This window comes from Eucalyptus grandis, chromosome 2 (assembly GCF_016545825.1).
Source record: "Eucalyptus grandis isolate ANBG69807.140 chromosome 2, ASM1654582v1, whole genome shotgun sequence".
Taxonomy (NCBI): Eukaryota; Viridiplantae; Streptophyta; class Magnoliopsida; order Myrtales; family Myrtaceae; genus Eucalyptus; species Eucalyptus grandis.
Genome location: NC_052613.1, coordinates 51,799,213 through 51,922,002, shown reverse-complemented (window position 1 = coordinate 51,922,002; position 122,790 = coordinate 51,799,213). Strand labels below are relative to the sequence as shown.

Genomic DNA, 122,790 nt, shown 5'->3' with positions numbered 1-122,790 from the left:
CGGGACAATGACAGGAACAAAACGATTATCGTGGAGGAAGGCGGCGTCCCCGCTGCTCAAGCTCCTGAAGGGAGACTTCGGCTCCCGATGCTCAAATAGCCGCCGCCACCGCGCTTCAATACTTGGCCAATGATCAAGCGAGGTGCAGGCGATTGTGAACGAACTCGGGGTTCAGACTATTGTGCAAATCCTCGGGGATGCGCCCATGCGCGTGCAGATTCAGTGGCGAGCTTGGTGGTGAGTATGGCGAAACACTGCCCACTTGCTCGGAGGATTTCGCTAGAGAGAATGCTATTCGGCCTCTGGTAACGCTGTTGTCGTTTGATATGTTCGTGGATGATCCTAAAGCTGGAAGCCTATGTAGAAATATTCATTCCATTGTCAGATTAATAAGGAAAAAGGAAAGTAAATCTTTAGGGAAACTGAACAGCCATAACTCATATTCGGATGGTAGTAGGTCGGGAAGTCATAAGAAAGACTGGGAGAATGAGAAGCTCCGAGGTTAAAATGAGGCTGAAGACGGCTGCGCTGAGGCATTGTGGATGCTTGCTAGAGGGAGTTTGTTGAATAGTAAGATTACAGAGACAAAGGGTTGCTTTGTCTGGCTTAAGTTGTTAGACGAGCAAGGTGATTTGCAGCGTAACTGCTTGATGACTATTATGGAGATCACGGCTGCAGCGGAGGCTAATGCCGACTTTAGACGCTTGCGGACTTTAAAAGACCAACTCACCTGCTGCAAAATCGGTTGTGGATCAGCTCTTGAAGGTGATGAAGGAGATAGACTCTCCATCCTTGCGAGTTCCTGCGATTAAATCCATCGGCTCGCTGGCTCGGACATTTCCAGCTAGGGAGACTCGTGTTCTTGTGCCACTAGTAAGTCCAGCAACCTCGCACCAGAAGTAGCAACTGAAGCTGCTGTTTCTCTGGAGAAGTTTGTATGTCCAGATAATTTTCTATGTAAGAGAATGCGAGGGCAATAATCGAGTCTAAAGGTGTTCCACCTGTGATGATACTGCTAAAGGGCAGTGGAAGGATGCAATTGCATGGGTTGTATCTACTCTCTTGCTGCCTTGCAATAAGTTCTGGCAATAGCGAGGGGCCCTGGAACAGGCCAGGGGTGTTGACTGCCCTGGAGGGAGCTGATCGCTCAGTTGCTGCCCAACACCCTGATTTGCGAGAACTGATTAGTGATGCAATTTATCACCTTAAGATGTTCCATGCGGGCGGCCATCCTCAGAAGCCGTCTTACTTGGTTGAAATATAATGAATGAGCCACTGGACCTGGTGATTTCAGGGCTGTTTTATTCGGATCAGCTTCGCTTGTATATGGAGAAAATTCAGGGTATAAAGATAATGTTCATTTTGAACAATGTAATCTGCTGACGGTAGCGATATGTTTGCCAAAATAGAGACCTTAGTTTGTGCAAACATTCTTTAGTGAAGCAGCATAGTCCTGCTGTCCTTGCTCTTTTTTGGTTGCATTCTAAGGATGTTGTCTCTTTTAAAGTGGGTTATGTGGTGATTCAATGTTTATAGTCTAGATCATGAGCTAGTGTAATTTTGGACTAGGGATATGAGTGTTACTTTCTGGTGAAATCTTAGATTTCAGATGGTGTTTAGATGGAAATATGCTACCGTGTGAATACTGTTTACCTGAAGAGTTAGTCTATGTTGAGCAATTACTTTTACTTTGTCTCCAACTGGTTTGAGTTGTCTGCATCAGAGATAAATAATCATCAAGGAAGAATTGCGTTGATTTCTTCTTTAGCATTTGAAGTTGCTTTGGCATTGTGCTTAGAGATGCTGACTCGGTTTTGCTTTTCTTCCTATTTTGCCCTTTCCGTTCTATCTCTTCATTTGGTGAGAATGGAGCCATTTAAGGCGTTCTGTATTTGGGAGGGTTTTCAAAAATGTGTATCACGTATGAATAGTCAGCAGTTTTTTTTGGTTCCAATTAACTCTTGCACCATGGACATCCTGCATCTATCAATCCGTTTTTGTTTGTGGCAAAAGATTGGCTGCATCATGTGCTTCTTTAGAAGTCTTTCAGAAATCACCTGTGCAGGATAATAATCTTTCTTTGGTTGAAATGCAATTTGTTTTTTTTTTTTTTTGGTAAAGGGTTGAAATGCAATTTGTTGCTATTTTGACTGCCCAACAACCATTTTGGTGCTAAGATAAGAAAAGAGTCCTCGGTCATGATGAACTTTTTAAGTTTTTCATCATTGATCTTGCCTTTTCAGATTTGTTAAGCCAGGATACAAGGCTGTCAAAGGAGTTGTGGTGATGGCAGAGCTCAGCAGCATGGCACAAAACCGTGTTCCTGCTTCTCTGAGTTCATCGCAGTTAGAAAATCACTTCTTTCCTCCATTTAGGGGAATTTTCTAATAGTGCAATCTGTGGTTTGAGCAATCTTTGGGAGAAACTTGACTTGCAGCTTGTAATCTGGTGTAATCTGGTGTAATCTGTTGAATCAGCGTTCTTTTGGTTAGAAGTAAACCTTACTAATGCTGCGTTTACATCTATAAGGTGTCACTTGATGCCCTTTGAATTAGATAAAAAATTTCATTATGCTGCAATAACCTGTGTAGCTGGAGAATCTTGAAATATGCAATTGATTTACATGTAACTGCTCTCATTGGCCGTGTGGATTTTCATGCATCTTCTGGGATGTGAAACTTGTGGAAAGGATGCATTTTTTGAGTTTTTCTATTGTACGTTTCAACATTGTGACAGGCCGATCTATGACATGTAGACAAGACACCTTACTTTCCTACTTCTACTTGCATGTAAATGGCAAATACACGTTGTCATCCAGACGGAGAGGTCTGCCCAGTGACCATCCCATAATAAGAGCCTCCTGGGACTAGATATCTTTCTTGAAGGATCTTATTACATGCATTGTTCCTCGCTATGAATTACCTTTCCGCTGCTTAGAGGGATGGTCTTCTGCCTCTGGTTCGTTTCCTAGCATGGTTACATTAGCAAAACCATTAGTTAATTGCTGTTTATTAAAAATGTTAGCTCATTACTTTCTGTTGATTACATTGCAGTCCTGCCTTGTGTAGCTTCGCTCTCTGCTTACCCTAGAACTCTAGATCTGGGTTTTGGGAGAGAGCCCTCAAAGCCAAATGGTCTGAAGGAAAGTCGCTAATGGTATTGTTGCCAATGGGACGGTCTCTATCAGTGTGAAGTTTTGATACAGGAACCCTGTCAGGTTTCTTACCATGTCCGAGATCATCCACATTTGATCCACCACCAGGCGCCATCTTCAGGAGTTTATGAGTGTATATACTCTTGCCACTGCTGTTCATTTAGATTTCTTAATTGAATTAGCCAAAAGATGGGGGAGAAAAAGGGTTTGCTCAAATCCATGCCGTCCAACCAAATTTGGTAGCTGATGGGTGTGACGGAGGACAGGAACGAGAGTGACAAGGACAGGGGAAGACAAGAATATAGATGAAACAAGAAGGATTTTCCTAAAAGACGCCCCTCGCTAATAAAATCAAAATGCCAGATGTAGCGAGTAATCCTCACTGAAACTTTAATAAAACTTCCTTATCAAAAGATTTCTCTTGACGAGTTTCCATCGGCTGGTAGATTAAGCGGGGCCTCTGGGATTTTGCCCCTAAATTCTCACTCCTTCGGACGAGCCCGTCTTGTTTTAGTCAGAAATTGGTCCACCTGAAGAGAGTTGAAAAGAGAAGGCCCAGCTCGGTCAATCCTAAAACATCCAGTTACCCTCGTTTGTCATAGAAGAGGCTGGTCGCTCCAGGTTCAGCCGACGACACAAAGCCCAATCATCTTTCAAGAAGAAGAGACAGCTGCATGCGTACCATACCACTACACCCATACATAAACATCGTCGTCCCTTTTCCAATCATCGATGATCCGCTCAAAATTGGAAAGAACGCACAGGCGAATTCTGGTAGTAGTAGTAGTAGAGTAAAACGTACAAGAGATACAAGATCACTCGTTTAGCATTTAGGATGTCGGCATGATGGCTTTGTGCCTCGGTTTAGTAATGTCCGGTTTTTGCAGTGGACCATATGCATCAGACAGCAATAGGATTCAGGTATGTTCAAACTTATGGAGTCTCTTTCCATCAATACACCAGTACGTTTCTTGCTTAATGGTTTCCAACTCAACCGGTCGAATAAGCTGCAATTTCTCCTGGCATCCTTTCGTCTCTCTCGTTTTCGGCCCCCAAGATAATAAAATTCGTCTCTCTTGTCGTAAGTAACTCTCGTCCTTAAGCAAGCATCAGGAGATCAGAGAATTCTGCTTATAAATTCATCGAGGCAAATCTATGTGTATAAATAGCATGCTGGTTCTTAGAAATTATAGTTATGTGTTTGTGCAGTGGGAGGAAAATCATCTGGTTGTGCATCACTCGCTTACGGAAGTGTCAATTTCTTCGAAATGCTACGAAGAAACCGAAGGCGACCATTCATGTCAAGCACGACCAACAGGATTTATAGTCTAATTGTTTGTTTTGCAATTACACAACTTCGTAGAAGTTTAAAGATCTTAGGTCTTACGAGCCCCGGAGAAAATACAGGGACCAAATAAGAACGCTGTCAAAATTAGTTCAGGGACTTTAATGTATTTGTCTCCAAAATCTTTCATTAAAATCTTGGCAAGTTCATGATGCTTCCCTAAGGGCATAGTGATTTACGGTTTTTATAGTAAACAGTTCATTGAGAGCCGAAGCTACAAACTCTTTGCAACTTATCATGACATGATAATGAAAGTACGAAGAATAGATTATTTTCCTAATACAAAGTCAAATATGAGCACAAAAATACTAAATGATTCCCATCTTATTCATTAGCTCCGAGGGTATTGTAGAGATAAACCTTGTGAATTTTCTCACCAATTGGGTTATCTTACACGGTATACTAAATTACAAGAAGTTGGAACAGATCAGAAGCGTTTGTATATCAGGATTAAGCAAAGCGACGTATAATCGTGAAATACTCCCATAAATTTGTCGAGGCAGGTGGCTTTAGGGCCGGGTTATTACATGAATATTATTGACCTAGCTAAGTTATTAACATTTCTAATGTGACTAAAGGCTCCATTCGTTTTTTCAGAAAATAATTTCTGGGAAAACGTTTTCAGGATTTTCCTATGTTTGTTTCACGGAAAATGAATTCCTTAGGAAAATGTTTTCAAGAAAAGAAAAAGTCTTCTAAATTAGGGGAAAATGTTTTCCACTTTTGAAAAGTGAAAAATATTTTCCTCACTTAATTTCTCTTATCTCACACCTCTACAAATCATCACTTCCTCCTCCCCTTTCTTTTTCTTATTTTCTTTTTTTATTTAAATTATTTTTAATTTCCTTTTCCTCTTCTATTTCATTTTTTTCTTTGTTTCCCATCTTCTTCTTTCTTGGCTAGTCGTCACCATCACCAAGTGAACCTTGAGCTCGCGCTCATCAATCCGGCAAACCTCAAGCTAGACACTCGCGCCGCCAATGCTGGGAGCGGCAAGCCTTGTGCTCATCGGCGAGCTCGCCGATGGCCGACAGGGCCATCGCCATGGCCGGCGACCAGCTAAGAAAAAGGAGATGGAAAACAAAAGAAAAAGAAAAGAAAAAGAAAAAAGAAAAAAATTAATAATAGATTTAAAAATTGAAAATAATTAAAAATCAATTTTTTAAAAAATATGAAAAATCCATTTAAAAAATAAAATAAATGAAAAATATTATATGAAGGAAATTATTTTCCTTATTGAACAGCAAAAAATGTTTCCCACTTCATTTTCAATTTTTATCCGAACATTGGAAAATAATTACATTTTCTACAAAACAAATGGAGCCTAATTAAAACATTTCTACTAAACCATTAACAAGCATGAAGAAGCTAGTGTGACTATGTTCTCTGTATCTCTTGCACGGAAATATACAAGATTATAAGGCTTCGTTTGTTTTGTGGATAACATTTATCGAGTTTCGTTCACTTACGAAAATGAGTACGGATTTCCTAATCAAAGGACAACCTATGCTTGAATCCAACAAAATGATTCCCTCTTTAAAAGATTGCAGATCATTTTATAAAAAATAACTAAGTATTGGTTCTTAAACTTGAAAGTCTACATTTGAGCATGAAAACCCTAGCATTGATTCTTGCGTCCTTGCCGTTTAGGACTAGGTCTCTGATACCTTGCCTGAGTCCCTAAAGCCTATGCTTGGGTCCATCAAGATTGGGACCACATAGCTAGGCCTAGGCCCCCGGCCCCCCTCACCCATTGAGGTTGGGCCCAAAGCCTTGGTGCCTATGCCTGGTGCCTCAACACTTGGGCCCACAAAGGCTAAGCTCGGGATCTTGGTAACCAACTTCGAACCCCAACACCTAGGCTTGGGTCCACAGCGCCAAGCTCGGATCCCAATACCTAGCTCAGATTACCAACATCTAGGCTCGAGTCCTCAATGCCCAAGTTTGGGTCCCTAATGCCCGAGGCAGGATCTATTGAGGCCAAGGGCTAGGGACATTGGTGCCCGTGCCCAAGTCCATCAAGGCCTATTTTCCTAGTGTCCATGCCTGTCCATCAGGTCGAGTCGGGATTTTGGTACCGTGTTCAGTTCCATCAAGGCTAGGCTTGACATCCTAGCATTGACACCCCAGTTCATCAAGGCAAGGCCTAAAACCCAAGTGCCCATGCCCTAATCCCCAGTGTCCGAGTTGGGGTCCATCAAAACCAAACCTAGGACCTGGTGCTCATACTCGATTCCTCGACCATTCATGCTCAAGTTATTAATGCCCAAATAGTGTATGTTTTATTTAGAAAAATAATATTAGATTTTCCATACCAAACAACGAAAATATGTTTTTAGTTCATTTTTATGTTCAATCAAACAACGGAAAGTATTATCATTTTTTTACTAATTGATTTTTGGAAAATGTTTTTCGGAATTATATCTTGTTTCGGAAAATAGATGGAGCAAAAAAGAGAATTAAACCGTATCAAAGGGGTGTCCAAAGTGGCAACATGCGAGGCTCTGGAGAAGAAAAATCAAAATCGAGCTCAATTAGCGTGTTCTTCTATCTCCGACCCCCATCACTATAATAAATAAGTACTATTATTCCTCTTCCTCTTGTCCCCATCAATACGGTCAAAATAGCAATCCTAATCCATCTTCTCTCATGCTAAAGATAAAACAATTCACCAGGGGAACCACCGAATAAGGGTGGAGATCCCTCCCCCCTTGTGCATGTGGTCTCCAATAATGCCCACAAAAAAAAAAAGAAAAGGGATCACGAAAGCAAGATCTTTTTAGTTAATGAAATAATCAAAATCCGAAGCGCATCAATACCGGCACAGATTACAGCTACCCGCCAAGCTCAAGGTTCAGAAGCTCGTACTCTACGTGTTACGATGCCATTGACTCAATGCCGTCTCCGATCCCAAGAAGGGTTTTTTAAGGTGGGGAGTTTGCTCAATACAAACTGGAAGAGATAAGGTGGAACATCTCCCCTTTTTCTTTCATGGCCACCGCACATTCTCGCCCCCATAAAAAGTTAAAGACTCCTCTACTTTTTTAGTGTTAAACATTCTAGTTTATTCGGACATGTATGAGAGGAGGCGAGTCAATTATTGGTGAGAAGCACTTGACAATGAAAAGGGGTTATAATAATGGTGGCATGAAAGTGAGTAAAAATGCATATCTTAGCTGGTCCATTCAGCAAGAGCATAGGATTCTAATCTCTCAAAAGGGCCACAACCCCCAAAAAAAAAAAGAAAAAAAAAAAAGGGCCTCTTTCCACATGGGTGCCGTACTTTTTTTTTTGTCTAAATCAAACCCATCACCCAGAACCTTTCCCCACTAGCCATCCATTTGAGCACCAAGGAGTCCTAGGTGGGTTAGGCAAGTATGTATACATGCATGCATACATGCATGTGGGACATGACTCATGAAAGAGAGAGAGAGAGAGAGAGGGGCCAGAGAAGTAATGTAAAGAAAAGGGTTTTGATGATTATGATGGTTAAGAGAGAATAAAAGGTGTGGTAGGAGGGTTTGGTGGGGTTCCATGGGTGCGACTGAGGGTCATGTGGGGCTTCGTCCCAATCAACATCAGTGACGAACCCAGCATCGATCTCTCTTCATCATCCAATCCCACATAGACGACCCTTGAAAAGGATCTGCCTTTACCTCTCTCCTTTCGAAAAGGCTTTCGGGCCACATTCACACTCGCAGTCCTCTATTTGAAGCTCAACTTTGACTTGTGGCTTGAACGGAAGGGAAAGACAACTCTCTCACGCATCATCATCCCACTGAGGGATGAGAGAGAGAGAGAACATCTGCTGCACAAACACTTCAGCGGGCGAAAAGAGATGAGAGGTCTATGAGTTGAAAATGTGGATTTGACCCAACATATGTTTGAGCTCTCTAGGAATTGAAAGCTTTGCCTTTTGACTGTTAAGGCATCGAAAGCGAAAAAGATCTATCTGTTTTCCCTCTCTTTTGAAGCCATTAACAAAAGCTTTGGTTCTCCTTTTTATCCCTTTTTCTTGTTTCCTCCTTTGTTTTTGCCAGTTCTTCTTTGGTGAATGACCCATATTTTTTAGTTGCTTCTAGAAATCCCACTTGCTGTCAGAGTGGGCGTTTCATGTCGACTTGAACAAAGATAAAGATGATAGGTTACAGTCGTGCATAATGTAAAAAAGCGATAGTTTACGTAATTCTTCAGCTCGGAGCGGGCAATATGGAAGCAGATCGAGAACTCTTGAGAATGCGCTATGTACAGAAGATCCAGAATTTCTTGGCCGTATCAACTCACCAAACTTGAGAGAAGCCTGAAAAAGATGAGAGAGAGAGAGAGAGAGAGAGAGGGACCAAAGGCAAATTTCGCTATGGAAACTCGATGCCTCCTCCTATTTCACCAAGTAAAGCCAAGACTGCTGCTACTTCGCGGGGGAGACGGCATTATATGAATCTGTTCGAATTTAACAAGCCAAAGATTCAAACACCGCCTGGTTTTCTTGGAAAGAGAAAGAAGGAAACTTTGCCTAATCGCGGATTTTATTGAATGAAAAATGTTATGTACACATCACTAGCCTCCACTAGCTACTAACCAGACAATAGCATACAAGGACAAAAAAGAAAAAAAGAAAGAAAATGAAGAGAGGGAGAAAAGAGAAATGATAGTTACGGGAAAAGGTAAAGAAAATGAGCAGAAACTGGAGTCCATAATACAACCTTTTTAACAACTACACAAATCTCTCCCATAATCAGTTAGCCCTTTCGGCTTTGCGCATGAACACGCTCTCCAAATCCGGAGGGTTAAAGAACTCCTAACTCCGTCGTAGCGGTACTTCAAGGCCGGCTTCCGCTTCCTCGGGGCCGGCGGCGGGCACGTGAACTTAACCGGGATCCTCGCCTCTTCCCCCGTCGGGGTCGTGGAGAGTTCCTCCTCCTCGCCGCCGCAGCCGCCGTCGTCGTCCCACTCGCCGCGGCTCCGCGGGGAGCCGGTGTATATCGGCTTCAACGGGGAGCGCAGCGAGATCCCGGCGATGACCCACGTCGGCTTGCCCTCCATGTCGAGCCCTTTATCCACCTGGTGGCGCTTCTCTTGGAACCCCATGATCATAAATACGCGCGCCCCGCCCGCCCGCCTGCGCGTCGCGACCCAAGGGAAAAACGGTGGTGTGGCAAAGAGGAAAGACTTTGAGGAGAGAATAAAACGAAGGAGGAGGAGGAGGAGGAGAATAAAGGTGGTCGGTCTTTTTCTTTGTGGGTGATGATGATAGGAGAATCGAAGAGAAGGAAAAGAGATGGAAAGTCCGCGCAAAGAGCGAGAGGCGAAGGAAGGAAAGGAAGGAGATGGAAAAGGGTGTCTGGTCGTTCGGGTGAAAGGAAAGGGAGCTTATAAAAGATGGGAATTTTTGAAAGATCAGGCGCTAGAGAGAGAGAGAGAGAGAGAGAGAGAGAGCTAGCTTTAAATGAGGAAGAGCATATGTTCAATGTCTCTCTGTATATACCAGAGAGATCAGAGAGAGAGAGAGAGAGGGGAGGGAGATGGAGAGAACCCGAGGAAACTCGTGACATAAGCAGGGGAGAAAAATAAAGAAGACTTTTTTTTTATTAATGTGATGTGTGAAAGAGGAGCGAGGGAGGGACGGGGGGTTGCCCGTGAATGTGGCTGACCGGGCGGGCAGCAGCAGCAGCAGCAAGAGATTGACTCGGATTTTGGCGCCAAATCTTTTGGGGGAGAGAGTGGTGGGAATATGGGGATCACCAACAGTCCCCCTCCCAAACAAAAAATAATATTCCTTTCCCTTTTCCACCATCATTATCCCCTTAATTTAATCCCTATATTTTTCTTTAGTCTCTCTTTCCCTCCCCAGCCCAGAAATTTTGGGGCTCATCATTGTCCTTTGCTCTTATTAAAAGGCTTTTCGGTAATTAGGTTATTTATCATTTCGATTTCATTCTTTGATGAGCAGGAGAATCGGAAAATATTGGAATCAAATCATTTAAGGAGAATCATTTCGATATCAGTTTCAAGAATGGCTGATTGAGCTGAAGAATCTTTGGTCGGAGTGATTTCTGACATGATTCATGAATCGGTCCCGTTTAGAAATTGGCTGAATGACTGGTAGTTGCCGCTGACAAATGCTCAGTACTAAAACATTATCATGGTAGAGTTATAGGCACCTCAAATTTCAAAAGAACAAAGCTAACATCTATGTCAAGACACTGCAGATCTTGACATTCCTAAGATTTGTTATCATTCAACAAGTTGAAAACATTTTCTATCGAACGGTTTCTCTCGAGCTCATCGAGCAACGACGGTAAATCATTTACCGCCCAACTATTTTCTTTTCCTCGCTTAGTAGACATGAATGATCGTCATTTTCTTTCACTGGAGAAAGATGCCGACCTTACCAACTGGACACGACGTGTTCAATTTCTAGAGGGCCGGTAACTCTAGGACAACAACTATATAATGCGCATTAGCTAATCTTTTGTCTGAACATTACTCTGCCTTTTTCCTATTAGTGAACTATCTACTCTTTAATTTTTCACTCATCATTCCTCACCTAAGTGAAACCTGTACCTTCAAATCACTCCTGAACCCGGTGGATCAAAACCTTGTCATAGGTGCTGGACCCAAACAGCATAAGCATCCAAGTTGCAGTCCGGTCGGTTACGTCCTCATGAGTCCTGATGCTTCTGATAAACGTGCTAAAGTTAAAAACGGGGTAAAATGTCAGGTTGTACTAGCCTTACAGCGCCCTTTGCTATTGGCCACTGCGCTAAAACCTAATCATCGTTACTGTGTCCAGCACCACCGACCAATTATATTCTACTAATGTGGTGGGGCACTATGACAGAAAAACAATCCCTTCGATCTGACACTAATCTACTTCCGGCAACTGGCTGCATTTGCATCTTTGCCGAGCTTAGCTGGTGCTCACGATCGAACCCTCCCTTTTTCGTTGTCCCTGAGTCAGTCCGAGATCTTCTCCTCCTTCGCTTCAAAACCTTGTAATCGAGAAACCCTTTATTGCGCTTTGAAGGGTACTTTTGATTTTCAAGAAAAGCGCTTTCTCCACGTGAAAGAAAGCCAATGGCAAAGAGAGACGTGAAAGGGAAGGTAAGAAAGGCGGAAAATAATGCCACATTCGATGCCATGAAAGAGATAATAAAGGAGGGTTTTAGCGAGGCTTTGCTTTGAGTTTACGCTCTTTAACCGTTCCTGAAAGTCTCCTTCGGAACAGGGTTAAAGTTCTCTTATCCCGTAAAAGTCAAAGCATCCAAATCCGCAGGATGGATCTCATTGGCTAGAAAAGCCAGATTTTATTCGCGCTTTTGAATGCTAAGTTACGTAGCTAGCTGACCCCGCCTCCGCTCCCTCTCATATTCCGTTCTTTTTAATATCTTTTCCCAAGGTAACATTGACTTCACCATTACTGTTAATAACACATCTCATTCGACTTGATTTAATATGGCGGTTCCTTTCTTATGTTAGGTGATGGAAACTTTACTTTTTACGCCCCACTTTTTCACCAGAAACTCGAAACAAACCTGGAAACGTTTCGTGCCGATATCAACTGAAGTTCATCAGTACTTGTTTGTCTTTATTTTTTTTATTCAGGAAAGTGAAGATCGTGAAGTGTTCATAGCATCAGCCAATAATTAATTGTCTCGAGTTGTTTTTAAGGTGGAGATATCAATTTAGGGGCTCGTTAGTAGTTAGTATGGTAAGGAAAGTCGAAACTGAAAGCTGACATTTTGGGCATAAACATTCCTTCTGGATTGAAATAGGCCCTGCGCCGACATACATTTTAGAGCTCTCTAAAGCCCTCGTAAGCGACTCCTACACCCACAATAATCAAGAAACTCATGATTCGTCATGTTCACGCAAAACGCAGGACAAAGCTCAGCAGCAACTTAGCACGTGAAAGCCATCTACATGGCATCACAGTAGGCCCGTGAAGGCCTGTCACTCCCAGTCGTAGAAGTTGGGGGATGTATACAAGAAAAGATGGCCTTAAAATACGGCCTACTTCACTCGATGATCTTGGTCCAGACCTGAAGGATCCCTAGGAATCGACCCGACGAGACAGTCAGGGACCAATCTTTTATATCACGTGGATATTGGTTGTTTCTTCAATGGCAAACCAGCAGTGCGCCGTTCAATGCCCTCATCACCGCCATCATGTTTATAAGCTCTTCATTATGAGCATCTTTAATTTAGCTCATCATGCCTCTTCGTACAATTGACATAACAAAGAAGTCATGATGTCTAAGATTGACTTTCGCACTAACTAGAAATCAGACTTTGCTATCATCCGGCAATTAAATGTTCACAACGTGATGTGATGCTGCTTTGCTTTTTCCCGTACGGATAAAGGCTAACGTTTATCGTCAAGCAAGTAGGCGCGTAATTGATGCATGGACGATGAGCAAATGCTAATTCAAAAGCCACAGCCTAGCGAACAAAACTAAAAGAAGTAAAAGCGAAAAAGGCTAATCCGGCGAACCCAGTGGAAACCCAAGCCTAAGCTCATCACCGCATTGGAAATGAATCAAAACCCACAAGACTTGTGTCTACAATGACCGGGGGGAGTAGGAATCCTAAAAACACGAATTGAATTTACTTTCACGGTTGTGTCGTGTTGTTATTGGCAATGGTTAAAGAGTTATGCAACAAGGTCCACGAAATGACAAAGGTCGGTGTGTGTAGCTGTTAAGGACAAAGTAGCTGCAATGATTCATGGGGAGGAGGAAAACCAAGAACCTCTTCTATGAAGAGGTTGTTGGCCGTCGAAAACTGCATCGCAACCTAATTTGGATTCCATCATTCTTACCGCGAAACAACGACGATCCAAAATTCGAGATCCATGAAATAACAAAGGTCCATAAATTTGCTTTTACATTTGTGTTGCCTTGTTATTGGCTATGGTTAGAGAGTTTTGCAACAGGTCCATGAAATGACAGAGGTCAGTGCATATAACTATTAGGGACAAAGTAGCTGCAATAATTCATGGGGATGAGGAAAATCAAGAGCTTTGACAAAAGAGGTTGTTGGCTGTCGAAAATAGCATCCTAACTTGATTTGGAATCCAGCATTCTTGATGCAAAACTACAACAATCCAACCCTTAAGTGCTTCTCCTTTATTACTCTCAAAATTACTAACTCAATGCGATTGCTCTTCACTACACAATTTTTTAAGATACTTCAACTATGTCCTCTCATTATGAGCCGAGTTCAATTTAGCCCACATAAGCCAATTTCATATTAAACTAATTAAGAATCTTTATATTTTATCTTATTAGACCAATCCCGTATAACTATAAATTACAATATTAATTAATGTAGCCAGAACTTTAAAATTCTCCTACTTGAATTATATTAATTGAAATTGTACTGTACAAGCATATATTTATATTGGTCCAGATATTATTCTTGATAGTCAATTTGATTCCATAAAATCTCAAACACCAATCATGGCGGTAACTGTACATATATACACGTAACCTTTCATGGTTACGAGCGCTTTTAACTCTATTAATGTGTATTCAATATAGTAGTGTGGCAAATATATAACACTTTATAGAAAGCACTACCTATATATCATTCATTTTGTCAATCAACATATTCTCTCCTTAAGTATCATAAAACTTAATGTATCACTAGAGAATATGATTATGGTTGCAATGAACCTACATATTTCATATCTTTATGGTTAATATATATTTGTGTGTAACAAGACATGTCCTTAAGGCTAATAACTAAATGACCCCTAGTTTTTATTTGAGATTTATAAAATACCTTGAGATTTTCATTAGATATATGCATTCAAAATTATAACAATGCATTTGTAAACATTTCATTGAATATAAAGGAGTTCCTACATAACAAAATGTTACTAAATACAGAGATAGGCTTCATTAGAGTAAAAAAAGAAAAACAACTACCACTAAACAATAATATCTAATGATACTCCTAAGCATATGCTTATGACATATCATTCAAATACACAATGGCAAAGGCCTTTAATTAGTGATCCGCAACCATATTATCTATGAAAATGTGCTCTATTGCAATGTCGCAATTTTAGATTGTTTCTTTTATGGTAAAAAACTTTACATCCATATGCTTATACTTTTTGAGACCTTTGTTGTTGTTGTAATACTATAGAGTTATTGTCACAATACAACTGTATGAGTTATCCACAAAATCAAATACAGTTAACTCTCTAATGAAATTTCAGAGCTAAATAGCTTGAATAACAGCTAAAAAATATGCTACTATGCTTGCATGGTGGAGGATGGCATTGATTTATATTTCTCACTTTTCCATGATATTGCACCTCCTACTAAGATTAAGATGCATATTATTGTCGACTTCATGTCATCTTAATAGCCACTGAAGTCTATATCCAAATACCCTACTAGTCGTAGGTTCTAAACATGTCGCTAAATTAGCATATAGTCTCTTATTCTTTTTAAGTACCTCAAAAACTTCTCGGCAGCAACTTAGTGATTATGTCTTGGTTTTGACTAATATTTGTCTGGAAGTCCTATCACAACAATGATGTTCGATCTAGTGCACACTTGAGCATACATAATACTTTCAAGTGCACTAACATAAGGTATATCATTCATTTGAGCTTTCTTGACAAATTTAATTTATTAGTCTTGATAGTAGGAGCAAATTCTAGCTTGTAATGATGCATATAGAATCTTTCTAGAATACAATCAATAAATGCTCTTTGACATAAACTCAATATACGACAAGAACAATCCATATGGATCTCAACAACAGGGACAAAAGGCGTCTCACTAAAGTATTTCATGTCAAAATTCTCCGACAACATCTGCTTTGTTTCATGCAATAATCTAAAATCACTGCTAAAAAGTGAGACATTTTCCACATAGGGTACGAGAAAAATAAATTTCTCCTACTAACCTTGTAGTAAATACATTGATCAAAGAATTTGTGTACTTGATTTAGAATCCATTGTTTTTGACACGACATAGCGATGATTCAAAGTACTCCTCTATTGCCCTCTAAATCACCAGTTTAATGAGACTGCCCCTACTATGCAATTCTATAACCGCTCCTTTTGTAAGGTTGTATTTGTGCATTAAGGCTAGTGGAGATACTTTAATTATATTTATAAAATTTTCAGCCATGCCCTCTCATCATGGGCTTAGCTCAACTCAGCCCACACAAACCAGGCCCATGTTAGACTAATTAAGAATCTTTATATTTTACTTTATTAGATTAATTTTGAAAAGCGGTAAATTACAATATTAATTAATAAAATTCTTACAAAGGTAACCAAGCAAGTGGCGGAGATGGTGTGCATGGCTTATATGGTAGAGAAAAGGTAGCACAAGTCTTGATATATAGTAGTAAGAGACTTGTGGTATGTAGCTGATGCAAGATTCTAGATGAATTAGCTAGCTCAAAAAAGTTATCAACTCTTGGCATGGAGGAGCGCGGTAAGAGATTTCATTGCAAGAATTTTCATATAATATATAAGACAGATTGTGGAAAATGCACTAAACGCTAGGGCGTGACAAGAGAATATCATTCTGGTTAAGGCGACAGACCGTAGCAATGGTGGGGCAAGAGAACATTTCAGCGACAAGTAGGAGGAGCATGATGGTGACTGATGAAGAGAGAAGCATGAGGGAAAAGGGAGAGGAGCCTGTGGTGGCTGGCTGGTACTTTATTTCTAGAGTTGGAGAGAGATCCAGATATTGGTCTGTATAATATTTTGTTTCTTGTAGGTATATAGAAAGTCATTTTTACTTTGTCCTCCAGAATTGTGAGAACAAACTACTATTTGAAGTTTGAGAAAGTGTGAATGAGCTGTGAATGAATCTACATTGCGTACATTTTTAACAATCTATTGTCATCGACATGAAGCAAAGGTGAAATTTCAACAATTATAAAAGAACCAAAGGAAAGTAAAAACAAGCCATACAAAGAGTCATGGAAAGTAATTCTTTCAAGAAAAGTCATTCTTTAAAAGTTCTATATTATGACGAGAAAAAAAAGTCCTATATAATGCTTTATGGGCCTCTGGCTAGTCAGATTTCTGCATTCCATATCCCTTGATTATAAAAGAAGAGTGACTTGGTTTGGATCTTCGAGCCTCGACGCAAATGAGATTAGCCTATGATCTCCTGAGACAAGATTGATCTGAGTTATCGCCTGTTGCAACCCTTAAAGATTGCTCAAGTATATTGGCAATGTGATTTAAAGGATGATAGCTTGTGGTGCATTACTCTGTGCTCTTGTAGTTAATTCTGATAATCAACTCCAACACACTCAAACTCCCATCTTTTTAAGGTATTGTGGTCAAACGGGCACGCACAAGAGCTCATTAGACATCACCACACATTACTAGTACCCAGATAAGTGTGTGAGAGGACAACCTCAGTTTCATCCTCATTTAACTCAATTTTTACGAGCCGGCCACTAACATTGTCACCGGACTCGAAGTCTCCGCTCTCCTTATCATCAGAGTCACAACCAACATCATCAGCAATAACAATGTTCTTACCTTTACGAGAAACTGGTTTAGGCTTGCCGTCATAAATCACAGTAACCTCATAGAGGTCATCACCGGCCACTTCTGGTTCTTGATGCTACTGGAAAGGGAGAAAAGTCATGAGGAGCCATAAGACAAATAGAGAAGCTACGAGATGCGATCACCATTTTTTTTTCCTGGGAATGTAGACGACCCTTAGTCAAATCAGTATGCAGATCTTTGGGCCAAGAGGGGAAGAAGAGAAAGACGTTAAGAGTAACCTACTCATCTAGGCTTCCTTTTCTTCTCGGCATGAAGAAAAGAGAGAGAAAAGGGCTGCTCAGAGAGGCGAGGAGTGTATAGAGATGAATAACTTCTTTTTATCTTCTTTTCCTTCTTATTTAACCCAAGAAAAGATAGAGAATAAGGGAAAATGATTGATATTCGCATGGGGGAAAGAGTTTGGAAGCCCAGAATCTTTCCATTTTGGGCTACAAAATATTCTGAGGCATTAATAATCTCCTCTGGCCACAGGCCTTCTTGTACAAAATGGCTGCAAAGAATTGATCACCTAGACGATGCAGCTGAGAAGGCAGATAAATCCGCAGCTAGTTGAGAAATTTCATTGTTTTTCTTGACAATTTTTTTTACAGTTAAATCCACCATTCTCTGGTTTATCCTCTTGGCGTAGACAGGGTGCTGTCAACGCCTTTACGATAGAGTCCCGCTAAGTTATGAAGCCATTAGTTTGAGGGAAAGATTGAGGATTTTCCACCGCTTGTTTCGTTGCGTTGCAACAGGCAACTGAAACTAAGGATGGATTGTCACTATGTCTGTCCAAAATAAAATCCATCGAATGTCCTTCTAATTTCCTCGATGAGCAAACTTAAAGAGTAAAGCAATTTTGTCTGGAGCTTTCACTTCTCTTTTGGTAGAGTCAAGCGCTAAGTGCAAAGATCCCTTTCATTTGAGAGCGATGACGCCAAATCCGCAATCAAAAGACATTGACTGGTTGGGAGAGTACGGTTCTTTGAGTCTTATACCTGGAGAGACAAAGCCTTCCGACAATCAGTTGATGAACAACATGTAAAACAGAAAATGAAGTTTCTGAAGACAGAACAAGCTGGTCCAACAAAAAAAAATGGTAGTCATTGCACCACTTTATATCCCCTCGCAAGCTGAGATCGAGAAAATCAAAAAGGAAAACAAAGCTAGTAAGAAAGGAAATCATCTGTCTGGGCCAAACTTGATCAAATATACAAAGAAAGCAAGAAAGGAAGAAGGAAAATCATCAGTCTAGGTCAAACTCGATCAAATTATACTGGCCTTTTGCAAACTTAGCCATCCAGCCATAGCAAAAAATAAATGAAAAAAGAAAACAAAAACAAGTAGATATGTGTGTATATTTCAGCAAGTTCAGCAGTAATCGACAACGCAAAGGCAAGATTTCAATAATCATAAAAAAGAAAGAAAAAAGAAAACAAAAACAAGTCACCCAAAGAGTCATGAAAAAATGATTTTTTCAAGTCTTGTGTAGTGTTTTATGGGCCTCCGGCTACCCAAACCTCTGCATTTAGTGTCCCTCGATTATAAAAAAAAGAGTGACTTTGTTTGGATCTCTGTGCCCCAAGGCGAACGACATTAGCCTTTGATCTTCGAAGACACGAGTTGATTCGAGTCATTGCCTACCGCTATCCTTAAAAGATTGCTCAAGTACATTAGTAGCGTGGTTTGAAGGATGATAGCTTGTGCCGCATCACCCTGTGGTCGTGTCGTTACTTCTGATAAGCAACTCCAACATGCTCAAATCCCATTTTTTTTCAAGGCATTGGAGTCAACCGGACACGCACAGCAGCTCATCAGACGTCACCCCATATTAATAAGACAGCCTCGGCTTCATCCTCGTTCCAGCTCAGTTTCTTTATTTAGTGCAATCTCGAGGACAATGAAAGTCAAAGTCAACCCCCTTCACCTTCTCTTTCTCTGCGTCCCTACGCGGCGTTGCTTCCATCTTTTTTAGAGCTAGCTTAGCTTCATCTCTCATCTGCAAGAGCTCCAGATTTCAAGATATCAGCCTCATCAATCTCTTAGTAATTCAGACATGGCGCTCTCGGAAAGAAATTTCAGAATCAAGCTGACTGCGATTGTCCTGGCCATTTTCTTATCTCTTTCCATCTTCGCATCCTCATCGTCTAGCCATGCCTCTCCAGTTCTTTAAGTTCTTTAAGGTATGTGATGGGAATATCGGATTCCCAAAAACCGAATTCGATACTAAATCGAACCCCTAAAACAAGTGCAAAAGACGAGCCCGAGAAAATCACATGTATCACCGATCCTAAGGCACATCATAAAATCAAACATATCTTGTTAGCCACAGATTAAACACCGACGCCGATATAAAGAAGAGAAACTGATCCCGTTCGATCCGATGACATGAATTTGCCTTGAAGGGAAAAGAGTGTCGCATCCTTTTTCTTACTGTTCTTTTAGAGTGTTTCAAGGGAGAGAGGGAGGAGGAACGTACGTAAATCCAAAAGGTGGGTTCCTCCTCTCTTTTCCCCTTAAATACGTCATCTCCAAAGGACGTGTTCCTTCGGCAAAAGACGTCCCCCAAAAGTTACAACTCTTCAACGTATCCCTCCATTCATAGGTCCTAATCTTATGGGCCCGACTTTTAGGCCCAACATGGGCAGATGGGCCAACTTAGGCCCATCACAATAATAAATAAAACCATAAGTATGAAACTACTTTCGTCATAAAATCTAAACATTATTTGGCCTTTGACTTTCCTCATTATCAAGTAACTGGCAGGCCGGAGAGGCTTGACGTTGCGGCTGCTCAGCGGGTGCCAAAAGAGATCTCAAAAGATGGTTCCTGGATGCGAATTCCAAGTGTGGATGCAGAGTTTTCAGATGCCGGCAAAAAGGAGGCACCTAGCGCCTCCATCACCACCGGTCCGGGATTAGGCCGGACACTACTTCATCCGTGCCTCGCCGCCACCAAACTCGCCTCCCCCACCCTGAGCGATGACATGGAAAGATCCGAGAACCGAATTGTCCAAATATGCACCTTCTCCTCCGCCACAATGTACAAGTAGAGGAGCCGCCGCTTCTAGACATGTGAGAACATGCACTCGGGGCTTCAAGGAGCACCTCTGGCAAATAACAGTGTTATGACTAGCTTTTCGCACGATTTGAAGCCTCTGTCTCATTGATTTCCATGTGTTCTATTTTTAACTTGATACATCTATGGAAAGTGCAGTCAAAAGTTCCATTTCAATTTACTGGAAGTGCAAACTAGCACTCGTATGTACTCTTTCATATGACACTACAGAATAATCAGCATACTAAACCCAGCCTATAAAAAATCTCTAGCCGACAAAACCCGATCGACAAGGACTTGGGATGCAGTGCAGAAGTTCTAAAACCTCGACAGAAAGAAAATGGCTTGAGAATTCGACACGAGACGACATATCGCCCCGTTTCATCGAGAAGACAACTTACAATCATGCTGCAAATTACGTTAATAACCAACACGAATTCCTAACCATATGATGCAACTTAAATGAAGTGCAAATATATATATTCTTATAAAACCAAACATCATAGAGAAAATAGCTTCCCTACAAAAACACATAGAAAAAACTATATGTTCTACTCTACCCAATGCCTTTTGGGAAAGAAAAAAGCATATCGTTGATTTACCTTATGAACATGGACAGAGATTAAACTCAAGACATCGCATGCCAACACTATTACGAGCGGCGCAAAGGCTATACACCGTACCGTAATAGACATACACTGTTCATACACCTGTTCACTATTCACTTTACACCGTTCACTCGCATCTTGTTCACTTTACACTATTCAGCACTGTAGCAATTTCACTGTAGCACCCACTATAAATACACCCTCTCAACATAGAAGAAGGGGCTCGAAATTTCTCATCCCAGTATGTATATGAGGAGGAGTATGGTAGGCTTTGGGTAAGTCTGGTTTGGAATTTTCTGGGTGTATGGGGTGAGGCTCCCCAGTGTGAGGGGTGTATGACTTTACTGATGGATATAGTGGAATAAATGATATTTTCTGTATTGTTTTTATAAGCAAAGTGAGTGAACCTTGCCGATTCTGTTTCCACTAAAATTTGCTCATAATAAGCAAGGGTTTTGTTTGTATTGTGGGGTTTGAAAAGCCAATTTTTGAAAATATGTTTTTGCAAATTTTATTGGATCTTCATCGAAGAATCCGTCTTCCACATCAATATTTTTGAAAAGATATTTTGGGGAAAAATTTTGATCTTTGAGAAGGAGGGGTTGTCTGAGGCCTAATAACCACCTCACTCGAAATTCTTTTGTATTCCACTTGTTTGTTTTTGTGTAGCAAGCGGGGAAGGATTGTTACTTACCTCTATGGCACTGGATGGCTCTTTCTTTACGTTTTGTAAAGACTGGGCAAGTAGTAATATTGTTTCTTTTGGTAGTATGTTGGCTAACTGATTAAAGGCTAGCATGGGTTCAGAATGACTGGGTTCTGTTGTCAAAGGTGTTTGTTGTAAGAATATATGGTTGTTTTCTGCCATTTGGAGCCATGTCTTGACGGATGTTAAGCCTTTTGGTTTTGGTGGTGTATTGGAGGGTTCGGTAGTGGCTTTGCCTTTGCCTTTGTCTTTTTTGGGTCTTGGCATGATTGTATCCCCTGTAAAAATTCTCTTGTGAGAAAATCGGTAATGAATTTGAATATATATATATATATATATATATAGAGCAAAGTCCAGCCCGGGGCCCAGTCCCAGCCCAGTTGCAGTTGCTATAGCAAAGAAGATTGGACTCGGCCCGAATTATTTGGGCCCGTGCAGGCACGTCCAGTGGGCCACGCTCTTATGAGAATTGTCGCGATACGGCGTCGTGGCATGTGGAAATCCCCATCCCCGTTCCACCAAGCTTACCCAGGAGGAGCAAAACGAGAGGGAGGAAAAGCCGCTTCAGCTCGGATCCCCGAAGCTTTTCCCCTGCGAATCAAGGCTCGAAGGCTCGAAGGCTCGAATAGCTCTCTCTTTCTCTGTTTCTCACTCCGCCATTACCACGCCAATTCCCGGGGACGAGAAGAGGACGACGAAGCTCCTCTCAGCGCGCTCGTTCTCCTCGGCCGCGTGTCGAGCTCTAAGCGATCGGAGCAGCCGACGGCGGATCGGGACCTCTGAGGCCGGGGAGCTGGATGGGTAGGTCCCGCGGCTGACCGGACGCTCGGATCTCTGCGATTCCGACCCGATCCGATCCCGATCCGATCGAGGCCTCCAATTCGATCGCGAACCGAGCGAGCGAGCGAGCGAGGGAGGGGGATGGCCGGAGCGGTGTCGGCGCTGTTCCTCCTGGACATCAAGGGGCGCGTCCTCGTGTGGCGCGACTACCGCGGCGACGTCTCCGCCGTCCAGGCCGAGCGCTTCTTCACCAAGCTCATCGAGAAGGAGGTCCGTTTCCTTTCGATTCGTGTGTTTTTTTTTTTTTTTGGTGGTGGACTCGCGAGTTTAGGAGAGGAGGAATTTTTGCTTCTCGGCTGAAGGCTTTAATCGGGGAGGTTTCTGGAATCGCATGCGATTTGAATGCGTTGTGGTTGTGTGAGATGGAGACTGATGCTCGTGAATTGGGTGGAATCTGTTCTTAGTTTGCTTGATTTTGACCTATATGAATTCCATTGCGACCTCGATTACGTTGCTTTCGCGTCCACGCCGTGGGAATTTGGCTGACTTTTGTGTAATTCTGGTATCTGGATTGCCATTTCAGGGTGATCCACAGTCTCAGGATCCGGTCGTGTATGACAATGGCGTCACCTATATGTTTATACAGCATAGCAATGTTTACTTGATGGTAGCGGCACGGCAGAACTGCAATGCTGCCAGCCTTCTTTTTTCCTACACCGAGTTGTTGATGTAAGAGCTATTGGTAAATTTTATGTTCACACTTTAAACTTCGATAGCCTACACACTTTCTAGCCCAGTGTTGCGGAAAAGAAAAATGTAAATTGCTCGCGGGTAATGGGAATTGTGCATGTGTTGTGGCAGGTATTCAAGCATTATTTCGAGGAACTAGAGGAGGAATCGCTTAGAGATAACTTTGTAGTTGTGGTAAGATGCTTTGCACGTTGTTTCTATTGTTTCCCATTCTGTCTCTGGTCCGCTGGATCATTTAGGGCTCAATAATCATTTTTCTCTTTTTTATGGATGAATATTTGGGTATTGATGAATAATTTGTTGAATCCTCTGCTCACTTTGTTTCTTTGGCAGTATGAATTACTCGATGAAATGATGGACTTCGGTTACCCTCAGTATACTGAAGCAAAAATTTTAAGTGAGTTCATCAAGACCGATGCTTATAGGATGGAAGTATCTCAAAGGCCGCCAATGGCTGTAACAAATGCAGTTTCTTGGCGTAGTGAAGGGATACGTTATAAGAAGAATGAAGTAAGTCTATTTTAATTTTCCACCCAAGATCTTTCCTCTCTTCCAGTGTCATCTTTTTCCAGTAATTGGAATGTAATAAGCGTGTCTGATCTTGTAGGTATTCTTGGATGTTGTGGAGAGTGTCAATATACTTGTCAATAGCAACGGGCAAATTATCAGATCAGATGTGGTTGGAGCTTTGAAAATGAGAACGTATCTGAGGTTTGTTATTCACCAATTCTCAACTATCTACACAAAAATTTAAAAAAAAGAAGACGGAGGTTGCACCACTTTAATATTTTTTCTTAGGTTTAGAAATAGTAAACATAATTTTTTCTGAGTTATTGTACTTTGATCCGTCAAAGAACAGCAGTTGGTCTCCCATCCTAAATCTACTAAAGATTGATAGTGTTCCTGTGCTGTGCAGTCTGTAAGCTGTAGAATGCTATTGTCTTCCCCCCCTATTAGCAGTAATCTTAAAACTCACATTTATTCACCACGCCTGTTCTGCTGATGCTTGAAATGTCTGAGGGTAGGTTCTGTGTATTTAAGTATTTTAGCTCTTCTCACCGTATGAAGTTGCTCATTGTTACCATAACTATGCAAGATTTATGCTACCAGAAGTCTTTCTAATTTTGGACTTAAAAGTAAGATCATGTAGTTTGGTAATGGAAGAAGTTAAACTTGTCATATCAACATGAATGTGAATTAGTATGTCTTGTGTCCTTTCAGTTTGCTTTTCATCTGATCATGATCTCTGGCATGTCTAAGATTAATGTAAGGACCTGGTTGAATGAATTTTGCCAACCAGACTGAATTTGGCCTCTGTATTCTGGAACCAACACAACAAACTCTAACTGATAACTCTCCGTAACAGCTTGTTGGATTGGTGAAACACTCTACTTTTGCTTGAAAAATAGTTTAATAATCTGGCTTCATCATTCAGAAGTAGAATGGAAAGCCAAAGGATTTCTGGACAGTAACTTGACAAATTTATCGCAACCCATAGTGTAATTAGAGGATGACAGTGGGCACAAGTGAACATAGGAACCTCTAAGTTGTTGCAAGGGTATTGCATTAAGATTCTCGGAAACTAGTCATTACAAATTTGAGAGCTCTGATTTTGGAGAGCCTGGACATTCATGTCAAGCATTCTAAGGGTGCATTTGGTAACATTTCTGTTTCCTAAAATAATTTTTGTTCAGAAATAGTTTTATTCCATGGACAAGTTCCTAGGAAGAAGGCATTTGGTAAGTGCACCAAATTTCTCTTCCCAGAATGGAAAAAGAATGGGAATACATTTAGTACTACCCTCAAACTTTTTTTGATGTATAATTTTTTTTTTTAATATTTTTCTAAAATTTTTCTAATTTTTTTGAATTTTTTCTTTCTTTTTTTCTCTCCCTTCGCCCTCTTCCTCTAACCAATACCAATCTCGTTGATGGCCAACAAACGGCCAAAGACGAGAGCCGACAAGGCTCGACCTTGCCAGGGCACTGTGCCACGGCTAGGCAAGGCTGACCTCATAGTGGCTAGGCGAGGTAGCCTTGCTCAGATCTAGCAAGGCAGAGCGTCACTCAGCCACTGCGAGTTCGACTTCACCGGGCCATGGTGAGGCCAACATCGCCCAACCACGGCGAGATCACCTCATCAGTTGTTGAGGCACGGTGACCGACTAAAGGGGGAAGAAGAATGGAAAATGTAGAAAATGACATTGTTTAAAAATTATTCCTAGGAACAAAGAAGTAGATTTTTTCAACTTCTTTTTGTTGTTCCAAATCTATTTCCTGGCCAATGATTTGTTTCGTAAAATAGAAAAATTAGTTGACATTACTAAATGAATTTATATTCTTTTTCTAGTTATTTTTGTTCCGGAAACAAAAAAAAATAAAAAAATAGAGAGATAGAATGATTACCAAACAGGACCTAATAGGCAAACTAGAGAGAGCGTGGAAAGAGGATGATGACAGCTGGGTAGAATATTGCATCCTCTTTGACATAGGGGATCTTGAAAATTCTTGACTTCCTATTGCTCTTTTGGGATGTAGAATTGTGACCTATGAGAGAAGGAGATGAGCTATAAAAACTCTTTTAGCTCTACAAAGACAGGAGCAGGAATGGGAATCTGTTGTTCTGCTCTATTTGGTCATTCTTTTTGTTTCTGACATTTTTCAGCATGATCTAGATTTTTAACTGATTATTTTTTTTTTTTTTTTTTTTTATAGTGGCATGCCGGAGTGCAAGCTTGGCCTAAATGATAGAGTATTATTGGAGGCCCAAGGTCGAACAACAAAGGGAAAGGCAATTGATTTGGATGACATAAAGTTCCATCAGTGAGTTGTCTAACTCCATGAGCTCCTATGTTGCCTGAACTGTTTGTTAAGATGATTATCCTTTCCTTTTTGGTTGTCCATCTCAGTATGATCTGATTTTGAATAACTCTGTGTTAAATTAGGTGTGTACGCTTGGCCCGCTTCGAAAATGATAGGACAATCTCCTTTATACCTCCTGATGGATCTTTTGACCTTATGACATACAGACTCAGTACTCAGGTTTGCTTCAAACTATGATTTTAGTTATTTCTTATCATTGCATCTGTAGTCTTCTGAAAGATGCATTTATATTTTCTACTTCAGGTAAAGCCACTTATCTGGGTGGAAGCCCAAGTAGAAAGGCATTCAAGAAGTCGTATTGAGATCATGGTAAAAGCAAGGAGCCAGTTCAAGGAGCGCAGGTGATTGTTCTTTAAATGATTATATAATTGCTTTTCTTGTTAGTGATTTATCAGCATTCTAAGTTTGATTTTAAAAAACAGTACTGCTACAAATGTTGAAATTGAGTTGCCAGTTCCTGCTGATTCTACGAATCCAAATGTTCGAACTTCAATGGGTTCTGCGGCGTATGCGCCAGAAAATGATGCGCTTGTCTGGAAAATAAAATCCTTTCCTGGTGGCAAGGTATGGCTGTGTATCTTCTCACTTGTGAGGGTTGGCTGTCTATATCATTGCATTTTAAAAGCATTTTGTTAAGCATACATAGCTAGCCATTCCATTCTCATTTGATTCTCCTTTGCAAAACTGAATTTGCAGGAGTATATGTTGAGGGCTGAATTCAGTCTACCCAGTATAACAGCTGAAGAAGCCACTCCTGAGAGAAAGGCCCCCATACGCGTGAAGTTTGAGATACCATATTTCACTGTCTCTGGCATACAGGTGCCTCTCTAAGTCACTTTGCTCAAATCTCTCCACTGCTATTTTAGTAAGAAGGGGAAGCTTTGCCATGAGAAGACGGACAGATTTTTTAATGCCAAGAGATCCAAGCATTACATTGTCCAAAATTAGCTTGTAAATTCTCAGTTTCTTAGATTGCCGGACGTATTCTGCGGTGAAAGCCTTTATCTCAACAAGCAAAGCAGAATATTCATTTCCTTTTTATGTTTGCTCCTTGACGTTGTTTTAGGTGCGGTACCTGAAGATTATTGAAAAGAGCGGCTACCAGGCTCTTCCCTGGGTGAGATACATCACTATGGCAGGCGAGTATGAACTGAGGCTTATCTGAGGTAGATTTACCAGACATGCCAAGACTGATGGACGATGACAGAAGCTTTAGAAAATGTGAGCTTTTTGAAGAGTGGTTTGATGCGGATAATATCGGTTGTCTTGTTTTCAACGCTTTATAATTATTCTTTTTGTTGGGGCTTAATTGTTGTTGGTTCCCCAAATGTAGTACTCACATACTTTTGATAGAATTACCATTTTGATAATGTGAATGAATGTGCTGTTGAGATCTTCAATTCAGCTTATATGTGCAGTAGGTCTTTTAAAAACACTTTGATCTTTGTCTCGAGTATAATAGCACATTCTGGTTCTTCAGTTTCTTATTGTGGATCCGTTCAGTATTCAGACTTGGTGACTTTGGATGAAGCCGGTGTTACGAGTGCTGTGATTAAAATAGGGTTGGAAAGATTTTAGCCACCGGATTGTTCTGGAAGAATCCAGCATGGTATTACCGATTTTCATATTCATAGTATGTGGACTACTGCTGGAATTTGTTTCTATTTTGGTTGAGCATTTGCCTTTGGTGATGCTGTGTTCAATTTAGAGGAAGATGATGGATAAGTTCGGTATCTAGCGGCCACCCTTGTAATCAAGATGTCTTGAGTTTGTCTTATACCACGGATGATACGGTCATCAGTAACGTTAGTTTCTTCTAGTTTCCCATGAAAGCAACGTGATGCTGTGTTCAATTTAGAAGAAGATGATGGATAAGTTCGGTATCTAGTGGCCACCCTTGTAATCAAGATGTCTTGAGTTTGTCTTATACCACGGATGATACGGTAATCAGTAACGTTAGTTCCTTTCTAGTTTCCCATGAAAGCAACGATTAAAACATGTTCAAAAACACGTTATGTTTCTGAAACAAACCATGTAGCTCTTGGATGAGTTGAAATATTGTGAAGATCAGAGAGAGAGCACAGCAAATGTCCGTAAGATGCAGAGAGAATTTCTGTATGCTCATGCCAGAAAATCTGCTTGCTTCAACTAATTTCACAAACTTAATTCCGAGCCTGCCTATAGCTTTCCTAACACTGCTAATATCAAAATGAGGGGCCAAAATCGGCATCAACTCAACAGAATGACATGGAGTTGGAGAAATGCTATAAGCTTCTTTCCAGTTTCCTCATCTACTCATCATCAGCAACTATGTTATTCGGCAATGTTGGCAGAGATTTTCTAAAAACATGCTTTCGGCATCGTTGGAAGATGCTATCATATATGAGATCGAACTGAACTCCGGCTCTCTCACGGTTCACAATGAACAGCATGTGATCAGCTTCCACCATCTTGTAGTACCTGCATTCCACCAATTCGCAACCGTGTAAGGCTAACCATCTCATTTTCTGTAAGTCAAGTCTTTGCTAGGACAACGACTAGCAGGAGAAAAACAATTCGGTGGTTTCCATCAAGAGAAAGTGGGTAACTGAAAAACGTCCTTTTTCGCCGGGGCTTTCAAACTTCCCATTTTCAAAAGCAAGATTTGATCCCACCACCAATTAAGTTGACGGGCACCTTACGTTTCAAAATGTTGAAACAGTTCGTGTGAAAGAGACGCAATGTACATAAAAATACTCCAAAGGATGCTGTTTGGATTGAATCGTCGGCCTCGAGGAAGGACAGAATAGATCATGATGCTTTATCGTAGCCCATCCGGATCACCTTAAGTGATTGTCGTTTATGCCATCTAATGATGCTGTTCCTTCATGGGGCGTATCATGGTGAAATATATCAAGTGTTGACCTCAAATCTTTGGATGAATGGATAAACTTCGCACAGAGATCTACTATAGCATAACACTGCTTCAAGGAATATTATGTGGAAGATAAGATAAGCCATTTAAGTTTTCTGGCTGAGGAATACTTGATTATTCTAGCCCGTCCTTTTCAATTGAGGGTGGAAACGGATGGGTAATAAGTCGGAACGACAAGATCACACGGTGATTTAACATTGACCATGTTGGTAGGGAAAGCTGTTAGCTACAGGTCGCAGAGAAATTTCATAGCTACTGCTTCCATTACGTTCATTCTTTGCTCGATACAGAATGATTTTTGTACTTCAAATTTAGTTGAATGAATCCCAAGTAATCCCATGCAAATGGCATAAATTAACATCATGCTGTTAGAGTTCGACATAAATTTCAAAGAGAACGAGTGAAAAGACCTCATTTTTTGTAGTTCATGTTTAGGTGGAAAATCATTTCTATAAAGTTGATCATTATGAGATATTACTCGGTCTTTAGCATAGAATGAGCAATAGTGAAGACAAGGAATAAATACTAACCAGATGCCTGGTTCCAGAGGTTGGCAATCGGCGTCCGACACGACATAATGACTAGGATGTTCGATCGGGAGGCGTGGGTGAGTCATGGACATAATGTTGAGTGCTCCATCATTATCCTGCCAATCTTCGTCCCTGTGAAAGTATTTTTTTTAAAACTATGAGATGAATTATAGTTTCTTTCCCTTTTATTCATGTCCTAACTTTTAGGTTCCTCTCGATGGATTATTCTCAATATGAACTGAATACAGAATACGATTCTTATATAAGCAGTGCATGAGAACTTACGGAATTCCTAGAACGCACAAATTAGTAAATGAAGTTGATGAGCTGATGGAATCTTGTCAAAATGAACTTCTAACACTATCTTAAGAAAGCTCTATCTGAGTTTCCATAAATGTACAGATAGTGAAACATATAACATAAGATTTTCACCTGTAGCCTTTGTAAGGAGGAGGAACATCTGGAGGATGCCGCCATTGACTCATCTGAAGCACCCTTATAAAAAACAGAGGGTGGATGCCTAGTACGCTTGAAGGAACTGTGAGGCCGAGGATCTTTCGAGTACGCTTGGTGGCGTAACTGAAATAAAAGGTATTGGGGAAAGTATGCAGATGGCTGTTCAATCGCATCGACCCTTGAATCGTGAGGTCTGGGAGAATCCAATCGCCAGAGGCAAAGGGGCCTGTATTTCCCAATATGCAATTTAACAGACCCCAAATCCCTACTTTCTTCCAAGAAATGCCAAAATGATCAAAACCAAAATTGTAATAGGCTTTCAGCCATGGGATGTCAAGCCAATCGTATACTATCACTCCGAGACGGCAAAGCTGAAGCAGACATACCGCCTTCATTGTCTTTCCATCCTCTGGCCTGTAAATTATTAAAGCTCAGTTCAACACTTCAGCAACAAAGAAAGGGGAAAAAAATCCAGCCAGATTAGAATCGCCTCTAGAAATCTACCTAAGCCAGTTGACCTTATAGAAATTGCACTAAGAAATCGAAATTGCAGTGTGACCCGTCAAAGAGATTCAAAAGCCAAAATAACAGGTAAAACCCAAACTTACCGCATTCCATCTAAGTAGGTTCTTGTGGTCCCATTGAATGCCCCTGATAAGGCTGTGATACTCAACACCCAGTTCTCAGAAGTGTTCTCATACCCATTAAAAGCCTAAAATCATCAAACCCAGTCGTTTGAAAATGTTGTCAATGACTGTCCTTCGATGTAATAGAGTATGCTAGATCGAGAGCAGGTACCTTATCAGCAAGCATCTGTTGCAAAACCCGAACAACCTGCGCTCCCGCCGAATGCCCCACAAAGTGGATTGGATGATCTTCATCCCATTCCGGATAATGCCCTGCAATGGCAAGCGCATCAATTTAGAAAACTCACATCGCTGAACCTTCACTGAGAAAAGCCACCATTTCCTGAGCAGGGAACTTCAAGTGAAAGACTTCGGGAGTAATTTTTTCCCTCAATATCTGCACACCTTGTTCGTAGATCCGCCCAAACTGCGAGTGCCCACAAGCCACACTATGTTCCTCGCCATAATCGACTTGCCCGCCTTTCAAATAATAGAACAGTTCGCGAGCCCTGGAATTTCAAACTTGCAGAAACCTCTCAGCATTTGCAGAAAAACCAAGACAAAGTGCTAAGATATGACCTTAAGTACAAGAAATTTACAAACTTTAAGCACGCACCTGTCGTATACACTGGTTAAAGATCCCAAATCAGGCACCAAAACTCTCTCGTCCTTCTTCTCTGCCCCCGCAAAATAAGATAAGCCTCCCAATCTCTGAAAACCATATGAAAATAAAACGAAAGAAAGAAAAAGAAAAGCCCACTTTCAGAGGGGGGAAAATAACGAAAGAGCAATTCATTCGAAGGCAACCAACGCTCAAATCATGATAAGATTACCATCACATACGTACCCCCTTCCCAAATCCAAAGATTCCATGAACCAACACAATAGGAGGCAAATTCTCAACATGGGTCGCCGCCGCCGGGTCTCTGCTTTCGTCAAGATTCGGGCTTGGCTTGCAGAGGCATTCTCGAAACGCCTGATATAGATCGCCGGCGACGGCCGAGCTGAATATGTAAAACCCATAAAGCAAATGCACCGCCGAGCTCACGAACAGCTCCGACAGCTGCAGCCCCAGCACCCCGAACCTTATCATCCCTCCACGACCAAAGACGAAGGAGGAAAACGAAAGAAACAGAGGAGGGGAGAGAGATAGAGAAAGGAACCTCCTTCGAACCCCAAAAAAGGTGGAAGGAAAAACAACAAACAGAAGAGGAGGGAGGGCTCTTCTTGGAGGGAAACTGTCAACAAAAAAAATGGAAAGAAAAGAAGAAGAAAGACATAAATCCGAACCCCTCTAATGATCCTCCATCACAAGCCGAGGAAGAGGAGGGGGTAAAGGAATTGACTTTTTCCTTGGCTTTTCTTGTGCTTTTTTTCCCAAGCGTTTCTTCTTCTTTGAAGGATTCCGCGAAATGGAGAGGGGGGGATTTAACGTTGGATGGTGACTCGGTTGCCTGCATTATTTATTTATTTATTTATTTATTTATTATTCATAATTTTATCGTGTTTGATCTTGCTACGAAGACTTTGAAAATGGCTTTGTTTTCCCTTCTTCACTTTCCCTCCACCGCACGAAGTCTCAACCAATCGGGAGGCGTTCACCGTCTGCCCATTTTCTTCCTGTCTTCCGTCCATGCAGATACCCCGCTCTACGGAACATCTAGGTAGGTTGGCGGTGGGCGGATCCACGTGGCCGCCGCAAGCATAATTATGTACCAAAAGTGGGGGCCCACTGATTGATTAATTATAGTGGACAAATCTTTATAATTAGGCAAATTTATTCGCGATTGTTGTTTTTTAGCCACAAATCATTGGCCTGTGCATTTATTAGTTATCGGTCGAATCACAAGCCAAAGCAAAAAATCTCATCTTATCCCATTTCCTCATTTTAAAATCAAGAATTTTATATGATGGAATAATTCTAAAAACTATAGATTAAGGACGACACTTATCGGAATATTTATGTATTCTATGTTGGATAATGAAAATAAAAATGGGTCCTTGTTAACAGTGCCACCGGGGCACTTGTAAGTACATCTAATATAGAAAAAATTTCTCCTTTTAATACGATCGATATCTACAGCATTAGAAAAATTACGATTCAGCCGATTTAAAAAAAATAAATAAATCGATGTTAATGAAATTCAATAATATGTATGGCCTGTAAGTCTGTGTAGATTTTTTGGAATTTGGGCCTGTTGTATATTTTTATTTGTTTCTTTAATGGATAAAGGGGGAGAGATATGCGCTGGATTGGGCTGGAAAATTCCCCTTATCAACAGCCAACTAACTCCCAACTGTACGTTGCGTTCCCCTACACGCGCCGCGTTCATCGTGGGGAGCACGCGTTCTTTTGTGAGTGGTCCGGTGCACGCAAAAGTAAAGACAGGAGCAACTTAAATAATTTAAGATACAGCTGTGCCTTCTTAGATTCATTTTTCTCTCAAACTTTGAGGTTTAGATTGACTCTTTTTTTTTCTAGTAGGCATAGCAAATGATTGTCTAAAATATTGAAATTCATTGAATGTTGCAATTAAAGAAAGAAAGATATTATTGATCAATCATCTCATTAAAATTTTAATTTTATATCTACATTATCATGTGTCATGAATCATGCAAACTCTAATCCTATGTCCGCGCAAGATTAAGCAAGTAATCTCTTGGGTCTTGTGAAGTTGTCTCTCAGCTTGAGAGGGTTGCGGCTATGGCCACACCTCAATTTTGGCCTCAAGTCGATGATGGCTGCCAGTGCCTCTAGAGGGAGCAAGGGCAATTAATCCTTCATGCTTTCAATTTTTATCTACAATTTGCAATCTTTTCCACTCTATGTTTTTGCCATGCTTCATGATTTTCTTCTTTTCCGTACATTTTGGGTTTTCGTTTGTGGGTTTGCAAAAAGATGAAGAGGGCACAACATGGATTGACCAGGGAGTGTCGTGGCAAAGAAGTGTGAGGAATTCAAGCCTTGAATGAAAGCGAGTATTGATCACATCATTCAAACGTATTCTCTTGTCAATATATTTTGGGTGGGTAATTTTGGAATTAAAATGCCAATTTAGTAAATTACACATGGATAGGAAATGTAATATGAAATTTAATACAAAAGGTGACGATGATAATAGTAAGCTTTAAAGCGAGAGTGGAACATATTAATACAAAAGAGTAAAGATGGAAGGGGGTTCGTTTCGACCAAAAAAAAGAAGAAGGGAATTCGTAATTTTATTTTCTTTTTCTTTTTTTTAAAGTCTATGTTGGGGGAGGTAAGTGAACGCCACATGCGCGCCGCCTCACTGTCTGAATTGCCTCGTTTTCCTCGCGCTTCACCTTTTTTTATAGGAGGCGTGAATTGAATGAAATTGCTGCTCCTGTTTATTTGCCAGCAATTCCCATGCACACGGCCCGTTTCTGGTGGCCCGATTAAGAGGAGGGCCTCGAGAGGATAAGAAGTTGTTCTGTCCGTTTTCAACGACTGTCCCCTCGCGAGGATAATAACTTCTAACTGGTTCTTGTCTGAAAATTAGAATAGACCCGAATTGAATAAGAACTTTCTTTTTATAACAACGAACGAGATTCTCTTTTCTCGGAAATGAAAATAACCAACTTCAAGTGGTCACTAAATATGTACACGATCTCAAATTTATTCAAGATCTAAACGATAGCAATTATCACGTGGCGGCAGTAGCTTGAGTCGTCAATCTCTCTCCCTTTCTCTCTTTATCTCTTGTCCTCTCTCAATATAGATTTGGGATCGATTTGGGACCACCAATGACAAAGACAACCCACACGACGACAGTTATTATTATAGTTGATGATTACTGCAAAAGACATTGATTACTCTAGCTCTTACATAATTCTATTCTTTCATTTTCCGTTTATAATAATTTCTCACCAATCCTAATCTAGTTGGACTAACTATTTAATGGAGTTAGGTATGACCATAGCCATATCTGTAAATGGAATTTCGACATTGCATGCTTCATCAATGGCCTCAACACGCAAGCGGGAGAAAATTAGGGACACTTGGTTAAGAAGAAACCCTAAGTAAAATGGTGAACCACCCCCGTTTAGTCAAAACGCTCGATTTCTGTATAAGAGAATGTAACACATCCAACGCACATTCGTACATTAAGTGAATAAGTTGGATAAAAAGAGAAGTAACATAAGATCATTTTCATTCTTTAGGGACACTTCACATTTCTCCCTGGTCCGCCGTAGTAGAAGTAATTCCCCCACGCGTCGTTGTATTCCTTCTGGATGTCGTAGCAGTTGGGGTGGTCGGCGACGACCTGGAGGTTCGCCGGGGGGGTCAGGTTGTTGTCCCAGTCGACGACCTGCAGGTTGCGGAAGTAGGAGGCCTTGGCGAAGCCCTCCTCGGCGAACTGCCCGCTTCCCATCTGGGTCGTGGTGTGCAACCCGGAGGGCACGGAGTTGACGATCTCCCCGCCGAACTGGACCATGGTCGCATGGTCCATTAGGTGGGTGAACAGGAACGACGGCCAGTACCCAACTAGGATGCCTGGCCCGAATTCCAGCCACCAGTTCCCGTGCTTCGGATCCTGCAAAAAATCAAGGGAAGTTATCAATGCGGCACCATTAGATAGTGAATGAATATGAGCCAATGAATACAACAAACATCCGTGCTGATTAAGGGGAATGATACTAGTTAGTCAAACTATCGCGAATCGAGGGTTGCTTTGTAAAGGGAAAATGCAAAGCTGTATAGACAAAAAGAGGAGACTTCTAGGCACAAGCACAGGATAATCAAAGTCAATAATTGTAGCCATGCAATCAGAACAAGGAGCATGCTTCTTCCTTAGGTTTTGTCCCAATGTGCAATCCTCAATCGAGAAGCTTTCGCTTCAAGGCTGAGGAAAGTTACGCTCCTTGCCCAGCTTTTCCAGCACACGCCAGTGCATCATGCATAAAGATTTGATGATGTTCCCCTTTGATCATTGTCCTTGATAACCTTTCCACTTACTCTCCTCTTCCCTTCTTTTTCTCTATCCGTTTCCTATGCTTCTTTAATGGGACTGCTAAATAAAGATTAGTACTGATGAATCTAAAGTCAATTTCTTGATAAAAAGCTCCATGGTGGTCACCCCATTTCAAAGTAAAAGGTACTGGGGCTGACTAAGGTTTTCACGTTGGTGGAGCATGCAGGTGGAGCGGGTAGAACGTCACGCGCGCAAGCATGCACAGCCGATGTGAAATTCAAACGAAAAAGTAGACGAGCACACACACGAATCCAGTCAATGTCTTCCCCCCGTTCTCCGACGTATTGCTCATCGAGTTCGATGTGCATGAATCGAGAGTAATGTAGTGATATAGGAGAATACAATGTACGCATTGCGACAATGATATGCATACCTTCCATATCAACAAGCTGATGTCGAATTGGCCACCGTTGAATGAAGATGTGGGAGATATAGCAGCTCCAAGTGCAACCCTGCTGTCCGTTTGGACGAAGCCTGAACACAGCAAGTTGTAGCATCCTGTTGTCTGGTATGCATCGGTCTGCTCGTACCAAGTCATATATATATAGCAATCATCAAACAGCCCAAACGATGTTGTCAATTGTTGAAAAATGCGAAAAATTTCGTAGGATGTCAGTTTTATTCTCACCGTCCAATATGTAAAAAACCTTGGGAAGTTGTCCCCGTACAACTCTGGACTGACCTGTCGAAATTCAAATATGCATGTCCATGTTTCAGTCTATCGATATACACGCGAGTGAAAACAGTGAAAATTTAAGTAGTTCCCATCCTATTGATGCATCAGTACATTAAAATTGCTACGTGGATTCAGAAAATGATTTGAGGACAATAATTAGCTAGCTCAATGTAGAAAAGGAGAATAATTAAGTCACCTGCCAACCAGCTTCGATGGTGTTGAGATCATCGCCAAACGAGCCGGAGATGACCCAGATCTGGGACAAACTGAATTCGGATTGATTGGCGACTTGAGGCGCCCAAACATTGATGCTTGCTTTTGCTCCATAGTATTGATCTCCAGTCACATACCCGACCGCATGCTGTACGGGCACATTGTATATGTGAACATATCTACGTAGTGGATGCTTTTTTTTGTCTCTCTACTATAAATGAAATTTTATTTTCTAATGAACAAGCTTGATTCGCGTCAGCTGATTTCCGGTTGAGCATCGTGTCCACTCTACATAGACTAGTTTTGTATCTCATTTCACTCGCTTTTCTGAGATTCAATTTGGTTTTCCTGGCTGAACATGATAACCAGTTCTTGGCTATAGGAAATGAATGATATGCAGCACTTACCTCATGACCGTCATAGCTGAGAAAATCTCTTCTGACGCATCTTCCTGCTTTCCTTCCAAACCTTTGTAGCGAGCTAGCCCTTAATATGTCCTCTTCGCTCGTTCTCCGTATCGGGATTGTCCCTCCCGGGCACGATTCACCCGTGTTCCTCCACAACTGAAAATCCTCCACAAGCATCATCCCTGTCAGATCACCACTTGTCGGTCTCTCGGGCGGATCCTGAGCAAATAAACCGAGAAAACAAAGATATGAGTCTGCCACAGTGGCTGATCATGCCATGTTATTTAGCGTCAGGGAAGAAAATTACCGGTGGTTTGTGTCCTCTCAACAGTGGATGATCAAAAGCTGGCTGTTGATGCAGCAAAACACAATCTATAACTTCACCATGGAGGGTCTGAGATGAGGCCGAGAACAAATCGACGTTGAAGCATGCATACACAAATTAGCAAATGCCTAAAAAGGGAACCAAAAGGGCGAAGGGAGAGAACTATAGCTAATAAAGGATGGCGATGGATGCCTGAATTGTCTTGACCGAAGGCTTGTTGATTTTCCTGAGATGGGTCTTGATCTTGTTCAACCTGCGCAGCTCTTTCTGCGGCCGGAGATTCTGATAGTCGGCTGTGCGACGACGAGCATCGTTGAACCCCGACAGTCGGAACGGGCAGACGCCAGAGAAAAGAAGAAACGCGACCAAAACTGGGAGGGGTGAGAAGAGCTTACGACGCCGGTTTGAAGCGATCATGCTTGAGACAGTTCCCTTCGGCTAAATCCGCCTGTGCATGCTCGTTCTCTACAACAGCTCGGCGTGCTGTGCGCTCCGAAGTAATAAACTACACTACTACACTCGATCACAACAGGGGAAAAAACGAAGGTGGCGTCGCTCAGAATCTAACCCCGATGCATGCAGCGATGTAACAACGAAGGCTCATATACAAAAAGACATACGCTTTATATCATGTCGCGTTATTTTAAAACTTCAAGGGGACAACTGTCCTGAAAAGATTGGGAGGAAAAGCTCTGGCGAGCATGGAGTGCAATGGAATGTCTACTGCCGTTGAACTCCATGATGATGTCTGAAAGGCATGATCAGCTTTTCCATGTTGCCCGCGCCCTCGGTCCTACACGTACTTCTTTATGACTTTCGTTCGGCCGAGAGATGTGTGGTTTTCTCGCCTCATCATGGCTCGGAAGGTCCGGAAATTTGGCAGCGAGAAAAAAAAAAATAAAGTCTCCGCCCCACTAATTCTACACGGTATTAATGGGCGTGGTCCACCCTTAATAATCATGACATCTGTGCTTTAGTTAGTCGCATAATTCGGTTAATTCATCATATTTACTTCGCCGACGCGCGTCTCTAACGGAGTCATTAGCTTATGGAGCCGAAGCCAATCCTGGTGTAACCGAATTCGTAGACATTGGATTCGGTATAGTGATTGTGTGGAAGTTTCATGCGAGGTGTCAATTTCAAGTCGCGGGATGGTCTCGAGTCCCATTCACACTGACCCGGCAAACTATGTTTGGCCGATCTCTGACTGAATACCAGGACTTGGGTCCCATTAGTTTCCCTGATCACCAGGACTCGAGACCTAGGCATTTTCTTTTCTTTTTTTTCTTTTTTTTTTCTTTTTTCTCCTCTAACTGGTCATCGAGCTCGGCGATGGTTGGTGACTAGCTAGAGACGAGATACGGCGAGGCTCCCTCAAGGCTAGTGAGGTTGTCGGCTAGAGGAGAAAAAGAAAAGAGAAAAAAAACATTCAGAAAATTATTAAAAAATTAAAAAGAAATTCTACGTCATAAAAAATTTGAGAGTAATATCGAATGCATTAATATTTTTTTCTATTTCGAATATTGAAATTTTGTGCAATTACTAAATATGTTTGAATGCTTAGAAACTTATCTAGAAAGTATAATGAGAAAAAAATTATTTTTGAACAGAAATTATTTCATGGAACAAAATGACTACTAAATGTATCCTTAGTGATACAAACATGGTCAAAGAACAGTGAAAACTTCAAAACCACGGGTTGAAATTTTGTCCGAGGACGACGAGCCAACAGGTCCATCCCATGAGTATGATCACACATACAGAAGCGAGCCAAAATTGGAGGGCGGGGTTAGTTGAGCCTCAGGCATAATCTCATGCTTTTCTCCAGGTCGTCGGGCTCGTGTGAATTGGATTGGTGCAAGCAAACAATGTTTTCTGCGAGAACCAACGGGAGCGGGGGGATCTTGGGAGTCGGCAGTTCCGATGTAGGAAAAAATGAGACGGGGCGGCCAAAAAGATGCTTAAAAATTTGCCTTATTCTTACATAATTCGTGCGCTTGATTCGGTCAAATGAATGGGAAAGCGAAACCCTCGAATCCACAACAAAGATTCGGCAGGAAATTCACTGTTGTCCCCTGTGTTTGGCCCCTTTTTTGGGAAGACGACGAAACAAGCGAGTCAGAGTTCATTGAGCACTAAGAGCAGAGTTGCAAGTTAAACCTCGCTATTTATAAAATTTCATTACGTTCTTTAGACTGCAGATTTGAGCACGCTATGGTGGTAAGATTTGATCATGTCAAAATTCAAAGGTAAGTAGAATTAAGGAGAAAAAAAAAAAGGTGAAAATTTGGAAAGGGGGGGTGAAATCATATGATAAATCGTACATAAAGTCAAAGGTTGAAGGGGGAAGTACATTAAAATAGGAGCGGAGGCTTAGATATTTTGTCTTCCTTGAATGCGACAACTGGCGAAGAATATCCCATTGGACCGGAGAAGTAGGTTCCTTTCCAGATCAGCGCCCGTTGAATATTCTTCGGTCAGTTCAGTCAACAAGAGCTACCACCACAACTCTCCACGTCAAATGACCGGATTACCCTCCGCACTACCCCACCACCTTTAATTACAACATAAGCGTACTTTATCTCTATTTATTCGTTCATTGCTTGTTTTACTAAATGTTTGACCATACTTGAAAGAATCCCTCCATGAAAATTCTATCATCCCGCATCTCTCGTCGCTCTGATTGAGCTTGCACTATCATCAATCTCATTACTTGCGATGAAAGCTCAATAATGTACAGAGATTCTGCTGTCAACAGTGTCAGTATCTATGAGAAAAAAGAGTCCGCTCCTCCAAATATAATTTCGCCATTAAGATCTCTCTAGACGTGACGTTCCAAATGGATGGAGTGCACGTATTCCGGTTGATCCGATCCAACCTCATCCCCATCCAAGATAATGGCCACAGCGGCAGGGCACGATGGTCTTTTCGCAGTTCAATGGACGAGAGAATCCGGCACCAATTTAAAAAGAGAAACGGGAACCCCCCGGGCTCTCCCGGCCGAATACAGAAAAGTCAACGCGTGGATATGCGCAACTTGCGCTTCGGTCCACCTAACCGTCCATCTCATCCCTTTACCAATCGGAGGAGCCCAGAAGCTGCGAGGGTTCCGTCGCCTCAGCCTTCCGGAATTGAACCCGGGTTCACTTCACCGCTCCTCTTCTCGATCCCGCCTCGCATTAACGACTCGTTCGAAATCGCAGAAATCCCTCAAGTTGCTCCATTGCACGGCTCCATAAGAACCGTACCTCCCGCCGAGTTCGGCCCTCTTTCTTTTCTTTTTGTCCGAAGAGGCGTCGTCGTCGGCCTCAATCGATGTCGGTCTCGGTTCTCCGAGCGAGTCCCGCACGCCGCGACTCCCCCGAGCGTGCGGAACTCAAATGCTTGTGTGGGGATGCCCAACTCCCCTGTTAGAGCACAACAGTGGCTGCTTGTGTAAGCTTCTTGTTCCAGATAAGCATCACATGCAAGCTCTCCCACTTGTTCAGTCAACTATCTTGCAATATCTTGAATTTCTTTAGTTCCATTCAATTGCCAAGGCTGCTTCGCCATATGTAATTTCTTCACTTGCTAATAGCAATATAAATTCTTCCGAAGTCACACAGAGAGAGAGAGAGAGAGAGATGGAATCTCCTCCGCCCCAGAAGTTCGCACTCCCGGTGGACTCGGATCACAAGGCCACCGAGTTCCGCCTCTTCTCCGCCGCGAAGCCCCACATGCGGGCCTTCCACCTCTCCTGGGTCTCCTTCTTCGCCTGCTTCGTCTCCACCTTCGCCGCCCCGCCCCTCATTCCCATCATCCGCGACAATCTCAACCTCACCGCCACCGATATTGGCAACGCCGGCATCGCCTCCGTCTCCGGCGCCGTCTTCGCCCGCGTCGCCATGGGCTCCGCCTGCGACCTCTTCGGCCCCCGCCTCGCCTCCGGTTCCCTCATACTCCTCACCGCCCCCGCCGTCTTCTGCTTCTCCCTCGCCTCCTCTGCCGCCTCCTTCCTCGTCCTCCGTTTCCTCGTCGGCTTCTCCCTCGCCACTTTCGTCTCCACCCAGTTCTGGATGAGCTCCATGTTCTCCCCCAACGTCGTTGGCTGCGCCAACGGCCTGGCCGGCGGGTGGGGCAACCTGGGCGGCGGCGCCACGCAGCTCATCATGCCCTATGTGTTCGCCATCATCCGCGACGCCGGCGCCATCAAGTTCACCGCGTGGAGGATCGCCTTCTTCATACCCGCCCTGTTCCAGACCCTGACAGCCTTCGCCGTCATCCTCTTCGGCCAGGACATGCCGGACGGCAACTTCAAGGAGCTCGAGAAGGAAGGGGACAAACCCAAGGACCAGTTCTCGAAAGTGCTCTACAATGGCGTCACCAACTACAGAGGGTGGATACTGATGTTGACCTATGGGTACTGCTTCGGGGTGGAGTTGACCACCGACAACATCATCGCCGAGTACTTCTACGACAGGTTCGACCTGAAACTGAGCACGGCGGGGATGATCGCGGCGAGCTCCGGGCTGGCGAACCTCTTCTCGAGGCCGATGGGCGGCGTGATCTCGGACGTAGTGGGGAAGAGGTTCGGGATGAGGGGGCGGCTGTGGACGCTGTGGGCGGTGCAGACGGTAGGAGGCGTGTTGTGCGTGGTCCTGGGTCGGGTCGGGTCGTTGGGTGCGTCCATTGGGGTCATGATCGCCTTCTCTATCTTCTGCCAGGCGGCTTGCGGGCTCACTTTCGGCGTGGTTCCCTTCGTCTCTCGGAGGTAAAAGACTTTCTCATTTTTCACCCTTTCTATCTTGAGAACAACATGGTTGTTTGAAAAACTAGGCTATATTTGCATGCTTTAGGTGCATATATAGGAGTTCAATTATTGTTAGCAATTGGATTAGCTCACCAAAACTCATCTCAACAAGCACACGGTCGAATCAAGTTCCTAGTAAATAATTATAGAAGAAAACACAAAAAAAAATACTAAATAACACAGTAAACCCCCACATATTTATACGTATAGAAGAAATGTCCAAGCTCATTGAACTGGAACTCTAGTATCGACCATTCGGTCTAGTTCGGCTATCCTGATAATCTACATGAGTCGAATAGCTAGGAAATTTAGTGCTTCGTTGAGCTCGAGTCAAATTTTGAACACCAAGAATTTGAGTCGAGACAAGATTACAATCTCTGGCGTCCGACCACGCCCTACATCTATATATGTTTAAAGGGCAAGGCATCACTCACGTAAGGGGTGGATGAGATCCCAGTTCCGCAAATGGAAGACAAATATCTTGGATGAAGATGTTAGCATCAAATTTTTGGAGTGTGAGTTTTTGATGATTATATTCTTTATTTTTGTATTACTGTATCCAAACAAACAAAACATAGAGGAATGTACTACTTTTTGGATTCCAGTGAACTCAAGTGGGATACGAGGATAAGGTTTAGTTTAAGAACCCGTATTGAGTTCGATACAAGTTTAGTGTATAATTGAGACTAGTAAATTTCAAATTTGAGACATATTTCTCGTCACAAGACCAAATAGATCTATTTCCCCCACCATATAACTCTAACGGTGGAGCTTCCTCTTAGGACTGGTAATTGGTGTTAACATATCATAATCATGTTTGTAATTCGTGTCAGCATATAAAGTTGGCTAAATCATATTATGTATTCAAGTTTTCTCTTTATAAGTCATGTTTTATCCCATGTTGTGTAAATGGGTCTTGTCCGACATTGCTAACCCTATTTATCTTCTTGTTTAATACATCAGAAAGATTTCCTTAATCTCTCGCACGTAATGATTTCAGGTCACTGGGGTTGATCAACGGAATGACCGGAGCAGGGGGCAACGTCGGAGCCGTCCTGACCCAAGTCATATTCTTCCAGGGATCGAGGTACTCGAAGGAGACGGGGATAACCCTGATGGGCATCATGATCATATGCTGCACCCTCCCGATCGCCTTAATATACTTCCCGCAGTGGGGCGGCATGTTCTGCGGCCCCTCGGCGGGGAAGAGCGGGACCGAGGAGGACTACTACTTGTCGGAGTGGAGCACCAAGGAGCAGGAGAGCGGCTTCCATCAGGCGAGCGCGAAGTTTGCCGACAACAGCCGGAGGGAGAGGGGCCGGCGATTGGTGGCCGCCGCTCCTAGGAGCCCGGATGCCGAGGGCCATCCTTCTGTGCAGGTCTAAGTAATACTCTCGAGGAAGTCACCCTCGTCACTGTTGTTACACAGATTTTCAAGCACATAACTCTAGGTGATATATCTGTCTAAGTAAATCTCCGAATTGAATGGCGGGAATTTGAAGCAAATTTGGGAATTCATATAACATGTCCATGTCTCCTGTGGTGAGGTTAGTTTATCGACGTCGACATTAGTTCACTAGATTTAACATCAACATTTCCTTCTATCAATACATCATTGCGCTTGTGAATAGTTATCGATATATAATATAAGGGCAATGAATAATACATCAAAAAAAGATGTTGGGGATTTCATGAGAAGAATAATAGCAAATACATCCAGATAACAATTGCGTTAAAAATAAAAGATATTTTATTTTGGATCTTTTATATCGTTGGAGAGAATAAGTTTACAATAATTGTTTTGATTGATAATAACAATAAATGTCTAAACATTTAGATGATAAAGGTTAGGAAATTATTTGTTGATTTTTTCCAACTAAATGCAACTATTGATGATTGAAGATGATGTAAACTTTTGTTATTAGATTTGTGAAGATTATATTCATAATCGCAACATTACATAAGCCGAAAGCTCATAGATATGCAAGGCCAAATAGGCCCAAAAACATTCTAGGTTTCGGCCATAGGCCCAAAACGGGAACAAAGGCCTAGATGAGCCGGAAGAGAATAATCCAAAGTGCATTGAATTAGATCATGTCATAATGCAAACCCTTTTCAATTTAATTTAACATATAAGCATGTGCATAGATTGCAATCTACATATGCTATAGTTGACTTTGGTTACATACCATATAATTGACTTTACTACCAAAAGATGCGCAGTGGAACACCAAAAATAAGATTTTTGTAATTCCATTTTTTGGTAGAAATAACAATTTGATCTATTTAGATTTATTATGATTCAGGATATTTATATATCTATCTATTTAAATCTATTAGAAAAGTCCACTTTTGCACAGTAATTTGAATTCCTTGTGAATGTTAATAAACAGTAAAATATTTTCTCATTTCTAGGAAACTTTAAGAGAAAACAATATTTGAAGAAAAGCCTATAAATATATCTACATAATCCGTTAGACGGAAAAAATGAGTTTGACCAAAATAATATAATGTAAAAGAAAATATTGACGCTATGCATAAAGATATTAATAAATAAATAAAGGAGTATCCATACTCATTAATTAATGAGAAAAAACCACCAAAAACCCCAAATTTTATCGAGAGTGACAAATCTACCCTAAAAAAAAAATTGTAACACAAAAACCCCCAAATTTTATCAACCGTGATATATTTACTCTAAACTCTATGACATAAGGGCATTTTCAGCTTTTACTTTTAATTTTTTTTTCCCTTTTTCTCTTCTTCCTTTTCCCCCTTTTTTCTTCTACTCTCTTCCTTCCACTGGCCATGGTGAAGGGAAGTCGAACTCAGGCAAGGGCCGCCTTTGCTGGCGTCGAGCAAAGGCAGCCAGGTGAGGAATGCCCTCGCCCAACGTCGATAAGGGCTGCTCTCGCTGGCCTATGTGAGGGTTGCCCTCACCTGTGTCAAGCAAGGGCCACCCTCACCCACGCCAGGCAAGGCCAGCCTCGCTAGATCCAGGGAGGGTAGCCCTCACTTGAGGCTAGCTTCCCTCTACCATGAAGCGGAGGCAAGACAGAAAAAGAAAAAAAAATAAAAAGTAAAAAACAAAAAATGCCTTATAATTTGGAATAAATATATCACAATTAGCAAAGTTTAAATTTTTTTGTATCACAAAAAGAATTTAGGATAAATTTGCCATTTTTGGTCAAATTTGGGGTTTTTTTGCTTAATTATTTGTATTGTACCTATCAATAATTGTTATTGCGTAAATAGTAAATTTGCTTTGATTTCATCCATACGATGCGTAGGAATTTTCGAGATTGAGTAAATGTTATTAAAAAGTGATAATTACTTTAAAGAAAATGATTGGTTAATTGTATCAATTTTTTTTTAAGTCCTCATTAGACTCAATTATGATGAAAATTAAACTATAAGACATTTGACAAGGTCGGAGAATCTACCATATCGAATCATTAGTCAAAATGATTTATAAATTTTCATGCAATAATATATTGAATTGAAATACAAAACCCAAGTATTACTCGAGTAAGTACACTGTGTTTATTTTTGAGAAAAATGGTTGATTTATAATTTATTTGCAGAGTTTCAATAGGCTTAAATTCACGGAATATTCTTTTTACCTATCAATTATATATTTGTATGTTTGAATTTTAGTATTATAATCAGATCCCACCTCGGACTTACGTCGTGTGTGAAGCTCTCCGTTCATTTATTCCACTTGTAACACATTTGTCCATGAAAGGAAGAATAGCACGTCGCAAATTCTCTTATATATTGAAATGAAATTTGGATCTCACGTAGTCATGCAATAATTTTTTTTTTTTTTTTTTTTTTTTAAGAAATGAAATTTGGTCCCACCTCGGACTTACGTCGCGCGTGTGAAGCTCTCCGTTCATTTATTCCACGCGTAACACATTTGTCCATGAAAGGAAGAATAGCACGTCGCAAATTCTCTTATATATTGAAATGAAATTTGAATCACCGATATGATGCACGTAGTCATGCAATAATTCGTTTTTTTTTTTTTTTTAGACAGAAAGAACCAACTTACAAGCGACAATCACGCCGTAAACCCTTCAGTGACGTTAGCATAGGATCCACCATTACGGCTTCACTCTTAATACACTCAACGTTTCCTATCAGCTCCCTTACGTTACAAGGGCTTCGAACCTCTTAACTTTTACGCAAAGGGTCACTAGCAGAACCACCACGGCCAGTGGTAATCATGCAATAATTCGTTATTCCAGCACATAGACGAAAACTTTATGAGCAGTCGCGGGCTCGGGGGCAGGGGCACTGGGGCAGTGAGTGCTCCCCACCCGCCATGTCGCGGGCCCCACCCTCCCACTCGTTATTAGTCAGTTCATCTTCCAGTCTCCGTCCGTGCGTTTCGGGCGTCGGGTCGGGAACGGCACCGCGTAGGAGCTCCCAAGGGTCGGACCTCCTTCGACCGAACGCCTCTGTTTTTCCAGCATCACTTTCACACGCGCCGCCCCGAGCAAAGCCAAGAGCGACCGGCAGCAGATAGAGAGAAGAGGAAAGATCGCGTCGTTCCCCCCGGTTCTTCTCTCATTCCCACGCGTTCCAGTCAATATCTGCCCGGGGCCCATCCTCGGGGTGCCTCCGATTTCAACCCGCAACCTGGCCCTGCTTTTAACTCCACCAAAAACAGAGGAAGGGAGGGAGAGAGCCGAGAGCCAGCAAGAACTCCCCATCCCTCCGTCCGTCCGTCCGTCCCCCCTCTTCTCTCGTTCTGCATGCCCCTGGATAAGTTCCTCCAATTCCCAGAAGCATTCTCTCCCTAAGCTGAGCTCCTGTAACTAGGAATAGCTTTGTCGTTCCTGGCGTCCGATGTCTCTTCCTTCTCCCGCTTCCGTTCCTCTCGTTGTTTTCTCGGTGCTCTTCTTCGCGGCCCTCTGTCTCTGTGATCCGAGGGCCAACGAAGCGGCCCTCATATGCAGCAACCGGACCACTCCCCAGCCCGACCGCCGGGCCTTCGCCTCCAGCATCGCGGGGGCGATGGACGCCGTGTCCCCTCAGATCAACGCCCGCCAATACGCGTCGGCCGTGGGCGGAGCGGGCAACAACACCGTGTACGCGTTCGCGGAGTGCATGGAGGACCTCGACCGGATCGACTGCGACCTCTGCGTCGCTCGGGCGAAGGTCCAGATCCTCCGTTGCTTGCCCTTTCAGTGGGGCACTCGCGGCGGTCGTCTCTTCTATGACGGTTGTTATCTCAGGTACTACTCTTTTTGTTCTCGCGGCGGCGGGCTCGGAAACTTTAAAAAGGACGGTGAGATGATTGTGGTAATTGCTGAAGTCTTTGCTCTGGATGATTCGATAGGTACGATGATTACAATTTCTTCAACGAGAGTTTGAGTCCCCAAGATACGACGGTGTGTGGCACGGGAGATTTTGGAGGGAACCAGGCGATGTTCATGAACAATGTCGTGGAGTTAGGGAGGAATTTGAGTTTGCAAGCGCCCATCAATGGCGGGTTCTCGGTGGGGTCTGTGATTCGTGGGAATGTGTTGGTTTACGGGTTGGCTCAGTGCTGGAAATTAGTGAACGGGAGCGAATGCCAGAACTGTCTTAACAATACGGCTGTGAGGATTGACTCGTGTCCCCCCAAAAAGGAAGGGAGGGGCTTGAATGCCGGATGTTACTTCATGTATTCGACGGAGAAGTTTTACTACAACAACACCGAACCATTTCAAAGAGATGAAGGTGAGTTCTGGTATAAGATATCAGAAGTATAAAGAAATTAGAAAGGATGGCCGAATTGTAGTTCTTACCAAGAGTTCGGAGTTCATTTGCATAGTTGGTCTTTCTGCTCGGTGATCCCTAGATTGTTGACTGAATTATATAATCCTTGGTTGCGTAGCATATCTTCCCTTGAATTTGTTTAAGATGTTGATTTGAGTGAGTTGCCTGTAATGCTTGCCAGGAGAGCGACGGTTGATTATTCTGGCTGCGGTATCTTCTACCTTGGCTCTGCTACTAATTATTGCATTAGCTGCTTTCCTCATTAGGAGGAAACTTGTCAGGAAGACTAGAGGTAAATGGCATTTGATGTAGCTGTTACATATTGAACGATCTTCTCAGCATGATATATTATCTTACCCTGCTCTGCCTTCTGCTTCAGAAAAGAAGCAGTTGGGACTTCTGGTGGACGTAGTGAACAATTCCAAGCGGAACTTTTCCTATGAATTGCTTGAGAAGGCTACTAGTTATTTTCACCAATCCAGTAAGCTTGGACAAGGAGGGTCCGGCTCAGTTTATAAGGTTAGCCTTCCTCAATTCCTGTTCAGAGTTGGCATGTCACTCGTCATGCTAACAGATAAATTTTTATTTCTCTGTATAGGGAATTTTGCCCGATGGAAAGCCTGTTGCCATCAAAAGGCTGGTATTTAACACGACGCAGTGGGTCGATCATTTCTTCAATGAAGTAAACTTGATCAGCGACATTGATCATAAAAATCTAGTCAAACTGTTGGGGTGCAGCATCACCGGTCCTGAGAGCCTTCTTGTTTATGAATACATCCCCAACCTAAGTCTTCATGATCACCTTTTTGGTTTGTGGCCTCATCTCTGAATATTTGAGTTAGAGCTTTTCTTTTTCTTATTCCTAACTAATTGAAATGATGAACATCCAATTTGATCCAGCGAAAAAGAACGTTCCACCACTAAGTTGGGAGACAAGGTGTAAGATCATCTTGGGTACGGCGGAGGGCCTGGCCTATCTTCATGAAGAGTCGAACTTAAGAATCATACACAGAGACATTAAATTAACCAATGTTTTGCTGGACAAAGACTTCACGCCCAAGATTGCTGATTTTGGACTAGCTAGGTTATTTCAGAAGATGCGACTCATATCAGCACTGGTGTCGCTGGTACATTGTATGTCATGTTTCCTTTATCCCAATTTCACTTGCCTTTGGGTAGTGCCTGATTAGACATTTATGGGCGTCAAAACACTAGCTTTAGACCGTGAATTAGTTGAGTTTAGTTTAACTACATCATGTTTCTGCTGTGTGATGACGAGAAAGTGAAGAGGGAAACAGTTAAAAGCACGGAAAAATTCCTGAGGCGATAGGGTAGCATTGACTGATTGTTGGAAGCTGGTGAACCACAGATTTGTTCAGATGCTTACTCAAGATGGATGCATATTTCTAATTTACTTGAACCCTTATATAAATCGAATTTGATTTTTGTAGGGGCTACTTGGCTCCAGAGTATGTTGTTCGTGGCAAATTGACTGATAAGGTAGATGTCTACAGCTATGGCGTTCTCATGATGCAAGTACTCTCTGGAAAGAAGAATTATACCTTCTCCGAGAGTTCCTGTTCCATCTTACAAATGGTAAAGTTATCTTTTCAACCATCACTCAAACAAATTCCCGTTATTAGATTAGAAACTTATGTGAGAACCTGACACTTTGTCTTGTAGGTGTGGAATCAGTATGGATCGGGTAGGCTGTTTGAAGCCATAGATCCAATTCTAGAGGGGCAATTTCAAGAGGAGGAGGTGTCTAGGTTACTTCAAATTGGTCTGCTGTGCGTGCAAGCCTCTGCAGAATTGCGGCCATCAATGTCAGTGGTCGTGAAGATGCTGAAAGAAAGCTCTGAATTACCTACACCAACACAACCGCCGTTCCTCAATTCTAGTCGAAGCACAGAATGCAGTAGGCACATGAGCGAACCTAATAGTTCTTGCCACTTGTCAGACACCCAGTCTACTGGCAATGCAACGATGACCGAGAGCTGGATCGAGCCTAGATAACATTTCGTTTCTGATGCATCTCTGGCTCTGTCTTTCCGAACTATGTTGGCAAAGCTTCTCCCGGTGGTCACGTGCCGACTCAAGTTATGAAATGGATAATTGACTTATGGAGGTTCTGGCGAGGTAATATACGAACTTCATGTCACGTTACCTGATTCATTCAGATGCCACTAGCAGTTTGAGGATGTTACCGTACACATTCTCGTCACAATACCAAATAGATCTATTTCCCCCCGCCATATAACTCTAACGGTGGAGCTTCCTCTTAGGACTGGTAATTGGTGTTAACATATCATAATCATGTTTGTAATTCGTGTCAGCATATAAAGTTGGCTAAATCATATTATGTATTCAAGTTTTCTCTTTATAAGTCATGTTTTATGCCATGTTGTGTAAATGGGTCTTGTCCGACATTGCTAACCCTATTCATCTTCTTGTTTAATACATCAGAAAGATTTCCTTAATCTCTCGCACGTGATGATTTCAGGTCACTGGGGTTGATCAACGGAATGACCGGAGCAAGGGGCAACGTCGGAGCCGTCCTGACCCAAGTCATATTCTTCCAGGGATCGAGGTACTCGAAGGAGACGGGAATAACCCTGATGGGCATCATGATCATATGCTGCACCCTCCCGATCGCCTTAATATACTTCCCGCAGTGGGGCGGCATGTTCTGCGGCCCCCCGGCAGGGAAGAGCGGGACCGAGGAGGACTACTACTTGTTGGAGTGGAGCACCAAGGAGCAGGAGAGCGGCTTCCATCAGGCGAGCGCGAAGTTTGCCGACAACAGCCGGAGGAAGAGGGGCCGGCGATTGGTGGCCGCCGCCTAGGAGCCCAGATGCTCTCGAGGAAGTCACCCTCGTCACTGCACATCTAGCTTTAGCGTTGTTACGCAGATTTTCAAGCACATAACTCTTGGTGATAATATCTAAGTAAATCTCCGAATTGCATGGCGTGAATTTGAAGCTAATCTGGGAATTCATATAACATGTCCATGTCTCCTGTGGTGAGGTTAGTTTATCGACATCGACATCAGTTCGCTAGATTTAACATCAACATTTTCTTCTATCGATATATTATTGTGCTTATGAATGGTTATCGATCAATAATATAATAGCAATGAATAATACATTAAAAAAAGATGTTGGGGATTTCATGAGAAGAATAATAGCGAATACATCCAGATAACAATTGTGTTTGTTTAGCAAAAAAAAAAAAGGGTGAATACCCTTTTAGTACACATGTAATAAATTTATCCCAAATATTTTTTTAACCATGAAAATTTTCAAACTAGTATACCCGTGACAAATTTATCCCGACTAACTATAAAAAACTCTAAACTGATACATTTATGATAAATTTACCCCCAAACTAATTTATTCAATCGCAAAAAACCTCAAATTAGTAAATTTGTGACAAATATACCATCCGCTAACTTAATAGTTTGACTGTAAAATTTAATAAAAACTAATAAAGGGTAAATTTGTCACAAGTATACTAATTTGGGGTAAATTTATCAAAGTATATAGGTTTGGGGTTTTTTTGAGGTCAAAAAAATAATTTTAGGTAAATTTGTCACAAGTGTACCAGTTTGGGGTTTTTTAATATATTAACCCAAAAAAATAAAATATATTTTATTTTGGATCTTTTATTGGAGAGAATAAGTTTACGATAATTGTTTTAATTGATAATAACAATAAATGTCTAAACATTTAGACGATAAAGGTTAGGAAATTATTTGTTGATTTTTTCCAACTAAATGCAACTATTGATGATTGAAGATGATGTAAACTTTTGTTATTAGATTTGTGAAGATTATATTCATAATCGCAACAAAAATTTTCTGACATGCTAATCCCGCCGAAATCTCATAGAAATGCAAGGCCAAATAGGCCCAAAAAACTTTTTGAGGTTTCACGGCCATAGGTATACCCAAAAATCCCATCTTCAATCTCGGAAAGCAAAGTACTCATTACTAACGTATCGGTTGAGCTAACTCCATTATAAACCATGAATCTACGTCCTAGATTTCAAATCCTACCAAAAAGAGCCGTGCGAAAGAATAATCCAAAATCAAATCATTTCTTTTCTTCATCGGTCTCACATTAAATTAGATCATGTCATAATGTTCAAACCCTTTTCATTTAATTTAACATATAAGCATGTGCATAGATTTCCTCAAAATAGAATACTGGGGCGAAGATGGCCCATTCAAACAATCTCAGTGACCACTCGACCATCCACATATGCTAAGAAGATAATGTTGACTTGACAGAAAATCTGCGGAATTAACACGTCTGTCACATAAAACAATAATCTTGTCCAGTTACATACCATATAATTGACTTTTTTGTGCTAGCTACACAAAAACTAGGATGGGCACCCACCTTAGGACCTTAGGTAGGCAAACCCCTGAAAATGTTTGTAACACCAAAAATAAGATTTTTTGTAATTTGAATTTTATCACCACACCCAGGTAGAAATAACAATTTGATCTATTTAGATTTATTATGATTCAGGATATTTATATAGGGTTTTGTTTTGGGGCCCAAAACCGGTTCTCAAACCGGTTCCCAAACCGGTCCGGTCGATCCGGTTCCCGGGTGGGTATTCCCTCGGAACCGGTTCCCGGACCGGTTTAAACAGGGTCTGAACTTTGGGAACCGGTTCCCGGACCGGTTTCAACCGGAACCGGTTCCCGACCCTGTTTTCCGGGTGGGCTGAACCGGGAACCGGGTTGACCCGGTCCGGTTGCACACCCCTAGCCGGAAGAGAATAATCCAAAGTACATTAAATTAGATCAAGTCATAATGCAAACCCTTTTCATTTAATTTAACATATAAGCATGTGCATAGATTGCAATCTACATATGCTATAGTTGACTTTGGTTACATACCATATAATTGACTTTTGCTACCAAAAAATGGGCAGCGGAACACCAAAAATAAGATTTTTGTAATTCAATTTTTGGTAGAAATAACAATTTGATCTATTTAGAGTTATTATGATTCAAGATATTTATATATCTATCTATTTAAATCTATTAGAAAAGTCCACTTTTGCACAGTAAGCCGAATTTCTTGTGAATGTTAATAAATAGTAAAATCTTTTCTCCTTTCTAGGAAAACTTTAAGAGAAAACAACAATTGAAGAAAAGCCTATAAATATATTTACATAATCCGTTAGACAGAAAAAATGAGTTTGACCAAAATAATATAATGTAAAAGAAAATATTGACGCTATGCATAAAGATATTAATAAATAAATAAAAAGGAGTATCCATACTCATTAATTGATGAGAAAAAACCACAAAAAACCCCAAATTTTATTGAGAGTGACAAATTTACCTAATTTTTTTTTTATACAAAAACCCCAAAATTTATCAACCGTGACATATTTACTCTAAACTTTATGACATAATGGCATTTTCGTCTTTTACTTTTATTTATTTTTTCCTTTTTCTCTTCTTCTTTTTTCCCCTTTTTTTCTTCTTCTCTCTTTCCTCCACTGACCATGGCGGGGGAAAACTAGACTCAAGCAAGGGCTGCCTTTGCCAATGTCGGGCAAGGGCAACCAGGTGAGGAATGCCCTTGCCCAATGTCGATAAGGGCTGCCCTTGTTGGCCTATGTGAGGGTTGCCCTCACCTGTGTCAAGCAAGGGCCACCCTCACCCACGCCAAGCAAGGTCGGCCTTGTTGGATCCAAGGAGGGTAGCCCTCGCTTGAGGCTAGCTTCCCTTTGCCATGGCCAGCAAAGGCAAGATAGAAGAAGAAGAAAAAGAAAAAGAAAATAAAAATTAAAAAGTAAAAAACAAAAAATACCTTGTAGTTTGGGATAATTATATCACAATTATTAAAGTTTAAAGTTTTTTGTATCACAAAAAAAGTTTAAGATAAATTTGTCATTTTTTGATAAAATTTGGGGTTTTTTCCCTTAATTATTTGTATTGTACCTATCAATAATTGTTACTGCATAAATAGTAAATTTGCTTTGATTTCATCCATATGACACATAGGAAATTTCAAGATTGAGTAAATGTTATTCAAAAGTGATAATTACTTTAAAGAAAATGATTGGTTAACTGTATCAATTTTTTTTAAAGTCCTCATTAGACTCAATTATGGTGAAAATTAAGCTATAAGACATTTGACAAGGTCGGAGAATCTACCATATTGAATCATTAGTCAAAATGATTATCATTATAAAATACAAAACCCAAGTATTACTCAAGTAAGTACACTGTGTTTGTTTTCACGAAAAATGGATGATTTATAATTTATTTACAGAGTTTCAATAGGCTTAAATTCAAGGAATATCCTTTTTACCTATTAACTATATATTTCTATGTTTGAATTTTAGTATTATAATTAGATCCCACCTGGGACTTACGTCGCGTGTGAAGCTCTCCGTTCATTTATTCCACGTGTATCCCATTTGTCCATGAAAGGAAGAATAACACGTCGCAAATTCTCATAATAGTGAAATGAAATTTGGACCACCGATACGATGCACGTAGTCATGCAACAATTTCTTGTTCCCCCCACGCCATGTCGCGGGCCCCACCCTCCCGCTCGTTATTAGTCAGTTCATCGTCCAGTCTCCGTCCATGAGTTTCAGATGTCGGGAACGGCACCGCGTAGGAGCTCCCTCCCAAAGGTCAAACCTCCTTCGACCGAACGCCTCTGTTTTTCCAGCGTCACTTTCACACGCACCGCCCCGAGCAAAGCCAAAAGCGGCAGGCGGCAGATGGAGAAGAGGAAAGATCGCGTAGTATCTTCTTCCCCCGGTTCTTCTCTCGTTCCCACTCGTTCCAGTCAATATCTGCCCGGGGCCCATCCTCGGGATGCCTCCATTTTCAACCCGCAAGCTGGCCCCAGCTCCAACTCCAGCAAAAACAGGGGAAGGGAGGGAGAGACAGTTGAGAGCCGGCAAGAACCCACCATCCATCCATCCATCCATCTCTCTCGTTCTGCATGCCCCTGGATAAGTTCCTCCAATGCCCAGAAGCATTCCCTCGCTAAGCTGAGCTCCTGTGACTACGAATAGCTTTGTCGTTCCTGGCGTCCGATGCACTCTCTTCCCTCTCCCGCTTCCGTTCCTCTCCTTGTTTTCTCGGCGCTCTTCTTCGCGGCCCTCTGTCTCTGTGATCCGAGGGCCAACGAAGTGGACCTCATATGCAGCAACCGGACCACTCCCCTGCCCGACCGCAGGGCCTTCGCCACCAGCTTCGCGGAGGCGATGGACGCCGTGTCCCCTCAGATCAACCGTCAGCAATACGCGTCGGCCGTGGGCAGAGCGGGCAACAACACCGTGTACGCGTTCGCGGAGTGCATGGAGGACCTCGACCGGATCGACTGCGACCTCTGCATCGCTCGGGCGAAGGTCCAGATCCTCCGTTGCTCGGCCTTACAACAGGGCACTCGCGGCGGTCGTCTCTTCTATGACGGCTGTTATCTCAGGTACTACTCTTTGTGTTCTCGCGGCGGCGGGCTCGGAAACTTTAAAAAGGACGGTGAGATGTCAGTGGTAATAGCTGAAGTTTTTGCTCTGGATGATTCGATAGGTACGATGATTACTATTTCTTCAACGAGAGTTTGAGTCCCCAAGATACGACAGTGTGTGGCACGGAAGATTTTGGAGGGAACCAGACGATGTTCATGAACAATGTCGTGGAGTTAGGGAGGAATTTGAGTTTGCAAGCGCCCATCAATGGCGGGTTCTCTGTGGGGTCTGTGATTCGTGGGAATGTGTCGGTTTACGGGTTGGCTCAGTGCTGGAAATTAGTGAACGGGAGCGAATGCCAGAACTGTCTTAACAATACGGCTGTGAGGATCGACTCGTGTCCCCCCAAAAAGGAAGGAAGGGGCTTGAATGCCGGTTGTTACTTCATGTATTCGACGGAGAAGTTTTACTACAACAACACCAAACCATTTCAAATAAATGAAGGTGAGTTCTGGTATAAGATATCAGAAGTATAAAGAAATTAGAAAGGATGGCCGAATTGTAGTTCTTATCAAGAGTTCGGAGTTCGTTTGCACAGTTGGTCTTTCTGCTTGGTGATCCCTAGATTGTTGACTGAATTATATAATCCTTGGTTGCGTAACATATTTTCCCTTGAATTTGCTTGAGATGTTGATTTGAGTGAGTTGCCTGTAATGCTTGCCAGGAGAGCAACGGTTGATTATTCTGGCTGCAGTATCTTCTACGTTGGCTCTGCTACTAATTATTGCATTAGCTGCTTTCCTCATTAGGATGAAACTTGTCAGGAAGACTAGAGGTAAATGGCATTTGATGTAGCTGTTACATATTGAGCGATCTTCTTAGCATGATATATTATCTTACCCTGCTCTGTCTTCTGCTTCAGAAAAGAAGCAGTTGGGACTTCTGGTGGACGTAGTGAACAATTCCAAGCGTAACTTTTCCTATGAATTGCTTGAGAAGGCTACTAGTTATTTTCACCAATCCAGTAAGCTTGGACAAGGAGGGTCCGGCTCAGTTTATAAGGTTAGCCTTCCCCATTTCCTGTTCAGAGTAGGCATGTCACTCATCATGCTAACAGATAAATTTTTATTTCTCTGTATAGGGAATTTTGCCTGATGGAAAGCCTGTTGCCATCAAAAGGCTGGTATTTAACACGACGCAGTGGGTCGATCATTTCTTCAATGAAGTAAACTTGATCAGCGACATTGATCATAAAAATCTAGTCAAACTGTTGGGGTGCAGCATCACCGGTCCTGAGAGCCTTCTTGTTTATGAATACATCCCCAACCTAAGTCTTCATGATCACCTTTTTGGTTTGTGGCCTCATCTCTGAATATTTGAGTTAGAGCTTTTCTTTTTCTTATTCCTAACTAATTGAAATGATGAACACCCAATTCAATGCAGCGAAAAAGAACATTCCACCACTAAGTTGGGAGACAAGGTGTAAGATCATCTTGGGTACTGCGGAGGGCCTGGCCTATCTTCATGAAGAGTCAAACTTAAGAATCATACATAGAGACATTAAATTAACCAATGTTTTGCTGGACAAAGACTTCACGCCCAAGATTGCTGATTTTGGACTAGCTAGGTTATTTCCAGAAGATGCGACTCATATCAGCACTGGTGTCGCTGGTACATTGTATGTCACGTTTCCTTTATCCCAATTTCACTTGCCTTTGGGTAGTGCCTGATTAGACATTTATGGGCGTCAAAACACTAGCTTTAGACCGTGAATTAGGTGAGTTTAGTTTAACTACATCATGTTTCTGCTGTGTGATGATGAGAAAGTGAAGAGGGAAACAATCAAAAGCACAGAAAAATTCCTGAGGTGATAGGGTAGCATTGACTGATTGTTGGAAGCTGGTGAACCACAGATTTGTTCAGATGCTTACTCATGATGGATGCATATTTCTAATTTACTTGAACCCTTATTGTAGTTCGAATTTGATTTTTGTAGGGGCTACATGGCTCCAGAGTATGTTGTTCGCGGCAAATTGACTGAAAAGGTAGATGTCTACAGCTATGGCGTTCTCATGATGGAAGTACTCTCTGGAAAGAAGAATTATTCCTTCTCCGAGAGTTCCTGTTCCATCTTACAAACGGTAAAGTTATCTTTTCAACCATCACTCAAACAAATTCCTGTTATTAGTTTAGAAACTTATGTGAGAACCTGACACTTTGTCTTGTAGGTGTGGAATCTGTTTGGATCGGGTAGGCTGTGTGAAGCCATAGATCCAATTCTAGAGGGGCAATTTCAAGAGCAGGAGGTGTCTAGGTTACTTCAAATTGGTCTACTGTGCGTGCAAGCCTCTGCAGAATTGCGGCCATCAATGTCAGTGGTTGTGAAGATGCTGAAAGAAAGCTCTGAATTACCTACACCAACACAACCGCCATTCCTCAATTCTAGTCGAAGCACGGAATGCAGTAGGCACATGTTTAGCGAACCTAATAGTTCTCGCCAAGAGTCAGACACCCAGTCTCCTGGCAATGCAGCGACGACTGAGAGCTGGGTCAAGCCTAGATAACATTTCGTTTCTGATGCATCTCTGGCTCTGTCTTTCCGAATTATGTTGGCAAAGCTTCTCCCGGTGGTCACATGCCGACTCAAGTTATGAAATGGATAATTGACTTATGGAGGTTCTGGCAACGTAATATACGAACTTCATGTCACGTTCCCTGATTCATTCGGATGCCACTAGCAGTTTGAGGATCTCACCGTACACATTCTGAAATTCCTGAGCCTCGTTTAGTCATTAGGAGTCTTTTCAATGCTTCAGCGTTGATGAGTGGAACTCCACGAGTAGATTATATATGTTCAGGGAGTCACTTGTTTATTATCGCCACTTGTAAAGAGTTATTACATATATTTAGCTCTCACACCGATTCTCAACAGCTCATTCTTGTTATAATTAAACATACTTGTACATTACACGATCCTTTGTATTCCATTCCTATTGTATCTAATGCTGATGCAAAATATGATTATGAGTTCTCGTTATCTGCACTATTTGATGGAGCCCTCAGAGAAGGAAACGCGCATTTCAGTTTCTGCATCGTGAATCTCGTTTCTATCCGCAAAAATGGTCACAAATTGAGCCTCCTTTCACCTCTCCTTTTCCTTTAAGATTTTGAGAGCGTTAACTTGGAAGTAACCTCTAGCGACGCCAGTTTATATTATTTTGTCATGACTTGGGCGATGATGACCAGCGCAGTGACGATTCTGGGTGATGATGACTTGAGCGATGACGATAAGCAGAGTTGTTACATCCTGGTAAATATTGAAAAATGCCTTGTCTGTCCGGACCTTTGCCATCATCCAACGAGCCTTCGGGGCCGTTGTCTCTACTCGCTTTGAAAGATTTCCCAGCACGAAAAGTTTGACTACCATTGTCCTGAAGTGGCTTGCTTCTTTGCTGATGATGGTTGGGAGGACAGCTACCAAACCAACATTTTTTGTCATTTCTACCCGTTAAAGTATGGTTTTACACCCAACAACAATTGACGAGCCAACAACATATGAATAGACAGAAAACAACTGAGCAAAGGAGAGATTGTCTTCTGACCAAAAAAAAAGGAGAGATTGTCTTAACTAATTAGAAGGTCGTGGATTCTTCTTGCTTTAAAATATCCACTGAGAAAATGAAAAGAACTCGTGGAGTGGATAGCCAACTTTTGCCAATCGGTGCATTTCTGATTATAGCTTAAAGTTTGCTTTTTGTATTGCACCCACCAATCTTGGGCCAAAAAGGGAAAATGGGAGTTAGAGCAATTTAAGCCGTGTTTGATAACCAATCAATTCTTGACTATTTATATTTTTTTGCTCCTAAAAAAAATAAAAGAAAACAATAGAAATTCGTGAACAAAATAACATAAATTCGTTTGATATTGTTAATTAATTTTTTTTCCCAAGGAATACTTTTGGAACAAAATAAAAAGTAGAAAAAATGTTAATTCTTTGTTCCCTAAAATAATTCTTGGAATCAAGTCATTTTATTTTATTTTCTTCTTCTTCTTCTTCCTCTAACTAGTGGCTGAGTTCGATGATGGCTAGTGACCAGCTAGAGACAAGGTTTGGCAACCTCGCCACAAGCCAGCGAGATTGCCGATCATTCTTAGCGCCCAGTGACCGGCTAGAGAAAAAAGAAGAGAGGATAAAAAGAAAAGTCTCAAAAAGTTATTAAAAATTAAAAAAATCCTACATCCAAAAAAATAAAAATAAAAAAACTAAGGGTCGAACTAATTGTATCCTTGTTCTATTTTTATTTTGGAAACAAAAAAAATTTGTAGTTACTTAATATATTTGAATGCTCAGAAACTTGTGCAGGAATAGAATTAAAAAAAATCCCGAAAATAAAATGGTTATTAAAGGCACCATTAGTGATTCTTGAAGATTTTGACAAGGAGATTGAGTCCCTTCCATTTGAGAATAGTGGCTGTTTAGAGTCTGCATGATAATATTTTTGTTTCTTTCAATTTTTGTTCTTTTGTTTCTCGGAACAAAAAAATAATAGAAATCCGTTTGGTAAAAATTTTGTTCTTGAGAACAATTTCTATATTTTTTTGTTCCCGAAACAATTTTGGAATAGAAACAAAAAAAAAAATAAAAAGGTAGCTTTTTATTCCCGGAACAATTTTTAGAAATAAGCCTTTTTTTTTTTGTTTCTCTCTTCTTTGCGGCCACCTCCAACCGCTCGGAGCCACCGCCGATCGCGCCGACGACCACCGCCGCCATCGACCGATCAGGGCCACCATGGCCGCCATCGTCGCCGCCGGCCCGGGAGGGGGGCCGATGGGGCGTGTAGCGGCGGTCGGCGGTGATGGTCGGCGATCGGGCATCGTGCGGCGTGGCTGGCAACAACAGGTAGCGGTAGCGAGCAATCGGTGGTCAATAATCGGTGAGCAAGAATAAAAAGCGAATAAATACAAAAAAAAAAAAAAAAAAAAACTGTTTCATACCAAACGCATTTCTATTCTTTTTCTATTTTTGGAGTAGAAATTTTGTGTAGTTACCAAACACCTTATTTTACTCAGAAATTGTTCTCCGAAATAAAAATAGAAAAAAAAAATATTTCTGAAAAAAAAAACAAAAAAAAAACTCTTCCCCAACCAAGAAACTTGTCATGCGTAGCCTTAATGATGAAAGGCTCTGTTACTGATCTTATAACGGGAGAGGAGTGAAAATGAGAGTTCAGCAAGATGAAACTAAGAGGAGAGGCGATAATTACGTAGCCTGATCGGATTGATTCGTGCGTACCTAGAACTCAAGATCGGTACCTGCATCTGCCATCGTGAAAGTCTTAAGCAAGTAGCCTCTGGAAATGGAATTTCTGTTACTTTCTTCTGATGCCAAGATCCGATTATATAGTTTCGCGATCGGAAAAATGAGGATTACAGTTCAGAGCAAAGACGCCTGCGATGAGGATGTCCGAGTGGATCTACTGATGCAAGGGGAAAGAACGAAAAGTACAACGTTAAGGACGCAGAATATATGGTGCACTTGTCGGTAACATTCGGCTTTGACATCAAATGTCCCTTAACCTTTACTAAGCTTGAAAACGCTTCAAAAGTCCCTACTTACGTAAATGTGATCGGCCTAGAGGAATCCACGTTCATCGTTTATTGTCAGAAGCTAATCCAATCGGTCTCTTGATGGATCTAGCAAGTACATTCAAGGGGGGTTTCGTCATCCATCGGAACTAAGTGTAATATATTAGAAAGATCAATGAAGCTTTTTGGCTTTTGATGAAGAAGAATGGATGTGATATATATCATACTTTCTCATATCAGCACTTCTCTCTCAGCCAATGGCTATATAAGGGTTGTAAGCAGTAATCAATATAAGCTTCTTCACTATCCCCTTTGTGCAGCCCGTAGAAATTCATCGAAGGCCTTGCCGGTCATGGGCTCGAGTCAGATGGGTATGGAAAGCTTCTGGCGGTATTCCTTTTATGGTTCTTAATAAGCACAAGGAAGGAGAAAGAGGCTATGCCTTACACCCCATGGACTCGAGTCAGATGGGTATGGAAAGCTTCTGGCGGTATTCCTTTTATGGTTCTTAGTAAGCATAGAGAAGGAGAAAGAGGTTATGCCTTATACCAGCCGACGCCTCACAAACCGGCAAGTTGAAGGACAACAAATGGCTCGGTTAGGATTCTTCATGGCCATCTTGGTTTTCTAGTTTTTTTTTTTTTTCCTCTCTATGTATTAAACTATCATATCTGAATGAAATAAAAATGGTGTTTTCAACATGAAACGTCACCGAGATTCATCGAGCTAGACATACAGATCCATGGCCCTGGCAGCTCTTTGCTCATCAGTATCAGCAGAACAAGCAGATAACATGCGCGAGAAACAAGCAGACAATTCATTCATCTTGATTTTGTTTTCTCCAGCAAAAGGAGGTCACACGCTCAGTTTCTCTCACCTTTTACATTATGCAAGCAAAGAAAGATATCAACAGCATTAATTGCACTTCACAGGCTACAACTTGACAATGGAAAAGCATATCATACAAAATACTGTCATCTAGGACCAGAAAGCTCCATCGCTTCCACAAGTGAATATTCTTCTATGTAATCTGCATATCTACGAGGAGGACTTGAACCGGATAGGCACCGTGGTGTCTCAGCCCTTTGGGCGGCATCTTGGTTATCGGCCAAGCCATCATCCTCAAACATCTTTAGTACCTCAGACATTTTTGGGCGCTGCAGGGGATTGACTTTTGTACATAACAAAGCAACTTTAACCATTACTTCTAACTCCAGCCGGTTGAAATTATCCTGCAAATTCTTATCTACCATTTGGTTCAGTTTTCCATCCTCATAGAGCTTAATTACCTGCAAATAAATATCAGAAAGATGCAGGAGCAATAAGGCAACTGCTCCATGAAACATAGAATACAAAGTACAAGAAATGAGAAGATACCGAATCACCAGAGAGAGAGAGAGAGTACCCAATCAAGCATGACGCCTTTTTGATTGGGTATGCGTCCGAAATCCAGGGCTCTCTGACCGGTAATCAGTTCGAGGAGCAAAATACCATACCCAAATACATCTGTTTTTTCTGATGACTGACCGGTTGATAAGTACTCTGGCGCGATGTGGCCGACTGTACCACGCACTGCAGTGGTGACGTGGGAATCTTTGTGATCCAAAAGTTTTGCCAGCCCAAAATCCCCCACAATAGCCTCAAAATCTTCATCCAGCAAGATGTTTGCCGCTTTTACATCCCTGTGAATAATTTTGGGCTCACATTGCTCATGCAAATATAGCAGCCCCCTCGCCGTACCTAAAGCTATCCTCCTTCGCCTCGACCAGTCAAGAGCTGGCTTCCCGTGAATGTGATCTAAATAGGCCAGCACAAACTTGCCAAATTATTCCAGAACAGTGCCATTTAGGAAAACTTTTACATTTGAAGGAGATGGGACACACAGACATAAAAGATAGTGAATCTACAGCGCCGAACACCAATCAAGGACAAAAAAAAATTGATGATTTAAAAATAATGTCCACAAAATAAAAACTAAATTCTTGTCATCAAGGTAGCTACTGACTCATGTAATTTTAGTTCTTAATGTCTTGATGACATCATAATGCATGGAATTGCAATTGGCGGGACTCAAGGACAGTTTGTAAGTATGAAAAAGAAGCGATTGACTGTTGTAGTCTACGTGTGCAACTCTAGTACACTCCAAGGACCATGTAGAGGACTGCAGGCACTTTAACAATGCAAAAATATGTTTGGCCTGCTAACAATGTAGACTCATCAATCATCATTAAATGGTTCAGCGCCCTATAAAGTTTCATGTAGTGAGCTTCTGCACAAGTCATTCCACAGAAATCAAAAAAATGCAACATCTAAAACCTATATCTTAAGGATGGTTTTGATATGTTTTCGGCTTTGAAGGGGGCTAAAAAAAATTAATATATGCACAAAATAAAATTAGCTGACCCCTTAAGCGAGATGCCACACTTCCGTTCGGCATGTAAGGGTAGACAAGGAGACGTTCATGTTCAGTAGAACAGAAGCCAGAAAGCCGGAGAAGATTGCGGTGTACAGCCAAGCTTATCATCTCAACTTCCGTTTGGAACTGGATTTCACCACCAGAGGTATAGTAGTCCTTCAGCCTTTTGACAGCCACCAGAGTCCCATCCTTTAAGCGTCCCTTGTATACAATTCCAAATCCACCTCTGCCTAATATATTCCTTGAGTTGAAATGATCAGTGGCAGCCCAAAGCTCCTTAAAAGGGTATCTTCTCAAGTGGCCCATGAATATCTCTGGGTCACAATGATCTGCAAGATAGAATATTAAAGCTGAGAATGCAGGGAAAACACGAGCATTAGCTAAGAGTTTAGCTAGACAAAGAACTTAGGATGATCTTGAATACAATGCAAAACACTGCAAAGAAATGTCGGAAGATAGCCTGTGAGTTTAAGAACTCTATGGCCGCTTTAATCTTGTCAGAATAAAAACTGACATAATACTAGTTTCGAAACACCATATCATATTATTTCACGACCCAAAGGATCCAGATTTATTCTCTGATAGAATATGCTGCCAATTGTCAGGTTTGCATATCCACCAACATATGTCCGATGGTGACTTGACATACAAGCATAACAAAGCTACCATACAACTGCAGCAACATTGCATACTTCTTGAGTTTGCACTACTGCAAGGAGAGGGAGGGGTGGGGTTGGACAAACCATTTGCGTCAAAGAAACTTTGTTGTCTGTGTTTATACCACCGCCGTACAAAAATCCCAACGAAGATGATGACAAAAAAAGCACTTCCAAAGCTTGTGCCAAAAGCAATTGCCACACGATGACTTCTTATTCCAGAGGCTGGTCGATCTAGCAAACCGCAAAAATCAGTAACTTATAACTTCATCAAGGCATATGATTTTCAGTTCTATTACAAAATCCAGGAAAAATAGCAGGAATACAGGAATTCGGTACCTTTCAGAGCATCTGGAGGAAGAGAAAGTGGCTCAGGAAGGACGGTATTACAATTAGCATCGCCCTTGTGTCCACAAATCAAAGGGTTACCAGTGATTCTGCTAGAAACAGAAAGTTCAAGTGGTGTAGTAATTGACAAACTCACAATTTGTATAGAGAGAATATGCATTTTCCAAGGGAAGTGCAGCTTACATGAAAGTCCTCGCTGATATATTTGGCAGAGGCCCACTTAAATTGTTGTACGAGAGGTCTCTACAAACCAAATTTAGAATGAATATCATTTTCACAGATGACGAAACGGAAATGAGATATCCATTATATACTGATGCAGAGCAAGGACATACAATAGGGTAAGGCCTTTAATGTTAGACAATGATTCAGGGCAGGGTCCACTGAGACTGTTATTGTTGAAGCGCCTGCTTCAGGCAAACAATGACGTAGAGTAGTTAGGGTCAGATCTTCCCATTTTTCATCTTTCATATAGAAGGGATTTTAGCTATCTGAACATGCAAAAAAGGTAGAAAGCTGCAATTGGGAAAACAAAGTATTAAAAGATTACAGATAATTCAGTTCCCTCAGAGAACCCAGAGAACTCGGTATTTCTCCACTGAACATATTGTTGGAAAGATCAAGTGCTTGTAGCTTCTCCAGCATCCCAACAGAAGAAGGAATTGGACCTGAAATATCGTTGTTCTGCAGCAACCTGTGAATATAGAGCTTGGTGCAATAAGATTGAAACGCTTTCTCACAAATAATCAGAAATAAAACTCAGAAGCATGGAAGCTCCAAATAAGAGAGATCAGATAAGTTTTCTTTGTTACTGCATGAAGCATTTGTAATCAAGCACAACTTGCACTTGGAAACACAGTTCACAACAAAATTTGAGATTACGTATAAGCAGAAAGATCTATCAACTAACAGGCTTAGCTTTCAAAAACCTTACAACCAAATCACATCAACTTCACATGCACAAGAATTTGTAGTTTCAACTAATTATTCTAAAGATTATGATGGGCCCAACACGTGAACTTCATGAAAAAATTATGTCCTAGCTAATAGAAAATGCAACTTTTCCTGCCGATGCAAAGTTGATGTAGGTCATTTGGAAGGTTTCAAGGAGTTCGCTTTAGTTGAGAAACACTGGAAATTTAGCAACCACCAAAATGAGAAGGAAACAGCTTACACAGACTCCAAGTTAGTAAGATTCCCTATTGCCGGAGATAAGGTCCCGTGCAAGCTCTGACTAGGAAGTCCCCTGTTTAGATATAGAAGGGCCAGTACTCATGAACAAGCCATTCCGAGTTGAGAAAACGAACGATTTGTGATAGATTTTCAATGTGGTATTTAAGAAGCCTATAAGGGCAAGCACATCAAACAACAAACCGAGAGCTACTCACAGAGCAGACACAGAGCCATCTGGCGTGCATGTCACCATCCTCCATCCACAAGGATCTACAGAGGTCCTATCCCAGCTCTCCAGAACATTGTACGGGTCACGAAGCGCAGCTTTTATGGTCATTAAAGCCACAACTGTTCCAAATACAAATGGGCATGAATCGAGAGTTATTGCTGTGAATTTATGTTATTGACCTATCCTTTTCGGCTTCCAAGTGCATGCATTAAATAAAACGATATAGAGGAATCTTCTGAACTGAAGCAACGCCACCCGATGTTCACGGGGTGCTATACGGAAGGACTAGAAGTTCTCGAGGCCCCAGCACTACCGGAATTAATGAAAACTGGAATAGTAACATCCACTTCTAACTCCAATGGAGTTCAAACTCCATATCGGATTTACAATGACCCAACTGGAGAAGAATCTCAACACATGGCAGTTCCAAAACAAGGAAAAACTTTACATGCTGTACACCGAGAAACTAGAGCGGCATCTCCACAGATTTCCAAGAAAATTAACTACTTTTTTCTTACTGCAAGTAGGGAGGAGGGAGAGAGAGAGAGAAAGAGACTGACCTTCATAGTTTATACCAGAAGGAGAAAGAGTGGCAGAGGAACTCCCCAACCATGCCAAAACCAGCAAGCTCCATCCCCACGACACAGATTTCATCCTTTCCATTCTCCTCAACAGTACACAACACTTGCAGCTTTCAACATCTGGTTAAGTCCCGACACATGAAAAACCAAAAAAGAGCCATTTTTCACATGAATTGACCACTTCCTGGAAAAGGGTCTCTGGATGGAATCCTATCAAGCAAGACTCCTGCCACCCAACAAGAACTCCATCCTACTAAAGCCTGCTTCTTGAACTGCATCTTCAGGTGCCCAATTCACAGTGATGCGAATTCCCACTCGGGAACAGGCCAATGGCCCAATCTAAGTAACATGAATGGGATAAGCAGAGCCTGGGACAAAACGAACAGGTAAAAGGAAGGGGACTTTTGGTCGAGAAACAACCAAAGAACCGAGCTTGAAGTTCCGAGATCCTAGAGATCTGAGAATTCCCGTCGAGAATTCATACAATTCAGGCAACGCCCACGAAATCCAGCGCGAGTTTCACCCCAAGTTTTTTTAAACTATCTGTACTTGCTGGTTCCACACCAACCTCTACTTGCTCTGCTCCCCACCTCCCTCCCAAACCCACCTCCCTTATCTTCTTCTTCCTCTCCCCCTTTTGTTTTCACCATGCAAACGTGAGCCGGTACAAACAAAGGACGAGTTAAAAACAAAAAAACTCAGAGACCCACAGAATGGCAAAAGGCCAAGGGCCCTGAAAATGCCAAAGGCTGACACACAACAGTTACCCCCGGTTTCGAAAATCCCCGTGCTTATGCTTTCCAAAGTAAATAACCAAAGATGCCTTTTCCAAGTGACTGCGATTTTAGGGAGTGCGGAGAGCGCGGATGGGGGGATGGATCAAGAAAAGCAAAAAGTGCGAGAAAGGATGCAAGCTGTGTCGCTGGGAGACACTGAAGCATGCCCCCCTTCTCAGTCCACGTGCCTGTCTTGTCCTGGTCTCTGCTTCTCTCTGTTGGTTTTTCGGCCGGATTATATATATATATATTATCCCTGCGTACCAAAATGGTAAGAGCGATACTGTTAAATTTCTTCGCAGGTCGTGGCCCCACCGAGCAGCTAACAGGTCGTACTTAATTAATCAAAAGATTCATATAGTAAAAAATCTTAAATTAATACATTTTTTTTATAAAAGATACTTTTATTATAAATTTATCGTTAATTAATATCTGTTAAATTAGATTAATATCACTAAGAATTATAAATCGATATATGTATAACAAACGGATGGTAAAATCTCAAATTTGTATGCCCGTCAACCTGTCGGATGTCATTAAACTCGACAATTTGACAACAAAATTTAACTGAAACTAATAAAAAGTCTTCAAGAATTTGTAGTAAATTTATCACATGCAAACCAATTTAAGTTTTTTTTAGTATTTTGACTAAAGTGCTTTAAATATCCACCTAATTTATTTCATGAAAAATCAATGATTTGAAAAAAAATATATATATCCATAAATTATCATTAATTATTTAAAGAACTTATTAACTTATTATTTTAAGAGATAACAATAAATGAAGTTAGGAAAACATTTTTCAAATTATTGTTTTTTCGCGAAATAAATAAAACTTATTTTCATTAATATCGTCAAAACTCAATTATATGCTAGTAGACTGAATAGACTTAAGTGAATATGAATCCCACTTCATGTTAGTGGTGGACTTTAGGCGATCTGTCGTAGTCAAAGTTGCATCGGCCACTTTGCTTAGACCAAAGTTTTAGGTAGGTGTTTCTTCTTCTTCTTTTTTCTTTTTTTGTTGGGGTGGGGGCAATAATTAGGTAAGTTTCTTTTCTTTTTCCCTGTTGAAAGTTAATTTTCAATCCAATTGCAGATTTGATTATGACTTTCGTGAAATTATTGGGAAGCGATTTCTCTCCATAATCTTTTTGTTAAAGTCATCATCATACTGACCGTTTCTATATCTTGAAGCGATTTCTTTCCATACTCTTTTTGTCAGATGGGACTAATAATTATATAGACTATTATATCAATTTTACCTTAATAATAATTTATCATTTATATCAATCCAACGAGGCGGTGATTTTACATTTTATTTCTGAATTATTTCTTTTAAATGTCACAGAGAACATATCAGCATTTTCATTGATAATTCGGACATAAGGATCAATTTAGACAAGGATCTAGTTAAGGAGTATCTTGAGAGCACTTCCTAAAACACAGACAAGATGAGAAAATAATTTACTATTTAAAGTAATAATTACACATGACATTAGGCTATCAATGCATTGGAAACCACAAAGTTTCCTTAATTAGTTGATGAACAAGGGTTTTCGGTACACTCTTTAACAAAACTTTAAATATGTTATAGTGCTAAAGTGATAATAGGGAGAAGTTTTTACTCTTTCCTCTTTAGGGTTTTTATTAATACCTCTCATCTTCGCACAACATTTTCTTCAATCTCCATAGAGGTTTGAACTATATCTCTCTCTCCCATTGGTTTCTATCTTTTTGGTTGATTTAACTCTCTATTTTTTTTCCTTCCTTTTCTCCCGTTTTGTAGAGCTTTTCTCTTTTGATCTAATTTAAATCTATAAATTTCTCTTTTCCCTTTGGGGAGGTTTATATCTCGATCTAATTTAGATTTGTGATTTTTTATGTGTATAATTTCGGAATTTCACTTCTCTTGGATTTCGTTAGAGTAAGAGTTAAATTTTGAAAAAGATCGAGGTGTTTCATAAAGGTCTTGCTTTCATAGATGTTAGATCCATACTCATTTAGCCTTGTTACTAAACAACGATGGTATTAGGGACATCAAATTTAGACACATGTCACTGAAAATAAAGCCATAGCAACAATTGGAGATTTCGATGTGCGTGCTCATTACTGAAAATAGATTCAGCAATTCGTTGTTAATCTTATTTATATTTGCTTTTGAACGTGTGATCCATAACCTTACTTTAATGATTCATCTTGTTGTCTAGAACTTATTTTATTTTAAAGTGTTATGGGATTTGTCTTAGTTAGCAGTTGGACTGCATTGTTTTTTTCTCATATGTATGTGCAAATGAATGAAATGTTATCTTGACAAAATAAAACAAAAAAACAAAACCCTAAATAGAAAACCCAAGGCCAATGAGGTGAGGGCCGCAATGGCCTTGCCGAGTACAAGCAAGGGTTGCTGGCCCAAGGAATAAATAAATAAAGAAAATAAAAGAAAATTGAGAAAAAAAGAAGAAAAATTAGCAAAAATTATCTACAGTAGCACTAATCTTATCATATAGGATGAGCAATGTTGGCGATTTCAGTTCAAAATTGATCGAAAATAGTATATTAATAAATCATCAATAGAGTTAAGATTAAATCGATCAAATTATAAGGTTTAAGATTGAATTGTCCTCCGTATAATAGATTTATGGCTTTTTCTTTTTATAATTATGCCCTCCTATCAGCCTCCAGCATATGTCCCACTCCGGATCAAATGAGTCCTAGGAAAGGACTGTTTCGTTCGTCCTGTAATATCCAAAAGAGTCCACCTAAATAAAACTTAATCGGACACCAATCACCATCAAACTATCTTAAATTATTAATGACAGATCACGTCATGGGATAAACCAAACCGCGACCCCATTTTTTGTCGCCGCTGGCAAAGCTTGCAAGGCGTGGCAATCATGGTGATGGGCTGATAATGATGTTAATGTGGCCTCTCTTTTTTTTTTTTTATGTGGTGGGGTGAGCTATCGAATGCCGATGGCGACATTTAAAATCATCCCTACGACCATTTAATCTCACGACATTCTAGTTTCACCCTCCACGCAATTCATATTAATTTATATATACATACGTATATATTTGTCTGAAAAATATATCAATTACTAGGCAGAGAATTCCCCCGGCCATGGTAACGACCCATGTAGCTTTCGGTGGTTTGGTAATGACAAGGAACAGGATAATTTAATCAATAAACAACTCTAAGATTCGGCTCTGAAGCCAGTGACCTAATACATTTTATATATAAGCACTCTCAATCATAGTCCCCTCGTCTCTCAAGTCAAAAAGATGAGGAAAGATGTAACTGTTCGAAAAAGAAAATAAAAAAACGTGGTAATTTTCCTTGTATTCATTTTAGCGCATAAATATGTGAATTCATTTATAATTAATTTTTGGAATTAGGAATGTTGTTATTCATTCCCATAGTTTAGGGGCAATACTACAAACAAAGTTAACAGAATTAGTTATTTCTGGCCATAAATTGTTATCGGAAACACAATAATTTTCATTCTCGCCCTAACTTACGAGCATGAGGGTTGATAACTTGGTACAATTATAGGGCCGTGATAGGGGGATAATTATTCTTGAATTAAGAAGACCCTCTTGACTTACCAACCCCTGAAATGAAAAGAGTGGCTAAGGATGTGATGGTGGCAACAAATCATATCCACCATCCTAACTTTTTTATTCGGACCAGACCAGCATCGCTCGAAGTCAATTACATTATCCCTTCCTTTTTGACATTTCCGGCTTTGCAAGACTGGCTAGCCACAGAGATGGTAAGACTTTTGAGGCTTAAGCTATAACTTCTCTCACTCCTACGCAGCGAAAGGAATAAAAAAGAATTAGTTTGAGACAAATGATAGAGCTCGAGAATTTTCTTTTTTGTTTGCTTGGGAAGTCGTGCGTTTATAGTTTTTCGTGTATGTCCCGATAAATGAAAGTGGAATTACGAGGATCACTAAAGTTTGGCAAAAAAAATCGCTTCGGATCTCGTCCGATCGAAGGACAGAACAAATACACGCCTCGTGTCTGCTGATGGGCCGCTTCAATTCGTCATGGGCCATATCGTCCACGAGATCGGTGTTCATGGGCCGGCCTGGAATGGGGCCCTTGTAAAACCCAATGATGCTCAATGCCCGATTCATTTTGCCCCAATTGTTAGGACCCGGAATTCCTTCCATCGAATTTTCTTTCATTTATTGACAATAATTTATGTATAAATATTTTCAGAATTTTTTTTTCATTTATTCATTTTTGTAAGTGATATTAACAAGTTTTTAGGAAAAAAATTAAAAAATTATCAATTTTTTTACAAAACAAACGGAGCCTACCTCAGCTTTATCCTATGCATGTGGCGACTAGTTTACTATGCCCTCATTTATGTTGGGGAGAACTCGGGGACAATAATTCACCATGAGCCAAATGCAATTCAGAATCAATTTCTCCCCCGAAACTAAATCAACTGAAATTCTCTTAAACCCTAGCAACAACTAGCAATATATATAACCTCACAATATGCAAATATAATGCTGAAATGATAAGTAGACAAAACAAATAACAACACTAAGGATTTAACGTGAAAAACTAGATACGGGAAAAATCACGAATTGCTCAAAACATTCACTAATCACCAAGAATAGCAGAATACACAAAGTATTCTTTTCTAATTACACACAAGAAGCACAACATCAACATTACAATCTCATTTCATCACCACACATGTAAATAAATAAATTCGAAGCAAAAAAACCCTAATTACAATGGGAGAATTCGGAAGTAGTTCTCAACAAATGAAAACCATTAACTCGTAACCCTCAGTCTCATAAACAAAATACTCAAATTTGACCTAACATCATCAGTGTTCGGCTTTCAAATTGAGACTACTAAGTTGCAGCCCTCTCTTATCTTCTTATGTTCCCTCCTGTTGCAATAGCTTTTAGTTTTTCTCTCTCCTCCTCACTTTTGGGTGCACCTAGGAGTATGCAAAATATTCAGGAATCGCTCGGACCACCCGGAACTTGATCAGAACCGCCCGAAACCGGCGGTTCTTGAGGGAACCGATCCGGTTCCCAGTTCCAATTTATGAGAACCGGTGGGTACCGGTCCAATTCCCAGTTCTATGGACGGATCCACCTGCCCACCCACTCGGACCGGACCGGAACCTTTTTAATATTAAAAAAAAGAATTACTAAAAAAAACCCTAGGTCTTATCTCACTCCCTTCTAGGGGTGTGCAAAATACCAAGGAACCGCCCATACCGTATATGTAAATTCGTTGCGTTTACTTCTCCCGCCGTCCACATCTCTATGTAGTTAAATTTGGTTTTTCTTTATTTGACTTGCTTTGATGTTACGTGGTCGTTCTATATTGAAAACTAAAATTATTTCGCGTCGAGATCGGTTCCACATCCACCCCGAGACCGGACGGGCCGGCGGTCCGATTCCCGAGTGGATCCATGCAACAAACGAGTGGATCCCGGTTCTAATTTTTTGGAACCGGCCTTAGCGAGCAATTCCCGGTTCTAGGTCGGGAATTGCCCACTCGAACCATGCACACCCCTAGGTGCACCCCACACACGGACGAAGTCACAACTTTCTTTTCAACTTCTCTGTCTCTTGTCTTTTCTCTTTTTAATGCTAACTAGGCTCCAAATGAAGGTGGACCCGGCCAACAATTTAGCATACCATCTTTGACCTATTAGGCTATTTCCATTTGTTCGCGCATTTATACATCTAGCAAAGTGCAACCCCACAACCATAATAATAATAATAATAATAATAAAATCAATTAATTATGTCTCAATGTCGTCTTTACGAAGACAAGAACAATGCAACCAACGGCAACAAGGCAAGTTGGCAAAATATGAGTGGTGTTGTGGCCTTAACATCTGAGTTGATGCCATTCAATAAAAAGGGTTTTTGTCCTTTGAGTATTCAGCCGTAGATGCAACAATGGCGCTACACATAAGCTTGCAATTTGAGATTTTCATAGTCTTTTTTTTTTAGCAATTTCTCATCTAGAGTTAAAAATACAATGTCGGTAGGCTCCTGTTTTCTATATTGTCGCAGCGTAACTACCGATTTTCCTTGTGACGTTTGACTGCTTTTCTTGGAATATTTTCACGTTCCTTTCCTTACAAGAGTCTCCCATTTATTAAAGTAAAAAATACTTAGTGGAGTCTTCTATGCTGTATTATTGTAGCGTCGGTACTGATTTTCTTCGTGACGTTTGACTGCTTTTATTGTAATTGAAAGAGCGGAAAAAAAAAAAGAAAAAAAAAGAAAGGTCGCCCGGACGAGTCTATCGTCGTCCCTATGACGACTTCCGAGAAGAATTAAGAAATTTCATGTATTCGTATGGGAAAATGACAACATAATAATTTGCATCGGAAAAAGAGAAGGGATAAATCTCGACCGATGGATCGGTTCATGTGCTCCGAATTACATCCCTCGGATCACCAGAACCCAAGGCTCGATCTAGCTCGCTCATCCCCACGTCCGCGCACGAGAACACCACCCTCTCCGCCGGCCCCCGGCGGCCGGTCGCCGCCGGGCTCTCCGCCCTCCCCACCGGCAATCCCCGTCCCCTCCCACCTCGCACCACACCGCCGTGCCCGGGTCCGAATCCCTGCTCAAGTACACGAAATCGCCGGCGCAGCACACGCTCATCGACGACGCGCAGAACCTCTCGCCCTTCATCTTCCCCACCATCTCCGGCGGCATCTCCCCGATCTCCCTCGCCCTCCACGTCCCTCGCTCCACTTCCCACGCCCTCACGCCCTTCACATTCTCCTCGCTCCCCAGCAGGCCCACCAGGATCAGCCGGCCGCCCGCGCACCCGACGACGCAGCAGAACACGTCCCCGCGCGGGCGCAGGTGGTGCGGCCCCTCCCACGCGTCGGCCTCGGGGTCGTACGAGTGCGTCACGCCCGACAGCTTGTCCGTCACGTACATTCTCTCCTCGTCGGCGGCGACCGACAGCCCCGCGGACGCGGATCTGTCCTTGAGGAGGGCGGGCATCGCGGAGCGGCAGGCGGCCCAGGCGTCGGCCCGGAGGTCGTAGGTCTCGGCGGCGAGGGGTCGTCGTCGAAGTCGAGGGCGCCGCCGGCGACGACGAGGCGGTGGGCGACGAGGGCGACGATGGGGTCGGCGCGCCAGACGAGCGGGGGGGCGGCGTGGCGCCAGGAGAGGTGGAGGGGGTCGGAGGAGAAGGAGAGCCTGGAGGGGGAGAGGATGAAGAGGAGGTTGGAGGAGGAGGAGGAGGAGGGAGGAGGAGCGGAGGGTGGAGGGGTGCTTGGCGGGCTGGGGGAGGCGGAGGTCCAGCCACGCGGAGGAGCGGGGGTCGAAGGCGCGGGTGGAGATGGGGTAGGGGGCGCGTGCTCTGGGAGTGGACCAGCAGCCAGGGCTTGGCGGGGCTCAGGTGGCGGAGGGAGGAGGAGACGGCGCGCTTCCAGGAGCGGGACACGCGGGAGGCGGCGACGAGGTCGGCCAGGGGCACGTGAGCCAGGGTGAGCTCGAGGATGTCGCCGAAGAGAGGAGGAGGAAGTGGTGGTGCTTCGTCTTGCTCGGATCGGTCGGTGTCCATTTTCGTGGCGAATTCGCGTGGCTTCTTCTTGGCCGCCGGGTGGTGGGAATGTGAAGGCAAGAGATGGAATGGCGTTGGCTTTATATATCGGGCCTGAACGCCTAATATCTTTTCGGACTTTTTCGGACTGGAGTGGCTGGCTGCTGCGGTTGGGGATGTCAGAGTGACAGAGTCTCGAGTGGCGGGCGGGCGGGCAATGACCATCTTCTTTATCAGCGAACCATCCCTCCTCCCTCCCCTCCCCTCCCCTCCCCAAGGAGTAATTTGTTCCGTGACGGTTGACACCTTAGACAGCGTGGGACCCGGCAAACGCATGGATTGGGTAACTCGGTCGTTGATCTTGCAAGGATCACGGACCTCGAGTAAGATAATTGGCTCTATGATTATATAATGCTGATGAAATATATTACCCGATTATGATATCGGCGTTGATTTGGACATTATAAGATTTGATCTCGTAACGAACACCTACCTTTGAGTAAGATATTTGGCTTTATAATTGTACGATGCTGATGAAATTTATGTTACCAAAGTTATGATATTGGCATTGATTTGGACATTTAGGAGATTTGACATTTACGAGCTCATTTATGACGATGCTACATTTGTGGAACTTTAATTCCAAGTTTCATGTAAGAATCTGGAAGAGATTATGATTTTTATGCAGGCCGGGTCAAGTTATCAGAATGAATATTTAAAGTAATCTTAGAAGATAGCGATCAATAAGGGGTGGATGTTGATTTTTGAATCATTGAATGGGACATCTCTCATCTGGGACTTGAAATGTCGCGGACACATATCCATCATAACTCTTGATATCACGTGTAAATGCATTTCAAGCCATTTATGTTTTGAGCAGGATAAATGGAGTTTATCATCAGAGAAAAGTCACATATTGCAAACCGATATGTTAAGTGACATCGGAGATTGTAGGTAGGCATTTAAGAAGTGGGTCGATAGATAATATGCAATCGCAGAAAGTCGTGAAATCGATTGTTTATTATTTTCATGTAACATTTTTTACCGGACAAAAGTGCGAGCATCTCCCGATCCTCGGTGAAGTCAGATAAGGCATGTGCGGTTCCGCGCAGAAACAGGAAAACGAGGCACCGGAATGGAACGTAACGGCATGACCGAGGCTGCAGAAACGGTCACGACTGCGAGACAAGCCGCCCGAAGTTGACCGCATCCGAGGCTTGTTCCGAGGTCATCTCGACTCTAAACCCTCGCCTCGTTACCACGTGATCCCTCCCTCTGATTAGCTTTAGCCCGCCTAACTTTAAGCCGAAGGCAGTAAGCAAACACTCCACCATTAATCAGAAAAAAGCAGCCAGCCGCGATGGCCGACGATCTAATCAAAAGTGCATTCGGCTATCGCCAAATTTGCCGATGCTCCTTCACCTTGCTTCCAAGCCAATGCGGTCTCATCAATCCTTTCAGAGGTTGACTTGTCCTTGTCATATTCTTGACTCTCTGCAACGAGTTAGGGCATCGTTCAACACGTGAACCAATTGTCTTTCGAGGGTGCCGTCATCTCACGGTTGCCATATTTTCTATGCCATCGACAGTTTGACACGGCTGAATCGGGTTGCGCAACAGTAAATCATGTTAGGTACCGTTTTGATGCTTCCGGGGTGAATAAAGATAGGAACAACGACAGAGGACCAAAAAGTCTTCTTCAATCGATCAGTCTCGCGAGAGAAAAATAAAGTACTCTCCCGTTAACAAGAATTTCGTGGCTGCTGCCCGACATAAGTTTTCAATGAGTTTTTCAAAGATAAAACGCTAGCAAAGCGTGGACAATATGCTAGCGAATGGAATTTTAGGCGACCTAACGATTAGGCCGAGTTGAATTTTGAATGGAATAATATTACGCGGGACATTAGTCGTTTCATGCGGTCCTTTTCTCTCTGCTAGCTTGTGTGGGTGGTGGCTGGTGCAGGATCTCCAATCTTGAATGCAATTGGATGCATTCACTTCGGCTGATTTTGCTAGCGGCCCAAAGGCATTTGCTGCTCACCAAACCTCACCACCTAACTCCCTTGCATCTACCTGGCTAGAATACTGGAAACCTCAGCTTCTGCCTGGATGACTCTCGAGTTAAAAACGGGCCGTCCGTGGATTCGAAATTTAGAAAGCTCTTTTCCTAATTTAAGATCGTGCCAACTCCATCTCCGCTGGATCTGTTCCCGGGAGTACTTTGAAACATGAAATTCGAATCATTTGATTAAAACATGCGTGAGTCGACGAGATATGGAAGCGGGAGATGCACCTAGCATTCCCAAGTACCGTTTGTTTTGCTTAATTAGGGAACTAGTCATGATGGGTTTATGACGGTTGATCTCCTCTCAAACTCGAACCCAGTTAATCTTAAATCCGCCCTGAACTGATTCCAGACTCGAGGAAGTTTAAAAAGAGTCTTATGCCGTCTTGATTAAATACACGAGAGCCCCGTATTTTGTCTGAAATTAAATTCGTTCTTTTATATTTTTCCGATGAATGGATGCTTTGGCATAGAGTTAAATAGTATAGTTTCCTCCTGAGTCCTATTTCAGAATACCGGTTGACTAAATTTCGAGCCCATCACAAACCCTACAGGATTTTCGATGAACTATGCATGACCATCATTATGCAGATGGAAAGTCGAGCACCATACTCTCTAATGCATCTAAACTGCAACAGTCGCCCCACGAGATGTATCCAGCCCACCTCCCCATTTCGTGGCATGCAGTTGGACTTCCTGAGCCGAGGACGCCGATCCACGCTCCAGTAGAAAGCTCGAAGCGGCATACTACACTTAGAGGTGAGCATGTCGGACCGTTTAAACTAGGAATTGCCTACACCAACTGGACTAGCCGATTTGGTCTCGTTCCTGATTCTATTTTTCTGGAAACCGGTGATTGTCTGTCTGATTCCTGATTCCGAGGAGGAATTGGACCAGATCAAACCAACTATTTTTTTTTTTTTCAGAAAATATATTTTTTGATTTTTTTTTAAAAATAACAATAAATCCTAAAAATAGTAACAACTCTTATTTTTTTAATTTTTTTTTCCTAAGTGATCGGTTCCATAAGAGCGGATCAGACTGGATTGAACAAGTCGGTCCTATCCGGTTCCTGGCTCTAGAACAACTTGATTTGTTCCCCTGTCCCAAAAATTGGGAATCGGATCGGATCGGGAACCGATCACCCCTATCTACAGTCTCGTGAAGCATACAAGCAGTTTTCTTTTTGGTTTCTTGAGAGCAAGGTTTTGGTCCTCTAGGTCCGATTCCCGATTCCTAGGTGGAATCGGACTAAATTGGGAACCGATCACCCCTACCTACAGTCTCAGGAAGCATACAAGCTGTTTTCTTTTTGGTTTCCCGAGAACAAGGTTTTGGTCTCGAGATATCGACAGCTAAGGTATTAAGGTTCTGTGGCATCGAGCACCTACTCGGCATTGATGAGCAAAAAGGATACAGAACGCTCTGGCAAAAAAGATGAGTTTTGCATTATCGAATGAGTAGACAATGCAGTTGTCCGTAGGCTAACGCTCTTGGTTGTCTAACTGCAATAATAACCAGTAAGAATCATAGAATAAGCAATGATCGTCACTGATGGATTTGTTCCGACTTAGGATTCTCCTGTGACTATTGAATCGCCCCACTCGTAATTTAAAGTCTAATGCCTCTCCGAAGTTCGTACCAAGGGCTGTTAATGATATTCTTTGCGATTCGTACAATGGCTAGATTGATTTGGCAATCATTTCATCGCAGATAGACTCGGAATTCTTGTACACGTGATGTCTCTAGCAATGTGGATTGTCCCCCGGCATAAATGAGCTTTGAGACGGAAACTGCTTTTATTCTCAGGGACCGCGGTTGTGGCCCAAGATTATGGTGATGAAATTACATTCATAACATCGAAACGTTTCCAGTACAAATGACTATTGGGATTCAACTGAACAATTGGAAATGTCCATGAAAATGCAGAAGAGAAACAAAGATTATCGAAGTCGAGAACTCAAGCAGCCGCGGTGATGCATTCAATGGCTTGTTTGCATATCCCGGTCATAGTAGCCTCCGGCCCATAAACCTACGAAAGCAATCAGCAGCAAAAGTTCAGCACTTTGACAAGTTTCTAACAGATAGCAATACATAGCTGTCTCATGCGGTGCACCTGATGTTTCGTATGCACTAAGTAATAGAAACTTTCAATGAGGCACTTACATCAATGGGAATGCCGATTTCCTCTCCGAGGGCTCGCATTTTTGCGAGACCCTTCTGGTAATTGGGGCCTCCTCTTCTCACATAAATGTGGATTCTCGCAGCTTTAAGCTTTGCTTCCTGAAAATACGAACAGCAAGCAGTTTAGCATCTACTTGTGCTGAAAGAGACTGCAAAGTATGTAATGCATGATGTGCAACAAAGCCTACCTTCTCCTTCAGTGCACGGATGATGCCATTAAATGTGGCAGCAACATCAGTAAAATTAGCTATACCTCCTCCAATAACCAGGGCCCTCTTCTGGCCATCAGGCTCAGCAGTTGCACACTGCAAGAGTTTGATGATCAAACTTGTCAAAATCTAGCATAGATAAATATCAATAATAATGTCTGAGAAACTGCATCTTATATGCTATTGGATTAGAATTCTGAGCACGCTTGTCAGTTTAGTTATTATTATGCTAACTGCAGCAATTGAAAGCTCAAGTTTTAAACTGAGGGTATATTTGTATGCATTTGCAGAAAAGATGTCTCTTTACAGAGGAATAAAGTTTTTACATCGATCACGACTCTGGCATACTGCAAGACTTCCTCTTCATTGGGGGCTCCACTATATTCAGCATAATTCCCAAGTTCGGAGGCAAAGCCAAGATCACCAACCTGACATGGAAAAAGTAACAAGTGAGCAGGCAGCAGGTTCAATAAAATAAAAGAAAAATCAAGAACATACTTTCTAGATAAAATTACAAAGGAAAAAGAAAAACTCACAGTATCTGCATAAATGACACTGGCACCGCCTCCAGCAACCATTGTCCAAATTCTTCCCTTTGGGTTCAAAACCGTGAATTTCAGAGATGCACTAGTCTGCAGGTGTACAACAGTACAGAAGAATTTAGTGTACCCTTCACGTACAAAAGCTACTTAGCTTGCAATCTGAATGTCCATTTAAAATTTGACACTAGTATAAGAGGAAGATGCGGACTCATGATTTCCACAAGCACAGGTTTCAGGGTACTTGACAAAGAAATATTGAATTGCAAAATGCAAATGAAAATAGGATGAGGGATGGTAATGCCCTTTGAGGAAGATTTTGTGAGCACTCCAAAATTAAAGCAACAGTAAGAGGCACAAGGAAAATTATACGATCAATATCAAATTGTGCAGTAAGCATCATAAGGAATGGTTGCATGATTAGTTTTGCATTTATGCCCTTACTACCTTTTCATCTAGGCCATGAATGAAGGTCTCTGTGGGGCTCATCACTCTTCCAAATGGCAGAGGAAATTCAATCTTGCCCCATCTGCAAATACAGGATTAAGTTAGAAGTTACAAACCCTCATTAAGTGGCCATTTCTTTTTCCTTTGATCCGCATAGACGGGGAAACGAGTAGTGAAGGAGAAAACAAAGAGGGGGATGTTTACTTCTTGAAGTTCTTGAAAGCAGCAGTGTCATCCAGCTCGCCTCTCATATCCAGGGGATAAGGTTTCCCATTAACCAATGTGAAAGGATTCATTTCGAGGAATGTAAAGTCCAAATCTGCAGAGGAAAATTCAACTTAGGTCATGCATCTTTACAAGCGCATCCTTCACTTGCTAATAATTCCCATTCTAATTTCTTACTGTACCTTGGAAGAGGGTAAAAACCACTGTGATGAACTCCTCTATTTCTGCCTTGATCTAGATAAAGAAACAAGGAAAAATATTAGCAATAAATCCATGTTACAAAAGGCAACGCCTGTGGAACTTCAACACCATGTTGATCAGATAACTTATCCAGTCACATGAATATTTTCAGACAAACTTATTACCCAATGAAGCAACTGATAACGAAACAAAGAAAAACATTAGTGATAAATCCATGTTACAAAAGGCAACGCCTGTGGAACTTCAACACCATATTGATCAGATAACTTGTCTAGTCACATGAATATTTTCAGAGAAACTTATTACCCACTGAAGCAACTGAGTTAATGTGTCTAGGGTCATCCAGTCAGGCATAATATCTTTCCCTTCAGATACAGATAATGAAAGCAACTTATTGTTTATATTACTAATGAATGCAGAAAGTACCTCCAAAGGAAGAGTTGCAACAAGTGGAGCGCACACTTCTGATGTAAAAGGTGAACCAGTTGGCACAAATATAGTTTTGACCTGGAGATAAGACAGTATTCATGAATAAAAGAAAATGATCGCATTACAACTAATGTATGAGCAATGTAAGGTTAATGAAGGCTTTCAACTAGTTTTTTGATGAGAAAGGATTTACATGATCAGATTACAACCACATTTCACAGTACCTTATCCCAATTCTCCTCAATTTCAATGCCTCCGCACTCGGAGAAACTTATGCTGCTGCCAAGACGCTCAGAGAGAATGTTTAGGTAGAACTCCTCTTTGTGTGGTATGAAAGGCTCGACGATGAAAGTTGTAATGGGTCCTTTACACCCACCCATCTCTACCTGTTAATGAATACAGAAACCGTCAGCTTAAAATAAGATTTTATATGGAAGCATTGCTCTCATTGAAAAGAACGGTTTGAAAAAGGGGAGAACATACCTCTTTGCCAAGGCGTTCTTTCACAAAGACAGCGACCTGAGCTAAGTCAAGATTTAAGGCGACCAGGCCGCTCTTCCCACGCTTACCAAACAACATGTCTGGCTTCACAACCAATTTCTCTGAAGAGAGCCAGGGCTCCCTCTCCACTAGTTCATTGAAATCAGTAGATTCTGTCACCTGGCACAAAGGCAATTTCATCAGTACTGAGATACTCATTATAGCATTTTCTTTAACTAATTTGCATTGCTTATAGAAGAAGTATATGTTAGAATCCTATACACCAATGTAGTTGTGGAACAGTAAAAGAGAGATAACGGAGATTTTTTCCAAGTCATACTTTTTTCTGTAATGTGAGAGGTAAAAGAGTTGCATACATTTTCACCAAAAAAGAAAAAAATAAAAGAGAGTTGCATACACTAGTGTTTTCATAATTTAATTAATACTTTAGGGTCTACGCTATGTTTTAGGTGGTGGTTGATCATCCTCTGGAACCAACTACTGAACGCCGGATTGTAAGCTATTGCCTAACTAACCCACATGACGAAAACTAGAAGGGCTTCAGATGGAAAATGATCCTAGCTGATCACTCTAGTGATAGAGGATCGAATATTCTTGGCAATCTTCTCCATTTAATGAAGAGAGAGTCCACTGTGAGATTATTTGCTTAACTTAACTAGCTGCCCTTACCCCATCAACTTAATTTACCTTTATTCTTACTTTAGGCTTAGACCTTTGTTATTTCAAAGTGAAACATGTTCACCTATTTTAATGTTTGTTTATGACTTTTCCAAACTTCTATGGGAAAATTTGGAAATGTCATTCATTCCTGTAGTTGAATAACAAACGCATCTAGTTGTCAAATGATTCATTCAACTTTCGTTTTTATATCTCCCTCCTTTTGGCGTGCTATATTTATACACATAAAAAAGTAAATTAAAAGGTTCAAGAGAAACAATCTTTTCCTTACAGATTTCAAAATATTTGTCATGATTAAATTTGCTAAGTATCAATGCAATCAATTGTTTCGAGGCCGACTTAAAATATTAATAAACCGACTCCCATTTAAAACCAAATCCCTTTGATTGATAGCTGCATTCTATAATAGTGGGAGATGTAGTATGTACATCATCCACCAGAAAACCGTGGATCTGTTCTGCTTTTACAAGGTGCGAGTAACCAGCTCCCAGCTCTGGGCCAAATCTAGCGATAGCCATATCTTCTCACATTAATCACTTGGCAAAATAATTGATTATACCATGTTTAAGCCTAAGAATTCCACTGAATCTGAAAAAGCTTAAATTACTGATGTTTGCAGATTTTTGAGATCTCCAATTATTTTCAGCACAATTCGGGGAAAAGGGAGTTTAGTTGGATGCAAGAACATACGAAAAGTTGGACTTTTCTGCGAATCTAGATCGTCCGAGTTCAAATCCTCATAAGCCATAATTACAAATATAGGAGTGGTAGGCAGCAATCCAATCTAATCTCACTAACAAGAGAATGCATAATGCACATTTGGTCAGAGAGCCGGAGCTATTCATCAGCGCAAAGCGTAAAAAAAACATACTGCTACGGCTAAAGAGATGGAATCAAATGCCGAACAGGCGCTTACCTGGGCAGATTTGATGGGCAGATCATTGCCGGAGAGCCTCTTGAAATGCTCCTTCAACAGTCTCTTGGAGTCGTACTCTCTGATCTTCTTGCGGGCCATCTCCTTTTCCCTTCGCCTTGCTGATCACACCAAAAACAACAATCAAAACCTCGACTTTCCGCCCAAGATCGGCGTCTCAACGGCAGAAACACAAAACCCAGAAACTCGTTTCCCGCAAATCCAGATCCCAAGAGGACGAATTCAAAAATGGACCAAGGAAAGCGGGGCAAGTTTCTTTTTTTACCTGTTGGGTAGAGACAGAGGAAGAGAAAGAGGAGGCTGAACGAGCAGGTCGAGAGGTTAGATGGGTAGATTCAGCGATTGAAGCTGAATTCTCGTGCTAGCTTGCTTCTATATTTATAGTGGTAGGTGGGTTTTTGCTCTCCCTCTCTCTCCGGTTCGTGTTAGTTAAAATTGAGAATAATATGGGGTTGGTTGGCTGGCTGGCTTCTGTTCAGACTTCGGACAGCCCGAGTGTGACGAACAGTAGCATCTCACGAAAAAAGGCATCTTTGAACATATTTTTTTCTTTTTTTTTCAAAATCTTTGAACATATTTAACAATTGGAAAAAAACCCTTTTGATTTTCCAAGCTTTTGGTTTACGCATGATGCTGGACACACGAGGCACCTACCTTCTTGGACCAGCGCTTCAATGTCGACTTCAACTGTCCTCTGTTCTGTACCCTTTCTTACTGCGGTAGTGATCGGGTGCGACCCAATCCACCGAACAGGGCACGTGGTATCACTCTGTTTTTTGGTCCGTTCCTGATATTTTGTGCAGCATCTTTCACCCTCCTTGTTGCAGCGCACCAGCTTTTTAATCGGCACGATTTGCAAACACGGACCGAAAATGTCGGTCGAAACTCATCGATGCAACATATGAATATTGTTACTGCTAATGCCGTGATTATATCGAATTTTTGATTTCGTCACTGTAGTTTCTTAGTCTGTTATGATGTCGAGCGATCATGGTGGTGGTTGCTAAAGTTGAGAATGCTTGGCTTGGGGTCTGAAAGAATGCTTGGCTTGGGGTCTGAAAATGGGAATTTTTAACTTTTCTCGGTCGAACTGAAAATGGGAATTCAAGAGGCGTACTTTGGTGGAGAAGTGGCTGGACTTTAATGAGTAATTTAATGGAGGGTGGTGGGGTTGGGCCCGTCCATCGCATTTTGGAGCCTAATTAGCAGCTGCCTTCTCTTGGCCACCGCCCTCTAATTTGTACTTTCCTCTTCCCATCAAATCAACGGAGAGATCCATCACACTCCTTTTTTTTTATCATCGTCTTTATTCACGGTAGACGCCGTGATCTTGGTAAAACAAGAGAGGTCGATTCCCATGTGCTTGTCCCTATTGTTCATTAATTTGGCGCAAATGGGATGAGGGAACAAATCTCATAGATCTTTAATTGCACATGAATATCTAGATTTGTTGAATGCGGCTTGAAAATTGGGCCTATTTGATTTGGAATCGATTTGTGTTGGAGTTCAAGGGCATCCAAAGATGGTGAAAAGATTCGCAATGCGTGCGAACAAGATTTGTACGTCCCTAGTTTTGTGCTTGATGTCAAGATTGGTATCTAATAGGTGTGCTTTTGACAAAGCCCTTTGAGGCCTTAAAACCCTTCGTCAAATGTAAATAATTTTTGCCAATAGGCATATAACCTCACTAGTAAAGAGATAGAGTGGGCTAGAAAGTATGAAGTTTGAGATTTGATCACCGTGAGCACCGCATATACATGTATATAAAAAAGAGGAGTGTGACAAAAAAAGAAAATATCCAAATGACTTTTGGTAAATATTTTAGAGAGATGCTATTGCCCCCTAGCCCAAGAGTGGTTTGGAGGTGCTTTGAGTATTTTTGTAATGCAATTCTTTTTTATATTTTATTTCTTTTAACTTTGCATTTTTCTAAAAACTTTCCCCAAAACCAAACCTAATGCACCCTAATGATCTAGATTGCAGGGTCTGAACTTCAAAAAATTATTGAGACATTAGGCCCAAAACTAGGTGGATGTTCGACTCAAGATGTGGACAGTAGCAAAAGTGAATTTCAGGTGCCGAGAGCAGCCAGACTATTCAAGACGATTGGCGGCAAACGTTCTTACACGGACAAGAATGTTTTTTGAAGATGCTGTCGACTTAATTTTGTATAGAACGAAAAGACTAACTCAAGAAAGAGTTCGAGGAGCCGTTAAGGAGTGTCAGAGTGTGAGGTAAAAACTTTATATCTCTTTGATTTTGGTTCATAAAACTTTTTGGGTGCCATTGAGGATATGTAAGTGATTCTAATCTTCTCTCTCTAATTTTATTGAAACAACTCATCAATATCTGCTCGCGGAGTAGACATGCCCCACCAAATCACGAAACCGTCGTATTAGGTTTCCTCTTTGCATTTATTTTTCCCTTGAATTATTTGATTTTTTTCCGTGCTTCCGCATTTTTGCCTCACGAGATTAAATACGAAATGTAATGCAACGGTCCACCGGTGTAGGTTGGGCATGTGACTAACAAGGTGGTCGGTCCACTCCACCTAATTGTTATTTCGTACATTTAATTGTCATCATCGTATGTAACGCAACATCATTGCCCCCTCGAGAAAATGACTGGTGAGGTGAGGGCCACCTTTGATTTGTTTGGCTGAGTAAAAGCGACCTTTGATCTTGAGTTGCATAACCGTTTTTCACACTTTTTCGTCGCGTAGTTAACCTAGGTATAACAATGACATGTGTCCTATCAATTAATTTACCTATCAAGATTAACAATGACTATGTGCATCATTGCTTTCGATATCTAATATAATTGAAACTCGTCAAATTTTCAAGCCCTTTTGAACTTGGCATGTGAGATTCTGTATGCGTTCATTTCATTTGATGTTGTCAACATAAGATTCTGTCCCAATAAAACTTCATAGTTCACTTCTTCCCTTGCTATTTGGTAGAGAATACAATGGATTGAATATAGTGTAGTGTTTTTTTGGATTGAATATAGTATAAACAAATTGAGAAAGTATGTGGAACGTGCTGGAAAACTCATGCTAAGCAAAAGAGGCATCATTGCTTTTTGAGCTCGATTTATCGGGTTTATTTCACTCTGCATACCAATTTACAAGGAAGAAATAGTTAATTTTCACTCGCGGAATTCACAATTGCGGAAACAATTTTGTCATTTGACTTCCAAATTCAGGTCTGGCCAGCGGCATTAAAGAAAGAGAGACTCACAGTGTTCCCTGCCCAGCTCCACGAGTCAAACCTGGTGACCTTTACTTTAGCACTAACCTCCGTCAAAGTCGCACGTTGCCATCCTCCTCGGTCAACACTGTACAGCTCCTCCTCTAATTTTCAATCGACTAATGACATTTTGGTCGACACATGACAAGTGACTTTGGCCACTCGTTCACTATGTTTTTTATTGGCTAGAATTTTTATCAAGTCCGCCACACATGTGACTTCAAAATTATTGAAAAAGAAAGCTTTTATTAGCCACCTGATATTTTATTCGGCAAGATTCTCAGTACGACGAGCTCACCATCGTCGCTCAATTCCATTAATTTAAGCACCAGCCTAATGTTCATGAATTTTTAGAAAAGCATCTCAAGAGGATAGAGATATTTAGATATCTTGCTCTTCGAAACAAGAATTGGGACTTGGGGATGCTCTGCCACAATTGACATTTTCGGACCAATTGGATAAACAAAGCCAGAGAAAATACATATATGTGTATATATATATATATATAATATATTTCACATGCACACGACGAGATATCGCAAGATCAGGAAACGTGACCCATGATTGCTACTTGCTTGATGCCGAGGTGTATAAGTTTGAATAATTATTTAGGTGGGATTGCATGAAGGAGATGAGCAGACAATTCTGATCGTTGACCTCCCCAAAACTCCACGCCGATCGATCGACAGACACACCCAAGTCAGCATCGGACACCTCTCGTTGCCTTTGCGTAGACGCAAGCATCGTTCACTCAACGACTAACTGATTTCTTTTCCCATATAATAATGATCCGTCGTGGCCGATACGATTACCCCAAGATTCAACCACCAACCAATATTTCGGTTTTTAAGGAATTCACTGTGTATTTGACTAGTTGATTATGTTCAGCAAATGCCCATCCGCGCTCAAAAACCGGACCCAGAAAGAGAGAAGACAAGGCTCTGGTGAGGTTAGCTTCGTCTGTTCATGGCAGTACCTGGATTCGACAGCAGTGGAAAGCGAAAGGGGAAGGTACGGGAACTTCAAAGAGCGATGAGGATACTTCTACGTTGGACAATGGCTCTGAGAGAGAGAGAGAGAGAGAGAGAGAGAGAGAGAGAGAGAGAGAGAGAGAGAGACCATCGTCTTTGCGGTTTGGAGTTGGGACTTCACCAGATTAACAAACGACATAGCTGCGCGACATTTCTTTTTTCATGTAGGATGATGCACTGCCGAGCACAATGTTGATACGTAGAGTTCATGTGGATATTTGGTACCATCCATTGCGAATATGTATACCCCACAAAGGATTCACTACAAATGAATGAACTCAGCAAGAGTTAATCTAATGCTAGACCATCAACAATTTGTACATTTCATTAATGGAAATGCAATACATAACTCCAGCCACTCTTCTTCTGCAAACAACGAATGAATGATTACTCTCCTCTTTCGTGAACCATGGGAACTGCAGCAGCCGCCAGAAATGGTGGCAAGAGCAAACTACTATGCTAAAATCCTCATCTAATTATTCCTCATTTCGGACTCTGGTGAGATTCTGGGAACCATCTCAACAACAAGACGTGTTTGAGCCTGATTATCAAAGCAAAGATGCCGTAACATGGAATATGCATTACTGCCACTCCAAGGTACCTGTGAAAATATTAAGGGGGGAGAAATTTAGAGCATTAGATACTTACTGATAAGAATTAATTTTCAGGTGCATTAGTGAAAGCTTGCATGATTGTCGGTAGCAACAGAATAAAACCAATAACCCCACCATCTCAATTATAATCATAAAGTGTAAACACGAAATTGTCCCAGTCACACTACTTCATGTGGCTGGAAAAATGCCAAAACTTTACGAGAAAGTCTTTCCTTGTATATACTAAAGTATCGTAACACGCACCAAAGAGGAGCATATGATGATGACAAGTCCAGAAACGGATATGGCCACCTGAAACAAGAAGTAAATTAATCATCTTCTACATGAAACAAAGCCAAGACAATCAATGGCATACATGAATAAGAAATATTACCGGATTGAAACACAAGCGTGGAAGATCCATTGGAAAACGACATATAGGCCCGTCCATAGAACGAAATATGCAAAACGAAACATAGGGAACCGCTGCAAGGAGAACACCCAGGTGAAACCAGTACACATCAAGAAACGTCGCAAATGTGGAAAATTACATGGCAAGAAAGCACAACACTTACCAAACAATTCAAAATGACGTCACCGAGGAGGAAGAAAGCATTGATCGAGTGCAAACAAACATCCAGCTGGAGTTCAAAGGATAGGCACGTCATTCTATCTATATGTTCAGAGAAGCAAAACAGCAACATAGCTACAGAGAGAATGCCTTAAGGCATCCGCAACATAACTGCAGAACAAGATCCATGATGGAAAGAAATCATCCTCGTGGACCGTTTTGATTAGGGACTTGGACTGTTCTCAATTGATTAGCTCCTGTTACCCCATTGACACAATAACATTCACCCAGTATGATCTGTCATGATCTCTGCCAGAGGTGGGGTTGGTGTTGGTTAGATTGAGTCCATAATTTTACCTCTCCTCCATTGAGAGGATCCATAGCATTGATGAATTATCCAAACATTAAGAAACATAATTGACCACATAAGACAGAGTCCTGGTTAGGTATTAAACCTGTAAGTTTTAGTCTGCCTATTACCACTGTCTAACCTAATGCACCTGAATCTTACAATTCCTTGATACAGTTTTGCATACATAATGTAATCGCATACTTACAGGATTCAGCCTGTAATCTTTTGAGGTCAGAAAGGGATAGAGAATGAGCCAAAATACAGCATCAGTAAGCATCACCGCACCTGCACTCGTCTGTTCATGGATTTAAAGAAAGGAATTAGAGACTTGCTTCTTATTACCGCAGAACCAGGCTTCCTTCATTCATTATTATCACCTCTACTGACAGTGTAAATGAGCGTATCACTTTACATGAGAAACAAGATAATTTCATCAAGAGAAATGAAAGAACAGGCTTGAGCTCAAGGATCAACATAGTCATTTCAGATGCTTACGCAATCTCTACATAAACCAGGGGATCTTGCATCCAAGTCAGTGACCTCAACTAATGGAAATTGCCCATAATGTATAGACAATGGAGAAGGCAATGTGACAAAATCATGTTCATACAATTGTCAAAATATTCAACATATCCACCACCATTAGTGCTCCTTCCTTGACATGCATGAATTTAGTATTTACTAATATAAATTTCCCAAAGTCAGATGTAAATAGGGGAAACAATGGCTGAGCAATGCAGTTACTCAACCAACAGTAGACATGCTAAAATTTCAATTCTAGATAAATTGTTATCGCAACATATGAAACTCACCTGATAAATGATCTGGAAGATAAATACCCATAAACCAGCACTATTGCGAATGAGATATTTCTGATTTGAATTTGAAGCTTTGGGGATATGCTCTTCAAGAGAAACAGCCATATAGTTTCCTCGTTCTGTGTCTAAATTGCCATTATCAGCTGTATCACCAGCAGCTTTATGGTTTATAAAGCATCCGTATATGGACATGGATAATCCAATCTACAAAATAGTAGTCCAGAGTGTAAGCAACTAAAATTATGGCTAGAATGACAAGCATGGAATCAAACACGCCAGGTCTTTGAGAAACCAAACAAGAAAAGACATATCGCATATGCACTAACACTGAATGGATTTTAAGAAATCGAATAAAAGTAACTGCATCAATGCCTTGAATACTTTAAGAAAAATCAGTATCTTCAAGAAAAGGTTGGTAAGCTTCCAGGTAAGATGCGTTGAGAGAAGATCATTTAAAGAAAGTGATCTACACACCTAGGACAACATAGATGCTCCACTGAGAACATGCAACACTATAACAGGATTGAAATGAGTGTAAAAGAAAGTGGTGAAGATTTCATAAGACGTGAATGGAAACCTTGAGGAAAGATCTCCATTACTAGGATCTTTTAAGAGCATGACACAAAACAGAGATAAATAAAATGATTCATGTAACCGAGCTCAATAAGTGAAATATATGGTTGATGAAGCATTCGAATTAATGTATACTGGGAAAAAAGGCATCGCGTGGAACTAGTGCAGAATACTTTCCAGTCAGCTCTCAAGAGACAAGAGTGCTTCAATGTCAATCGAATTCCATCCAGACCAGCATGAATAATATACAAAGGAAAAAGGTAATATACCCCAAAATAGGTTGTGACCAAGGCAAAAGTCCACCTGCCCAGCAAACGAAAGATCAAAAGGAAAAGTCATCAATACAGTAAGTAGGCTTGATAATCGATGTCACAGAAACAGTTAATAATGAGATAGTGTCTCACGCAAACAATCATTGACTAGCTTTCCTTTGCTCAAGAGTGACCATAAAAAAATTGCCAGTTGATGCAATCCTGAAGAGACTAAATTAAAACTGAATAATTCCAGCTCCATGATGGCCATTCCAGTTTGACACTGAATCCTTCCTAAATTTTTTGTTTCCTCAACATAACAACAGTGTCAACATCCATGTCGTGAGGTTTGGGTGATTACTCATTCACGAAGAACGTAGAATCAAGCACACTAAGATACATTCATAAAAGCCATTATAAATAAGTGGAATACTTTTTCTGGGACTATAAACCATCGACGAATTCCAAAGTCACGTCCCTTTTTGGCAGCAAGGTTCATAAACAGGGAAAACAAGAGGATGAGGAAGGCAACTTACTGGGTATAAAAGTAAAAGATACCCGCCCCATCAAGGACAATATTTGCAATGAGCAACGATCCTAGCACAACAAAAGAAAACAATCTGTAACCGAGCAGCCACTTTGGATGAATTGTCTTAAGACAGGTCCTCCAAGCCTCGTCCTTGTACAGATACCCCACCTTTGCCGGCTGATCCTCTTCTCTATCAGGTTTTGGTTTGTTGAATCCTTCATACTTCCATATGAGGAATGATGCCAAAAACATCGGAACAAAGATAATCAGGGCACAATGGAAGAAAGTGATGTTCAGCCAATAACTCAGGCTTGTCGAATCAGCAGCCATATCGAACGGCCAAGTATGATTTACTGATCCTGCCACACAAAAGCATGAATTGATGTCACACCAGCTATATGAATGTGGTGCTGCTTTTAGAACTCATACTCAAAGTAAAGACGTGCAGCTTCACCTTCTATTCGAAGAGATCCTACAGAAGGAAACGGAACAGTAAAATTCACAGAGTCAGAAAGAAATGGCAAAATCCATTCGGGCAATATCAGACTACTTGGATCGTGCATTTCCCTGATCGACTGAAGCACAGGAGAAATGCCGTGATATGACTCGAATGGCCTCTGACTTTGCAGTACTGTATATCAAAAACCAATTTAACACCCGATTAGAACATCAAGTTCCACCGAATCAGATACTATCCAGCATGTTCCTTAGTAATTGCTGCTTAAACGCTAATAAACCAAAAGGGTCGTATCCACTGAGGAATTCAACCGAGAAAATACAACAAGAAACGTCCCAAGATCTCAAACAACCTCTGAATACGAAAATTCAAACACGCAAAAAAAGACCCATTAGCTCTTGAACGTCGAAAACGTCCGTACATGCAGAGGCCACGGAGGGCCTGCTTAAAACCAAACGTAACACAACCTAATCATCACTGGGTATGGATCAAAACGAGGAAGGAGTGAGAAAAAAAAAAAAAAAAAAGCTCAGCTGCAGAGGACAAAAAGGGGAAGGTGATGAGCCTTACTGTCTTTGCAAAGAGAAGGAACAGGATCGACGAGGGCGTCAATGCGAACTGGGCACTCCCGGTGTTTCTCCTTTCCTTATGTGCTTTCCTCGAGCCGCAACAAAAGGGGAAAAGAGGAACGATCAAAAGGGAAGCGAGGAAGCACACCAACCCGTCCGGGGGGCCTTCAGGAAGCTTCAATGGAGAAGACCCAATTGAACTTTCCCTGTTGGACGACTGATCGCAATTCTCACACGTTTCAGAAGAAAAACAAAGAAGGAAATAAAAAAAAAACTCTGAATTTGAATGATAGTTAAGGAAAAAGGAATTCGCTTTGTGTCACGTAATGGCAAGTGGGGGTACCGAGCAGTCGTGGCAGCCGGTGGTATGAGGAAAAGGAAGCGTCGCCGTCGTAGGAAACTGCCGAGGGAGAGGCGGGCCCCAGAGGAGGGGTCCGCCAAGCAACTTTCGGCCAATCGGAATCTTCAGCACGCCGTCTCCTCCCGACCACCGTGTGCCCCGACAAGGGTAAAATCCCCAACGCTGGCGTGGGTTCACACGGTCGGAGGAGAGATTAGATTTACTTTGCCTGATCGGGGGCACAACTGGCGACTCTCTCTCCCAACAGCTCGAAAGGGAAAACGTAGTTTCCGCGACAACGACGCCTGATCGAAATCCGAAATTTCTTGCGTACTTTTTTCGTCTGATTTGAATAGCTTTCGTCCTCCTTGTGAGAAGTGGATGCTAATGATTGTGTTTTTTTTTGGGTCGAAACAAATCATGACATTAGGGAAAATTGCAAAAGTAGAGAAAGGGTGTAATTCCACAGCTTCGTTAAGAAGTATAAGGCGCCAATGTTTGGCAGTAGCTGGATAACCTTTCGACTGGAGAATCGCCCAAAAAACTTTAAAAAAATTTTTGTACTTTTATTGATTAAGTCATAAACATTTTAATTTAATCAATTAAGCCTTACATCTTTTTCACATTTTATCAATTAAATTTATCTGATTAATTCGGGCGGAAATCATTGATGTGAACTTTAGTTATCATATGTGATATGATCGATGCTAATGTTTAATGATATTATTTTGAATTTATTTACTTTTTATCCTTTTTTGTTTCTTTTTTTTTCTCTTTTTCTTCTTTTATTTTCTTCCCCTTTTATCTTCTTTTCATTTCACCATTTCCCTTTTTCCCTCTACCGGCCATCGCTAGGTTTTGTCCATGGTAGGCTGAGGTCCTTGACCTCAAGCGAGGATAACCCTCACCTGAGGCCAACCACCTTTGCTAGCTATTAATGAGACTTGGTGGTGTATGGTGGAGGAAAAAAAAAAGAAAAAAAAGAAAAGAAAAGAGAATAAAAGGAAAAACGTTTTGAAAAAAATATTAATTTATTATGAAAATTATTCACATCAGCAATGGTAATGTCACAAAGATGGTTGGTGTTCACATTAACCATTTTCGATCAAAATTGATTGGATATATTCGATTAACAAAACCTTAAAATGTTTATAATTGAATCGACAAAAAGTGCAATAAGTTTATGATTTTTTTTACCGATTTTTCCCTTTTCAATATATGATATGTTAAATCCTCCTTCCTAAATTCTAACATAGTGCGCCCAAAAAGGACAAAATTCTAACATAGAAACCAATCTTTTTTTTTTTTTTTAAAAACATAGAGACCATTCCAAGAACTATCAACGAATGGACTTTGTAGAAAAATGAGAATAATTTTAAATTAAATAAAGATAAAACATGCAGATGATTTTGAATTTCATCCAAAAGTACACAGAGCATTGATGTCATCTACTTGCATTTCAAATATCTCCACATGCTCATGCGTATGCATTATAAAAAAATTTAAGATATGTTCACTAAAAATCCTAAAACTTGTCACAAAGGTACAATTGAGTTTTAAAACTAACAAAAGTACAATCGAGTTATAAAAATTATCAAATTCGTTCAATCAAGTCACAAAGTGAACATTGTTCATTTAAACTATCGAAAAATGCCGATGTGGTTTTTTTTTTTTTTTTTTTTTTAATTTCTCTCTCCGACATGGCGATGATGTGGCTTAGATTATAATTTATTTAACCAAAATATTAATTAAATAAAATAAAAAATATGTCAAAAAACCAAAAAAAAAAAAAAAATGAAACTATAGCCAAGGGGGCAAACCGTTGTCTCTGTTGACCCTTTCACCAGAAAGGGCTAGTGGGGGTCGGCCAAGGCCAACAACCCTCACCAATGGTAGGTGAGAATCCCTCCACCTAGATCTTGGCAAGGGTTGCCGGTTGGCGGAGGCCTCGGTGACCCTTGTCGGTCGTGGGTGACCCCATTGGCCCTTTTTGATGATGGGAGTGGCGAGGGCCTATTGCCTTTGCCCATGGTGGCAAGGGTAGTCATGATCCCTACAATTTTTTTTTTTCCATTTTTTAGCATTTTTTTATTTTTTTTGCTATTATTATAATAAGATTTAAAGTAAAAAGTGATTAAAAATGCCACTTGGGAAAATGAATTAATTTTAAAATGTTATGTTAGCATTTTTCATTAGACAATTTTACGTTATTAATGGAAGAACTCAATTGCATCAATTTGACAAGTTTTAATATTTGATTACATTTTTCGTAAGTTTTAAAATTTAATTGCACTTTTGCGACAAATTATAGAATTTATATTGTACATATCCCAAAAATTTTGAGTGCACAATATTAAAAAAAAATATTTAAATTTTAAAGCACTATAAAAAAAGATAAAAAGTCACACAAACAGACACATTCAAGACATGTATGTTTTAATTAGCCATTTAACTTTTAAGAATCATGAAACAAATTTTCGCATGACTTTCAAGGGCGTAAAAATTAACGCACGACATATAAGTTTAGTTCACATTACGCAGCACGCAATCGAAATGAACAAATGAAATCCCAAAATTCCCAAAAGAAATTAAAAAAAGCAAAAAAAAAAAAAAAAAAAAAAACAAATTCCTAGAATTTTCGCAGGCCCAATAAGGCACTCCCAAGTTCTCAAGCCCACAAGCCCAGGCCCAAACAATCACCAAGCCCATATCTCTGCCCTAGGAAACCCTCGTATAAATAAACCTCCACGCTTCGCAAACCCTTCTTCTTCTTCTTCATCCCCTCGCCCCGTGCGCCGCGCCGTCGCCGGAAAGGAGCCATGCAGATCTTCGTGAAGACCCTGACGGGGAAGACGATAACCCTCGAGGTCGAGTCGAGCGACACCATCGACAATGTGAAGGCCAAGATCCAGGACAAGGAGGGCATCCCCCCCGACCAGCAGCGCCTCATCTTCGCCGGGAAGCAGCTCGAGGACGGCCGCACCCTGGCCGACTACAACATCCAGAAGGAGTCCACCCTCCACCTCGTCCTCCGCCTCCGCGGCGGCGCCAAGAAGCGCAAGAAGAAGACCTACACCAAACCCAAGAAGATCAAGCATAAGAAGAAGAAGGTCAAGCTCGCCGTCCTCCAGTTCTACAAGGTCGACGACTCCGGCAAGGTCCAGCGCCTCCGCAAGGAGTGCCCCAACGCCGAGTGCGGCGCCGGCACCTTCATGGCCAACCACTTCGACCGCCACTACTGCGGCAAGTGCGGCCTCACCTACGTCTACCAGAAGGCCGGCGGTGATTGAAGGGCCTATGCTGCTCGTTGCCCTTTTTCTTTTAGCGTCTATTCGTTCCATGTTTACAGCTTTCGAGGATTTACATATTCCCTTCTGGATTTTGATTGGTGGTCGCTAAGTCGAGACGTTTTCTTTTCGATGAATACATTTGCTCGTTATAATCGGTTCTTGTTTATGTTTTCTCGAGTGGTATTGCCTCTGTCCGTAGTCATTTAGTGCGTGCTGCTGTGTATGAAGTTGTTCGATTTTCTTTCGGCAGTCGAAGTTGGTCGATTCGTTGTTTGTTGTGAATGAGCGATGAACTGGTTCGATGTGGCTGAACTTAATCCGATGCTTAAGGTTGCCCTTGACATTCATCATGAAGCAACCTGTGTCATCTCGTCTGAAGACCAATCAATGGCCGACCAATGTGTGCAGGGTGGTGTGGAATCTTCGTAGGCTGTAATGCATATGCTAGATTAGTTGCAATCTGCGAAAATGCTTGTGAATGTGAACGAATTGCTGACATGAACTCGCCTGAATGGGAGGCAGATGTGTGGGGGCTTGTTGGAGGTCGATCCTGAGATTACCACACTTAGAGTCGCGGATGGAGAGAGAAACCAAACTGTCTGTTGATGCTGTAGACTTCAGCTTGAGGCCATTATTGCATTTGCCGATCGAATTTGATTGTTTGATTGCTTAAGACGCTTAGTATGACTTTGCACGATTTAGCTCCTTCAGATCACTACTATCATTGCATTGTTGTTCCGTCATCATTTTGTGGCGAGTTCTATTAGATATATAGGTATTTTTGTTCTTTCAATTCTGCTTCTGTTTGATATACTGTGGTTTCTTGGTTTGTTTGAAGCGAAAGGATGATAATGAAAGCCCTGTGGCGGTGGGAAGACTTCTTTCTATCATCCCCTCTCCCCTTCCGGTGTTATATATATTAGTCTAGTTGACATGAAGCTAGAGCGAAAGATTTGTTACTCCATTAGCTTCGCCCATCAGGCCTTATGCTATCATAAGACAGTAACTAAAAATGATGATACAGATTTTCCACTTCTTTTATCGTCCAGAACCCCTATTCCTTTCCATCCTTGCATCTTTCCGAATTGCAAAAGATAATTGGTTTTGCAAATCCGGTTATTGACACATTGGACTTCCTTCCTTTGCATATGCTTTTACTGGTGGAAGGGGAGGAGGATATATGACATTTGACCGAAAGATGTAGATTTCTTCTCTTCCTCTGTTTTGCTTCTCTTAGTCACTCAGTTTTAAGGGTCACACTGTTCTCAATGTCCCTTCTTCACATATGGATGTAGGGGAGCAAATTTGGTCCCTAAAGTGCTTCTGTGGTGTTGCTATTTCATACCATTGGACCGTTCGAGTAGAACAGAGATCTTATCAAGCTTTTTCACCCATTCATGTTTCTTTAAGCTTCTTGAAGTTTTGTCGAATTCATTACTTCTCCTTTTAGCCTTCATTCTGGTGTGTAGTAACTTTGTTTATCCCCTTCAAATTTGTAATTTGGCCAAGTTCTGTTGCGGACAAGAGTCTGCGAACAAGACTGGAAAACAGAAGAATCAAACTTGCGACCATTCTGAGATCAACCGCTGCATCGGATCTGCAGCTGAGGGTGTCAAAGACCACAGTGTCAGCCGACCATTCTTCTTTTGATTCATTTATACAATGCATGCATGTACCAAGACCTAATACCTTTGCATTAACTATACTTTACATTCTGAAAATGAGATGAAATTGTTTAGTGATTGAAGTGGCAAGGGCACGTTGCTGAATCCTGGCTCTTAATTCTCCAAGGCTTTGAAAATCTCCAAGTGATAAACATGGTGTACCTTTCGGATGGTAAATGGAATTAGTATAGTCCATGTCCATGACTACGGAGGATCTTGAGTAACATCACAGAAGCTGCAGTTGAAAATATTGGTGACTCCGTCTGAAATCATGGCGCCAAATATACAAGACCTCTGTTTTTATGCTCGACTGTAAAGATTTATGGGTTAATGAGACATGTGAGTGCGTGATTCACGTGTAAATTCAAGTCCGACATCGCCAATGCCAGTACAATGATCATCTTCCCGCGTAACTTCATATCCAAGGTTTCCTTAGCACCCAAAAAAGAAATGAAGGATTTATGTTTTATTTCGGACCTTTGCCTCATAGTCAGCTGTTTGCAAAAGAAATTAATGAAGTTCTGTATGTGCAGCCTCCTAAAGAGAGTTCTCAGTAAGCAGGGCTCAACTTACTTAACGTCTTAGGACCGGCTTTTCTGAAATATTGTTAACTAAGCCGTGGAGAGTTTGTGTTTCAAACAGAATCCATTCCTCTACACAAGATGGTCCTAAGGCACTCTTAAATCTGAGCTAATTCTTTATGATTTGTTGTGCGAGAATAGCATATTAAGTTAGTCCTCATCTAGGGAACGGTCTCCTTATGATAACTTGGTCACGCCATTTGATATAAGTCACTATCGGGTAACTTGCTTCCTATGGAGTATCTAGTCAATTCCACCATGTGATGGACGATATGATCTATTTGATGAGCTTCCCTAGGTCACTTGGCTGGTCAAACTAACAATAATAGGTTTTTGAATGAAAAATGAGAAATGAAGGTGATAAGATTTTTGCATGTGAGTGGGGACTGTTAGCCAGTTTCACTCTGAGAAAGAAGGAAAAAGAAAATTGAATTTGCTTGAATTTAATGCATGTGAAGCAACAATTGAGCAGCAATTGCATAGAAATTTGAAGGGGCGCATGTCAATTATACTTGCCTAATTTCAAGAAAGACAAATCCTAAGATTCCTCTTTTCCTTGTCTGTACACCCTTCTAGAGACTCCCCCTCTCCACTAGAATGGTATTCATTGTGCACTTTCACTGTCAGAGTGAAGCGCGGATGGCATGTAGGGAGACGGAGGTGAGTTAATAAACAGACAACAACCCATGAAACAAAGAGGCACGAGTCACCTCAGGTGCATAGAACTTCGTTCCTTTTATCATTTGAAACTGTGAGCAAGTTCAAAAAGAGGAGAGAACGACTTGACTAGGTTTTAGGTTTATAGGGCTGTCACACTAGTAAAGTCATGTGTTGACTCTTAGGCATAATCACTGAGACATCCTGAAATAATGCTTAAGCTTTTGTTCAGGAACAGCTTATTCTATAAAGGGTAGCTAGTCTTTGACCTTTTCTCGGCATGATAAAATGATTGTCCACTGTGATTAGGCCCTCGACTAGCAACTTAGAAAGCCCTGTAACAAGCAATAATATCAAGAAAGAAAAAAATAAGAAAGGACTGGAGAGCCGTTCAACACATCTATAAATCCTCCTGGAAATTGCAATATCTCCAATCACAGGCATTGCTCTCTCTCTCTCTCTCTCTCTCTCTCTCTCTCCCTCTCTCATGGCAACGATAGATCACCTCCTAAGTCTTTCGGAGCAGATTTGTTATGTCCAATGTGGTTTTTGCACCACCGTTTTACTGGTGATTATATTAGAGATGCAATGGCATAGATAGTAACACTACAGTTGAATTTTCTGTTTCACTGTGTTTTATGTCTTGCATACAGGTAAGTGTTCCATGCAGCAGTTTGTCCTCGGTGGTCACAGTAAGGTGTGGTCATTGCACAACCCTCCTCTCTGTCAACATGATGAAAGCCTCCTTCGTTCCTCTCCATCTTCTAGCTCCTCTTAGCCACGATGGGGTACTTATAACTCTCTTCATTTAGGTTTCTCGACTGTACTTTTGTGGCCTTCACCAGTAAAATTTTTCGCTTCCTCATGATAATGCTGCCTTTTCTAGTAAATGAAGTCTTTAAGAGCCTAGTCATGTGCATTATACCCAACCATTTTTTAGCATAGACAGAATTGAGGATCCAGATTGTGCAGAAGCTCCTTACAATTTTTTGAAGACTAGCCATGTGCATTGTACTCGACCATCATACTTTTATCATCTTTCTTCCCAAGAATGATTTGAAGATGTATCAATTCTGTCGCATCACTGTTCCTGTAGCTCAAGACTTAAGTCGATTCTCATCTTGTAAATTCTAATCAATATTTACTTCCTGGACTAGCCAAAAGAAGAGTTTCAAGAGATGGAAGTCCAGAAAAATGTCGAGCTGTACAGCCCTTCTTTCGTGAATTCTTCTGAAGTTGAAGATGAGGAGACCATTGCCATAACTCGCGTTGTTAACAAACGTAAGGACCTTCCTCGTTTAAGTCAAGTTCATGCCATTGACATGCTAATCTCTGGTTAATTTCTCCAAGGATCAGAGGCACTAACAATACTGTTTAATTTTATTCAGCCCCAGAGAAGAGACAAAGGACTCCATCTGCATATAACCGCTTCATTAAGTAAGCCGAATGTTTATCTGTTAAAATTTGTTGGCTATTACCGAATTTTAGAAAACTTAAAGTGAATATATGCCGCAGAGAAGAGATCAGGAGGCTCAAGGCGCAAAATCCAAACATTCCTCACAAAGAAGCCTTCAGTCAAGCTGCGAAGAATGTAACTTCTATTTCGGCCCCTTGAATTCATCTATAAATTTACACTTTGCAATATCCTCCAACTAAAAAAAAAATTAGGTGAAAATTAATATGTTGCTCCAAGCCAGAGTTTTGTGCACTGCACCTAATTAACTGAATTCATGAGTTACATTTCCCATTTTCAGTGGGCACAATTCCCGCAGCATCAATTTAAAGGAGATAATGGAGAGAGCTTTGTGCAGGAAGTGGAGAGGGAAAAATCGATCTCTGATGATTCAATTGAGGTACTAAATTTATTAGCAGAAAACTGTGATTTAGCTCAGTCCTTAGGAAGAGGAATGCAAATGTTTGCTAAATAATTGCGATTAATTTCATTGGCAAATTGATTCAGTGATGCAGTTTAAGTATAACATCATAATTATTAACATCTTAACCACGATGAAAGTAATTTTATTATGTATCTTATCTTATATTGGATAACTGTACTATCAACGCTGAGAAACCTTCACTTCGTAGTTATAAGTGTTGATTTGGATTATAGAACTTCACATGGTCCTTAAAAATCACGGTAGAGGAAATTCCATCGACCTACAAATTTCAATCGCTCGGACTTACGAGCTTAATTTTCACAAGTTTTCATTTGTACACCACCTTCAATGATGCAAACTATGTGCCTCCATAAGCATGTAGTCCCAGCCGCCGGTTCATGTGCCCACTTAGATACATATGTTTCTTTCTGGCGGGCAGTTTCTAATTTTCCCTTGGTATCCGTAATAAGGCTTCTCATTATCACCTAACATTGTAGTAGGTCCTTAAGGCTTTTTTATAGTTAGTTCGAATCATTAGCACAGGCTTAGTTAGGATGTTATTGAATTGGATCCTTAGGTAACAAGATATGGATGTCCTTAGAAGCTTTGCTAGTGCTAAACTTTGTCGGAACTCTCATGCAAGTAATCACAATCTAAAATAATCATAATCAAAGAGGGTCTAGTTAAGTATATTTTACTATTTAGAATATTTAATTTTCAAGACACTGATTGTGCATAACACGAGAGCAATCAGTGCATTGAAAACTGTAAAGTCTCCTAAATTGATTTCTTAATAATGGGTCATGGAGCGCTCATTAACCAACTACAATCAAATGTTGCTCTATTTCTCTTATGGACAAGCTAGCAACTAGTTTTGTTCCAAAAGCATCTTAAATCTTAAAGCACTATAAGAAGTCCAAGTTCCTTCAACAACATGCACTAACGACTGAGAGAGTTGTAATTACCCATGAAAGTGTCGGATTCCAAGAAGTTGTAACACACAAATGGACTTAACGGTTGAGTCTCAACCTTAAAAAGGATAGCCACTGATCATCCAAAAAGGGTTCAAGAAAGGGAAACCATTCAATATAAGGACATTGTCAATTTCTAGAAGTTGAAGCATTAGTTGTGAAATTTATGAGTTACCCAATAAAGAAAACACCGTAGAGATCCAAACTACTTTGCTCAGCTCATAAGTTGGAAATGACCTAAAATGGATGCATGATCTTGTTCCTTGGAAAAACTTTTGCAGGTGAGCGGAGAAGGCAATGGATTCCGTGAAAGAAAGGTGGCCCGGCATTTTATATGGGAAAAGACGCCCTTTGATTATTGAAGTGGAGAGAGAGAGTTTGCTTCTTCAAGAAACTTTCTCTTTCAGTACTATTCAAACTCTCTCATTAAGTGCATCATTATAACTCCAACTGGTTAGACGCTCTCTTGGAAATGAGGTTTCACTGCAAGCGCTCTCTCTCCCTCTCTCTCTCTCCCTCCCTCCCTCCCTCCCTCTGTGTCTCTCTCCCTTTTGACCGATGAACTCAAGTTGAGTTCTAGACTTCTGTGACTCCTGCTTTCTTGTCCTAATGCAACTATTTGTTATCTTCATTTTGCGCTAAAAAACATGTAGAGGAAGTGATTTCCATATATATGCCCATTACGTTACGTTCTTCTTTCTTTTCCCCTTTTATCTTTTGCTAGAGATAACGATAATAGCTTATGGAAAAAAATTAAGAAATTGATGTTGCAAACTCTTCGGTTACGCTGCTAAACACGGTTCACTTGTTCTAGCTAAGACGTTTTATAGTCTGCCACATTAATTTGCGAACTGATTTTATTATTCAAACTTAAAATTGTTAGCTTATTACTTCTGTTTTGGTTGAGGGTGCATAAATGACATGTCCTCATGGACCGCTTCTGGCATGGATGACTGCGAAAGGATTGCGAGAGTAATGTTTCTCCATATATAATAAGATGCTGAAATTAGTAAATTAACTACAGAACTTTGCTAAGTGATCTTTCATCATGAGATAAGTGACACAATGAAATCAACATAATAAAAACCCTGAAAAAGTGAAGCTATGATTGACCCCAAACATAACTTCTCCTACAGAACTTTGCTGCTTTCCCGTCTTTCCATTGTCTATTCCTCGCCAACCATGGCATTGTCCGAAAATATGGACCTGAAATTAAGATGTGACATGCTTGTTTAGTAGTGTTTGTAAGATTTAAATCTGACACCTTCATACACAAGAAAAGAACCTGGATGCATAAGTATATAGAATTAGGTAGCTTCATTTTCTTTGGTCACCTCGTGGACATCAATCCAACCTTAGATCATCAGCATGCAATTTCGGAAATAAATTCCCATATGCATATGGATTTGACAAAATTACTTGCGTAGTATGGGCTATGACCATGAGCAATAGCACTGAAATATGCTTGAAAGAAGTCCCTATTCTCCTTTAGTAGTTCTCTCCAAACTGCAAGAGAAGAAAACCATCATTTAAAAAGAATTATTATGATATGTACGTATGCTATGAAAAGCTGAAGGATGTTAACCATACGCATGTTCATGCATCGGGGATTGCTAGTATATTTGTGTGAGATACAAAATATTAGCACAACCAAAAAAAAAAAGAGCTTAGGAAAATCCATTAAATTACTTGGAACCTTAGTTTAAGAAAGATGTAGTTCCATGTCGAATCCAAGAATTTAAGTAGAAGAAATCAGTCCATCAGTGATTTTGATTGTAATTCTCTCTATTAGTTTTAAGCCTTTAAACAAGTGAGACCTGTGAACGTGATGATTGGATGAATTCCGGCATGGCGGTACAAAGCCTTGATGCATTGATCTCGGGTCATGTGCAGTAACAAGCATCTCTCTATAAGATGCTGTACCTGTAAATATTAGCACAAACACAGAAAAATCCATATATAAGTTCTCTTTCCAACATGAAAAAATTGGGGGAAGAGAGAGAGAGAGAGAGAGGTGCATACGAGGCGAATGTAGGAATGCGGGTGGCAATGCAAACAAGGAAAGTGGTCAGGCTGATAATACATGGCGTATAGGAATATGAAAATGGACAAAAAAGAACTCGAGTCATATACTATGGAGCAAAGACAAGAAGACAGATTGCAACAAGATATTTGGGAGGGAATGAGGAAGTATATAGATGAGAGAGAGAGAGAGAGAGAGAGATGAAACGTAAGAATGAGTAGTTGTTATCCGCAGGATATCAGGGTGCAAGGCCAAGAATTGATGAGAAATCCAAAGGAGATAAGAGACAAGTGATAGTCTTTTGGCTTTGAAGAGAGACTAAAAGAAAAAAATGAAGGAAAATAAAATTTGGGTTTTTGAGATTGGACAGGATGCGAAGGCAGCCCTTCATTATCACCTGTGCCCTCCGCTCCCCTTATTTTCATCCATCAATTCTCAGGACCCCACTATCGTAGTGTCGTCTTCAAGTGAGTTAATGCGATCTGTATTTCCAGGCACCTTCGTTCTTCCTATAGCTTGAATTAAGCCAAGGCCAGTGTCTTTTCATGACGTGGTCCAAAGTGTATGCATTCTCTATCGACTTATTTTTCTTTTTTCAAACCATTATCAAGTTTCAACAACACGATTCGTGTCATTCTCCGATAGCTTAAAACTTTTTAGGTTAAACGCTTGTTGTACAATCATTTCGTACATTCCCACGGTCTCCTCAGTAAACTTTAGCTACACCCTTCCATGTTCCGAGTAATAACATGTAATGGGAAAGCTTTTTTTGATTGAATGGTCGTACGTGGTCTTGTCTCCAACCTCGGAAATGGCCGAAAGAACACTGCAACCGCAGAATACGATCGACCGACATTGGCTGGACCCGACTCGACCGAGTAATCATGATCGGCAGCTCGGGAAATTTCTTTTCTGCCGCCGAGTGCCCAAGGGCAATACTTGTTGTATATACTAAGAAATCCATGTCATTTTTTCCTTCCGTATTCGGTATCTGTCTGAAAAATCGAACTTGAACTTTGAGAAAACGAATCTCCATGAGCAACATTTTTTATGGAAGGAGAACATGATCGTAACTTCAGCATCGCGACTTCAATAACCAGCCAAATTTTCAAGCTTAATCGGCACTTTGTTGCCGAGGAACTGAGAGATGCCCCTTCCTCTTTTAATCAAGTCAGCTGACATACATGTTAGGTCAGCTGCAACAAGACTGAGGACAACGGTCGAAAAGAGTTCTGCTCAATTGCTTCAAGGGTTATAAATTACGCAATCGGTCCATTGTCCTTTCGGTGAACATTAAACCACACTCTTCTCCATGTTCTTCGATTCAATGTCCACCTCGCAGATTTGGTTCTTTGATTCGATGATGGATTTTATCCCCGCGGCATGAAGGCAATGCATTATGGACGTATCCCTTGCAGGAGGTCCGGATGGATCTCCGTATTTGGTCGCTGATCATGTTAGATCCCCTAGAAAACAGCTAGCGATACCACGAGAATTAAACGGTTGGAGCCAGAATAAGCCATTGATGCCGTTAGAAAAGACAGACAAGTGGAGCAGCGGGGGAACGATCATCTTCGTCTGCGACGAGCTCGCTCAAGAGGTCTTCTTGTTTTTTGGACGACCTCGCTCAAAGGCCAGAACCCAAAGCGAACGAATTGCAGTTCAGGCCCACGAAACGTGTGCAGTGAGTTTCGTCGTTCTTTGCATTCTTGGAGAGAGGTGGACGAGCTTTTATCGAAATTGAAGCATGGGTTGCGAATGTCCTCGATTTAGAAGTGACAAATTAACTTGATTCTAATCTCTTAAAATCTCTTCTCACGTTTGAATTAATAAAAAGTAGTGATTACTGAGATTTTAAGAGAGTCAAACGAGTCTGTTTAATCGAAAGATTCGACTTTGGGAGAAAACAAAACACCGTTTTACTCTTACACTTGATGCCCTCTTTGATCATAGCTCAAAAAGCTTTATATGGAGTCTTATGCTGCTTGATCTAGCCAGAATTCTCTTGTTACTAGATTCCGACGAGGTGATACCCCTCGCAGACTATTATATCTTAGTATGGATAGTCTATCTTTGGACGAATTCTACTTTAACAATTTGTTCAGTGCACGAAGGATCAGTCTTAGAACTTGCGAATCTCCTAGGATCAGCCTCAATGGATGTAAAGATAAACAGCATCGAAGGAACAAGAAGAGGCTTAAGGCAATGGAGGGTTTCTTTCTTATTGGAATAACTAATGAGGCCTCCCTCCCTTCTTTAAGGCCTCAACTGTCGACTAATTGCCGAACCCACGGGTGTCGGAAATTTCACCCTAACTTCGAGGCTCGATCGAGCCTCTAGCCTTCTCTCCTTTTTGAACTTCAATTCCTCTTTCCGGCACTAGCACGAGACTGCGCAGTCGGGCTCGTCAATTTTTAACGTTCGTGTTTTGAGTGGACGGAATAGTTTTAATTTAAATTGAATATTTCGTGACGGGTGTGGATCTTTATAGTAATTTCATAGGAGTAGCAATGCCAATCTTTCAACTTCACCATATTATCGACAAAAAAAGAGTTAGGAATCTGATTGCACGATTTCTAAAAGGAAACGTAATGAAATGGAAACGTAATAAAAAGAAAATGAATGGAACCTAGTGAGTATTCCTATCCAATTTGCTCATAGTGGACAAACAAAAGGTATTTAATAATAGATAAACACCCCTTGTTCAAAACCAGAATAGCAATTTTGGTTTTAGTATTTCGCCCTCTTTCGTACTTATTATCGAAATGACCCACAGCCAACTAGGCTCCAACTGGCTGGTCAGTCTTCAAGTCCTCAAGCAAATGAATAAATCCAATGTCCCAATCCATCCATTTGCACTGCCATGTCCAGCCACCCATCCATTTTTTTGCTTATGCTAGTTGACAATTATCGCGATTATCGGGCATAATCAAAGACTCCACGAGTACCCAATTGTGGTTAATTTAAGGATCTCATATTTTCCTAATGCTACGAGGTATAATGAGGCCAAAATATACTTGACATTACGGCTGTGTTTCTGAAGTGTGATGGTGTCTTCGCATTAAAAGTTAGGAAATGGGACATCAGGGGACACTCGATAGATTCATGGACAGAGCATATATCAGCTAGACAAACGTCCATTAAATAAACCGAGACCGTAATACCTAATCAGTCCTTTTTAAAACCCAAGTTTAATGAATAAATAAATGAATGAAAACAGCATAAAGGTAAACCCCCAAAGACACTGACTGGTTTCACTCTTTATTCAGCATTTTTTTTTCATGGGAGTTCCTCTCCATGCAAAGTGACAGATGCAAAAGTACTTCGGAGTTGGAGATTTTCACTGACGTCTGCACGAACCAAACTCTGTGGTCTAGGTTCTGCACGTAAATTGCGAGACCCCAGAATAGTTTAACCGAAGATGATAATTTTTTTATCTTTTATTCGAGGGCAGATTATTGAGCTGTGATTGTTTGGTGGTACTTGAAGCGGATTTTGCTGTTTTGATTCGGCGATGAAAGCGAGGAGGCTGTTGTTGGATTGGACTGATGGCACAAGGGAATATCTCTAGGAGCTCGTGAGTTGAATTGATACAATTTTAAATCACGCGCCATAATGCATCAAATACTAGCATTTAAAATTATCAATCGAAAGCGCCATGGATTATCTTCTCCCTTTCGTGAGCGAGAGATTTTGTCTCGTTGGGATCCATATGGATCGAAGCGAGATCCATTTCTATTAGATTTTTAATGTTTACAATCTTTATATGGAATTTCATGTTTCTCTACTGATTTTATTTGCCGTTTTTTCCTGGCATTTTCATCATGAATCCCTTCCTCACTGGAATGGATCAAATTTATATGACATGATTGCCAGATAACGTCAAAGTATGATTCAGATGCCTATTTGGAAGTATGTAAAAAGATTCAGATAATATGGACAATGTTAGAGTGTGATGTGGGTGAAATTCAGTCATTGTTAATGCCCATGTGGATGTCCACATCGGAAAAATTTAGTCCACATCGCACTACAATGTCATACGGCAATCACGATAGTGTGATTTGGCTGGATTTGGTGTGAGAGGAATTTAATTAGAAAAATTATAAACAGTAAAATGATTTGATTAGATTAATTTAAAAGCACAAGGGCTTGGTTAGAAAACAAAAGGCGAAAGTGAGTAGCCTGTAATTTCGCGGTTAACCGACAGCTCTTTGTAAAACACCAACCTTTACATGATGAGCCTAAACCCTATTGCTGTTTTTACTCGAAAGTAAAAAAAAAATGCATCCGTAGAAGGTTTGCTTGAGGCAGAAGTTACAAAAAAAAAGCATAATACAACTAGCTTTCATAACCAACAAATCCAACTGAAATCAGGTGCACATGCCGCACACAGTTTCCACATAGAGCCCTCCTATTATTAGTGCACGGGCTTATGATATCGATGACAAGTCCCTTTCGATCTTCCATATCGAGATGAATTATCGTCTGGACTCGTTTTATCAGATCAGTTGAAGTTAATGGCGCATCAAGAAAAGAACCCACAGAAGGCACATGGACTTGCACATTTCCTTGTCCAACGCTTCCATTAAAATCTAATCTCTTTTCCCCTTTAGTGCAAGCTCCGTTCGTGGTGTGTACGGGCATATCTGCCTTGAGGGCCATAGCCATGTTCATATGCTGCAGGTCAAGCGGGAGGAAAGCGGATCAATGAAGAACCGCGCAAAGAGATCTTGTCCCCCAGGACAGCAAGATTTACGGAAATTGGTGGTCTCTTTTTTTTTGGTAAGGGAAATTGGTGGTCTCTTGCTCTCCCCCATCTCAGAAAAACGGTCCGTGAGTGCAAAGGATTGGCTTTTGTCTGGCCATGAATCGAGCCCTCCTCACGATGCAAACAAGCGGGTGGAGACAAGATGGCTTTTTTGTCTTTCTAAAACTGAGAGTCGCCCTCCCCCACTTTTAAATTATGAAAGGAAAATCGTTTCGCTCCGCCAGAGGAATTCACATGCTCAACAAGCGTGGAAAATTAAAAAATACAAAAAAAAAGGGTCCGAAAACAGCAGCGTCCGTTCATCGGACGTGAGGGGGCGCTTATGATGATAGGAAGTACTTTGAGTTCGGAGGCATCGGACATCGTGCGTGCACCTTCGACCTCTAGAATTTTCCACGGTTTTGTTCCTTGATATGATTGTCATGGAGTCTTTTTCGGCCGCATGTGATTTTGTAGCTGAAAGTCAAGAAGAGATTACTGTGTCGTAAAGTTAGTTTAGTCGAGCAAGCCTATTACTCGCCAAGCAAACGAGAGTGCACATTGAACTTGATGAAAACGCACAAGTTTACAAGTGCTACTGATCTTAACAGGCGAGGCTAAAAAGGGAAGGGATGTTCGTCGAGCGAGCTTCCTAAAACCCAGTAGACCGAGCTCGAAATGACGAGTGGACCGGGGTAAATGGATGATTTTAGAATTTTTTTCCCTAAGAACTACGAATTAGAAGTTCGGACATAGAGCATCGTCCGTTCAGATGACAAGCGGGACGGATGTCGCTAGCCTTTAAATTATTCCGAATCGATACGCGAAACAAAGTAATCCGCTCACTCGAAGCTCTTCATCTTCAATATTCAGTAGATCATCAGCTGGTCTTCGTCTTCATGTATAACTATCTTTTTCCCCAGCCTTGTTGTTTTGGAGCATGTCCAGACACCAAGTGTGACGATGAACTGATAACTTCTAAGTTGAACATCCCTATTACGAGGAACGAAGGCTTTTGTCTTTAGCGTGCATCATAATATTCTTGAAGAGGAAAGAGAAATGGGTGAGCTCATTGGTCAAGACAACAGGTTTTTAAAAATGCCGGGAACCTCTGCATACATTTAGACTAAACATTTCGAACGTTACTTAAAGTGGACCTACCGTAGCACGTAAGAGGATCGTTATCAACATTAGCGATTGCTATAAAAAATTAGTTAAAAGAACTATATTAATAAATCGTCAAAAGTTTTAAGATTAAGATTTTGTTTGTTTTGTGGAAAACAAATAATTTGAAAGATATCTTTTAAAAAATGATCAATTATATTACTTGAACTAATTAGTTAATGAAGAATATCTTTATTATTGGCAGTAGTTTTATGGCTAAACATTTGCATGGAAGATAAAAATATTTTTCGTTTCCTCATTTTTGTAGGTAATATAAAGCAAACATTTTTAAAAAAATGTTTTCCAAATTATTTATTTTCCGTGAAACAAACACACCATAAATTAGCCAAATTGAATGATTTATGAATAAATTGGCAAATTTACAATATATTTAGGAATTTTTTGGTGATATTTCCGTTCTTGGATCCTAATCTATATTCAACTTAGAATTTTTGGGAATGTGAATCCATCCAAGACGCAAGTTGAGATCGAATTGGTGCAAACAAGACAGGGACGAATGGTCGACATCATCAACGACGTCGGGGGCACGGATAATGCCAGTGACAAAACGTCGTGAATAAAACATTGAACTAGATAAAAGCTTCTCGAAATGTTTTTTTTTCCGGAGACCTCTTTTCAGGATCACCCTGCTTTAATATGGAGTCCGGATAAACGTAAACATATTAACAAAAAGCTAGAATTGTCCAGTCGCAAAGAATCATTATGTCCAACCATAGCATGTGCAACAAGTTCTGTAAAAGCCATGGGAGAAAAAAAAAAGGGTAAAAGATCAAACATCAGAAAAATCAGAAGGGCGTACCTGTTGGCCGCTTAATAATTATTGGGATATATAAAACCAAAACAACAACAACAACAAAAAAAGGATAAAAAAAATCATTTCCCAAAAGAGACAGAGGGTTCACGAGAGGGCAAACAAAAGTTCACGAGCGCTCATAGACGCGCTAAGCGACGGCGAAGAAGGTCGTACTCAAGGTTCCCCTTTGTGAAATGCACATCTCATGCCGATTTAGAGAGGCGATGGGTGTCGCCGTAACATAACCAAATCAACCCCCCTGGCTGATCTCTTCATTTAAAATCTCTAGCGCATATTCCCCCAAAAGAGAAGGGTCATTATCATAATCGTGAATTGATTAAAGTACGTGTCCTGGCCCCTCTCGGCTAGGCTAGCAACCTAAAATAGAGAAAAATCACATCTAGTCCTTGCATTAGAATGTCACGAGATATACTTTGCTGGCAGGTGTTAAATCAGAAGATTCTTGGAAAAAAATTGGTTTTTGTTTAGCTCGAGATCTCGGATGGAATCATGACCAGCCGCAACAATCAATAGAGAGATTTTGGTTTTCCTTCTTTTTTTTCCAGGGGAGATCTTCACCCAATGTGATGAGGAAAAATTGTCTAATTGGTCCTAAAACCTACTTATCGATATAAATTTAGCTATAAATTTTACTAATTGAATTCTAAATCTTTACATGAGATTTTAATGTGGTAATTCCGATCAATTTTCGCACGGATTCACTGATTTGCTCTCTATTCTCTAGTAATGAATCCTCCCCTCTCCTGTCATGTGCACGATGCTGTGTACGTCCCAGATTAAGATGGAAATTAAATTCAACTGAAATGCCAAATGCTCTGTGTGTGTGTGTGTGTGTGTGTGTGTGTGAGAGAGAGAGAGAGAGAGAGAGAGACGCAGGATAGCAACATAAAGAAACTAACAGAAACTACATAAATTCTCAGACGTTTTTGTCACCTTCTTGGACTCTGAAGAGGGCGTGCAGCAACAGCAATGCAAGTCAGTTGACTCATAGTACGCTCTTCCATGTATTTTCTAGCACTATTTACCAAAGAAAAAGAGAGAAAGATGTAGAAACTCGGACGACATATAATCCTTCTACAAAGTTTTACCGCCGTTGTGTGTAATTTCTTTCGGCCATATTCATCAAATGATTTAATTCACAATAGAAGTCAGACATACGTGACGAGTTATATTCCTTCCCTCTTAAAATTGAAGAACAATAAAGGAATTCAGTAAATCATTCGGATGCCATGATCCAGAAAAAGGAGTCCTAGGACCACAAGACAACAAAACCAGATGGGTGATAATGGAAAAAAAGTATGCAAATCATAGACCACAAATTCTACTACCAATTCACGTTCACAACGATAAGTCAGTTTGGTATCACTCGGTGCTGATAACGACATACGCTCCAGACAGGTATTCCGCCCCCCTAAAGAAGAAGAAGAAGAAGAAGAAGAAGAAGAAGCTTTTAAGTCCTAATATCTGCACTCCAATGAACGGGAAAGCACAAAGCGGCAATGGACGAATCATACAGCGATTTATCGGCTGTTGCATCTTCCTAGATGCTATTTCCGTACTCGTATTCGCCCCCTTTTAATATTACGCAGGCCTCGATTGTTCTTTCATCGTTTTCTCTCTGAACACTAAATTTGTTTGGTTCTGATACAAATGGCTCTGAACTGGGATTTAACATGACCTTGAGAAATGCAATTCCCTGTCATTTCCTGTCTTTGTTACTGTTAGTTGGACCCCAGGACTCTCGCATTTTCCTACCCTTTTTCTTTTCTTTTTCATTTTCGCGTTTTTGGGTTCGTACAATTTCTAACCGGTATGGCAAAACCATGGGCATGCATGCATTTGCAATGTCTCTTGACCATTTCTGCTCGAAATCCAGCGTCTGCGCCTCTCTGTCTCTTTGGTCCATCCTCGGAAATTCCAAGGTCACGAAAAAGTAGGCTCTGGCTCAGCTGAGAGAGAGAGGCCTGAGACATAGCTCAGGTCAGTCAAATACTCTCCCTCTCTCTCTCTCTGAATACGTGGCTACCCATGATTCGTGGTCAATGCGGGGGTTTCGAAAGTGTGTGCTTGAAAGGAGGATATGGAGGGAGGAAATAAAAACAGTTACCTGTTTTCAGCCATGATTGTAGGGTTAAGACAAGGTGCGGGAACACTCTTGCCCGTGAGCGATGCATGTGACCATAAAAGAGCTGTTATAATCAGTGCCACCTCCTCCCCTCCTTCCCAACTCATAGACCCACTCACGTGTCCCTCTTTTGGCTCCTTTTTACATGGAAATCTATCCCCCATTATTTAATTCCTGGAAAATTTTGAGGCCATGCGAATGGGAAAGGAGGCGAGCAGATCCCAGAGTCTTCTCTGTTCTGCTCCTCCCCAAATTGATTGGGAAATTGAAGACCCAACATAACTCGAACGACGTATTAAACAAAGCTATTATGGAATGAAAGCTCTGTAGATGATATGCGTGATGATGCATCTCTTCATATGGTACAGGCAGAATTCCAATAAATATGCCTCGGTCCTTAGAGAACGAAATATTCTATCTGCTGAATCAGCAGGCATCATCAATGAATTCACTGGTAATGTATGCATGCACAATCACATATTGAATGACTCACATGAGAAAGAAAAGGAATAAGGTACTCACAGAAGTTATTATTGGCTAGCCGTCAATGCATCCCATGATCAATTACAGTCTGGTTTGCTAGTAGTAGATAGATCCCCACCAGAAGATCTGCTTCCGAAAAGGAGGAGTCACATGCAAAAACATTGTGACATGTGTCAACAGAAGGCCCCATCTAGAAAGGACAAGTACTCCCAACCAATATTTCACACAAAGGAAAAATACTGAATTTGTATAAAGAGCAAGCAAGAGAATATTAGGGACGAATGAAACATTAATACCTAAAATTATTGGAAGAATTCTTTGCTTTTATCCGCGTAGTCTCATCAACTCTTCACTTCAATATCTATATATATACACACACACACACCCTCCACCACTTATATCGGATATCTAATCCCTCTCTCTCTTTTCTCCCTCTCCCTCCCCCTCCCTTTTTCCCATCCCTCCACAACACTAAAACATGGAGGGATTGAGGTTCAGAAGCATCACATTTATGCTTTTCATAGCACTTCTTGCTTGGTCTTCAAGTCTTGAAATGTGCAATGCTAGAAGAGGGAAGCATTGGAGGCACAGCAGAGCAGCCTCGGCATCTCTGCTAAAGAAGAAGACGAAAAGCCATGGAAGTAGCCATCACAACCACCATGGAGGATCAAAATCTCCAACAGCACCCTCTCACAAAAGCCCATCGTTGCCTCCAAGTCCCAAACCAGTAGAAGAAACGCCACCTTCGCCGCCGCAGAAAGGTTCCAGTGGTGGCCGCTCTGCCACCTTTAATGTGCTTGACTTCGGGGCCAAGGGTGATGGAAGTACTGATGACACAAAGGTCAAACCAGAAGCCCAACTCTTCGCTCTCGCATTACTTTTTGTTGGTATAGTACGCAGAGTAAATACCATGAAAGTCTTTTAATGCATGTTGATGCCAATTAAACCAGTCAATGTAGTTTAACAAGCAAACATTGCATTTTCACTTCTCGGAAGATTAAAGAAGAAACTTTTCACATATGCAATGTGGCATCGACAATCATCCTTTCTTTCTAGGGGTAATTTCATATTTAAAATGTGGAATGCTATATTGAGTCGTATACAACTTTTACCCCAAGAAAGTAGTCTTTTAACAGAGTGCTTCGACCAGCAAAAATAGAAAAAAGAAAAAACTTTCACTGGTGATTCGATATAACTAGCATTTTCAAAGGCACAAGAGCAAAATTCAGTAGCTCACTATTTTCTTCTGCTTTTTTAGTTTAGGCTAGTTAGAGTCAAGGCATCGTTTTAAGATTAAATGCATTATCGAACATGCACAACAATGGAATCGCTGTAGTCTAGAATTGGGCCATGAACAACGTCACATGCTGGAAAAGCATTGTAGGAGCTCAGCCAGTCACTCGCACCAGGTTGAGAGCATAAAGTGAAATGCTACATACAAAGAACCAATTAAAGATTTCACAGAAAGTGCCAATCAATCCTTCTCGTGTCCCAACTTTCAATTTGAATCACACATTTCCATGACTCTGGATTACTACGTCAAGTTTTTTTAGTACATCTAACACTAGTCGCACAGTAAATGGGTTGAAGCTTAAGTTCTTGGTCACCTTAATTTTCTCTATTACTAACATGTTCAAAATCATTAGGAAGGAATTGGCAAAAAGATTCTAAAACTAGAAGCAGGTGACCCTCTTGTCCTACAGACACATCGAATTTTGCAACTTAATTTCGAGAATATAAAAAGATTACCTACCATGTAACAAACAATAAAGTGCACTGAGAAAGGACAACTGAACTACCGGGGTGGGGTGGGGTGGGCTATGGGGCCCACCCTAAAAGGATTCTTTGTGTGATTGCTGGGACCACATGATCCCAACAATTATCGTCCCTACAAACTAACACCAACTGTACAACGACGACCGGAGTTATAGCGTTTGGTCCTAAGAAAAGTGTTTTATTTCACAATTAGAAAGGAAGCGAGTCTCTATTTTCCTTTTCGTTTTGGCTGAATCCTAAGAAAAGTGTTTCTGCTATTTCTGCTAAAATGAACCGCAGGCATTTGAAGATGCATGGGCCGCCGCATGCAAAGTGGAGGCGTCGATGATGATCATCCCGGCTAAATACGTATTCTTCGTGGGACCCATCTCGTTTTCGGGTCCATATTGCCAGGCAAACATCTTAGTCCAGGTAAAAAGAAAATTTCTACAAGACAGAGTGTGCTCGAGAAAACACCGTTTCTGGGAGGCTAAATGAGTTTGAATTAATTTTCAGCTGGATGGAACCCTAGTTGCTCCGACAGAGAACAAAGCATGGGGAAAAGGTCTGCTACAATGGCTCGAGTTCACTAAGCTAAGAGGGATCACAATCCAAGGGCAAGGGACCATTGATGGTCGAGGCTCGGTTTGGTGGGAGGACTACCCATTTGATGAACCCATTGACGATGAAACACAACTCCTGATTCCGTTAAACAGCACCGTGGAAAGAAGTCCACCGATGCCGGTAACTTTCTTATACTTCACTTTATGTATGAGAGGAGTTTACCATCATTCAAGTAGTAGGCGTGATTTCATCCTAAGAATTTGTGTTCACTGTTCCAGTAATCAGTTGCCAAAACTGACTAGGCTTCTGATATATATTGTGACAGGTGAGAAATGAGCTCGGTGCAAAAATGCCAAGCATCAAGCCCACTGTAAGGCCCAGTTCACAACTGCTTAACTTCCCAAGTCCCAGCACTCCTTTTCATTACAATCGTTAATTATGTTTTTTGCACAGGCTCTGAGGTTTTATGGGAGTTTCAATGTGACGGTCACGGGCATTACAATTCGAAACAGCCCCCAGTTCCACCTCAAATTTGACAATTGCATGGGAGTTCTGGTTCATGACATGAGCGTCTCATCTCCAGGCAACAGCCCCAACACAGACGGCATTCACCTCCAAAACTCCAAAGATGTGCTCATTCATAGCACCGATCTTGCTTGTGGTACGTTACACTTCTTCTCCCTTTCCATTTTCTTCCCCTTTCAACTATGATAGCGGAACATCTTTTATAACACTTCAAAACGAAGGGAATTATCAAATCACAGTCCAAAACCATGACATCCAAGAGCAAAGCCATTAAGGCTCTCCATTAGCTAAACTCTTCCTATTCCTACTATCAGAAAATAGTTAGTATCGTAGAATTAGGTGTTTCCTAGAAATCTTATGAACCTAGATGTGGGCTCCAGCTCAGCCCAGACATGACAGACAAAAACAAAAAAACATGCAGTTTAAAAAATTGAAGCCACAGCTTGTCACCGCATACGCTAGCAGAGAACTTACTTGGTAAGAGAGCACAAGCTTATCCTCCTCCAAAACCTTATATAGCTGCTGGTGGAATCGACAAAATCAAGCCACCAGTCGGCCGACACATGGCGGCCACCAATTTCTCAATGCTCTCCTGTACCATGAACAATTACTTGACACGTCACTCCCTAAATCACCAGCGAGAAAGACGATGGGATTTGGTTTGAGGTCCACACACAATAACACAACTTTTTTTCTGTTGCATAAGGCATATCCCAAACTTACTTTTGTCTTTATTAGCAACTAGCGCAACTGCTTCCAGCCACTTTCACATTATCTGCTTCTGTTGAATGGAAGATCCACGGAGCACCACGTTGTACCAAGGCCTGAATATTCCTTAAGCTGGAAAAAACTCATGACAAAACACCGACATGCTAGCAGACATGATATGTAGGCCTACATTTGACATAAAATGAGAGTATTTATCCACAAAATATGTCAGCTCTTACAAAAGGTTCAATGAGATCATAAACTAAAATAAGCTCTTGTTTGCTGATAATGCGTGCAGGAGATGACTGCATATCAATACAAACAGGATGCTCAAATGTATATATACACAATGTGAATTGTGGACCAGGACATGGGATCAGCATCGGAAGTTTGGGTCGTGATCATACAAAAGCATGTGTCTCGAACATCACTGTCCGAGATGTCAACATACACAACACAATGACAGGAGTGAGAATAAAGACATGGCAGGTACTATTAACATCCATATGCTAAAATTTAAAAAAACTCTGCACAATTAGGTAAGGAAAGAAAGGGAACAAGAAATAAGCACAAATGAAAAAGTTGTTGCAACCTCAAGTTGCTTGGCAGCCAGCTCTTCTTACTCATTGAACAGCATTAGAAGCCAAGCAGCCAGTTAACAAAGGGGATATCCAAGAGAACAGAGACTTATAAGGGCTAGATTTAAATGAAGGCAAACCACTCCAATTTGAGCTATCTACCAAACATTTCAATCCCAAACCATTAAATGACTCTGTGAAAAGGGAAGATAGCAATAATCTGATTAAATCCAACAGATGTACCTACTCTTTTTGTCGGTTGGCTACATACATCAGAGTCAGAGGAAAACTGCATCATTGAATATTTCCTATTCTCATACGAATTGAATTTCTGGCTTATCTCTAATATGTCATTTCAAATTTATCCTATCCAGGGTGGATCAGGATCTGTGCAGGGAGTAATGTTCTCAAACGTTCAAGTTTCTGAAGTTCAGTTTCCAATCATCATTGATCAATATTATTGCGACAAAAGCACCTGCATGAATCAATCATCAGCTGTGGCATTGTCAGGGATTACTTATGAAAGGATTAGAGGAACATACACAGTGAGACCAGTGCACTTTGCCTGCAGCGATAGCCTACCATGCGTTGATGTGACTCTCACAGCTATACAATTGAAACCAGTGCAAGAACAGTACCACCTCTATAATCCCTTCTGCTGGCAGACTTTTGGGTTGTTGAGCACTCCTACAGTTCCGCCAGTTGACTGCTTACAAATAGGAAAGCCATCAAAAAGTAGGACTCAATCTGGTCTTGATTCATGTTCAGATTAACCTCAGTATTCCATCTTACATTCAATTGTGTGGTCGGTGTGAGTTCCTGGCCCCTTCATATAAGTTGAGAGATAGATAGAGTTTGTATATTTGGGGAGTGCTTGTTTTTTCTTCTTTAGGATGATTATATTGATGGCCCATTTATGGGAGTATACCAGCAGCACTATTAGCTAAAGTCCAATACTAAAGTGCAAGACAGCCCCATTATTATACATTGTCTTGTCACACAGAAAATGCAACACTGCTGAATTCTAGATTCAAATAGAATATTCTATCGTTCATCCATACTAGTTAAGAATTCTGGACACTAAACACTAAGAAGAATATAGTCCATGAGCACCTTCTCTGGCAAAATATATGTACAAAGCAGCAAAAGGATGAAGCTTATCTTCCAGCAACTATCGACATTCAGAAAAGAATAATCATATCCTAGAAACACCAAATGAGGACAAAATCATCAACGGATATGCAAAAGAAAAGATAGATCGATTCCATGAGTAGGTAATACTGAATGTATTGAAAACAAGATTCGGGTGCCGGCTGGAATTTATAAGCTTAAGCATTAATCAAGACATAAAACATATTGGAGCTGATGTGAAAAAAAAAAAATGAAAAATTATGGATGACCTCCAGAAAAATATTTAAATACTGCAAGGAAAACTGCAGAACTTTTGTAACCTAACTATATTTTGAGTCTCATAGTCTATTGAGCCAAGTGAGATTAATTCTCCAGCAACCGCTGTAAATTTTGTCAACACCTTCAGCATATTGAGCAACTAAGGGCCATCAAATTCAGTCTTTCCGGCACATCCCCTGTGTCCCACATATCAAAACACTGCTTTAGGCCTCTATAAGATAATTGAAGAAAGTCTACAGATCAAAGATTATATGCTTTTAGGAGCCACAGCAGCGCTGGAAACACTATCAGTTACTTTCTTCTTTCAACAAGCATACCTCACATAATGTAATCAATATGCAGTCCATTAAACCAAATGAATCTGTTATGCATGTTCCCAAAAGAAAAGCACCTCTATTGACGCCATAAGACTATTAAAGAAGAAGAGTAACCATATTAGACTCTATTTTATCCGTCTTACATAAATGGCTGACATAGCATTTAGCATTTTACTCTGTTGATTAAGTTTGTTCTCGGCTCCAGGGTGAATCTACTAGTGCTGCCAGATTCTCAGAGGTCACTTTCTTCAACAATGCAAGATCAGCATCCTTCAAATATAGTAATCTTCATTAGCACAAAAATGGCTGTTAGATAATGGATTATCGCTGCCTCTGAATAGAAAACTACACTGGACAATCAAATCCTTTGTTTTCCTTACGACATAAATATCAACAATCATGGCTTGAAGTCAAACCTTCAATACCTATGCGCTACGTTGAGAACAATATATTGTAGACAGTTGAACACTAATGAACCCCGACCTCTGCTCTGACAACAGAATTACTATGCTATCAGCTGTTCAACATCAAATTATCCCAGACAATTTGGAAGCCACAACCATAAGATGTTTCCGAGAAGTGTGACGCCTGACCAATTTTATCACCCATGCCATGTGTTCCCTAACACGAATGACGAGCTAACCCATTTGGAGCAACATCAGGGGATAATGTGGCATCTGGAGAAGGCAGATTAGACCCGTCTTGCGCAATTCCCCACCTGAAGAAAGGCCCTCTGAGTCCATAGTTTTAACCTGGTGGTATCTTCTTGGCGCTGAATAAATAGAACAGGAGAATATAATAGACGAATTTAAAGATACTGCCAAGGCAAAGTGAAAGAGTATGAAACAAGGCCATGGAAACACTGAAATCCCTCCTTTTCTTGTGCCGGTCCTTGTAGTCAGGGAGAAAGTTCTTTAAGATTGAGATGCAAACAGGGGGAACAGAACGAGGCACGACTGCATTAGCGAGTGCCTCCTGACCATCTTTCTCTTGATCGAGTCATTACCACACTGAGTAGAAGGATCAAAGGCACGGTGAACAATCTACTTTCTAATTCAGCACATCAAATCAAGCTTACCAGCACAACAAAGACAAGGTAGAAGAGGATGGGGCAAGGCTACACTCAAGATCCTTCCAGCTACTTCTCTCTGGATCGAGCTGATACCGCACCGAGTAGAAGACTCAATGACACGGTGAATGATCAGGACATCGAAATCCGGCTAACCGTAACAAGGAAATCGCGCGCCGGGAGTAACACCAGGGCTCATAGAAACATGAGTATTAACACTGCAGATAACTAGACCAAGCGACATGTCAAACCTCACAGCACACAATGTTTTCACAGACATTTGCTACAAATCATTAACCTCAAATTCAACACACGTTCGATGACTGACGACGAACTCAACGTCTATCCACTCCCAGTCCTGATTCCACTTCATCGAGCTCGCATCGCATCGCATCGCTCCAATCTAAACTCGACGACGGAATAACGAGCATGGACCGAAACGCAAAACGCTCGCCCGCGATAAACAGATCGTTCCGAACCGAAGATACCTAATGGAAATTGCCGAATTCACGAGAGGCGGACGGACATAGAAGCGCTATTCCATCATCGTATGTGAGACTCTCTCACTCACGCCGGAAGACGCGCGCGATTCGCCGGAGGACTCCCCTCCCGCCGCCTCGCTCCGGCTCGACGAGTACGGCTCCGCGGTTTCGTCGCCGTCGCCGTCGACGGCGTCGTCCCCTGAGATGCGGCATTGCTCCCGATCGGTGAGCTCCCCTCCCGTTTACCGGAATCTGCCATCGCTCGTCAGAGCCGGGAGCTGTAAAAACGCTCGCGACTCTAGAGAGCGACCGAATAAGGCGATCACAAGGCTTGACCGTCTTCTTCCTCGTCGGCCCAACTAGATACGTGGGGGAGGAGTGGGGGAGAGAGAAGCCGTTCCGTTTGAACCGAAACGGTCCGAAGCTGGTCAGAGAAGTCCGCTTTCTCTTTATTAAATTTTGGGAAATTTTCAATAAAGAGCCTCAAGTGTACTTATTTTCTCAAATAAAATTTGAAGCGGATTTTATTTCAAATAAAAATCTAAAATGATTATGGTCCTTTCAAATAATAATTTAAAGCGATTATGATTATTTCAAATTAGAGTCGATCTCGTCAGTCATCGGTCAATTAAATTTTCTGATTGGTCAATAACATTTTTGTTCAAATGTTCCTTTTTTTCCTCATTTTTTTCTTTTTATTTTTCAGCATCAACTAGTGGCCGTTGGCAAAGAGCTCTCACTAGCCACAGATGAGACCACCCTTGCCAAATTTGGCAAGGGTCAACCTCGCTTAAGGCCAACGAGGGCTCGACAACCATTGCTGGCAACGAGTGAGGGCTGTCAAGCCCTTGCTGGCTGTGGGTGAAGGCTTGCAGGCTGACTCTCGCCAGATTTGGCAAGGGTGGCCTTACTTGCAACCAATGAGTGCTGTTGAACCCTTGCTAGGCTGTAGGCAAGGGCTTGTAGACCCTTCTGGCCCTTACCAACAATCGGTGAGGTTGACGAGCCCTCGCCAACCATGGGAGAGGCCACTCTCACCAAATCTAGCAAGGGTCGACCTTGCCTAGGGCTAACGAGGGCTAACCTCGTTAACGACCGTGAGGGGTGGCCTCCTCAAGGTAAGGGTGACTCTCGCCTAGCCCTCTATTGGCATCGCTTGTGGCTAGTCGGCCGCCATTTGAAGAAGGAAGAAGAACCATAGAAAAGGAAGAAAAAAAAAAAAAGAAAAAAAGAAGGAAAAATGACGAAAATGTCATTAACCATTGAAAAAGTCAAGTCCTTATTTGAAACAAACATAATCACTTTGGGTTCCTTATTTGAAATAAGATCCACTTTGGGCTTTTATTTGATAAAGTAATAATACTTCAAACATTTATTTGAAATAAGATCTATTTCGAACTCTTATTTAAGAAAATGATGACACTTGAGGCTTTTTTTTTTTTTAATTCTTAAAATTTGAATAAAGTGCATTAGAAATTTTAAAACTTGACATAAAAGTATAATTAAGTCTTAAAACTCATCATAAAAGTGCACTAGAGTTTTAAAATTTGTCATGAAAGTGCAAATATTAGAATTTATCAAATTGGTTTAATTAAGTCTTTTCGTAATAAATTTCAGAATTTGATTGTACTTTTTTAAAGTTTTTAAATTTTATTGCACTTTCATAAGGAATTTTAAGACTTGATTGCACTTTTTAAGAATCTTTAAGATTCAAGTATACTTTTATGTCATTTCTTATGATTGTTAGTGCACTTATATTTGTTCTTTTCAAGGAAGCCTCTTTGACCGATGCAACTTTGATACATGAATAGACATTTAGGCATTTCGATACTGCATCATCCATTTGTCTAGCCAATGAGAATATTCTTTACCAAAATGATCAGATATAAATTGCTGTAGATGACAAAAGTATTTTCCATTAGTAAATTTTCCTAAGAGCAGCATATAATCCACTGTCTAGCCTCTCGTGAAACGGAAACGCCCTTGTGATATCTTATACTTAGTCGATAACGATGATTAAGGGATAATTCCTCGAAAGATTAGACCTGCCTACCTACCCTTCTTTTTTCACTATTTTATTGACATGACATGTGAATCACGTTTTAAGGAGGAAAGCGTTGTCATGTCACGGGCCTTGTCCCGAAGGGACGGTGAGGAGTGGTGGGCTGGTCAGCGGATGAAGCCTATGCAAGGACAGCAGGAGATTCCGTCCTCCTTTTGAAGTCCCGTGAGCGAAGGCGAAGGCGAAGGCGAAGGCGAAGGCGAAGAATAAATGGGTTGGGAGAAGTCAACGGCTCCTCGACTTCCGACGGTCAATGGTCAGAGTTGAGTTGCTGCGCCAGGCTTCTTTTTTATGCTCAGTCGAATTCTGAGCTCCCGAAAGAGCGAGAATTCACGGTCGACTTGAGTTTGCTATTGCACCGGGTCACATCAGTGGTGGCGCCGGTCAGCAATGGTGGGGGTGGGCTCTCCTCCGTTTTGACAATCGAACCTATCAAATCAAGTGCTGTACAAATTTCCACAATTAGGCCTCAAGACTGTATGAACACTCACTCTCTCTCTCCCCCTCCCTCCCCTACTATAATAGGATATAATCGGCCTAACTTTCGTGATGTGAGGAGACGTGTTACATTATTAATGGTGAAAAGAAATATTGCTTCCATAGAATATGATGAGTGCGAATCGAATCGATTACCTATATAGGTGACCTGCCATATATTTATTATCTTATTAAGTACATATAAGCCAAGTGGAGCTAATCATAAGAGATGCATGATAATTAAGCGACATAATAAACATTCCAATCAAAGCATGCCACTCATCTATTAAGTAAAACTGGTAATGAAAACAATATTTTCACTTGCGGGACATGAAATCTGAAGATCGCATCTCTAAAAACATGCGAAT

General features: G+C 41.2%; 13 protein-coding genes and 1 long non-coding RNA gene across 27 annotated transcripts; 6 read left to right on the top strand and 8 right to left on the bottom strand.

Annotated features, from left to right (window-relative positions):
- Positions 1-9,206: 9,206 nt before the first annotated feature.
- On the bottom strand, positions 9,207-9,587 carry LOC120290783 (cyclin-dependent protein kinase inhibitor SMR6-like). The gene has a single exon (XM_039307200.1). It carries the CDS (start codon positions 9,585-9,587, stop codon positions 9,207-9,209), a length of 381 nt encoding a protein of 126 aa, XP_039163134.1.
- Positions 9,588-21,961: 12,374 nt separating this feature from the next.
- Positions 21,962-27,264, top strand: LOC120290390 (AP-1 complex subunit mu-2-like). The gene is given in 12 exon segments (XM_039306491.1): positions 21,962-22,467; positions 22,781-22,898; positions 22,901-22,926; positions 23,059-23,121; positions 23,281-23,457; positions 23,555-23,658; positions 25,662-25,769; positions 25,892-25,988; positions 26,073-26,170; positions 26,252-26,393; positions 26,526-26,648; positions 26,896-27,264. Coding segments are annotated over 12 exon segments (1,284 nt in total). The 5' UTR covers positions 21,962-22,338; the 3' UTR covers positions 26,995-27,264.
- A 582-nt stretch (positions 27,265-27,846) lies between these two features.
- LOC104433515 (lipase) lies at positions 27,847-31,769 on the bottom strand. Of its 2 annotated transcripts, none has more exons than XM_010046284.3 (8): positions 31,203-31,769; positions 30,972-31,066; positions 30,761-30,864; positions 30,528-30,628; positions 30,338-30,441; positions 29,706-30,143; positions 29,274-29,405; positions 27,847-28,289 (listed from the first exon to the last, which is right to left on the bottom strand). In XM_010046284.3, the coding sequence occupies exons 1-8, from the start codon at positions 31,446-31,448 to the stop codon at positions 28,121-28,123; spliced, it is 1,389 nt and encodes a 462-aa protein (XP_010044586.2). In that variant the 5' UTR covers positions 31,449-31,769; the 3' UTR covers positions 27,847-28,120. The 2 variants fall into 2 exon arrangements, with proteins under 2 accessions (XP_010044586.2, XP_018724636.1); XM_018869091.2 differs by having other exon boundaries at positions 31,189-31,341.
- A 2,649-nt stretch (positions 31,770-34,418) lies between these two features.
- On the bottom strand, positions 34,419-37,649 carry LOC104433516. Its single transcript, XM_010046285.3, has 7 exons — positions 37,163-37,649; positions 36,953-37,039; positions 36,646-36,864; positions 36,222-36,386; positions 35,978-36,031; positions 35,723-35,869; positions 34,419-34,911 (listed from the first exon to the last, which is right to left on the bottom strand). The coding sequence occupies exons 1-7, from the start codon at positions 37,385-37,387 to the stop codon at positions 34,534-34,536; spliced, it is 1,275 nt and encodes a 424-aa protein (XP_010044587.2). The 5' UTR covers positions 37,388-37,649; the 3' UTR covers positions 34,419-34,533.
- Positions 37,650-40,086: 2,437 nt separating this feature from the next.
- LOC104433517 (high affinity nitrate transporter 2.5) lies at positions 40,087-43,282 on the top strand. 3 transcript variants are annotated; one of them, XM_039306247.1, is made up of 3 exons: positions 40,087-40,405; positions 40,576-41,720; positions 42,760-43,282. In XM_039306247.1, the coding sequence occupies exons 2-3, from the start codon at positions 40,594-40,596 to the stop codon at positions 43,142-43,144; spliced, it is 1,512 nt and encodes a 503-aa protein (XP_039162181.1). In that variant the 5' UTR covers positions 40,087-40,405; positions 40,576-40,593; the 3' UTR covers positions 43,145-43,282. The 3 variants fall into 3 exon arrangements, with proteins under 3 accessions (XP_039162181.1, XP_039162180.1, XP_010044590.2); XM_039306246.1 differs by having other exon boundaries at positions 40,568-41,720; XM_010046288.3 differs by having other exon boundaries at positions 40,087-41,720.
- Positions 43,283-46,158: 2,876 nt separating this feature from the next.
- On the top strand, positions 46,159-50,531 carry LOC104433518 (cysteine-rich receptor-like protein kinase 3). The gene is given in 10 exon segments (XM_018869092.2): positions 46,159-47,002; positions 47,107-47,489; positions 47,710-47,820; positions 47,908-48,047; positions 48,127-48,337; positions 48,429-48,617; positions 48,620-48,662; positions 48,980-49,124; positions 49,212-49,667; positions 50,032-50,531. Coding segments are annotated over 9 exon segments (1,944 nt in total). The 5' UTR covers positions 46,159-46,613; the 3' UTR covers positions 49,545-49,667; positions 50,032-50,531.
- A 3,765-nt stretch (positions 50,532-54,296) lies between these two features.
- On the top strand, positions 54,297-58,004 carry LOC104433519 (cysteine-rich receptor-like protein kinase 3). The gene is made up of 8 exons (XM_010046290.3): positions 54,297-55,003; positions 55,108-55,490; positions 55,711-55,821; positions 55,909-56,048; positions 56,128-56,338; positions 56,430-56,664; positions 56,983-57,127; positions 57,215-58,004. The coding sequence occupies exons 1-8, from the start codon at positions 54,612-54,614 to the stop codon at positions 57,548-57,550; spliced, it is 1,953 nt and encodes a 650-aa protein (XP_010044592.2). The 5' UTR covers positions 54,297-54,611; the 3' UTR covers positions 57,551-58,004.
- Positions 58,005-61,366: 3,362 nt separating this feature from the next.
- Positions 61,367-66,955, bottom strand: LOC104433520 (protein NSP-INTERACTING KINASE 3). Of its 7 annotated transcripts, none has more exons than XM_039307335.1 (11): positions 65,955-66,955; positions 65,381-65,513; positions 65,167-65,238; positions 64,543-64,686; positions 64,328-64,402; positions 64,176-64,235; positions 63,984-64,084; positions 63,732-63,878; positions 62,976-63,317; positions 61,978-62,369; positions 61,367-61,861 (listed from the first exon to the last, which is right to left on the bottom strand). In XM_039307335.1, exons 1-11 carry the CDS (start codon positions 66,055-66,057, stop codon positions 61,547-61,549), a joined length of 1,884 nt encoding a protein of 627 aa, XP_039163269.1. In that variant the 5' UTR covers positions 66,058-66,955; the 3' UTR covers positions 61,367-61,546. The 7 variants fall into 7 exon arrangements, with proteins under 7 accessions (XP_039163269.1, XP_039163273.1, XP_039163271.1 ...); XM_039307339.1 differs by having other exon boundaries at positions 63,732-63,869; XM_039307337.1 differs by having other exon boundaries at positions 63,984-64,081.
- Positions 66,956-78,159: 11,204 nt separating this feature from the next.
- LOC104433522 (ATP-citrate synthase alpha chain protein 1) lies at positions 78,160-83,153 on the bottom strand. The gene is made up of 13 exons (XM_010046298.3): positions 82,992-83,153; positions 82,709-82,827; positions 81,097-81,273; positions 80,838-80,999; positions 80,611-80,691; positions 80,166-80,217; positions 79,963-80,077; positions 79,759-79,840; positions 79,309-79,404; positions 79,099-79,200; positions 78,752-78,868; positions 78,546-78,662; positions 78,160-78,411 (listed from the first exon to the last, which is right to left on the bottom strand). The coding sequence occupies exons 2-13, from the start codon at positions 82,805-82,807 to the stop codon at positions 78,340-78,342; spliced, it is 1,272 nt and encodes a 423-aa protein (XP_010044600.2). The 5' UTR covers positions 82,808-82,827; positions 82,992-83,153; the 3' UTR covers positions 78,160-78,339.
- A 4,057-nt stretch (positions 83,154-87,210) lies between these two features.
- On the bottom strand, positions 87,211-91,982 carry LOC104433523. Of its 2 annotated transcripts, XM_010046301.3 has the most exons (10): positions 91,720-91,982; positions 91,147-91,323; positions 90,700-91,051; positions 90,182-90,215; positions 89,334-89,543; positions 88,727-88,816; positions 88,174-88,239; positions 87,993-88,084; positions 87,863-87,910; positions 87,211-87,606 (listed from the first exon to the last, which is right to left on the bottom strand). In XM_010046301.3, the coding sequence occupies exons 2-10, from the start codon at positions 91,253-91,255 to the stop codon at positions 87,489-87,491; spliced, it is 1,119 nt and encodes a 372-aa protein (XP_010044603.1). In that variant the 5' UTR covers positions 91,256-91,323; positions 91,720-91,982; the 3' UTR covers positions 87,211-87,488. The 2 variants fall into 2 exon arrangements, with proteins under 2 accessions (XP_010044603.1, XP_010044606.1); XM_010046304.3 differs by lacking the exon at positions 91,147-91,323 and having other exon boundaries at positions 91,720-91,979.
- Positions 91,983-94,815: 2,833 nt separating this feature from the next.
- LOC104433524 (ubiquitin-40S ribosomal protein S27a) lies at positions 94,816-95,522 on the top strand. The gene has a single exon (XM_010046305.3). It carries the CDS (start codon positions 94,878-94,880, stop codon positions 95,346-95,348), a length of 471 nt encoding a protein of 156 aa, XP_010044607.1. The 5' UTR covers positions 94,816-94,877; the 3' UTR covers positions 95,349-95,522.
- A 114-nt stretch (positions 95,523-95,636) lies between these two features.
- LOC104435625 (axial regulator YABBY 4) lies at positions 95,637-101,460 on the top strand. Its single transcript, XM_039307198.1, has 8 exons — positions 95,637-95,748; positions 98,691-98,818; positions 98,904-99,038; positions 99,408-99,531; positions 99,639-99,687; positions 99,766-99,841; positions 100,005-100,103; positions 101,380-101,460. Exons 1-8 carry the CDS (start codon positions 95,637-95,639, stop codon positions 101,458-101,460), a joined length of 804 nt encoding a protein of 267 aa, XP_039163132.1.
- Positions 101,461-102,062: 602 nt separating this feature from the next.
- On the bottom strand, positions 102,063-103,312 carry LOC104433525. 4 transcript variants are annotated; one of them, XM_010046306.3, is made up of 4 exons: positions 103,121-103,312; positions 102,916-103,021; positions 102,522-102,604; positions 102,063-102,304 (listed from the first exon to the last, which is right to left on the bottom strand). In XM_010046306.3, exons 1-4 carry the CDS (start codon positions 103,181-103,183, stop codon positions 102,170-102,172), a joined length of 387 nt encoding a protein of 128 aa, XP_010044608.2. In that variant the 5' UTR covers positions 103,184-103,312; the 3' UTR covers positions 102,063-102,169. The 4 variants fall into 4 exon arrangements, with proteins under 4 accessions (XP_010044608.2, XP_010044609.2, XP_010044610.2 ...); XM_010046307.3 differs by having other exon boundaries at positions 102,105-102,304; positions 102,518-102,604; XM_010046308.3 differs by having other exon boundaries at positions 102,105-102,304; positions 102,539-102,604.
- A 7,445-nt stretch (positions 103,313-110,757) lies between these two features.
- LOC108957789 lies at positions 110,758-120,286 on the bottom strand. Its single transcript, XR_001984829.2, has 5 exons — positions 119,890-120,286; positions 117,148-119,629; positions 116,043-116,213; positions 112,772-115,911; positions 110,758-112,601 (listed from the first exon to the last, which is right to left on the bottom strand). It is a non-coding gene; the product is annotated as an uncharacterized LOC108957789 (long non-coding RNA).
- Positions 120,287-122,790: the final 2,504 nt, after the last annotated feature.

Bases quoted from the DNA above. Each gene is read 5' to 3' on its own strand.
- LOC104433524 (XM_010046305.3), top strand. From the start codon at position 94,878: ATGCAGATCTTCGTGAAGACCCTGACGGGGAAGACGATAACCCTCGAG.
- LOC104433520 (XM_039307335.1), bottom strand. From the start codon at position 66,057: ATGGAAAGGATGAAATCTGTGTCGTGGGGATGGAGCTTGCTGGTTTTG. The intron at 64,403-64,542 runs GTAATCTTTTAA...GTTTGCCTGAAG, and splicing joins CTGAGGGAACTGAATTATCT to CAGGCGCTTCAACAATAACA. The intron at 62,370-62,975 runs GTCAGCTAATTT...TGGCCTATTTAG, and splicing joins TGTGGCATCTCGCTTAAGGG to ATCACATTCACGGGAAGCCA.
- LOC120290783 (XM_039307200.1), bottom strand. From the start codon at position 9,587: ATGGGGTTCCAAGAGAAGCGCCACCAGGTGGATAAAGGGCTCGACATG.
- LOC104433519 (XM_010046290.3), top strand. From the start codon at position 54,612: ATGCACTCTCTTCCCTCTCCCGCTTCCGTTCCTCTCCTTGTTTTCTCG. The intron at 55,491-55,710 runs GTGAGTTCTGGT...AATGCTTGCCAG, and splicing joins ACCATTTCAAATAAATGAAG to GAGAGCAACGGTTGATTATT. The intron at 56,049-56,127 runs GTTAGCCTTCCC...TTCTCTGTATAG, and splicing joins GGTCCGGCTCAGTTTATAAG to GGAATTTTGCCTGATGGAAA.
- LOC104435625 (XM_039307198.1), top strand. From the start codon at position 95,637: ATGAACTGGTTCGATGTGGCTGAACTTAATCCGATGCTTAAGGTTGCC. The intron at 95,749-98,690 runs GTGTGCAGGGTG...CTCCAATCACAG, and splicing joins CCAATCAATGGCCGACCAAT to GCATTGCTCTCTCTCTCTCT. The intron at 99,532-99,638 runs GTAAGGACCTTC...AATTTTATTCAG, and splicing joins AACTCGCGTTGTTAACAAAC to CCCCAGAGAAGAGACAAAGG.
- LOC104433516 (XM_010046285.3), bottom strand. From the start codon at position 37,387: ATGATCGCTTCAAACCGGCGTCGTAAGCTCTTCTCACCCCTCCCAGTT. The intron at 36,387-36,645 runs GTAAGTGCTGCA...GTGCCCGTACAG, and splicing joins TCAGCTATGACGGTCATGAG to CATGCGGTCGGGTATGTGAC. The intron at 36,032-36,221 runs GTGACTTAATTA...GAATTTCGACAG, and splicing joins CCATCGAAGCTGGTTGGCAG to GTCAGTCCAGAGTTGTACGG.
- LOC104433515 (XM_010046284.3), bottom strand. From the start codon at position 31,448: ATGATAAGGTTCGGGGTGCTGGGGCTGCAGCTGTCGGAGCTGTTCGTG. The intron at 30,865-30,971 runs GTGCGTGCTTAA...TTGAAATTCCAG, and splicing joins TTAACCAGTGTATACGACAG to GGCTCGCGAACTGTTCTATT. The intron at 30,442-30,527 runs GTACCTGCTCTC...TGATGATTTTAG, and splicing joins AACAGATGCTTGCTGATAAG to GCTTTTAATGGGTATGAGAA.
- LOC104433517 (XM_039306246.1), top strand. From the start codon at position 40,351: ATGCTTGTGTGGGGATGCCCAACTCCCCTGTTAGAGCACAACAGTGGC. The intron at 40,406-40,567 runs GTAAGCTTCTTG...ATTCTTCCGAAG, and splicing joins GCACAACAGTGGCTGCTTGT to TCACACAGAGAGAGAGAGAG. The intron at 41,721-42,759 runs GTAAAAGACTTT...TAATGATTTCAG, and splicing joins GTTCCCTTCGTCTCTCGGAG to GTCACTGGGGTTGATCAACG.
- LOC104433522 (XM_010046298.3), bottom strand. From the start codon at position 82,807: ATGGCCCGCAAGAAGATCAGAGAGTACGACTCCAAGAGACTGTTGAAG. The intron at 79,405-79,758 runs GTAGTAAGGGCA...GTACACCTGCAG, and splicing joins TTCATGGCCTAGATGAAAAG to ACTAGTGCATCTCTGAAATT. The intron at 78,663-78,751 runs GTAGGCTTTGTT...TCGTATTTTCAG, and splicing joins TCCGTGCACTGAAGGAGAAG to GAAGCAAAGCTTAAAGCTGC.
- LOC104433523 (XM_010046301.3), bottom strand. From the start codon at position 91,255: ATGCACGATCCAAGTAGTCTGATATTGCCCGAATGGATTTTGCCATTT. The intron at 91,052-91,146 runs GTGAAGCTGCAC...TTTGTGTGGCAG, and splicing joins AGGATCTCTTCGAATAGAAG to GATCAGTAAATCATACTTGG. The intron at 88,240-88,726 runs GTAAGTATGCGA...TTTGAACTCCAG, and splicing joins AAGATTACAGGCTGAATCCT to CTGGATGTTTGTTTGCACTC.
- LOC104433525 (XM_010046306.3), bottom strand. From the start codon at position 103,183: ATGTATTATCAGCCTGACCACTTTCCTTGTTTGCATTGCCACCCGCAT. The intron at 103,022-103,120 runs GTATGCACCTCT...TAATATTTACAG, and splicing joins CGCATTCCTACATTCGCCTC to GTACAGCATCTTATAGAGAG. The intron at 102,305-102,521 runs GCAAGTAATTTT...TCTTAATTTCAG, and splicing joins ATGGTCATAGCCCATACTAC to GTCCATATTTTCGGACAATG.